The sequence below is a fragment of the Urocitellus parryii genome, chromosome 3 (genome assembly GCF_045843805.1).
Source record: "Urocitellus parryii isolate mUroPar1 chromosome 3, mUroPar1.hap1, whole genome shotgun sequence".
Classification (NCBI taxonomy): Eukaryota; Metazoa; Chordata; class Mammalia; order Rodentia; family Sciuridae; genus Urocitellus; species Urocitellus parryii.
Genome location: NC_135533.1, coordinates 364317 through 504497, shown reverse-complemented (window position 1 = coordinate 504497; position 140181 = coordinate 364317). Strand labels below are relative to the sequence as shown.

Here is a 140181-nt window from a genome sequence, read left to right as displayed (position 1 = left end):
CAGGCCTGGGCCAGCACCTCTGCCTGGCCCTGAAGCTACAAGGGTCCACCACCAGCGCCTGTGAGTTGAGGTCAGAGGACCAGCAGACTCACCAAAGGGCTGGCGGGCAGCTCTCAGGGCAGTGGTGGCAGAGTGGCTCCTCGCCACCTGCCTGTGAGCCCCAGGTCAGCTCGGTGGCCCTCGGTGGCCCTGCACCCCCTGGAGCACAGGCTGGTCTGGGGTGGATGCGTGTCACAGGGTGGTGGGTTGGGCTGGGCCAGGGAGCCATGGTGACTTGGTAACCCCCCTGTGGGGGTGCCCTTGCCGTGCCAGGGCGGGGACGTGGGAAACCCCGACTGCATCTGGTCACCACAGCATCAGAGACCCCGCCTCTGGCTCCCCAGGGTCCGGCATACAGCCAAGTGGAGGCCAGCTGCCAGGAGGCCCCATGTGGCTTCCTTCCTGTCCGTGTGCTTAGGGGCTCTGCTAAACCCCGATGCTGGAAGCCGGGTGCTCTCCGCGGGGCGCTGCAGCCGGCGGGTTCCAGACGCAGGCGGCCCTGCCCTCCCGGCGCTCTGAGGGTGTCCTCTGAGGGTGTCCTGTGAGCAGCTGTGCGTCCTTGGTTGTGGTTTCCCCAGGACGTGTCCACTGGCATCATCCGGGACTCTGAACACGGGGGAGGGCGGGGGCTGCCCCCTCGAGGCCCTGGGACCTCCTGTCCAGGAGCTGGTGCCCACTGGACGGTGGCTTCCGGGACACCCTCCCCGGCAGGTGGGCCTGGCGGTGGCTTTTCTTACATACTTAACGGGGGCCAGGGGTGGAGACTGAAGTGTGGAGACGGTCTGAAGTGGTGTCTCCTTGGCTGTGGAAGAGCTCTCTCCAGGTGTCCAGGTGGGGGCTGACTCTCCAGGGCCTTCTAGGAGGCTCTGTCCTCTCTCCTCCTCCACTCGGGGTCTTGCTCTGCCCTTGGGGCTCGGCTCTCCCCTGGCATTCAGCAGTTTGACTGGGACGTGGTCCCCTCTACTTTCAGTGACTTGTCCTTACTTGGGCTTTGCTGAGGTCCCTGGATCTGTGGAAGGGGCCAGTGGATCAGAATGGACATGTCTTGGACGGGTCTATCCTCTCCTGTGTCTCTGGCATTCGAGGTGCACATATTCGATCTCTCGGAACTGCGCCCGGGCCACTGGGAATCTGTTCATTTTTAGAAATGTTTTTGATGGGCTAACTTCCACTGACCTGTTTTTAAGCTCACAAATATTTTGTTTTGATGTATTTGATCTGATGCTGATCTTGTCCGTCAAAAGAGTGGATATGCTTTAAATAACACTGGTGTTTGCTTGGGAACGGCAGAGCATTGCGCCAGGAATGCCTGTGCCGGGTGAACTGTGGGTGTATTCAAGGAGGTGGGGAGGGGAAGGGGTTTCCTGATCTTTACTTTTGTTTGTTTTTGAAACTGGATGCGTCTTCCAAAAGCCACTCTGCCACATCCTCGGTCTTTTTATTTTATTTGGGGGCAGGTCTGGCTAGGTGCTGAGGCCGGCCTCAGACTTGAGATCTTTCTTCTCCGCCTTCTGAGCAGCTGGGATGACCGCTCTGTGAGTCTGCCGTTCACTGCTGTGGCCAAAATACCTGACAAGAGCAACTCAGAGGAGGAGACATTGACTTTGGGCTCACGGTTTCAGAGGTCTCAGTTCATTGTGGGTCCACTCCGTTGCTCTGGGCCCAAAGTGAGGCCAAAGTGCCCTGTGGAAGAAAGCTGTGCCCCTCATGGTGGGACCCCAAGGAAGAGCACCCTCCGGGCCACGCCCACAGTGACCCCCTCTCCAGCCCCCTCTCACCAGAGTCCCTCACAGCTCTCCTAACCTAATCACCTCGCTCTGACTATTCCTGCATCAACACAGGGGTTTTTGGGAGATGACTCATATTCAAACCATAACACCCTGACCTGGGCCCCCAAGCCCGAGCCGTTTCACAGCCAAATGCATTCAGTGCGTCTCCAGGAATCCCACAGTCTCAGCAGTTCCCGTTGCCCCCAAATCCGAGTCCAAAGTCTCATCTGAGGCTCAAGGCAAACTCCTGGCTCAGATCCCCAGTAAAGATCAAAAGCAAATTACATATCTCCAGCAAAAAAATGACGCAGAGTAGACATTCCCATTCCAAAGGGAGGAATGAGGGCCCAGGAAGAAGGGGTGTGGCCAGAGAGACCGAAACCAGCTGGGAAAACAGATCCTCAAGCTCCGCAGTTGGCGTCTGGGGCACATGTGGGTGAGATGTGGACTCCAGGGGCTGGGCAGCTTGCCCCTTGGCCTTGTTGATGGCAGTCCGTGTGGTCTCTTTATTCTGACTCCATCTGAGGCCAGCAGCTTTCCGTACAGACAGTTCAAGCTACCACGGACTCACCCTCACCTGCCACAGGAGAATCCAGAGGCTGTGGTGTGGCACCAGCAGTCAGCGCAGACCTGGGCGGGGCCTGAGCCCCCCCCAGGTCGGGCTTGTCACAGTGGGGGGCTGTGCTAGCCACTGCCCCACCTGGCCCTGCGGGTGTCAGAGCAGGTGCATGGTGAGAGGCAGGCCCCTGGCTGGGTCTGACCAGGCGCTGAGCCCCAGTGTGGGGGCAGAATCCGGCTCAGCAGGAGCCTCCCTCTCTGCACTTCTCCAGTCCCCACCCTCTCCTGATCTCCCTGGGGACCCAAGGTGGCCTGTCTGGAGCACATGGTAGATAACAGGGACCTCTCCTTCAGAGCCTCAGTGTGTGCCCCTGGCTATGCCGAGACCAGGACCCTTTGGGGCCAACAGCAGCGGTGGCTGTTTTGGGGTGGTGTGGTGGAGCCCCTCAGCCCCCGGTTGGACCTGTTTTTTGGTTCTGGGGATGGAACCCAGGGGTGCGCGACCACTGAGCCACATCCCCAGCCCTTTTTGTGGTACTTGATTTAGAGACAGGGTCTCACCGAGTTGCTTAGGGCCTGGCTAAGTTGCTGAGGCTGGGTTTGAACTTGAGATCCTCCTGCCTCAGCCTCCTCGCCACTGGGATTCCAGGCATTCGCCCGTGGACCTGGCCTCGGGTCGGATCCTGATGGACTCTTGCCCTGACCGGCCTCTGTCGCCTGCTGCATCAGGAGTCTAGTTCACAGGAGGGAAATGGGGGTCCAGCCAGGAGTTTATCCGACAGCTTCCCACAGACAGAGGGTGCTTCCAACTCTATGCCAGGACATTCAGAGCCGGCGTGAGTGGCTCTGGGCACTGGGCAGTTTTTGCCCAGCATGGGTGAGGCTGGGAAAGAAGAGACAATTTCAGGACCACGTCCCATGGGCTTCTTCAAACCCCTCATTTTAAAGGCGCCCTTGTGCCTTTACTGACAAAGGAAGCCAGACACAGACCTGCGGTGGCAGGGTTGAGGGGAGGGAGAGGCCAGCAGGTGCACCCGAGGGCAGGTCATGGGACTGCCCTGTGCCAACTGGGGGGACACGGGCCTTCCTGCAGGGTGGACAGGGCCATCCTAGAGAGTGGTCAAGGGCCATCCTGGGGGTGGACAGGGTCACCCTGGAGTGTGGATAGGGCCATCCTGGGGGTGGACTGGTCACCCTGGAGTGTGGATAGGACCATCCTGGGGGTGGACAGGGTCACCCTGGAGTGTGGATAGGGCCATCCTGGGGGTGGACAGGGTCACCCTGGAGTGTGGATAGGGCCATCCTGGGGGTGGACAGGGTCACCCTGGAGTGTAGATAGGGCCATCCTGGGGGTGGACAGGGTCATCCTGGAGTGTGGATAGGGCCATCCTGGGGGTGGACTGGTCATCCTGGAGTATATTCAGGGTCATTCTGGAGGGTAGACAGGGCCATCCTGGAGCGTGCACAAGGGCCATCCTGGACATGGACACAAGCTATCATTCTTTTCCCACGCCCACAGGAGGACCAACACCAAGAGTGACCCTCATGTAGGTGTGGACACTGGTGCTCATGAGGTGTCCACGTGGCTTCACCAGTTGTGACCGAGGCAGGCTCTGGTGGAGGACTTGGTAACAGGGGACTGCACATGTGGGCAGGGGGTGCACAGGAAATCTGCACCTTCCTCTTAATTCTGCCTTGAAATCAAGACTGATTTGAAAGGGGGAATCTTTAAGAAGAAGGCTGGGGTTGTAGCTCAGTGGTAAAGTGCTTGCTTTGCTTGCACGAGGCCCTGGGTGCGATTCTCAGCACCACAGAGAAATAAATACAAGTAAAGATAGTGTGTCCATCTACAACTAATACATACATTAAAAAAGAAGAAGAAGAAAAACTCGAAGAGTCAACCGAGGGAGTGAGACAAGCAGCCATGGGGGCCCGAGGCCGGGAGCGAGTTCGGACCCTTCTGCCCCTCCTGGGGGACCGTGGGCCAGTCCTCTCAGTGGGACCCTTGGCTCAGCAGGGGGAACCCAGCAGAACCCTCGGCCCTATCCCCACCAGGCTCCCAAGGTCATGGGCAGCCGGAGGCAGAAATGGAGATGGGAAGAGCCGAGGTGGGGCGGGTGCTTTGTTTTTCTGGGGCAGCACCCAGTTTCTGTTCTTGGGTCTCCAGGGCGCACGAGCCCCCTGCGGGATCCCCTGAGGTGAGCGACAGCTCCTCACTCTCATCTTCTCTGACCCAAGGACATCAGCTCATCTGGAGACCCCTGGTGGACCCCGAGGTGCCGTTCGCGTGGCATGTAATGGGTCCTCTCGGGGAGGGAGCATAGGGTTCTGTGGCGTTCGACCCTGCGCCTCTTCCCCACTGGCGTTCCACCCCAGTCCCCGGGCCTCGCACCCAGCACTCAGCACTGCCCATCAGAGATGACCACTCTCTAGGGTTCACAACTAGGTTCAGAGCCTTTGACCTGGCTCACGGCGCACAGTGGGTCTGCAGGAGCTCACTCGGAAGCCGAGTCGCATTCCCTAGAGTTGAGCACCTGAGGCGCGGGGTCGTTCCCCCCTTGGCCGTGGTCATCAGGGGAGGCACAGGAATCTGTTCTCACTCTGTGGCATCTACCAGAAGACGACTGCAGGGAAGATGGGACTTACTGTCCTCTTTATGAAATACCTGAGGGCAGGGCAGGGAGCAGGAGCTCAGGCAGCTGCCTCTGTGAGGTGCTCCGGCCACATCAGCACAGGAGCTCCCGGCTGGCCACTTTCCTTCTCCATCCTGGGCTGGGAGGTGGCGTCTCACTGTGGTTTGGGTGTGCATTTCCCTGATGATTTGGAAGTGGGGCCCCTCTCCGTGTGTCGACTGGCCTCTGGGGGCCAGATCCTGTGGAGAGGCGTCTCCTGCGTCTGGTTCCCTCTTTGAGCTGGCCGTGAGGTTTCCCTACTTCTGGGGCTTTGGCTTCTTGACTGCCTGGGGCAGTGCCGGCCAGACGCTTCGGTTCCTCTCGTCATGGCCCCTGAGATGAGACAGCTCTGTGGGAGGTTCATTCAGCATTCCCAGGTCCATTAACTTGAATTCATCTTTTAAAATGACAAGATTTATTTTGCTCTTTAGCACGAGGTTAGAAACACTGGAGTCTGACCTCTGGCTCTGGAGTTCTCGGGGCCAGTCAGAACTCAGCAAATCCCTGGACATGCCAAGTGGCCCTTGGAGGCCGGAGCGCCACCAAGGGCAAGGTTGTCTCAAGCTGCAGACCCCAGGCAATGTTTGCTAGAAGGAATCAAGGACAAGTGACCCAAAGGGGCATTGGCCAAGCTGTCTAGGTAACAGACCCGCTAAGGACCACCGTGCAGAAGAGAGCTGAGAGGTCACACGGCCCTGAGGTGGCAGGAAGATCAACCTGAGAGGCACGGGGTGGCCCAGATCTCCATGGACGGAGCTCTCTGCACCTGAGAGGCAGAGCCTGTCAGAGAGGCACCGAGGGGCCTCTGAAGGCTTCCTGCTGCTTCACAGCTGACCTGGACAGCTTTCCATCGGCTCTCCAGGAGACTGCCTGGCTCAAAGGCTGCTCAGCCTGCAGAGACACTTCCTTCCCTCTGCAGCTGGCCCTCCTGCCTTGGGGACAGGAGCCTCAGGCTCCCTCCGCGCACACTCGGGTGGAGAACCTTGTGTCTGAGCCTCATTTTTAACCCCTTTCATCTCCTGGCTCCTCTCCTGCTTGCAGCAGCCTCTGGTGGGTCCCGAAGGCCTCAAGCCTGTGGGGTGCTGGAGTTTGGGGAGCACAGCTTGCACACTGGAGGGCCCCTGCCCACTGTTCTCTGGCTGCCCCGAGGGACCCAGGGCTCACTCTGTTTCTCTGTTGCAAACCAGAAGCAGATGTGAGATGCAGCAGGAGGGCCCGGCCTGGAGCCGAGTCCCCGCCTGGTGAACGCCGGGATCCCAGATGGTGTGTCTGCCGGCCTGCACCTTCCTTACGAGCTCCGTGGTTCCCTTGGACCAAAACTCACATTATTTTTCTAGAATGGCTGCTGAATGCCAAACAACAGAAAGAACGTGTCGAGTCGGTCCCATGATCTTGGTGTTTCTATTTGAAAGTCTCCCTGGGATGCTTCCACAGAGGCTTCTGCAGACTCCAGTGGAAACCATAACCCAGTATTCCAACAAGGACTTTCTCCCAGAATCCTCATTCCAAGGGGGAGGAGGAACCTGAGAATGCAGATGTGGGGGTGGAAGCAGGGGCCACAGAGGAGGCCTGTCCTCAGGGGACAAGTGCCCTGTGGGCATGGAGAGGCCACTTAGCAGCCCACACCACTCCTGAGTGGGCTGGGGCTGGTGGTGCTGGCCTGAGTCTCCAAGCCACAGCAGCCTCCGCCCACCCCTGCTCAAAGCCTCCCTGAGCTCCTCAGCCACACGGGGCCATTAAACCTCTGGTCAGCGTCGAGAGCCTCAGGTGGTCTCCCGTGTGCCAGGAGGAGTGGGCGCCTTGTGTGGAGTGGCGGGAGGGCACCGCCAGCTTCCTCGGGGCTGCCCGGCCACAGAGCACTTTGGCGAGCGGGAGACCCGAGGCAGTGTGCTGCAGGTGGCACAGGCGTAGCCCAGGTAGCAGCCAGAATCTGGACCACAAGGACACCGGGACCCAGCCTTGCCCTTCTTGCCCTCTGTCCCTGGGTCCTTCACAAGAAACCTGTCCCTTGCATGGTGGCCATGAGATCTTCATGTTTATCTGTACTCATGTCCCCATACAAGGGACATTCAACCAAACACATTTTATCATGCTCCTCTCCCTGGGGCCACGCTCTTGGAGGGGACAGGCACAGACAGCACACAGCCAGGGTGGAGAGGGTGCTGAAGGCTTGGTGGGGCTTCAGGATGGCTTTCCTGATGGCTGCAGGGACCTTGTCTTCCCTGACCCTGCGGCCTGGGCCACAGTCTGAGCCCCAGGAAATGCTCTTGAGAGTTTTTGCCAGGAATCTCTGAGATCTTTGGCAGATCTGAAGCTGAATGTCGACCGTTCGCCAAGATGCTTCCCAAGACCATCTCTCCAGGGCTTGTGGAGGCTTTGAAAACACTCTGGATGGCCGACCACCGTGTTAGAGGTGAGTTCCGGGCTTCAGTGCAAACTTGGTTTTTCCAGTGAGGACATCAAGGCCAGGTTTGTGGCTCACTCGGGAGCATGTCCATCCTGTTAGGGCACGGCTGCTGGCCCTCTGGCTGCCCTGGGTGTGGACTGATTCCTGACCCAAAGTTCCCTGTGAGGGATCAGCGGCTGCCCAGGTCAAGCTGCTAGAATCTGGGGCCTTCCCAGCCTCACACCAAGGAGAGCCTGAGCCGGCGGCGGGTCTTCCAGGAAAGACCGCGTGGTTCACAGACGCATCCCACGTGCCTGGCCTGGACCCAGCCCCTGATGATGCTCATCAGCACCCCCTGCCCATGATATAGGGAGAGACCAAGTAGAGAGTCTCAAGACACCAAAGCCTGATAAATCCAGAAGGTAAGGGACACTGGCTGGGTCAGAGCCCGCCAGGCCCCACTAGGCCACAGGTCCTCATTTCCTGAGGGCCACCTGTTACCGTCTGGGTGTAAAGTGTGGTCACGAACAGTTTCTGTAGACAGAGTCTGAGGCACGGTTAGAGTCAACCAAACATATTTTATTATGCTCATCCCAATTCAGATGAGCATCCTGATTCTAAGTTCTAACTGAGTCTACACCCCAGGGTCCCAGACACTCAACTTTAACACATCTTAGGTCCAGGTCGCTGGGACTCAATCTGGGTCAGAGGAATCTGGTGCAGGGGGATCAAACAGCAATGGAGGTCTCCGTCTCTCTGTCCAGGTCCTCTGAGTCCCACGGGCCCCCAAAAGTCTGGCTTTTAAGTCCTAGCTTTATTATGTTTGCAGCTGATAATTGGGTGAGGCCTGGGGTGTCCGCCTGGGGTGTAGACTCTTGCATCACTAACTGAAGTCTGTCTAGGTTCTGCAGTCCCCATTACGGGCACATTGTGTGCAGTCGTTCACTGTTTAACCAACACACATCCACTCACCAACATACTCAACCGTCTATGGCATTTCTGAACGTCAGCGTCCCCAAAGCTCAGGTGTGAGACAGCGTGAGAGGGATCACAGGAAGATCACTGGGTTACGAGAGCCCTAACCTGGTCAGGGAATCCGTCCCTGACGGGGTGAGCTGAGTGGTGACGAGGCAGGGGTGTGGGGATCAGGGCGTGGCTTTGGGTCTATGTTTGTATCTGGTGAGTGGAGTCTCTCTCTGCGTTCTGATCTCCATGCGAACCACTTTCCTTTGCCTCACTCTTCCGCCATGATGTCCTGCCTCCCCTCGAGCCCCGAGGAACGGAGCCTGCTGTCTACGGACTGAAACCTCAGGAATCGTGCGTCCCCAGGCAAACCTTCCCTCCTCTGCAGTGGTTCTGGTTGGGTCCTTTAGTCACAGCAGTGAGGGAGCTGACCAAAGCAGCACCTCTCCCACTGGGGCATTGAGGGACTCCAGGTGGGTCTGCAACTCCAGGGGGAGCTGGCCTCAGCCACAGCCTGTCCCTGGGCCCCTGAGCTGCTCCAGGGCACCCGATCTACCCTAGCCCCCTCAGAGCACACTGGATGCTGACCCACCACAGGCAGAGGCCAGACCACCCCAGGGAAGGAGGAGGTAGCTGAAATGGAGCTCTATCAGCCCCCCCTGGGGTGTGGGAGCTGAAAGATCCCTTTGGCAGTGGCCAAGGATGGCACAGGCTCACTGGGCAGGATGACCATTAGGGGAGGGGCTCATCCAGGCAGGATGACCAGTAGAGGAAGGGGCTCACTGGGCAGGGTCGGCGGGGGGAGGGGCTCACCCGGGCAGGGTCGGCGGGGGGAGGGGCTCACCCGGGCAGGGTCGGCCGGGGGAGGGGCTCATCCGGGCAGGGTCGGCAGGCGGAGGGGCTCATTCCTGCTAGGGCTGGAGCATGAGAGGGCAGAGCACCCGGAACCACAACCTCTTTGGGGCATTCTCAGACGGAGACAAAGCCAGGAGTAGAGGCCAGCCTCCAAGGAAGGTGAAGGGTCGCTGCCCTCCATGTCCTGTCTGTTGGTGAGCACGGGATCTGAGGAACGCCTGGTGGCCAGTTCAGAGGTACTCAGCTTTTACTTGCTGGCAAAGTGAATGCAGTAGGAATCTAACAAAAGTGGGGGCGGCTCTTGGTGCTGGAACTAGCAACACAGTTGCCAAAACCCACCCTGTGGCTGGTCCCTGCTCCTCCACAGGGCTCTCCCAGCATAGGCCGTCCGCACCTGGCACCCTGGGAGCCCTGGCACTCTGGTGCAGCTGCCGAGCGCCAGCAGATTTCCGCCTGTGTGGCTGGTGAGGCACCCCTGATTACTTCCTGCATGGGCACGACTGGACCAAGCTGTTCAGGGCGCCACCCTGCCGAGACATGGCAGAGGTAGATGCGGGAGAGTAGCCCGTGTCGGTGCTCAACTGGGCAGAGCAGAAAGGAGAGGGAAGCCAGGGGGACCCCAGGCTTCTTGGAGCAGAGGCGAGGCTTCAAGGCACAGGGCTCCCCAATCCTGGAGGAGGCAGGGTCACGCCCTGGGAAGATAGGCTTTGTCCTCCCCTCCCCTGTCTGTGGACCTGCTCCCTCAGCCCTGGCCTGCAGGCAGACGGACCCTTGTGGTGGCTGACAGGCGTCGCCAGGAGCCAGCAGCCCTGGCCCACTGGAGACTCGTTTTGGCATGAGGCTTCCCCAGGGAGGACCTGTTGGCTCTGAAATTCAGCTGGAAAGTGTCCCAGTGTGGATCAGAGTGAAGATGTGCACAGTGGCCTTGGAGACAGGGTGTCCCTGGTGGAGATGACCATAACCCAAGAAGACTGGCTGTCAGAAGGGGCAGGGTGGAGGCTCCTGGCAGCTAAAGCCCAGAGAGGAAGGAGGCCCAGAGCCGGGCACTGCCCATGAGGAGAAGCTGCATCCACTCACCTGGGCCCTGCCTCCCGGATCCCCCAGGCTCCTTGTGAGGATCAACAGGCTGTGTGGCCTGTTGCACCAGGCATCAGAGGACCCTAGGCTCAGCGTCCCCAGTCCTGGTCCCCACCTGCCTCCCGGCTGCCGCCTGAGACTGGCCTGGCTCACACCTGACTTCCATCTGGAGACCTCAGGAGTCCGGGGAGAAGCTCCTGCCCATCCAGGTGGGCCCCGCCCGCACTCTCCTCAGGGGTGCTTGGACAGTTCCTTCCAGGCAGGGCGAGCCTCTGCCAGCAGCCGGCTGGGTGCCAGTTCTGACTCGCCCAGTGTGCGCTGCCCTGTCCTGGGCTCCTGTCAGTGGCACCCACAGTGCCTTGGAAATGTGCAAAACTCAGAGCCCTGTCTCAGAGTGCACCAGAGACCGCCTGCCATGCCCCTGGCTCTGAGCCCAGCGTTGTGCTTCCTGGACCAACTGAAGGTATGTTTCTCCACATTTCTCTTAAGTTCTCACAAAAAATTTAAGCCTTGAAGCTTGGTGTCATGGAACAAGTCCGCCAGGGGGTCAGGACTGTCAGGATTGCTCATCTGTTGCCCTGAAATGCGTTCAAAACACTCACAGGAGAAGAAAAGTCCTCTCTGACCTAGAATCTCAGCCCAGTTAAGCTAGCTGGCATTTCGGATGGCCAGTCAGGCGTGAGAAGCCTGCATCCCACAGGGTCCCTGCTGTCTGGTGATCTGCGGTGTCTGTGGGTCCCTGTCCACGTGTCTCCTGCAGCACCACATGCCGGGAGGGTCTTCAGCTCGCTGCCTGCCCCCAGGGGTCTGGCATCTACTTCACACATGACTGGAAGAAAAAGCAGGCTGACCACACAGCCAGGCGCGCAGGCCCTGGGACGACACCTGCCGTGAGCCGCTTGGCTCTCCAGGCGCCCACCGCAGCCTGGCCTGGGGCAGTGCCCCCACATGGCTGGCATGGAGTCTGTGCCCTGGCTTTCCCACACGAGGCTGGGGTACCAGGACCGCAAGCCCACCCGCCGCCCCCTCTCAGTCCGCAGACCTCTTGTGATTGGGTTCTCTCTCCAGGCGGCTGTGTGGGGCCGCTCGTCCGTCCTCCATGGTAGTCAGACCCTCCTCCCTGCCCGGCAACCTCGCAAGTCACTTTTCCAAACAGGCTCTTGGGCCATCAGCCCTGGGCCGTCAGCCCCGTTTCCTCAGAGTCTCCCTGCGAATCCTGCTTGCTCTGTGCTTTCAAAGGTGGTGCTCATCTTTCCTTCACGGGGTGCGCACCTTCCTGGACCAGCGTGTGGGGAGCTCGCTCTGGAAACTGCTGGGAATCAGGGGCAAGACAGCGTCCCAGACTTCCAGGGGTGAGGGACCAGGAGGAGGGTGCGTGGCCAAGATGCAGCCGAGCCCCTGGGTGCGAGGGGTGGCGGGGTCCGGCTTTCCCTGGGAGAGGATGAAGCGCAGTGCCCCCGGGTGCACCCTGGAGTTAGGGCCTGTGGCTGATGGGCGGGAGGCCATCCTGTCACTGGGCTCAGGAGTGAAGTTGCACTCACAAGGAGACAGGTACCTTCCCCAGACGCTACCGGGAAGCTGCCAGAACAGGTGTGTCTGCTCTGAGATGTGATTTGGAACCAGAGGTAGATGGCAGGGCCCTGCTGAGCCACGCCAGGGGTTCCCTGACCCTGCTCCCTGTCTTGGGGAAAGCACGGCTCGCTTCCCACTCCTAACAGCAGGAAAGTCCAGGACAGCTTCAAACTGGCCCAGGCCCTCTCCAGGACGGGCTGCCACCCTGCCCTGCAGTCTGGTTCCCCCCACTCCATGGCAGTCAGTTGGCAGCTGGGCTGGCTGCCTACTAGAGGCTCAGCTGGCCACTGGTGCACACGGGGTGAGGGGCACAGGTGATGGGAGGCTCTGAAGGCCGAGAGAGATGCCATCGCTCCCTGGCAGGCCTCACCCGCTCAAGGACCTGCTTCCTTCTTGCCTGTCCCTGAAAAGGATGTGCACCTTACTGTCCAAGCTCTGCTGTGCATCCACCTGTTCACCTGGGTTCCACCCTGTGCACACCTGCTCCACCCCGGGGAGCTCTGCCCTTCGCACACCTGGTCCACGCCGGGGAGCTCCGCCCTGCGCACACCTGGTCCTCGGGGTGTGACCACATGCTTTGGAACGTGTGTTTTTGGCCTGAGGAGAATATCGACTTGTGGCTGTTTGGATGGCCCTGCCTGGCAGGGGCACAGGGGCTGGGTTCCTGGCTGGGAGTTCTTTCAGACCCAACCCAGTCTGCGGGGAGGCTCCTTGGATGCCTGTCCTGGCTCCTCTCCTCCTGGTGTCACGGAGGCATTGCAAACAGGCTGCTAGCTGCAAAGTGAAATATGCTCAGAACTGCTGTCTCCAGGTAGTGCCCTGCGCACGGGCAGGACTGTTGATGCCCCTCACAAGGTGGTCTTGGCCTGCACCCTGCTGGGTGACCACCCCTTACCTCTGGGCTCTCTCCTTGCTGTGTAGGGCCGTCAGCCCTGGGCCATTTCCTCAGAGGTCTCCCTGCGATTCCTGCTTGTTCTTCGCTTTCGAAGGTGGTGCTCATCTTTCCTTCACGGGGTGCGCACCTTCCTGGGACCAGCGTGTGGGGAGCTCGCTCTGGAAACTGCTGGGAATCAGGGGTCAGCCCTGGGCTGTGCATCCTGACCTGCTCAGTCTCCCTGTATGTCCCCACCCCGAGGCCCCTCCCTGCAGCGGGACAGCCCCAGGGTCTCACTTTGGAAGGACAGAAAGCCACGTGGTCCTGGCCTGGTTGAGATGCCCACAGCTGTGAGCTGAATGTAGGATTGTGACTGTGGCCTCCAAAGCAGCCTGTGGGAACCGTCACCCAATGGTCTTGATAATCTAGTGCCTGGCAAAGGTAACCTTGGGTTATCAGGGAGTGGGTGTCTATTTTTTATATATGCAAATGGTCAGGTCACACCGGGGCCTGAGGGCGAGTTGAGACAGGCTCCCAGAAGCTTCCTGGTGCTCGATGACACAGTGCGCCTCTGGGAAGGCGTCCTCAGACCCAGCCTCACAGGCCAGAGAGGGCTCAGAGCAACAAGTGTCGCCCCGGCATCTCCTCCCTCAGCTGGCTGCCTGTCCCCCTCCCCTCCCCTCCCCATGGCCTTCTCGTGAGGCACACACCTGGAGGCACACTGCTTATGGGCCAGGGACTGAAAGCAGGCTGGGCTGGGCCTGCAGGCAGAGCAGCACCCGAGACAGCGGACACTCAGAGTGGTTGGGAGGAGCCACAGAAGGCAGGCCAAGATGTCCTGTGGTGACTGGCCTTTCTGCAAAGCCTGGTATTTGCACACCTGGGGCCCACGAGCCGAGCGGCCAGTGCTCCGCAGACCTCCCTGTCTCAGCCCCTGGTCTAACTGGTCAGGCGAGATTGCAATACATCACTGAGTCTATTTTAAAGGAGGAGACGGAAACTTCGTTCAGCAGTTGTTGGTCTGGATCCACCAGCTGGCAGGCCAAGGGGTAGGCTGCAAGTCTCCACCCTTCGACCCCCTCCTAAGTTTGAGTGCAAAACCATATTAAAGCCTAAGTGGCTGTTGCTATGATTCACAACCATGAACAAATGTCGTGAGATCTGGAACCATAAGCAGAAAGGAGAGTGGGCCAAAACCTCTCAGGGCAAAACGGAGCCTGTTGGTCACTGCCCCTCTGGCTTTGCCTGTTACACAACTGCGGTGGGAGTGGCACTGGGTCTGAGAGAGCAAGGAGGGGTGAGAGTGGATGGCCATTTTCCTGTGGCCCCTCAGGGGTGGGCAGGTGTACCCTGGTGCTGGCCGGGTCCTCTACAGACATCTACAGGCGCCAAGGAGCACTTGCTGAGAACTGCCCCCGAGCTCCTGCCGAGGACAAACTGTCCTCTGTCTGCCCCTTTGCCCGGTCAGGCAGCCGCCCAGGGGCCTCCTCTTTCCTAGAGTTCTGGTCCATCTTTGAAATTAGGGACTGCGTCTCAATGCCGGCAGGGACCCAGGGTCATGGGAGGGGTCCTGGGACACCAGCTCCTGGAGACGGGTATGGACACAGCCACACGGGGCTTGGCACTTACGTGTGTGTCCCCTAGGCCAGTCCCAGCCTGGGTGAGGAGGTGACCTTCCCAGGCTTCTCTCGTCCTGAGGTTTGAGCCGGCCAGCCCTCCGTGGTCTGCATGTCTGTCTGGGTCTGAGACGGGCTGAGGTGGGCTCGAGGTCGGCGTGGACCATCAGGAGAGGCCTGGGGAGGAGGCAGGCACGCTCAGACTTGCCTGGGGGGTTCCTGGTGCTTCTGTTGGTGCTGGCCAGGATGGGGGGGTCTGGGCCCGCGCCCGGCTGGCTTCCCGGCTGGCTTCCCCGGGCTGGGTTTTACTGGGTGGGGGAGTCCTGAGTCGGCTGTGGCTGCAGACATGGGCAGTCACTCTTCTTCGATGCCGTGGGTCTCTGCTGGGCCTCAGCAGTGGACGGCCTTCCCCAGCCTTCTCCCCAGCAGCAGCTCGCGGGGGTCCTGGCCCTCACCCCACCAGGGCAGGGTGCCCGCCCAGACCTCTTCTTGCCCAGGAATGAAACCAGGCCTTCCCAGTCCTGCTCTGGCCGGGCTTCCCTGTGAGCAAGGGGGCGACTTCTGCCCTGGGCTGGCCGTGGGGCCACGTCCCCTGAGAACTTTAGGGCAGAGCGGTGCAGTGGCCGCCCAGAGCCTTTGTCATCTGCGTTCTGATTGCTTTGCTGTGTTTCTAAAAAGCTCTTTGATTTAGAATCGATGACTGAAAAAGGACCAGAACTCTAGGAAAGGGGAGGCCCCTGGGAGGCTGCCTGACGGGGCGAAGGGGCAGACAGGAGGACGGGGCACCAGGGGGTGCAGCACAGGGCTGTGGGTGGCCCAGTGTGAACACAGCAGGGTGCTTGGGAAAGGCCCAGGCCACTGGGTGCCGGCAGACTCGGGGCTCAGCCCTTGCTGTGTGTGGCGGGGGCAGGGCGAGTGTGGAACACTGAACCAGGGGTGGATCCAACCCCTCCTGGCCCTGGCTCCTGTGGAACCAGAGCTGCAGCACCAGGAGGGACCTGGGCCAGCTGTCCTGAGCCTTCTCCAAGCCACAGCCTGGCCCTGGGGGCTCCAAGAAATGGCCACCTGCCGTGAGCCTGGGGGCTGCAGCCCTGACTGTCCCCTGAGGTGGCAGGGAGCCCCACAGGGAGCGAGACCCTGCCCTCGTGACCTGTCCTGGCCATGCCGACCAGCGGCTCCCACTCCCTGACCTCCAGCTTCTCTGCTGCCGTGCCGAGGCTGCTGCAGAGAGGTGGGCAGCTCCTGGTGTGCCGGGCTCCCTAGAGGGCTCCTGCCAGGTTTCTGTCACAAGGATGGACGATTGTCTCATGGCCGCCAAGAGGCCCTGGGCTACTGGGCCCACCAGGCCAAGATCCAGGTGACAGATGGCAGCGTCATGTTAGATCTGACATGTCTAACCCAGCCCTTGGGAGGCAGTGCCACAGCGTCCACACATGAGGTGCTGGGCTCAGGCCCAGCATGCAGGGTGAGCACCCCAGGCCTAGGGAGGCCGAATGGGGCTGGACACATGGAGATGGCTGGCCAAGGCCAAGCCCCAGGGAAGCCACAGGGCCAAAGTGACCCACCACTGTTCTGACAGACTCCTCATGGACACGCTGGCCACCTGGCTTCCTGGCCTCTGGCCTTCCCTGAGACCTGTGCCCAGCTGAAGTTCCCTGGGCCTCTGGCCAGGGGCCTGTGAGCACACACAGGAGCCCAGTCAGCCGGGCTCAGACCACGGCCTGCAGGTGAATGGCAGGTGCGTGGCGCCACCCGGACCCGTGCTCCCGTCTGAGGGACCCAGCTTCGTCCTCCCACTGGACAGCATCCTGCAGCCTCTCCTGGGCAGGGTGGCCTTCTGCCCTGACAGCCTGGCAGCCCCAGAACATGCTCGGCCACCCTGAGGGCCTGCTGCACTGCAGCTGACCGAGTGCTGGGCATAGACTGGAGAGAGAACGTGGGGAGGGCGAACCAGGTGTGGAGGCACAGGGGTCAGCAGGGCCAGGTTGGGCAGAGAGAGTCCTGTGTGAAGGGGACGAGGAGAGGTGGGCCAGGTGGAGCAGACCCTTCCCAGGAGAGATGTCCAGACCAGCACCTCACCCTAGGGTGGGTAGAGGCTGCTTGGATGGAGGAGGCCACCGTGGTCCTGCCCAGGCCGGGCACCCACAGCCCGTGACCTGGGAAGCTCCGCCTCCCGCCAGGCGGGCCAGGAACTAGACCAGCCACCTGCCTTGGGACCCAAACTCACACTGAAGGGCTGACAGCGAATCCGTCACCCCCGAAGGCAGAAGGAAAGGTGCCTCCTCCCCGTTCCCACCTACGGAGCCGGCCTGCACACTCCGGACTCGCTGGGCCTCCAAGACTGCCCAGGCAGAGCTTCCCGACTCCAGGCCCTCTCTGATCCCGACTGCTTCCTGCCCACACGCTCCTCCTCGGGTCCCTCGAGGCGCCCAGGCCTGTCCTGTGTACCCTTTGCCACAGGCTGACTGCTCCGTTCTGGCCTCTGCTCGGTCGAGGGCCTTCCCCAGGAGCTTCACCACTGTCCAGGGGGTGCACACCCTCTGAGGCACAAGGACGCACCCAGAGAGGACACAGCACAGAAAGCTCAGAAGAATTGTCTTGGTTCTCACGTCAGAAAAACGGGAAGGATGGAAAAAGAACGGAAAAATGGGTGTCTGTGTGGACTTCCTGACGAGGCCCGGCGAGCGTCCAGTGGAGGACACGTCTGGGCTGACTGGGCGCCTGTGCGTGGGACGGTGCCGGGGTCTGCGCCTTCCCAGGTGGGGGCCGCTGGAGGAGGCACGGGGAGCCAGTGGGGGCCAGGAGAGCCAGGGCTGGGCAGGGAGCAGCCGGCCAGCCAGGCGCAGCCTCTGGGGCCCTGGAGACGGGGTCTGTGTTCCCAGGCGGTGGAGGACTCGCTGGGCAGGCCGGCCCTGCTGCCCCAGGAGGTCGCCTGCGGGTCGGGTTGGCCTGGGTCTTCCTGCTGCGGTTCCTGGGTGCCTGTTTCTGGTTCTGTACAGGCTTTGGATCCCAAGATGGCCGGCCGCGGTGCACGGCGCAGCCTCCTGTCACCAGCTCCACGGGCTTTGCAGCTGCCCCGAGAGCCCAGAAAGGCCACCGGGACGAGGAACCCCCGTGACGTGTGAGCTGAGTTGGTGGAGAGGGCCCGTGCACTTGGCCTGTGAGCGAGCAGAGGCCCTGGGCAGAGCGGGGTCCCGCCTCCTCTGGGCGCACCAGAGCCGGTGAGTGGGCGGCGATGGTTAGGGTGGGTCAGCACTGGCCTCCACGCACCGGCCTCTGTGGTGGGCACGGTCCTCTCACCCTGTGCGCCTCCTACAGCAGGGGTGTAGGGCTGTCGGGGGTGTGGGGGTGTCGGGGTGTGGGGGTGTGGGGGTGTCGGGGTGTGGGGGTGTGGGGGTGTCGGGGTGTGGGGGTGTGGGGGTGTCGGGCTGTGGGAGGCGTGGGGGGTGTGGGGGTGTCGGGGTGTGGGGGGTGTGGGGTGTAGGGGTGTCGGGGTGTGGGGGTGTGGGGGGTGTGGGGGTGTAGGGGTGTTGGGCTGTGGGGGGGTGTGGGGGTGTGGGTGTGTCAGGGTGTCGGGCTGTGGGGGGTGTGGGGGGTTTGGGGTATGGGGGTGTCGGGGTGTGGGGGTGTCGGGGTGTGGGGGTGTGGGGGTGTAGGGGTGTGGGGGTGTGGGGGTGTCAGGGTGTGGGGGTGTGGGGGTGTCGGGGTGTGGGGGGTGTGGGGGTGTAGGGGTGTCGGGCTGTGGGGGGGTGTGGGGGTGTGGGGGTGTCAGGGTGTCGGGCTGTGGGGGGTGTGGGGGGTTTGGGGTGTGGGGGTGTCGGGGTGTGGGGGTGTCGGGGTGTGGGGGTGTCGGGGGCAGGTTCCCTGACCTGTCTGGGCCCTGGCTTCTGAGCAGAGGGCCTCCGTGTGCTGCCCTCCGAGGAGCCTGCCCTCCTTGCTGGCGGTACCGACGACGCTCCCTGCCTTGCTGGCGTCTCTACTGTCATCAGAGGCCTCCGTGCGCAAGGTGCTGGTGCCACCGAGGGTGTGCAGAGTGGGGCCTGTCTCTCAGGAGTGCTCAGCCGCCTGGTACGTGGGACTGTGCCTGTGATGGCTGAAAATCGCCATCAGCCACGCGGTCTGCATGCATCTGCTCTGACCACAGGGCCTGGGGTGCCCGGGCCTGGCCCTGGGAAGGACAGAGGAGGACTGAGGCCTGGCGCTGGTGCTGGTTTCACTTCACGCCAGGTCTGTCCTTGGCAGATGGAGGACCTGTGGCTGCAACGGAGCTCACACCAGCTCAGAGCCAGGGGGTCAGGTCTGTCTGGAGCTGGCAGAGGACACGGTGTCGGCAGGGCCCGGCCCTGCCTGCTCCTGGCCAGGAGTTTCAGGAGAGGAACCCTCCTCCTGGGGTTTACGTTTGCCTCCTGATATTGAAGGCTTGACTGCAGCGTGGGGCCCGTGCGCGGCACAGCCAGTGTCCACTCTGACCTCACAGCCGTCTGGCTCTGTGCCACACAAACCCCAGTCGGCACCCACCCAGAGGCGTGCACTCTGCTGCACAGAGGCGGGTGCCATGCTGCGGGGGGGGGCGGGGAGGCTGTGCCCTGGCCCTGCTCCTGGATCCTGTGTCACGGGGCTGTGCCATCGGGGAGCACATTGCCCTTGTGCTAAGTGGGGGGTGGCTGGGGACCAGGGTCGCCTTTGGCTTCTGGGTCACATGTCTGTTCCCACTGTGGCAGGAGAGGTTTCCCTTTGTCGTTTTTCCTGTGGCCACAAGTTCCGACATTCCACATTTGTGTGGAATGGTGTGTGTAGTCGTGGTGTGTGGTGTGACGTTTGGGCACGTGTGTGAGGATCAGACAGGTGACTGTCGTCTCTGTCGCTGTAGACAAGTGTGTTTCTAGGTGTCGTCGGCCCTGGTCGCCCTCCTGTGCCGTGGACTAGGAGTGCCCACTGGCCGTCCTCTCTCCTGTCCCAAGTGCCTTATAAGCAGCTCATCACAGACCCCAGTATCTCTTCTAGAGCAAAGGTGTCCCCTCTGTTAGGGACAACCTCGTGTCCTTAGGAGTCTAGTTCTTGGTTCTTGATACTTGGTCAGAATTTTGGGACAAAGATTTTCATAAATAATTTTTTAATATTTATTTTTAGTTGGACACAATACCTTTATTTTGTTTATTTATCTTTATGTGGTGCTGAGAATCAAACCCAGGGCCTCACAGGTGCTAGGCGAGCGCTCTACCGCTGAGCCCCAGCCCCAGCCCCCATAAGTGATTTTTTAAAGGGGAAATGTATTTTTGTTCGTTTGCTTGTTTGGGATTTATTTTCCATTTTGAGACAGGGTTTCTCTAAGTTGCCCGACCCGTCCCGCGTGGGTGAGAGTCTGGGTCCAGGCCGTGCCATGTTCTGCCAGGGCTGCCATGGCCCCAGGGGCACACTTGACCCCAGGGTCTCCCCCAGTTCTGTTCTGTGTGCTCACAATGAAGTGCCGGCCCCTATCCAGGTGGGAGCCGCTGGGTGGAAGCCTCTCCCTGGGACCCTGTCAGACTGAGGCCTCCCGTGGAGAAAAGGCCGACGTGGCCATGTGGTCACTGGGTCTAAGTGGACACGTGCTCTGTCTTCATCAGGCTTTTCCTGCTGCGTTCTGCCTCCAAAACGTGGAACACAGACTTGGGGAAGTCCAGCAGGGGTGGGCAGGGCAGAGCAAGGACGAGTGAGCACCAGGTCCCTGTCATGAGCTCAAAATTGAGCCCACCCCCGTGCAGGACGTGGACCTTGCAGCCTTATTTTCCCACCTAGAAGGCAAGTCCAGGCACGCACCCTGAGGGCCCTGGTTGCTCCAGAGCCATAGTTCCCAAGAACCGTGATGCGAGGCCAGCTGTGGTCCGCGTGCGACACGCTGGGATCCTGGATCTGCATGTGGAAGGGCCAGGCCGGTCGCAGCAGGCGGACTCCCAGCTGGGACCGCGAAGGTGTTCCTGCACGTGCTGGTGCCTCCTGCTGGCTAGTTTTAATAAGCAGGTCTTCTTGAGGCACATGGGGGCCTTATCCAGGTGGCACAAAGATCCCAAGAGCAAAGAGGAAGAAACGCCTCTGCGGTCTGCAGCCCAGGGGCCCCGACTGGGGCCTGGCGTAGGCACCAGCCTTGCCCGCTGAGTGCATGGGCAGCTCCTCAAACTAGGCCTGTGGTCCTTCCTGACCCTCACCCTAGGTGCGCCCGCCCACCTGTGGCTGCCTCTCTCCACCTCTGCTCCCTGCAGGAGTTGTAACTGTTACACACCAACTGTGAAGACGAAGGAAGTGGGTGTTCCACACAGAGCCCTGAGTGGGAAGTCACGTTACAGCTGACCTGAGTTCTGTGGGCAGCCTGGAAGGTGACCTAGGCCTCCTGGCTTTGCCTTTGCTGCCAGGAGCCAGCCCGGCCCTGCACCGCTGTGCTGCCTGGGGCCCTCTCCAGGCCTTCCAGAGCCAGCCTTGGACCCGAGTGTCCACAGACCTGCCTGTGTGTGGACTCCTGCTCTGCAGAAGCCAGCTGTCTCCTGGCCCTGATCAGTGTGCCTCTGGAGACCAGGGCTGGTGCCACAAAGCTCTGACATCTACTTTATGACATGGGTTGTTCCAGAAAATGTTCTGCAGTCTGCTGAGTTATTGCCCAGCCATGATGCAGGATTTGAATCCTGCTTTAGCAATTTATTCTATAAATAATCTGTTTGATCAAAAATGACATAATCCTCAGGACAGGACGTACTGATCCAAAAATCAACACCACAAAATTCTAGGAAAGCATTAAAATAATATTTGAACAGAACAGAAGCTATTGCCCAGAACTCGGCCCTCCCACCTGGCAGAGCTGGGTGTCCCGTGGGCTCATCCGTCCCCCACCCCACTGCAGGGGCGTCCTGGGCTCATGTCCTCCCTGTGCAGATGTGTTTGGGTGTCAAGAGGCTGGTGCTGTCTGTGGCGGGTGTCAAACACACATGGGTGGGAGGGACGCCTCCTGAGAGCCCCCGACTGGCTCTGTGAGGGAGGGAGGGTGTGAATAGGGTGAGGGATTCCCAGAAACTGGCCGGCCTGGACCCTGGCTGGGCCCCGCACTGTCCAGGTGGGAAGGTGGCTGGTTGGGCTCTGCTTGGCTCCGCCTTCAAGCCCTTGGGCTGGCCAGATTCTTCTGTGGTCCTGCTTCGCCCAGCAGAGGCCCATCCCTTCCCACACTCGGCTCTCGGAAGGTGGGTTTCCTGCTGGGATCCAGTGATGTCACCGTGGGTCAGCTGAGTCTCGGGCGAGGGGTGATCCACTGTGCTTGGGCTGCGAGCCCAGTCATGACAGTGAAGCTCTGAACCAGGGGCTCTCAGACGGCAGGATCTGAGCAGGGCCTCTCCATGGTCCTAGCAGCTGTCCCTTGAAGTTCTGCTTGGGGGCCATGTTCGTCTGGAGCCTCCCACCAAGCCTGCCATGGCCCCCAGGGCACAGGTGCCCTGCTGGGCGGGTCACTGTTCCTGAGGGCAGCAGGCCTGGGCCAGGACTCCGACAGCACTGGCTCCTGTTGTCCTGGTCCTCTGTGGTTCTGACGCTGGGCCCGGAGCTGAGGGCTCTCCCCGCTGTGGCTGTCTGTCTCGCTGTCTGTCTTGCTGTCTGTCACAGGGGATGCTGGTGCAGGGGTCTCTGGAGGCGGGGAGCCTCAGTGCCCTCTTCCTGGTGTGCTCTGCTGGTTTGGAGATGGACTCAAAGGCTGGGTCCTGGCTCCTTCTGTTGGGAAAGCAGGTGCCTGAGAAGCTGGAATTCATATTTCCCCGACAAAAAGCCATGACCCTGGGTGCTGGGGTGGAAGACGTCCTCCTGCCCACCTGGTTGGTGAGGAGTCGCTGTGGCCAGTGTGGCAGGGTCGGCCGCTGCTGCAGTGTCTGCTGCAGTCCGGTGCCCAGCCTGGGCCTAACTGCTGGCTTCCTGAAGCTCCTTGCTGGCCTCGGAGAACACAGGCACTGGGGCCTCGCTCGGGGGGAGGGCGGAGGTGCAGGGCTGGGCCGGTGCAGGCTGACCCACCTGCGGGCAGGTGCAAGAGGTGCGGAGGGCGCCTGCCTGGAACAGTCTCTCAGCTCCCCAGCTGCCCCACACAGTCCAAGGCCGTGGGCATCACCCCCTGGGGCCCGGCTCAGGGCTGGCCGTGTCGCAGGGTGAACGTGCGTGTGGCAAGGATAGCCCTGGGTGGACGGGCAGTGGTGGGCGCCAGGCAGGGCCTCCCGGGGCAGATGCCAGCTCCCACACAGGCACCCCCAGGCAGCAGCATCCTGGAGTGGCCTAGTCCCCAGGAGAGATGCAACTGCTGGAGCCACTGGGTGAGTGCAGAGACAGGATGCCAGTGTCTGACCCTCAGTGGGAAGCAGGAGGCCGCAGAGCAGGGACGGGCTCCAGGAGCTCCTGGGGCTGCCCCACGGCTGGCACAGACCCACGTGGATTCCATCTGGCTCTGCACAGCTCTCCGGCCCCGGACACCTGGGGCCAGGCTGCATCCGGGGGTGTGCACCAGGACTCCGCCAGGGGATGGAGAACGCAGCCGTCTCAGGTCCCTGAGACACAGAGACAACAATAAAAGGGACTTCCTGCCTCACTCCTCCCTTGGCTCACCCTAACTTCCCGCTGCGCTTGCACCCTCTCACTTAGCCCTGCACCCCTCCTGGGCCGGGCTGCCAGCTGACTGCAGAGGGTGGACATGCTGAGCCTGGCTCTGGACCCGGTCACTGCAGGAGCCAGAGCTGTGCTCCTGTCAGGCTGCCCCGGGGGACCCAGGACCTGGGAAGCTGCAGAGAGGAGTGGGCGCCACAGACACGCACCTGGCCAGGCAGCGCCCTTGGGGCTTCCCTGGTGCTGTGGTCCTCAGGTGCCCACGAGCTCCGTGTGGGAAACGTGCTCCTGGACTCACACAGCCCGTTGGGGGTGGGCCATGGAGGCAGGTGGGGCTGAGGAGGCCCTGGGGCTGGCCCATGGCTACGCTGCTGGTCCTTGAGTGGAGCAAGAGAGACCAGGAGCTCGCCGGCTCTGGCTGGCCATGCATGCGTGTGGCAGGGATAGCCCCAGGGTGGACGGGCAGTGGTGGGTGCCAGGCAGGGCCTCCCAGGGCAGGTGGCCAGCTGAGAAGCTGGAAGCCATGGTCCTGGGAGCTGAGGTGGAGGACAGAGCACCAGTTAGGTGGCTCCCACTGGGCAGGTCCTCCTGCCCACCCTGTTGGTGGGGAATCACCATGGCCAGCGTAGGTGACCACACAGCCCCAGCCTCAGAGGCCATGCAGATGCCCGTGCCAGGCTCTGGATTCCCCAGCCCCAGGGCCCAGAGCTTAGTGAGCCTGGTCCCTGCTCTGTCACCCGAGTGCAGTCCCCTGTCAGCCACAGAGAAGGAGCAAGAAGCAGGACTGTGAACTCCAGCTGTGGGGCGGGTCTGTCCCCTTTGGGCAGACTGCACCCTTCCCCGGGCTCCTGACCTCAGCGGGGTCTCCGCCAGACCCGAGTCCTGTCCCAGGGTACTCGGGCACCAAGCCGGGCAAAGCCAGAGGGCTGGGTGCAGGTGGGTGGAGCCCGCCTGGTGAGCTCAGGCCCTGGCTCCCTCCTTAGCACTGTGTCGGCCACACACGCACACGCACGCATGCACACACGCACGCACACGCACGCATGCACACACGCACGCATGCACACACGCACGCACACGCACGCATGCACACATGCACACACACGCATATGTGCACACACACAAGTACACACACAAGCACACACGCACACATGCATAGTGCACTCAACACGTGCGCGACCACACACGCACATGCACACACACGCACACACATAAGTGCACACACAACGCACACACAGGCACACAAGCACATACACACATACGTGCACACACACATGTGCACACACACACACCCACACACGCACACACACCCACACACATGACACGAAGACATGCATGCGCCACGCAGGAAAGACATGTCCAAGAGCAGTTCATGTGGATTTCTGCAAAGTGAGAGACAGAGTCAACCAGAGGCCTGTCGGCTGGGCACTCTGGGGACTTGCGGGTGACATGCTCAATAAAGAACTTCCTGAAAGTCCACCTCTCCACCTCTCCACCTGCCCACCTCCCCACCTCCTCACCTCCCCACATGTCCACCTCTTCACCTGTCCACCTCCTCACCTCCCCACATGTCCACCTCTTCACCTGTCCACCTCTCCACCTCCTCACCTCCCCACATGTCCACCTCTTCACCTGTCCACCTCCTCACCTCCCCACATGTCCACCTCTTCACCTGTCCACCTCCTCACCTCCCCACATGTCCACCTCTTCACCTGTCCACCTCCTCACCTCCCCACATGTCCACCTCTTCACCTGTCCACCTCCTCACCTTCCCACATGTCCACTTCTCCACCTCTTCACCTGTCCACCTCCTCACCTCCCCACATGTCCACCTCTTCACCTGTCCACCTCTTCACCTGTCCACCTCTTCACCTGCCCACCTCCCCACCTGTCCACCTCCCCACCTCCCCATCTGTCCATCTCTCCACGTCTCCACCTGTCCACCTCTCTACCTGTCCCCCTCCCCACCTGTCCATCTGTCCACCTCTCCACTTCTTCTGTCAGCTCCCCACCTGTTCTTTTCTCTGCCAGTCCACCTCTTCATCTCTCCACAAGTTCACTTCTGTCTTTGTCCACCTCTCCACCTCTCCTTGTCCACCTGTCCACATCTCCTGTCCACCTGTCTACCTCTCTCCTTGTCCATCTCTCCACCTGTCCACTTCTCTACCTATCCATTTCTCCTTCTGTGCACCTCTCTCCTTTTTTAAAAAAAATTTTTAAAAATTCGTTCTGATTAGTCACACATGACAGTAGATGCATTTTGACACATTGTGCACAAATGGAGCAGACCTCTCCTTCCTCTGGCTGCCCACCGTGCAGTCACGTCAGTAGTGTGATCAGAGACGTGTATGGGGTAATAACGTCTGTCTCATTCCACGATCCTTCCCACACCCTCAGACCCTGCCCTCCCCTCCCTCTCTTCTGCACAATCCAGAGTTCCTTCATTTCCCTCCCCCTCCCTGCCACTGTGGATCAGCTTCTGCTTATCAGCTAAAACATTTGGCCTTTGGTTTTTTGGGATTGGCTTATTTCATTTATAATGATATTCTCTAGTTCCATCTATTTACCTTCAAAAGCCACAATTTAATTCCTCTTCAAGGCTGAGTAATACTCCATTGTGTGTGTGTGTGTGATTTTTTTGATCTAGTCATCTATTGAAAGGCACCTAAGTTTGTCCCATAGTTTAGCTATGGTGAATTAAGCTGCTACAAACATTGATGTAGCTGTTTCACTGTAGTATGCTGATTTTAAATCCTTGGGGTTTAAGTTGAGGAGTGGGTCAAATAGTGGTTCCATTCCAAGTTTTCTGAGGAATCTCTATACCACTTTCCATAATGGTTGCTCAATTTGCAGTTCCACCAGCAATAGATGAGTGTACCTTTTCCCTACATCCTTCCAACACTTATTATTGCTTGTATTCTTGAAAATTGCCATTCTGACTGGAGTGAGTAGCTTTGAATTGCATTTCTCTAATTACTAGAGATGATGAACATCTTTTTTCATATGTCTGATCCATTGTATTTCTTAGCCCATATTGATTGGGTTATTTGTTGTGTGTGTGTGTGTGTGTGTGTGTGTGTGTGTGTTAAAGTTTTTGAGTTCTTTATATATCCTGGAGATCAGTGCTCTATATTGTTATGGGCCAGGCTCTATGGGCAATGACCAAACAGACTCCATTTTACCCTGAGACTCCACATCATGCAAGAAGTGCCTGTCCCGTGGGAAGCCCCGCCTCTGTACCATTAGGGATCACCTAGCAGAGCCTACGTGGCAGCACAGAATAGCAACTCTCTTTGATATTTATTTTTTAGTTGTCGTTGGACACGACACCTTGACTTCACTTATTGATTTTTATGTGGTGCTGAGGATCCAACCCAGGGTCTCGCCTGTGCCAGGCGCTGGCTCTACCGCTGAGCCACAGCCCCCTTGTCAGAGATTGATGTCTGGACGTTAGTCCCGTTCTCTAACTTGTACCCCACTAGGGCCACTCTGACCCCCTTCCCTCTGTTGCTTGCTGCTAGGCCACCTGGAAAGTCCCCCGGGAGTCCCTGTCGGGTTGTCTGCTAACTGCCCACTTCAGCTTCTGGACCTGCTCTTGCAGCTACTTCCACCTGGAGGTGGTTTTGCCTTTAAATATCCTGAAGTGCTCAGGCTCAGTTATGGGTCCTGGGGGGGCAGTCGCCCACTGGTCGGCTAAATAAAGACTCTTCAGTTTGCCCAAAACTGGGACGTGGTGTGTTTTCTGAGTGACCTGCCCCACAACAGACGGTGTGTGTGGGAAAGGCTCTCTCTTCATCTTATTGATTCTTTCCTTTGCTGAGAAGAAATTATCATTATCATTTTTTGCTACCGAGGATTGAACTCAGGGGCACGCGACCCCTGAGCAACATCTGCGGCCCTGTTTTGTATTTTATTGAGAGGCAGGATCTTAGAGTTGCTGAGCATCTCGCTTGGGCTGAGGCTGGCTTTGAACTTGCGATCCTCCTGCCTCAGCCTCCTGAGCCACTGGGATCACAGGCGCACACCACTGCTCACGACTGAGAAGAAGCTTTTTGGTTTGAATCCATCCCATTTATTGATTTATAATTTTACTCTTCACTTCAGGAGTCTTGCTCAGGAACTCAGGTCCTAAGCCCACCTGATGAAGATTTGGACCCACTTTTTCTTCTATTAGGCACAGGGTCTCTGCTCTAGTGCCGAAGTTTTTGATTCACTTTGAGTTGATTTTTGTGCAGTGTGAGAAATAGAGGGTAATTTTATTTTGCTACGTATGGATTTCCAGTTTTCCAGCACCATTTGTTTAGTAGGCTATCTGTTCTCCAACGTGTGTTTTTGGCACCTTGGTCTTATATAAGATGATGGTATTTCTGTGGGTTTGTCTCTGTGTCCTCTGTTCTGTACCATGGGTCGACGGGTCTATTCTGTAGTCAAGCTTAGGGTCTGGTATTGTGATGCCCCCTGCTTCACTCTTCTTGCTAAGGACTGCCTTGGCTATTCTGGGTCTCTGATTTTTCCAAATGAATTTCATGATTGCTTTTTCTAGTTCTATGAAGAATGTTGTTGGTGCCAGGCTGAGACAGGAGGATGGCAAGTTCAAAGTCAGCTTCAGCAAAAGTGAGGCACTAAGCATCTCAGTGTGACCCTCTCTAAAGAGAATACAAAATAGGGCTGGGGATGTGGCTCGGTGGTTGAGGACCCCAAATTCAATCCCCAGTAACCCTCCCCCAACAACAACAACAAAAGAGTGTCCTTGGGATTTTAATAGGAATGGCATTAAATCTGTGCAGTGACTGGTGTGTGGCCACTTTGACAATATTGACTCTGCCTGTCCAGGAGCCCGGAGGCCTTTCGCCTTCTGAGATCTTCTTCAGTTTCTCTTTAGTGCTCTGTGGTATTTGTGGAAGAGTTTGTCACCACTTTTGTTAGATTGATTCCCAAGTATTTTTTTTTTTTGAGGCTATTAGAAATGGAATAGTTTTCTTAATTTCTCTTGCAGTGAATTCATCACTCAGGTATAGAAACACATTTGATTTATGGGTATTGATTTTATATCCTGCTATTTTGCTAAATTCATTTATTAGTTCTAGAAGTTTTCTGGTGGAATTTTTTTTGATTTTCTAGATATGGGATCATGTCATTGGCAAATAGCGAGAGTTTGATTTCTTCTTTTCCTGTTTGCATCCCTTTAATTTCTTTCGTGTGTCTGATTACTAGGGTCAGAGTTTCAAGGACTGAGTTGAACAGAAGTGGTGAGAGAGGGCAGCCCTGTCTTGTCCCAGTTTTCAGAGGATTCAGTGTGAAGAGCTTCCTCGGGAATATGGGAAGAAGACGGCAAAGGGGACTGGGCCGGGGCTCAGCAGGTTGCGCCCCTCCTCTACCTAGGGCAGGTGTCAGCCTAGCCTGAGGGTCTCCAGCTGGTGGGCTTCCACCCAGATTCTCAGAGAGCAATGCCCCTCCTTGAGACGGCTCAGACAAACCCACGATTCATTCTCCAACCCAGAGCCTCTGAGAAGGAGTGGCCACCCCAGGCCAGGGCTCTGGGGCCCACACTGCCTCAGCTCCTGGGGTCTCTGCAGTGGCCCTCACCCCTGCCCGGCTTGCCTGGGCCTTTCTGCCCGGAGGCCGGCCCTGTCCTGCAGAGTGTGTGGGTGGGGTAGCTGAGGCCAGCGTGGCCAAGGCTGGACTAGCCCTCACTTCCTGCTCGGCCCTCCTTATGCCAGGATCCTGCCCCTGTTAGTGTTTCTCCTTTAAAAATATCCTCATTAGGAAGTGCAGCCTTGATCAGTATATAAAATCCTCTCTGCCAAATGAAACACTTTCAAATTCCAGTTTACTCCTTTATCAATCACGAAATCCTTGAAGTCAACAAGTGTGTTGTTTATTTTAGGTCTGACTGAAAAATAGCACAGAGTTGTATTTTGATTTTAGACTCAATCTGAAATTCTCCCTGTAACAGAATTAATGGTAATTAACCTATTGACCATTAAAAAAAAATTACCTGAGAGAAACTTTGAATGGGATGGATAAATCACCCCATGGAATGGAAAGGACCCGGACCCAGCACCCAGGGCCAGAGGGCTTCGGCAGGCTGCCTGTCGGAGCCTGGTGGCCTCGTTTTGACGCCAGGACCCGGGGAGGCTGAATTCTGAGATCCTGGCTGGAGAGCCACCACGCACACTACTCAACGGACGGCAACACGTGGGCTCAGGGGCCAAGCCAGGGAGCGTTTACAGATGTGGCCCACGGAGACCTGAAGGGCACAGATGCTGCTTGCTGAAGTGGGTGAGAGCCACCCCTCCCGCCACAGCCCCTGCCGTGTGCATGGCTCCCTGCAGGCCCAGAGCAGGCCCTGGTTCAAAGATGGTGGCGGGGAACGGGAAGACCCAGGAGTCAGAGTCACAGCCCCGGCTGCTCCTCAGAGTCATCTGTTGCTGCAGCAGAGCCACATCCAGAGCCAGCAGCACCCTGACTGCAGCCTCGCCTGGTGACCTGCATGTTCCAGGGCAGGAGATGACAGAGGAATTGAGGAATTGTGGTCCATCCAGCCCGACAGGTTTAAACTATGACTTTGCCTCCAGGGATTGCTTGGACCGCCGTCCACAGATTCCCGTGATCTGGGCTTTTCTTCTTCGGTTCAAGCTGCTCTGAATTTTGCCCTGTCCTGTCTTTGATGGATTTAGACACGTGTGACTTGATTTGCAAATACTTGGTGTTTAGTTTTCTCTTTGTTCTTAATTTCTGGTTTAATTCCTTATGGTTAGATTTTGTTCCCTTCAATTCGTAGGATTTGCTTTGTGGCCCTACAAGTGGCCCACTTTGGTGCCTGTGTGTGACTTGAAACACGCACACTCTGCAGCCAGCTGTGCCCTGTGTGTCCGTCACTGCTGTGCAGGTGCTCTGGATGACAGATGCCCTGGCTGTCCCCGGCCACCCTGCTCTGCCATCCAGAGTCTTGGGTACTCCTTTTAGTTCTCTCATTTTGCTGCCAGCATCTGGAGGTTCTGGATCCTGTTTTCCTCATGAGGTGACCATTTACCATTGAGAAAGGGACAGAGATGTCAGTTTTCAGAGGAGACGCCAAGCTGCAGTGGAAGGTGCCAGTCATTCCTGTTGTGATGTCCCCACTGTGTGGGGATGGCTGCTCATGGGAGCGGGTCATCTGGTCACAGGCGGCCTCCTAGACTCCTTGCTGACAGTCCTGGCTCGTGAGTAATTGGATCGTGTGATTTGTGCTGGTTATTAATGGTCCACTGGGCAGAGCTAATTGCCGCCAGGAATGCACAGTGTGGGGATTCCAGGTTGCGCCCTCCAAGGAGCGGCTCCCTGGGGACGGTTAGCGCTCTCACGGCCCTGACTGCAAGAGTGCAGCTCTCTGCCTGCCTGACAGTGCTTTGGGGATAGCGGTGGCTCAGGGGTCAGATACCTGGAAGTCACCTCTGTCCCAGTCTGAATGCTATAGTCTAAATTGCAACTTAAAAATCATTTATGTTATCTTTAGTTTTTTGATATTGATATTATAAACCACATCTCAATGACCATTTTTATACATAAAGCATATATATAACTATGAATATTGAATTAGGGGTTTCCTAAAAATGTAATTACTGTGTTAAATGGAAGGAAGTTTTACAGTTTATAATGTTTAAAGTTCAAGGGAGAAATAAACATGGTGAATGATATATGATATGACATAATGTTACATTGCATCATGATAACACTATGAAATAATATAGTCACCAAGTAAGGTTTATCATACCGCACTACGTGGCACAGCTCTGACCTCGGTTAAACCACCTCACGCTGATGGTACAGCCCTGACCCCGGCTCACACCACCTCACGCTGATGGTACAGCCCTGAGCCTGGTTCACACCACCTCATGCTGATGGTACAGCCCTGACTTTGGTTCACACCACGTCAGGCTGGGAGGTCTGTCCTGACCCTGGCTCACACCACCTCACGCTGATGGTACAGCCCTGACCCCGGCTCACACCACCTCATGCTGATGGTACAGCCCCTACCCCTGCTCACACCATCTCATGCTAATGGTACAGCCCTGACTTTGGTTCACACCACCTCATGCTGATGGTACAGCCCCTACCCCTGCTCACACCACCTCATGCTGATGGTACAGCCCTGACCCTGGCTCACACCACCTCATGCTGATGGTACAGCCCTGACCCTGGCTCACACCACCTCACGCTGATGGTACAGCCCCTATCCCTGCTCACACCACCTTACGCTGATGGTATAGTTCCTGACCCCAGCTCACACCACCTCACGCTGATGGTACAGTCCTGACCCCGGCTCACACCATGTCAGGCTGTGTGGGAGGTCTGTCCTGACCCCGGCTCACACCACCTCACACTGATGGTACAGCCCTGAACTTACTTGCACTGTCACTGGACGTGTGCCATTTTATAGGCAATTAAGCTGTCCGGCTTTAGTTTTTTAAAAAATTACCAGAAGGGTGTAGAATTTCTCTTATTTCTTGGCCTTTCATAATTTTTGGAGGAGTGGTTATCAAGTGCCAGCTGTGGTGCACACAGTGGCCCTGGGTGGGACGGCAGACCTCCTGGTGCCCAGCTCCAGGGCACTCTCTTGTCTGTGCCAGGGACAGTGATTTTCCCTGCTCTGTGAGGTGTGATCAGCAAGAGTCCTGACAAAGAGGACAGGGAGACTCAGTCCCCTGGGGCCAGGTGGGGCAGGTCCCCGGGGTCCTGTGAGGCTGTTTTCATTGCTGTCCCTGATGGTCTGTGTTGGCTCCAGGGCCACAGCCAGGCTGGGCAGCCGTGTGTGGACACAGCCCGGCACATCCCCGCCCCGGTGTGGTCACCTCTGCTGCAGCTCCTGTGTGCCAGGCCTGGGGAGGGCTCCAGGCCACCAAGGACCTCCTGACCACCTCCCCTGTCCTGTCGCTGCTCCCAAAGGTCCCGGGAGGGGCTTGCTCTGCTGCTCAGGCCGTGATGGCCGCGATGGCCCTCACATGTGGTCTCTTCCTTCTTTGGGCTTCCTCCCCTTTCTGCCGTTCCTGACCTTGGCCTGGCCATGCCCCTCAGCTCTTTCCTGGCCCTCAGGGTGATTGCTCCGATGGACAGAAAGCTCTCCCATGGCCCTGCCAGCCTCCTGGGGTTTGCTGTGCCTTGAGAGGTGGTCTGTCCACTTTGGATCTGGGATGTCAGTGCTCATGAATGGAAGGTCCCAGGGCAGCCTTGTTGAGTCCCTGGGGAGGTGACTGGCCACGAGGGCCCAGCCTCACTGTTGGATCAATTCACGATGGATCCAGAATCATGGCGCTGGGGGAAGTGGTGGAACCCTAGTGGCGGGCCGGAAAACTCAGTTGGCCCCGGCTCCTTCCTTTCTCGGCTTCCCAGCCCCTGTCAGCTGAGCCGCTGCCCACCTCGCCCTCGTTTGGGCCCAGGGGAGCTGTGACCAGGTGGAGCCCGAGGGAGCCTCCCTTCCTGCCAGCTCTCCCCTCGGGTGTTGTCAGGGTGGGGGCCGGCGCAGCTCCAGGCTTGGGCAGCCCTGTGCCCTTCTCCCTGCCCGGGGCAGCTGCTGTGCACATCCTGGGCTGCTCGGCTGCCCCTGCTGGCCGTGTCCTGGGGAAGCGCCTCTCCTCTCCTGCTGTCCTCTTTTCCCTGGATTCTTCCCGGAGCTATCTGCTGGACACTGCAGAGGGGAGCAGGGCCAGGAGGGCCGACCCCATGCCTCCCAAACACAAACCCCAGACCTGGTCACCTCCAGCTCCTGCCCCCGAGGTGGTCACTGCTGTGGTTGGAGTTGGGGGAAAGAACTGCTGTGCCCCGGGGACCTCGGTGGGGTCTTACTGCAGTGTGTGTTTGGATCTGAGACTGTGGGGTCTCCTTTATCATTTGGAAATCAGGACTTCTACGGGTTTTGTCACTGGAACCACGATAGCTGTGGGACCAAGGGCACTGGACTCCCTGCTGACGTCTTAGACCCTCAGGTGCCACCTTCGCGGGAGGCGGCTCGCCCCCTGGCCTTCCTGCTCCGCCGTCCTTCGCCTCTGGCACTTCAGTTCCAGGTGAACAGAAGCAGCTTCAGCAGAGGTCCAGCCGTGGCCCTGCGGGGTGAGTGTCCTGCCGAGGACGAGTGGCAGGGTCCATGTGACATCCTGGGTGGGTGGAGGGGGGACTGTTTTCCTGAGCGGGAGACCCCCTGCCGACCGCGGCCACCTGCCCCACTTTCCTGGCTAGTCCCTGGAGAGCACAAAGGAAGCCGGTCCCTTTTCTTCCCGTCTGCATAAAGGATGCCCTAAATCCTTTGTAGCCCACGTGCCCACGCTGCTTTGCTGCTCTCAGGCAACACTGGGACCACACAGCCCAGCACTCCTGCCCCCGCCCCGAGCGGCAGATTCCTGAGCTGTCCCCGTTTCCCAAGAATAAAGGAGTTAATCTGTAAATGGCGGGGGACTTGGCGCCCGAGCAGCAGGGGCTGCCGTTGGGCAGGTGTTAGTGGGTCAGGCCGAGGCTGGGCTGCAAACCACAGTTAGAAACCCTCCCAAAGACCAGCTGCTCACCGTTTTGTGAATAAAGACACACCTCTCAAAGGGGGCTGTGTCCTGGGCATCGCCCAGAGGAGAACCCTGCCTTGACTGGTGCGCGTGGTGCCTTCAGCGTGGTGCCTTCAGCGTGGCTGGAGAGCGACCGCGCCACCCTGCCTGGGGCAGACACCGGCCAGTGACACATCCTTCAGCCCACGTCCCCACCCTCAGCAGCTTGTCCTGGGCACAGCCACAACTCCAGCGTTCCACAGAAAGCCACCAGACACTCCTGGCCATGCCCACGCGCAGGATGTGGCAGCTCTGAGCTGGGCGTGGTGTGGCAGGCCTGTCCTCCCAGCCACAGGAGGCCGAGGCAGGAGGGTCTCGGTCTGGAGACCAGCCTGGGCAACTTAGCAAGACCCTCACAAAAAAGTTTAAAAAAGAAATAAAGTGACACAGTGCTGTGTGCTCAGGTGACCACTCCCACTCCCTCCTCCACTGGAGAGAGCAGGTGGTGGGGCCTCTCTGCCACATGACCCCATCCCACCAAAGCCACCGCGGGTCGGAGGGACAGATGGTCTGTGTGGACTCAGCGCGACAGGAGCCCACACCAGCTCTTCCTGGGGCGGGGAGGGACCCGTGGCGTCCCCCATGACGTGTGCTCGTACATCGGGAGTCCCCACCTCTCCTGGTCACTTCTGTAACCTGGAAACGTGGGAAACACAACCAGGGAGCTGCTTTCTCCTGCAGCCAGAGGCCTGTGACTGCACGACTGGACGGTGACGTCACGCCTGACACAGGCACCTCAACCCGCCACCCAGCGCAGGGGACCTGCCTCTGTTTCAGGAGATGCCAGATACCTTCCCTTCTTCCTCTCTAGCTTCCACAGGAGAGAACTCACTTGATTTCCTGATTTAAACAGGGCTGTTTCTGCTGAGAAAGAGCCCACCCAAGGAGCGGGCCAAGCTCAAGTCCCTCTGCCCCACCAAAGGGCGGGTACCTCTCCACCTCCCAGCGAGCACTCCCCTAAGCTAGAGGGATGGCTGCGTCCAGTCAGACCCACAGGGTGGCAAGCACAGGTCACTGGAGACCTGCTGCTGCTCTCTCCCCTCCTCCCTGGGGTCCTGGGCTGGTCCTCTCTCCCCTCCCCTCCTCCCTGGGGTCCTGGGCTGGTCCTCTCTCCCCTCCCCTCCTCCCTGGGGTCCTGGGGTGGTCCTGTCTCCCCTCCTGTCCTCCCTGGGGTCCTGGGCTGGTCCTGTCTCCCCTCCTCTCCTCTTGTCCCTGGAGTGTTGTGCTGGACCTCTGTCTTTCTCCTTCCCCTCCTCCCTCTGTCCTGGGCTGGTCCTCTCTCTGCGGTTCTCCTCTCCTCCTTGGGGTCCTCAGCTGGTCCTCTCTCCTCTGCTCATTGCTGACTTTGCTTTCTTGGGCTCTTTTCACCAGGGCTCTCAACCTTTCCCTGGACGAGTAGCAGTAGACTCCATCTTCCTGTAGCATGTTGTGGTAGAAGTGAACACCTTCAGACCTGCACACACGTGCACTTCCGTATGCACACCCACACCCCAGCACACACGTATGCTTGCACACCACTGTGCACACGCAGAACCCCCCCCCCCCCCCACACACACACAGTCTTCTCTGGGTGGCAGGTTCTCTGGTGTCCAGCTGTGGGACAGTGAGCCGGAGCTCGGGCAGAGGAGGGCGGGTGTGTCCACTTGCCAGGGCTTCTGGTACCTTCCCAGCTCTCAGACCCCCCTCCTGCGGTCAGGGTGTGCTGGCGGCTCAGGCGTTGTCTCCAGGGAGTGTGGCTGCTCCCGAGGTCCTCGCAGGTACCCCGTGGCCAGCAGGACTCTGCTGGAGTCACAGCAGGTCCTGACCCAGGGTGGACACAGGTTTACTGCAGTATCTCAGAACTAATTTCCACACAAGGTGGAGTCCATGGTGGCTCAAGCACTGCGGGCACCGCGGTCAGCCCCCGTTCCTCCTCGGTTCTGTCAGAACACTGTCCGCAGCCCCTCTCCCTCCAGAGAGGCCATTTCGCCCTTTTGGTTTGGGCAGGTGCTGGGCTGAGGGGACACACCCCTGTGTGCATCTCAGTGCCCTGGGCCTGGCCCATGATCACCAGTGACCCACACCTGCCTGCCCAGGCCCTCAGTGTCTGTTCGGGTGCAGTTTGATGTCCACATGGGCCATCGGCAGCACATCTGCAGTCCCAGTTGGTGTCCTCAGAGCTGCTGAAGTGGGGGTCCAGGCTGGCGGGACTGGTCCTATGGTCTGCAGCACGCACAGCTTACTCTCCTTGCCCTGCGGCCACCGTCCACGACCCGGGCAGGTCCCTGGCTTAGGCCAGGGCTCTCCACACTCCTGCCCCCTAGCTGTGGAGGCTGGAGGTCTCTGTCCTCTGAGCCTGCACCACCACTCCACACTGGGGGATGGCCTCTGGCGGGCTGGACGGGAGTCCAGGGACGGTCCTGGTAGACAGGGTGGGGCCAGCACTGGGTGTGCAGGATGGGGGCCTGGGATGGGGCCTGGGCCGGCTCTGGCTGCTCTGCTGCCCTTCATTCTCTCTTCTGCGGGATGGGGAGTGGGCGTCACCTCCCGCCTCCTTGTCCCACCTGGTCCAGCCTGGCAGGGCTGTCACGGTGTGGGCCTCCCGGCCTGCCTGGAGCTACAGGACCCCTGCAGCTACAGCAGATTGTGCTGCCTCTCTGAGGGGGAGCACGTGGCAGAGTGTGCCCTGGCACATGCACTGCCCTGGGCTGGCCATCTGTGGGTCTGTGGGTGTTGGGGATGAGCGATGGGCAGGGGACTGGCTGTGTCCTGCTCCCTCACCCCCAGGATGTAGGTACTCTGTGGCCACCTCAGGGACTCCCAGCCCTGCCTCTCCACCCTGCAAATAGTCAAAGGAACAGAAAGCAAGAACCATTTGCAAACATTGGCTAGGAGTGCCTGATACACTTTATCTTCCCTTAAAGGAGTCTCCATTTAAACAGAAGTAATTTTAAGATTATTTTCATTAAGCAGAGAACAGGGTTGCTGTTGCCCCCAGTAGATCCCTCAGCCCTGGGGCAGATGGCAGGGCTCTGGCCGCCTGTGGGAGGTGCTTGAGCTGCCCAGGAGGCCACTGAAATGCAAATGCCCCCCCAGAGGCCAGAGAGGACAGTCCTGGGGACCAGAAGAGTGCAGGGAGGGCTGGCTCATTTCCCCGTCTGCCCTGGTTTAAGGAGGAATTTCACAGGAGCTCTGACCTGGCTGCTGGTTCAGCATCCTGTGGGGCCAGGAGAGGGTGGAGGCTGTGGATGGGGCTGATGCTAGGGTGGCTGTGTCCAGGGCAGCTCCCCGCCTGGGACAGGCCTGGCCAGTGCAGGGGGCAGCAGGGAGGGAGAAGCCCCTCCTCTGCGCCTAGGCTTTGTGTCTGGGGCTCACCGTGTCTCCCTCTGAAATGGATCTGCCTGTGTAGCTGCAGGTTCTGAGCAGAGTGGTCCCTGTCCACCGCGTGGCCCGTCCCACCCAGGATCAGGTCAGCCTGGGATCGATGGGCGCCTCCCTGGTGGGGCGGGAGGAAGCAGCTCACCCACGGGGGGCCCGCAGCCCGCAGCTCTGCCTGCTCTGCAGTGAGGGGCCTGGCTAGAGAACCGAGGTCTCCGTCTGCAGGAAGGACTGGGTGCGGGAACCCCGGTGGGTCTGCAGGGCGCTCTCTGAGCCGTTCCGGGAGATGGACCAGCTGTGGAGCCGGTAGTCCCGGCCACTGGGTTGGGGCGGGTGCAGGCCTAGGCCTGGCCACCTCCTCTTCAGCTCGCACCGCACCTGGTGGGGGGCATTCATCGGGCCTGAGCCTGGAGGCAGGCGCTCCCCAGGCCCTCCTCAGGGCCCACCCGGCTGATGGGCACCAACCCCCTCCCTCCCACTTCTGGACAACAGAGCCTGGGGCCCTTTCCCCACATCCCAGTCAGAGAGGTACCAAGGTGGTCTTGAGGGAGAGAGGGTGGGAGGAGGGACAGGAGAGACCCAGCCACAGTGGACCCCGTCCACTCTGCAAGCCTGGGGTGGTGGAGAGAGGCCTCCAGGGCCTCAGGGCACACGAGGCACTTGTGGAAGACCCTCCTCAGCAGCATGGGGCAGGGGCCCGCTCCGCTCCTATCTGCTCCTGGGTGGGAGCTTTGCCCTCAGGAGGGTGCTGGGTGGTGAGGAGGGGCAGTGGAGGAAGGACAGAGCCGGTTCTGGGGAAGGTGTGCTACTGGGCATTAGACACCAGCCCAGGGGCCGCCAGAGACAGCTGAACAGGGCTGGGGTGTCCTCAGGTGCGGGCCAGGCTGGGGCCGGCCGTGTCCACTCTAGGCACAGCCTCCTGGGCCCTGCGTGGGCCTTCACCAACTTCCTCCCCCTCTGGGGACTGACAGAGGGGCTGCAGCATCTCTGGAGAGGTGGGCATCGAGGAGCTGCTGCTCCCCAAGAGGGCGTGAGAGCTGCCCGCGGTCTGCAAAGGGCTTCCTTCTCCAGGGGAGGAGCCAGGTGCCAGGCGCAGAGCCCGGAGGGGACCTGGGCACTGCCTGGAGTGAACAGGCCCATGGAGAGAGGCTGCAGGGCAGCGGGCGGCAGAACCAGGGGACAGGGGCACCAACTCCGGGGGCTTTATCTTGGGATTGACACGTCTCCTGGTCAGTCCCTGCCCTTCCCCACTAAGGCCCTGGGCTTTCTGGCCTCCTGGTCATGGGTCAGGGAGCAAGAGGCTGATAATAAAGAGGGACACTGGGTTCTGGTTTTGCCTCACTGGCAGGGAGGAGCCTGGCTTTGGCAGGAAGGGCCCCTGAGGCTGCTCCAGGGTGGTGGAGAAGCAGGTATGGCCTCTGCCCTCTGAGGCCCAGTGGGTAGCAGCAGCCGTCAGTGAGGCCCATGGCAGGAGGGGTCATGGGAGCTGCCCCTAACCCCACCCCGGGCTGGCGGGAGACTGGGGTCTCCTGGGTGCCGTGGGAGCTGCCCCCTAACCCCACCCTGGGCTGGCGGGAGACGGGGGCCTCCTGGGTGTCATGGGAGCTGCCCCCTAACCCCACACCGGGCTGGCGGGAGACGGGGGTCTCCTGGGTGTCATGGTGGCTGCCCCCTAACCCCACCCCGGGCTGGCGGGAGACGGGGGCCTCCTGGGTGTCATGGGAGCTGCCCCCTAACCCCACCCCAGGCTGGCGGGAGACGGGGGTCTCCTGGGTGTCATGGGAGCTGCCCCCTAACCCCACCCCGGGCTGGCGGGAGACTGGGGTCTCCTGGGAGCCGTGGGAGCCTCCCCTCCCCTGCTCCGTGATGCAGGCCTCACCTCACTGTTCAGGAAGCAGTAGAGAATGGCCACCACCAGGCCCTGCAAGAGAGAGGGCGTCAGGGCGGCCCAGGGAGCCCGCCCTCGCCTGCCGGCCGCACCCACCTGGAAGGACCCGCCGCACAGCTCCAGCAGGATCTGGTACTTGGCAGAGATGCCGATGGGGAAAGCGGCAAACACCACGTAGTGGATGCCAAACAGCGGGATGAGCAGCAGCGTGGACTTGGCCAGTCTCCTGGGCGAGGGAGAGGATGTCGTGAGTCCCCACCTGCCCACCTGAGGGGTCCTTTCCCAGGTTGCAGGGGCAGGGTGCTGGGCCTGCTCTGCCTCCTCACGGGGACCGGCGCCCGGGAGCCATGGCCCTCATCCCGCCTCTTGCAGGCTTGGTGACTGCTCACGAGGGCCAGAGCCCTCACAGGGAGGCCTGGGGGCTCACCAGCCTCTGTGTGGCCCTCCAGTGTGGCCTCAGGCTCACTGTCCTTTATCACTGCCTTCAACAGTGGAGCAACAGCCCTAGACGGGGGTCTGGTCTCAGACCAAGAGGCAGACCAGCAGAGGGAGGCCCCAGGGGCACACATGGGCCCTGGACATGCTGTCACTGGCTGCTAGGCTCCACACACCCCGTGGCACGGAGTGGCCTGGCTGGAGTGACCGCTCTGCTGGACAGAGACCCAGGAGTGGTCGCCCTGCCCGGGCAAAACACAGAGTTTCTTGTGCTTCAGATTGGAAATGGCACCATGCATCCAGCTCGGCCCTCCTCGCTGCCAGCAGCAGACACCGCTTGAGCTGACGGAGCTGGTGGGGAGCCCGCAGGTTCCGGGCCCACCCTCAGGTCTGGAGCCTCTGAGCTGGGGTCCGAGAAGGGCATTCACCAGTTCCCAGCGAGACCAGGCTTACGGCTACGGCTTTGCCGCCACTGTGGGGATCTCCACCCTCAAGTCCTACATCCCTGTCTGGGCACAGCAGCCCCGTGGGTGGCCAGGAGCCTGGCCTCACATCCCAGGTGACTCCGTGCCACCCAGCAGTGAGGGTCCCCCGGAAGGACCTGGTCCTGCCCGCCTCAGGGCTGCCAGTAGCCAAGCCCTCAGACGGCCCCATCTCACCTGAAAACCGAGACCGCTGCCCCCCACCCCTCCTCCCTCTGTGGCCTCACTTAGGGAAAACACCCGTCTCCAAACCTCACCTCTGGGGAAGGCAGGCGCCCCTCGGCCCACAACAGATGTCCTGCGGTCTACCACCAGCAGAATTTCCCCTAAGAGACAACTCTCTCAGAGCCAGAGAGGGTCCCTTCTGCAGTGGGCCTCAGTGTGGGGGGCAGGGGCAGGCACCAGCTGGCTGACTCTGACTCCTGCGTCCCACCAACGTGCACCTTGACTCGGAGCCCAGGGCCTGCCACACCCAATGCCTGGCCCAGGGTCCGCGGGTGGGAGCGGGCCTGGGGGCAGTGTGAGGTGGTAGGGGACCGGGGACCGTTCTCATTCCTGCTGCCCCCAGGCCCAAGCCTGCCGACTGACAGGGTCTCAGGAGGCAGTGGGGGTGTGGCTGACCTCGGGGCCCCTCTCTGCGGAGACTCACGGGGCACAGCTCAGCTCTGCCCTCCTGCCATCCTGGAAGAGCGCAGATTTCATTACCCCCATGTAATTGTGTCTCCAGAATAAAAACATCCATCTCCGGACAGATTTCACACCACTTCCAGGGAACCCGAAGGAAAGGTCAGCTCAGATGTGGAACAAGATTTGCAGAAAACCCCAATCCAATTACGGGTGACCAGGAGTGACCTCATCCCTGCTCCCTGAGCTTCTCCCAGCACAGCCGTGGGGCCTGGCTCTGGCCTGAGCACTCAGCCGGTGGAGTCTGGCTCCAGGTGGGCCGCACAGACACTTCTTCCTGAATCTCCGCACGGTGTGACTTAGACACAGGTGACCCCAGCCCCACGCGGTTCCCAGGCTCTGGCTCTACGGGTCCCCGGGTCTGGCTGCCATGTTTCACCTCACAGACCAGGACACTGAGGACACAGCAGGTCCTGTCCTCGGGCCCGGTTGGGATGAGCCCCAGCATCGTGACCCCAGCCTTCTCCTGATGCCCGCACTTGCCAGGGAGGGACAGGGAGGCCAGTCACCCGAGGATTCGGGGCTGGGCTGGGCCGTCAGGTGACTGAGGGGCCGGCGCTCCTCGCAGCTGGGCACAGGCCTGGGCTGGGTTTCATCCTGTGTGTGGATCATGGAGAGGAGTTTACAGCACCTTGCACTCCTCAGGTCACCTCTGTGTGGTGGTGACTCCCTGCTGAGGGTGTGGGGCAGCACCTGCCCATCAGTGGGCCCCTTCTGGGTGGTGCCCAGACACGGCCTGGCATCGGATGCTCTGTGGCCACACGGCCACGGAGCACAGTCTGATGGGGTGACAAGTGGCCAAGGGGAGGGGACTGCAACGGGCCCTGGCAGACCCAATGGTGTTCTCACTACAGGGGGCCCATGAGCTCCAGGGAAGCCCCCTCTCTCAGCGCCAGACACAGCCGACCTGGCCTCAGCTCCACTGTGTCTGCGGGAAGGGGGCACCTCAGGACCTTCCAGCCAGGGACAGGGCCCGGCGCCTCTGGGACCGACTCACTTGTACTGCGACTGGTCGTTCCCACCGACGTCGGGGGACATCAGCTTCTGCAGCAGAATCCTGATGATGCTGATGAAGAGGATGAAGTTGACCTGCAGGGAGGACAGGGCCCCCGAGTGTTGCCACCTGGACTTCTGTAGGAAGGCCGTGTGGAGCCAGGCCACCCCGCTGGTGAGGACCCTTGGGCCGTGGAGCAGAGCAGCATGTCGATGAGGAAGGACTCACCAGGATGGAGATCAGGATGGGCATCCGGATCACCCACCAGGGGACGCTGTGCTCGTTGGTGTCCCAGCAACTGTGAAGGGAAGGGAGATCCTGCCACCCTGGCCACAGCTGCAGGCCAGTGTGGACGTGTGTGGACACACTGCCCAGGAGGGCCTCGTGCTGGGCCGTGCACCTGGCTGGCTGTTCACCCAGCCCAGGCGCCCAGCTCTGCAGGCGAGAGCTGAGGCTTGTCCCCAGGGGGTGACCGTCTGGGGCTGTCCTCCCAGTGTGACCACCTGCTGATGCCAAGGTGAGCCAGAATGTCCAGGACTCTCCCCGGAGCTGTTTGGGGCTTGACTCAGTTTACACCACGAGAAGGGATTGTTTCCCCTGAAAGTCAGCTTCCTCTCACCCTCTGTGGTTTGTATCTTGAATGAAGGTTTAAAGGCCCCTCAGAACAGGGCAGGAGGGTCCACTAGGAAGTCCTCTGCAGTGACCTCACCTCTGATTTCCAGCTCCAGGGCTGTTTCCAGTGAGAGCTGGTGCTCACTGCCCTTCAGCATCTGCCACCAGCTCTGGCCTCCTCTGGAGGCAGGGGCCCTGTCCCTGTCCCAGGCCCCAGTTGGTTGGGCAACTCCATGTGAGGCACTGGGGCTGGGCCCTGAGCTCTAGGGATTGCTCCCAGGGCCTGGGGCCGGAGGGGACTCAGCCAGTTGCCCCACCGACCCAGAGGTGACCAGGTGAGCGAGCCGGTCGGGAAGACCTGCTGGGAGGCCCCAGGCTGGCCATCTGTGTGAAAAGCTGCTGAACACAGGACTCTTCCAGGTCGCCCACCTTCCGGATCTGTCACCCAGGGGAGAAGGATGCCAGGGCTGTGCAGGAGGCACACCCGCTGGGAGTGCCCTGCCCTCGTGTTGGGGCCATGGCCTGGCTTTCTGTGGACAGAGCAGACGCGCTGGCCCAACATGGCTGTCTGGAGCTTGAGAGTTCTCAAGAGGACAGCCAGCCCTCTGCCCTCGCCATCTCAGAGCTCAGCTGCAGCTGCTCAGTGTCCTTTGGTGGACGGCGCTGTGCTCGGGAGGCCGTCCACCTCCACCTGTTTGTCCTAGTCTCAGCTACCAGGCTGGTTCAACCCCCTTCTCACGCCCCCTTCACGGACACCCTGGAGACCCTTGCCCACACACGGCACCTCCAGTCCTTCCACCCAGGTGCAGGCCCTCCAGTCCAGACACTCGGCCAACACTGCTGGGCCTCACTCCATGGGCCAGGAGTGTGTGCACTCACCCTGTGTCTTCTAGAGAGAGCCGGGTCGCGGTCCACGCGCCTATGCAGATGGTGGGGATGCCTGCAGAGAGACGCCTCGTCAGGGGCTCAGGCAGGAGCAGCTGTGCACACAGACAGCTCCTGCGCTTGGGGCAGCTTGCCAGTCCGAGGACCATGGGCAGGTCTAGCTCCAAGTTGGCCTCAGTGTTCACACTCGGGCCTTGACAGGGAGCTGGGGAGGGGAAACATGTCTGAAAGCTGAGGATCAAGCCGAGAGTCTGCAGGTCTGCCTGTCACCACCTCGAGGCATCCCTGCCCTGGTCAGAGCCGGCTCTGCTGCTGGCTTGTGAGCCTGCCCACCTCTGGCCCTCTGCCTGGTGCCCACCATGTCCTGTGCACTGGGTGGGGGAGGAAAGATGAGTGCCATGTGGCTGCCTGTTTGCAGTTCAGGCTGGACCCGGGGTGGAAGGGGCCAGGAATTGGATTCACAGTTCAGACCCTGGTTACCAGAAACACCCAAGTGTGGCCTGCAGGAACCTCGGGTCGGCACAGCCTGACCCTGCAGTGCAGCCTCCGTGCTAGCTGGTCAGGTGGAGCCCTTACCCCATCCGATCAGGAGATAGGCCAGGAAGCACCTGCCGGGCGGGAGGACGGCCACCAGCAGCGTGTGCAGGTAGAGCCCCTCCACCAGGAGCCAGTAGAAGTTCGCCATGATGCAGTACTGGAAGAAGACCAGGCTGAGCTTGCAGCCGACCTGGAGCAACACAGACAGCAGGAGAATGTGCCCGGGACAAAAATAGCTTGCGGCAGGCAGCAGTGCTCTGTTTGTATCAGGACGGCCAGGGTGCTGCATGGGGGAGTGATCCACGCAGGGTGTGGTGCTGACCAGGAATGTGTGCGATGTTGGAGGGAGGCCCTGGGCACACCCCACGCCAGGGTCCATCTGCTCAGAGCCTGGAACTCCCCAAGAGAAATACTGGCAGAGGTGGAGGTGAACACCCTCCCGAGAGGTGGCACGGGTGGGGCAGGCCACCCTTAGGCTCAGCACGCGCCTCCACACCGGTCCACCTTCCCGCCTGGTCACAGGGCTCCTCTGGCTCTCCACTGTGGACTCGACTCCTGCCCCACTGGGACACGGGTTGAGGAGGGGGAGGGGGAGGGGGAGGGGGAGGAGGGGAGGGGAGGAGGAGGGGGAAGAAGAGGAAGCGTGAGAGGAGGAGGAGGGAAAGGAGGATGAGGAAGGGGCGGAGGAGGGTTCTTGCCAGTGAAGGGCTGGTGGGACGACAAGCTCAGGGAGGTGCCTGCCAGGAGGTATGGACACCAGGTGCTGCCTGTCCTTGTCGCTCGGGGCCTGGGCTCCACACTGAATCGAGCAGAGACAGGAACAGGGGCCAGGCCGAGGGCTTCCAGGGGTGGACGCTGGGAGGAGAAAACTGGGGCAAACTAGGTCGGGACTCTCAAAGTTTTGACGACCTTTTAAGTTCCCCATTTGTAAGAGTGTTTTAATCTTTGGAAACTTGGAGATGAAAAATAAAGAAAAAATGAGAAATCTGGCAAATAAACTCCTTTCCCTAGGAGTTCTGAAAGGGTTTTCACTGGGAAAAAGCATGACATAAACTGACTCTATTTTAATCTCCCAGATTCCCTTCACATAAACCTACCAGGCATTTCAACATGTATAAAACTGCTACTTTTAATCACTTAGTGTATGCAAAGTTGGCTGAAGAAGAGCAGCACTTCCAACATCCCTGACGGATGCCGATCTGCACCTGCAGTTATAGGCACCTACCTATGGAAATGCTCCTGGATGGGCCGATAGGCTATGCGCACAGACCTGTGCACATGTGGGTCTGAGCACACAGGATGATGAACGCACGCACACCTGTGCACATAGGTGGGTAGCCACACCTGTGTCTGCACACGGTGATGAATGTGCATACACCTGTACACTTGTGAGTGGACACACCTGTCTGCACACAGGGTGATGAATGCACACACACCTGTGCACACATCTGTGGACACACCTGTGTCTGCACAGAAGGCGATGCTTTTGGGCATCTTCATCTTGGCTGTTCTGAGGTGGTCTGCAGGGCTGCCCGGACCTGACCTGAACACTGAGCCCTAAGCGGCCCCTGCCTCTCACGACGCTGCCTCCCTTTCTCCTTGGCCAGGCTGGGTGCTGGAGGACCCTGCTTGGGGGGACACCCCGATTCCGGCTGCTCCTCACTGTCCCTCTCCAGGAGTGCAGATCCCAGCACCTTGTGACTGGGGTGTCAGGACAGAGTGGAAGGACGCTGTGATAACCAACCACCCAAACAGGAAATTTGTGACTGGTCACCACCCACTGGAAGAGTGGGCAAAACAAACCAAATTTTAAGACCTCTGGGAGGTTCCTGGGAGCGGGCAGCTGTCTGAACGTGGCCTGCTGCCTTTCCACTCTAGGTACGAGATCCCGTCATGACACATGAGCAGGATGAGTGACAGTGGGAGAATGCGTGCCTCCCACACGGGAGCCCTGGGCTCCATCCTGGCAGCACACAGCACAAGACCCCACGCCCACGTCTGCGTGCCCCAGGTCACGTGTCCATGCCTCTCTCAGGAGGTGCTGTGGAGCAGTCCTGGGCTGGAGGGCAGTTGTGAGGGCAGAGCTGGTGCAGGGACCAGTAGCCTCTGACCCAGGAGGCCTGTTATGATCTGGACCTGGGGTGTCCCCAGAACTCATGTGCGGGACAAGGCAGGAGAGTTCAGAGGTGAAGAGATGGGGTCCTGAGACCTGAGCCTACTGGTGCATCAGCCGTGTGAACAGAGGAGCTGGGTGGTGACGGCGTGCAGGTGGGGTGTGGCTGGAGGAGTGGGTCCCTGGGGTCTGCCTTGGGTCGATGTTTTGCCCTGGTGAGCAGAGCTGCTTCCTCGCTGTCACATCCTGAGTGCTTCACTCCACCACGCTCTTCCACCATGACGTGCTGCCTCATCTGGGCCGGAGCTCAGAGTCGGCCATCTGTGGACTGAACCTCTGAAACCACGAGCCACAAAGCCACTTCCTCCTCTGCTGATTGTTCCAGTCAGGTCTTCCGGTCACAGCCACGGAGAGCTGGCTAAGCAGAGCCCCCACGAGTCAACAGGTCTGCAAGGCCTGGGTCCCCCAGGGCTGTGGGAAGAGGGGCTCTGGGTCCCTGCAGCCCCGGTTGGCCAAGGCCCTCTGACCCGCCAGCCCACTGTGAGTCCCTGATGGGAGAAAGGGCACCAGGTCTCGGGAGGTGCCTGAAATGTCTGCAGGGCAAAACACAGGGGCAGAGGTGCCCCTGCTCCCAGGCTGCCGGGAGGGACGCACTGGGACTCAGGCTTCAGGTTGGTGCCTGTTGGATGAAGAGGAAAGTGTGTGGAGGGCAACACCATCTTCCTTCTCCAACAGTGACGGGAGCCTGGCCTCCGCTGCGGCCACCGGCTCACCCCTCACCAGCCACACCCTCCGTGAGCACAGGACGTCTGGGCAGCACCACACCCCCTCTTTGCTCTGTCTTTTACAGCTGTGACCGCAAGCCACAGTCCACAGAATCAAAGGGCAGGAGGGGCCGGTGGGTGACATGGGGCCCCCCAGTGCTGCCACGGTTCCAGCAGCCACGGTGGGACAGCAGCTGGAGGCTTGCCAAGGCCAGCTGCCCGTTGGCAGCAGCTTCTAAACTGTGCCAGGCTGGATCCTGTGTGAGCACACCTGTTTGTGCACACAGTGTGTCGGGTGCACATGTGTTTTTCATGTGCACGTTTTGTGCACACGCGTGCATGTGTGTGCATGTTGAAGTGTTCACTCCCTGTGCCCTGCTCTCCTCCCTGGGCTGTGGGCCAAGGACCCGGTGTGCTCCGGTGCTGTCTTCCTGGACCCAGCCCAGGCTCTAGACCCCACCTCTGGTCTGATCCTCTCCTCACAGTCTGGGGAACAGGAGGTGGTAGTCCAGCCCCAGCCCCTGACCCTGCAGGCAGGACACAGGTGTAGTGACCCTCGGTTTGGGCTTCTGAGGGTCCAGCAGGCCCCACATGGAACCTGCTCTGGTGGGCTTAGAGGGCTCTGCTGCCGGCGGCTGCCCAGGAGGAAGCCACACCGCCTCCAGCCCAGGCAGGGAAGCTCCACAAGTCTCCTGCTCAGGGCGGGTCGGACACGCTCCATGCTCCTCCCAGCACCCTCAGAAGGAGGCCTGCTGCTGCTCTGGGGCTGCTATCCTGGCGTCTACTCCGAGGCTAATGTGGGTCCGGGGGAACCGAGGTGGGAACAAAAACGTGCAGAAATGGAGCTGGAGAGAAACTGCTTCCCGCTGGGCAGAAGGAGTCTGGCTCCAGGGCAGTTGGCTGCTCAGAGCTTGGCTCTTCTCCAGACACACTGTGGCCCCTCCCTCCTGCGCGGTCTCTGCCCTCCTCTCCCTGCTCTGGCCTCCCTGGTTCAAAATGGCAGGGCCCAGGGCTTGGGGCACAGCTGCACCCTCTGTTCTCCAGAGTGCGCCGGGAACGGCCGGGCACCCGCAGCTGCTCTTCCAGGAAGGCATCATGGCGTTCCACACTGGACTTGCTGCTAGTCCTGGTCTGGATCCTGCCCAGTTGCCTCACTCATGGGCATGGTCCTCGTTATTTCAAGGTGACTGGGCATGGGCCAGCCGACAGCAGCCTTGGGAATGGCCTGGCCTGGGAGGCTGGAGATTCCCTGTGTAGGGGCTGGCCATGGGCTGCTCCAGCCATTCGCTGTGGAGGAGCCTGGTGCTACCTGGAGGCAGGGCTGGGCCTTGGGTCAAAGGGGCAAGAGGTGCTGAGAGCTGCTGCTCAGGGGACTCGGGGACTGGGGGGTCTGCCAAGGGTCTCTGTTTCCTTGGTGGAGAGCTAAGGAAGACCACTCAGGAGAGCAGGGCTGAGACCACCAGAGAGAGGGATCTGGACACTCCCTCATGTCCACTGCTGTTACACACAAGGGGACCCTGTGTCAGGATCAGAGCTGGGAGAACATCCACCTGGACTGGGTGTGGAGACAGGGCTGTGCCTCAGCTGGTGACTCCATGGTGTGTAGAACAGCAGTCCTCAGGCTGTGCCTGCCCTAGTGACTCCATGGTGTACAGAACAGCAGTCCTCAGGCTGTGCCTGCCCTAGTGACTCCATGGTGTACAGAACAGCAGTCCTCAGGATGTGCCTGCCCTAGTGACTCCATGGTGTGTAGAACAGCAGTCCTCAGGCTGTACCTGCCCTAGTCACTCCATGGTGTGTAGAACAGCAGTCCTCAGGCTGTGCCTGCCCTAGTGACTCCATGGTGTACAGAACAGCAGTCCTCAGGCTGCACCTGCCCTAGTGACTCCATGGTGTACAGAACAGCAGTCCTCAGGCTGTGCCTGCCCTAGTGACTCCATGGTGTGTAGAACAGCAGCTCTCAGGCTGTGCCTGCCCTAGTGACTCCATGGTGTGGGGAACAGCAGTCCTCAGGCTGCACCTGCCCTGTTGACTCCATGGTGTGTAGTACAGCAGTCCTCAGTCTGTGCCTGCCCTAGTGACTCCATGGTGTGTAGAACAGCAGTCCTCAGGCTGCACCTGCCCTAGTGACTCCATGGTGTGTAGAACAGCAGTCCTCAGGCTCCACCTGCCCTAGTGACTCCATGGTGTGTGGAATAGCAGTCCTCAGGCTGTGCCTGCCCTAGTGACTCCATGGTGTGTAGAACAGCAGTCCTCAGGCTGCACCTGTCCTAGTGACTCCATGGTGTGTGGAACAGCAGCTCTCAGGCTGCGCCTGCCCTAGTGACTCCATGGTGTGTGGAACAGCAGCTCTCAGGCTGTGCCTGCCCTAGTGACTCCATGGTGTGTAGAACAGCAGCTCTCAGGCTGTGCCTGCCCTAGTGACTCCATGGTGTGTAGAACAGCAGTCCTCAGGCTGTGCCTGCCCTAGTGACTCCATGGTGTGTAGAACAGCAGCTCTCAGGCTGCGCCTGCCCTAGTGACTCCATGGTGTGTAGAACAGCAGTCCTCAGGCTGCACCTGCCCTAGTGACTCCATGGTGTGTAGAACAGCAGTCCTCAGGCTGTGCCTGCCCTAGTGACTCCATGGTGTGTGGAACAGCAGTCCTCAGGCTGTGCCTGCCCTAGTGACTCCATGGTGTACTGAACAGCAGTCCTCAGGCTGTGCCTGCCCTAGTGACTCCATGGTGTGTAGAACAGCAGTCCTCAGGCTGCACTTGCCCTGGTGACTCCATGGTGTGTAGAACAGCAGTCCTCAGGCTGCACCTGCCCTAGTGACTCCATGGTGTGTAGAACAGCAGTCCTCAGGCTGTGCCTGCCCTAGTGACTCCATGGTGTGTAGAATGGCAGTCCTCAGGCTGTGCCTGCCCTAGTGACTCCATGGTGTGTAGAACAGCAGTCCTCAGGCTGCTCCAGCCCTGAGTGACTCCATGGTGTGTAGAACAGCAGTCCTCAGGCTGTGCCTGCCCTAGTGACTCCATGGTGTGTAGAACAGCAGTCCTCAGGCTGTGCCTGCCCTAGTGACTCCATGGTGTACAGAACAGCAATCCTCAGGCTGTGCCTGCCCTGAGTGACTCCATGATGTGTAGAACAGCAGCTCTCAGGCTGTGCATGCCCTAGTGACTCCATGGTGTACAGAACAGCAGTCCTCAGGCTGCACCTGCCCTAGTGACTCCATGGTGTACAGAACAGCAGTCCTCAGGCTGTACCTGCCCTAGTGACTCCATGGTGTGTAGAACAGCAGCTCTCAGGCTGTGCCTGCCCTAGTGACTCCATGGTGTGGGGAACAGCAGTCCTCAGGCTGCACCTGCCCTGTTGACTCCATGGTGTGTAGTACAGCAGTCCTCAGTCTGTGCCTGCCCTAGTGACTCCATGGTGTGTAGAACAGCAGTCCTCAGGCTGCACCTGCCCTAGTGACTCCATGGTGTGTAGAACAGCAGTCCTCAGGCTCCACCTGCCCTAGTGACTCCATGCTGTGTGGAATAGCAGTCCTCAGGCTGTGCCTGCCCTAGTGACTCCATGGTGTGTAGAACAGCAGTCCTCAGGCTGCACCTGTCCTAGTGACTCCATGGTGTGTGGAACAGCAGCTCTCAGGCTGCACCTGCCCTAGTGACTCCATGGTGTGTGGAACAGCAGCTCTCAGGCTGTGCCTGCCCTAGTGACTCCATGGTGTGTAGAACAGCAGCTCTCAGGCTGTGCCTGCCCTAGTGACTCCATGGTGTGTAGAACAGCAGTCTTCAGGCTGTGCCTGCCCTAGTGACTCCATGGTGTGTAGAACAGCAGCTCTCAGGCTGCGCCTGCCCTAGTGACTCCATGGTGTGTAGAACAGCAGTCCTCAGGCTGCACCTGCCCTAGTGACTCCATGGTGTGTAGAACAGCAGTCCTCAGGCTGTGCCTGCCCTAGTGACTCCATGGTGTGTGGAACAGCAGTCCTCAGGCTGTGCCTGCCCTAGTGACTCCATGGTGTACTGAACAGCAGTCCTCAGGCTGTGCCTGCCCTAGTGACTCCATGGTGTGTAGAACAGCAGTCCTCAGGCTGCACTTGCCCTGGTGACTCCATGGTGTGTAGAACAGCAGTCCTCAGGCTGCACCTGCCCTAGTGACTCCATGGTGTGTAGAACAGCAGTCCTCAGGCTGTGCCTGCCCTAGTGACTCCATGGTGTGTAGAATAGCAGTCCTCAGGCTGTGCCTGCCCTAGTGACTCCATGGTGTGTAGAACAGCAGTCCTCAGGCTGCTCCAGCCCTGAGTGACTCCATGGTGTGTAGAACAGCAGTCCTCAGGCTGTGCCTGCCCTAGTGACTCCATGGTGTACAGAACAGCAATCCTCAGGCTGTGCCTGCCCTGAGTGACTCCATGATGTGTAGAACAGCAGCTCTCAGGCTGTGCCTGCCCTAGTGACTCCATGGTGTGTAGAACAGCAGTCCTCAGGCTGCACATTCCCTAGTGACTCCATGGTGTGTAGAACAGCAGTCCTCAGGCTGCACCTGCCCTGTATGACTCCATGGTGTGTAGAACAGCAGTACTCAGGCTGTGCCTGCACTAGTGACTCCATGGTGTGGGGAACAGCAGCTCTCAGGCTGTGTCTGCCCTAGTGACTCCATGGTGTGTAGAACAGCAGTCCTCAGGCTGCACCTGCCCTAGTGACTCCATGGTGTGTAGAACAGCAGTCCTCAGGCTGTACCTGCCCTAGTGACTCCATGGTGTGTAGAACAGCAGTCCTCAGGCTGCACCTGCCCTAGTGACTCCATGGTGTGTAGAACAGCAGTCCTCAGGCTGTACCTGCCCTAGTGACTCCATGGTGTACAGAACAGCAGTCCTCAGGCTGTGCCTGCCCAGTATGACTCCATGGTGTGTAGAACAGCAGTACTCAGGCTGTGCCTGCACTAGTGACTCCATGGTGTGGGGAACAGCAGCTCTCAGGCTGTGTCTGCCCTAGTGACTCCATGGTGTGTAGAACAGCAGTCCTCAGGCTGCACCTGCCCTAGTGACTCCATGGTGTGTAGAACAGCAGTCCTCAGGCTGCACCTGCCCTGTATGACTCCATGGTGTGTAGGACAGCAGTCCTCAGGCAGCGCCTGCCCTGAGTGACTCCATGGTGTGTAGAACAGCAGTCCTCAGGCTGTACCTGCCCTAGTGACTCCATGGTGTGTAGAACAGCAGTCCTCAGGCTGCACCTGCCCTGTATGACTCCATGGTGTGTAGGACAGCAGTCCTCAGGCTGCGCCTGCCCTGAGTGACTCCATGGTGTGTAGAACAGCAGTCCTCAGGCTGCACCTGCCCTAGTGACTCCATGGTGTGTAGAACAGCAGTCCTCAGGCTGCACCTGCCCTAGTGATTCCATGGTGTACAGAACAGCAGTCCTCAGGCTGCACCTGTCCTAGTGAATCCATGGTGTACAGAACAGCAATCCTCAGGCTGCACCTGTCCTAGTGACTCCATGGTGTGTAGAACAGCAGCTCTCAGGCTGTGCCTGCCATGAGTGACTCCATGGTGTGTAGAACAGCAGCTCTCAGGCTGTGCCTGCCCTAGTGACTCCATGGTGTGTAGAACAGCAGTCCTCAGGCTGCACCTGCCCTAGTGACTCCATGGTGTACAGAACAGCAGTCCTCAGGCTGTGCCTGCCCTGTATGACTCCATGGTGTGTAGAACAGCAGTACTCAGGCTGTGCCTGCACTAGTGACTCCATGGTGTGGGGAACAGCAGTCCTCAGGCTGCACCTGCCTTAGTGACTCCATGGTGTACAGAACAGTAGTCCTCAGGCTGTACCTGCCCTAGTGACTCCATGGTGTGTAGAACAGCAGTCCTCAGGCTGTGCCTGCCCTAGTGACTCCATGGTGTGTAGAACAGCAGTCCTCAGGCTGCACCTGCCCTAGTGACTCCATGGTGTGTAGAACAGCAGTCCTCAGGCTGTACCTGCCCTAGTGACTCCATGGTGTGTAGAACAGCAGTCCTCAGGCTGCACCTGCCCTAGTGACTCCATGGTGTGTAGAACAGCAGTCCTCAGGCTGTACCTGCCCTAGTGACTCCATGGTGTACAGAACAGCAGTCCTCAGGCTGTGCCTGCCCTGTATGACTCCATGGTGTGTAGAATAGCAGTACTCAGGCTGTGCCTGCACTAGTGACTCCATGGTGTGGGGAACAGCAGCTCTCAGGCTGTGTCTGCCCTAGTGACTCCATGGTGTGTAGAACAGCAGTCCTCAGGCTGCACCTGCCCTAGTGACTCCATGGTGTGTAGAACAGCAGTCCTCAGGCTGCACCTGCCCTGTATGACTCCATGGTGTGTAGGACAGCAGTCCTCAGGCTGCGCCTGCCCTGAGTGACTCCATGGTGTGTAGAACAGCAGTCCTCAGGCTGTACCTGCCCTAGTGACTCCATGGTGTGTAGAACAGCAGTCCTCAGGCTGCACCTGCCCTGTATGACTCCATGTTGTGTAGGACAGCAGTCCTCAGGCTGCGCCTGCCCTGAGTGACTCCATGGTGTGTAGAACAGCAGTCCTCAGGCTGCACCTGCCCTAGTGACTCCATGGTGTGTAGAACAGCAGTCCTCAGGCTGCACCTGCCCTAGTGATTCCATGGTGTACAGAACAGCAGTCCTCAGGCTGCACCTGTCCTAGTGACTCCATGGTGTACAGAACAGCAGTTCTCAGGCTGCACCTGTCCTAGTGACTCCATGGTGTGTAGAACAGCAGCTCTCAGGCTGTGCCTGCCCTGAGTGACTCCATGGTGTGTAGAACAGCAGCTCTCAGGCTGTGCCTGCCCTAGTGACTCCATGGTGTGTAGAACAGCAGTCCTCAGGCTGCACCTGCCCTAGTGACTCCATGGTGTACAGAACAGCAGTCCTCTGGCTTTGCCTGCCCTAGTGACTCCATGGTGTGTAGAACAGCAGTCCTCAGGCTGTACCTGCCCTAGTGACTCCATGGTGTGTAGAACAGCAGTCCTCAGGCTGTACCTGCCCTAGTGACTCCATGGTGTGTAGAACAGCAGTCCTCAGGCTGCGCCTGCCCTGAGTGACTCCATGGTGTGTAGAACAGCAGTCCTCAGGCTGCACCTGCCCTAGTGACTCCATGGTGTGTAGAACAGCAGTCCTCAGGCTGCGCCTGCCCTGAGTGACTCCATGGTGTGTAGAACAGCAGTCCTCAGGCTGCACCTGCCCTAGTGACTCCATGGTGTGTAGAACAGCAGTCCTCAGGCTGTACCTGCCCTAGTGACTCCATGGTGTGTAGAACAGCAGTCCTCAGGCTGCGCCTGCCCTGAGTGACTCCATGGTGTGAGAACAGCAGTCCTCAGGCTGTACCTGCCCTAGTGACTCCATGGTGTGTAGAACAGCAGTCCTCAGGCTGCACCTGCCCTGTATGACTCCATGGTGTGTAGGACAGCAGTCCTCAGGGTGCGCCTGCCCTGAGTGACTCCATGGTGTGTAGAACAGCAGTCCTCAGGCTGCACCTGCCCTAGTGACTCCATGGTGTGTAGAACAGCAGTCCTCAGGCTGCACCTGCCCTAGTGACTCCATGGTGTGTAGAACAGCAGTCCTCTGGCTGCACCTGCCCTAGTGACTCCATGGTGTGTGGAACAGCAGTCCTCAGGCTGTGCCTGCCCTGTTGACTCCATGGTGTGTAGAACAGCAGTCCTCAGGCTGCACCTGCCCTAGTGACTCCATGGTGTGTAGAACAGCAGTCCTCAGGCTGTGCCTGCCCTAGTGACTCCATGGTGTACAGAACAGCAGTCCTCAGGCTGCACCTGCCCTAGTGACTCCATGGTGTACAGAACAGCAGTCCTCAGGCTGTGCCTGCCCTAGTGACTCCATGGTGTACAGAACAGCAGTCCTCAGGCTGCGCCTGCCCTGAGTGACTCCATGGTGTGTAGAACAGCAGTCGTCAGGCTGTGCCTGCCCTGTTGACTCCATGGTGTGTAGTACAGCAGCTCTCAGGCTGTGCCTGCCCTAGTGACTCCATGGTGTGTAGAACAGCAGTCCTCAGGCTGCACCTGCCCTAGTGACTCCATGGTGTGTGGAACAGCAGTCCTCAGTCTGCGCCTGCCCTAGTGACTCCATGGTGTGTAGGACAGCAGTCCACAGGCTGCACCTGCCCTAGTGACTCCATGGTGTGTAGAACAGTAGTCCTTAGGCTGTGCCTGCCCTAGTGACTCCATGGTGTGTAGAACAGCAGCTCTCAGGCTGTGCCTGCCCTGAGTGACTCCATGGTGTGCAGAACAGCAGTCCTTAGGCTGTGCCTGCCCTAGTGACTCCATGGTGTGTAGAACAGCAGTCCTCAGGCTGTACCTGCCCTAGTGACTCCATGGTGTGTAGAACAGCAGCTCTCAGGCTGTGCCTGCCCTGAGTGACTCCATGGTGTGCAGAACAGCAGTCCTCAGGCTGTGCCTGCCCTAGTGACTCCATGGTGTGTAGAACAGCAGTCCTCAGGCTGTACCTGCCCTAGTGACTCCATGGTGTGTAGAACAGCAGCTCTCAGGCTGTGCCTGCCCTGAGTGACTCCATGGTGTGCAGAACAGCAGTCCTCAGGCTGTGCCTGCCCTAGTGACTCCATGGTGTGTAGAACAGCAGTCCTCAGGCTGTGCCTGCCCTGAGTGACTCCATGGTGTGCAGAACAGCAGTCCTCAGGCTGTGCCTGCCCTAGTGACTCCATGGTGTGTAGAACAGCAGTCCTCAGGCTGTGCCTGCCCTAGTGACTCCATGGTTTGTAGAACAGCAGCTCTCAGGCTGTGCCTGCCCTGAGTGACTCCATGGTGTGCAGAACAGCAGTCCTCAGGCTGTGCCTGCCCTGAGTTACTCCATGGTGTGCAGAATAGCAGCTCCCAGCCTGTGCCTGTCCTGAGTTACCACATTCTTTTGAGCAGTAGTTTGCCACGTGCTTCTGCATTTTGAGTACAATCGCCAGGTGGTGACGCTCCACACCTTGTTGTGCAAGGAAACACCACTGTCTACCTGGCACCACCATATGGCACAGATTGATAAAGAGCTTACTTGAGCCAACTTAACAAACTACGTCAGGAGCACCTGGAAGCGCAGCATTCCAATCATTCCAAGAACAGCAGACATGGGAACTCATCACTCCTCCAGTGACAAACTTAGAGACCCATAAGAGGAACAGCCCCTGAGAAACACAGCGTCACTTGACTTCATCATGGTGCTACTCTTCTTTAGTCTCATTTGGGGAAATCACCATGGTGAGGAGCCACTGATCTCCTGTCCCTATTGAGCTTCAGCACAGTCTGTTTCTGCTGCCTGTGATGGCCACACCTCGAGCTGACATTCTGACACTGAAACGGCAGACGTCCATCTGGACCCGCTTGGACAGCTCACCTGTCCACCTACAGTGGTTCTGCTTTCTCCTGGCTCAGTATGCTGCAGCCCGCTGGTCACTTTAACCCTTTCCTTGTCTTCCAGGAACTGTTGGTACAGGGTTGTGTGGTGTGTGCTGTGTGACTCCAGAGCCAGTTGTTAGAAACCAAGAGGGTCTGCCCGTCTGTGGCCACCAGGTCACCTGTGTTCTGGGAGCCTCTGCTGACAGTGAATTGCTGCTGCTCCACAACTGGCCCTGTTAGGGATGGCTCGCTCATGACATGGGGACTGCCAGGTGGGAACCCTGCTTTTGACTTTGCTCTGACCACAGACTCCTCTGTTGATCCGGTCCTGCAGCACGAGTCAGGCCATGAAGAAACGGAGTTCCCTGCAGGGGACTGTGACGGCCCCATGCTCATGTGCTGTGGCGTTCCAACAGGCTTTCCCTCAAAGCTACACTAGTGAAAAACCGAGAGGTCCAAGCAACTGCGCCAGGAGACACATCTCCATGCCTGGAGTATGAGGCAGCCCAGTGCCCCAGCTCCCCAGGGCTGGTGCCTCAGCAGGAGGGAGGCACCAGAACCCCAGATGCAGAGGCCTGTGCACCAGCAGAGAGACCTAGGAAGACCTGCATGGAGCAGGCACCCAGTGAGCATTTGCTGTGTTAGCTTGACTGAGATTCTCAGTGGCCCCTGACAACCACCCTGAATACAGTCTTGGCAGAGGCACAGTGTGGGTCAGCTGCCCCGCCTCCACACACAGTCACTGACGTTGTCTATCCTGGCATCAGAGAGTTGCACACGCACATTGACAGACATGACCTGTCCCTAATCTGGTGCTGTGTGGGACCGTCGGCTGCGCAGGTTGACCTACTCTGGCAGTCTGGAGGGAAGCACCTGCTGCTCAGAGACTCAGGAGCAGGCACTCACTGTGGTGTATTTTCACCCTGGAGCTGCTGCTGGCCCGTCTCCATCTGGAGCTCAGTCTGTGGAGTCAGGCCTGGTCCCCACCCCACCCCCGCCACCCCCCGCTGCTGACCTGCACCCTAGGCTAAGATCCCAGTCTCTCAGCCCGGCCAGGACTAGGGAGTTTGCCCCTCCCTGGAAGCCCTGCCCTCGGGGACAGCCTTACCCAGGAGGATGGCTGGTCGGGGCAGTGCAGGGTGCCCGAGCTGGAGTAGAGGACATTATCCTTGACCAAAACTGAGATGGCTCTCAGGATGAAGGATAGGAACAGGTTCAGGTGGATGTAGTTCCTGGTGCAGTGTAGCTTCCTGTGGGAGGGGAGGGACAGTCAGACACTGGTTTTGTGGACTCTCAAGCAATCTCCCGTGTGGCTTTCTTCTTATGAAGCTAATTTATTTAACTATTTCCCCAGCATTGTATCTTTAGGTTGCTTCCGGTTTTGCATTATGATAAACATTTTTTGCACAAAGTCTTTCCCCTTATTTCAGACTGTTCAGATTCAAGATAAACGTCCAGAGCAAAGCCACAGGTGGGCTGGCCTCACAGAGTACAGGGGGGGCAGGCCAAGCCTGGACGGGGGCTGCTCCTCCCCTGGCCTCTTGGGCTCAGCCCCAGGATTCAGGCTGACGAGGTCGCCTCTCCTTGGAGTCTCATGCACACCCAGATTCTTCTGCTTTGAGAGGGGGCGGCAGCCCCAGGCTCCCCCTTTCCTCAGCCTGTTGATCCTCACTGGTCTCTAAAGCTCTGACCCCACGACGTCTGGGTTCCCGTGTCAGGTGGGAAGGTTGCCCTCTGCCAACACCGACTTCCTCCAGGAACACCAGTACTGAGGATGGTCTGCCCAGCACCACACCTCCATAGACCCCCAGGCATCTCCCTCCTGACCCCTCCTGAAGGGTGCCCCCCACTTCAACTGCACCTCTCTATCCTAGTCACTCTGGGGTGCAGGGTGTGTGTGGAGCTCTGCAGGGTGTGTGTGTGGAAGCTCTGCAGGGTGTGTGTGTGTGGGGAGTTCTGTAGGGTGTGTGTGTGTGTAGCTCTGCAGGGTGTATGTGTGTGTGTAGCTCTGCAGGGTGTATGTGTGTGTGGAGCTCTGCAGGGTGTGTGTGTGTGGAGCTCTGCAGGGTGTGTGTGTGGGAGCTCTGCAGGGTGTGTGTGTGTAGCTCTGCAGGGTGTGTGTGTGGGTAGCTTTGCAGGGTGTGTGTGTGTGGAGTACTGCAGGGTGTGTGTGTGTGGAGCTCTGCAGGGTGTGTGTGTAGCTCTGCAGGGTGTGTGTGTGGGTAGCTCTGCAGGGTGTGTGTGTGGGTAGCTCTGCAGGGTGTGTGTGTGGGTAGCTCTGCAGGGTGTGTGTGTGTGTGGAGCTCTGCAGGGTGTATGTGTGTGGGGAGCTCTGCAGGGTGTGTGTGTGGGTAGCTCTGCAGGGTGTGTGTGTGGGGGTAGCTCTGCAGGGTGTATGTGTGTGTGGGTAGCTCTGCAGGGTGTGTGTGTGTGTGGAGCTCTGCAGGGTGTGTGTGTGGGAGCTCTGCAGGGTGTGTGTGTGTGTAGCTCTGCAGGGTGTGTGTGTGGGTAGCTCTGCAGGGTGTGTGTGTGTGGAGTTCTGCAGGGTGTGTGTGTGTGTAGCTCTGCAGGGTGTGTGTGTGTGGAGCTCTGCAGGGTGTGTGTGGGGGGAGCTCTGCAGGGTGTGTGTGTGGGGAGCTCTGCAGGGTGTGTGTGTGGGGAGCTCTGCAGGGTGTGTGTGTGGGAGCTCTGCAGGGTGTGTGGGGAGCTCTGCAGAGTGTGTGTGTGTGGAGCTCTGCAGGGTGTGTGTGTGGAGCTCTGCAGGGTGTGTGTGTGGAGCTCTGCAGGGTGTGTGTGTGGGGAGCTCTGCAGGGTGTGTGTGTGTGGAGCTCTGCAGGGTGTGTGTGTGTGTGGAGCTCTGCAGGGTGTGTGGGGGGAGCTCTGCAGGGTGTGTGTGTGGGGGGAGCTCTGCAGGGTGTGTGTATGTGGAGCTCTGCAGGGTGTGTGTGTGGGGGGAGCTCTGCAGGGTGTGTGTGTGTGGAGCTCTGCAGGGTGTGTGTGTGTGTGGAGCTCTGCAGGGTGTGTGTGTGTGGAGCTCTGCAGGGTGTGTGTGCAGGGAGCTCTGCAGGGTGTGTGTGTGGAGCTCTGCAGGGTGTGTGTGTGTGTGGAGCTCTGCAGGGTGTGTGTGTGTGGAGCTCTGCAGGGTGTGTGTGTGTGTGGAGCTCTGCAGGGTGTGTGTGTGTGGAGCTCTGCAGGGTGTGTGTGTGTGGAGCTCTGCAGGGTGTGTGTGTGTGTGGAGCTCTGCAGGGTGTGTGTGTGTGGAGCTCTGCAGGGTGTGTGTGGGGAGCTCTGCAGGGTGTGTGTATGGGGAGCTCTGCAGGGTGTGTGTGTGGAGCTCTGCAGGGTGTGTGTGTGGAGCTCTGCAGGGTGTGTGTGTGTGTGTGTGTGTGGAGCTCTGCAGGGTGTGTGTGTGTGGAGCTCTGCAGGGTGTGTGTGTGTGTGGAGCTCTGCAGGGTGTGTGTGTGTGGAGCTCTGCAGGGTGTGTGTGTGTGTGGAGCTCTGCAGGGTGTGTGTGTGTGGAGCTCTGCAGGGTGTGTGTGTGGGGAGCTCTGCAGGGTGTGTGTGTGTGTGGAGCTCTGCAGGGTGTGTGTGTGGGGGGAGCTCTGCAGGGTGTGTGTGTGTGTGGAGCTCTGCAGGGTGTGTGTGTGTGGAGCTCTGCAGGGTGTGTGTGGGGAGCTCTGCAGGGTGTGTGTATGGGGAGCTCTGCAGGGTGTGTGTGTGGAGCTCTGCAGGGTGTGTGTGTGGAGCTCTGCAGGGTGTGTGTGTGTGTGTGTGTGTGGAGCTCTGCAGGGTGTGTGTGTGTGGAGCTCTGCAGGGTGTGTGTGTGTGTGGAGCTCTGCAGGGTGTGTGTGTGTGGAGCTCTGCAGGGTGTGTGTGTGTGTGGAGCTCTGCAGGGTGTGTGTGTGTGGAGCTCTGCAGGGTGTGTGTGTGGGGAGCTCTGCAGGGTGTGTGTGTGTGTGGAGCTCTGCAGGGTGTGTGTGTGGGGGGAGCTCTGCAGGGTGTGTGTGTGTGTGGAGCTCTGCAGGGTGTGTGTGTGTGGAGCTCTGCAGGGTGTATGTGTGTGTGGAGCTCTGCAGGGTGTGTGTATGTGGAGCTCTGCAGGGTGTGTGGGGAGCTCTGCAGGGTGTGTGTGGGGAACTCTGCAGGGTGTGTGTGTGGAGCTCTGCAGGGTGTGTGTGTGTGTAGCTCTGCAGGGTGTGTGTGTTGTGTGGAGCTCTGCAGGGTGTGTGTGTGGGGAGCTCTGCAGGGTGTGTGTGTGGAGCTCTGCAGGGTGTGTGTGGGGAGCTCTGCAGGGTGTGTGTGTGTGTGTGGAGCTCTGCAGGGTGTGTGTGTGGAGCTCTGCAGGGTGTGTGTGTGTGGGGAGCTCTGCAGGGTGTGTGTGTGGAGCTCTGCAGGGTGTGTGTGTGGAGCTCTGCAGGGTGTGTGTGTGGAGCTCTGCAGAGTGTGTGTGTGTGGAGCTCTGCAGGGTGTATGTGTGTGTGGAGCTCTGCAGGGTGTGTGTGTGTGGAGCTCTGCAGGGTGTGTGTGTGGAGCTCTGCAGGGTGTGTGTGTGTAGCTCTGCAGGGTGTGTGTGTGTGTAGCTCTGCAGGGTGTGTGTGTGGAGCTCTGCAGGGTGTGTGTGTGGAGCTCTGCAGGGTGTGTGTGGGGGAGCTCTGCAGGGTGTGTGTGGGGGAGCTCTGCAGGGTGTGTGTGCAGGGAGCTCTGCAGGGTGTGTGTGTGTGGAGCTCTGCAGGGTGTGTGTGTGTGGAGCTCTGCAGGGTGTGTGTGGGGGAGCTCTGCAGGGTGTGTGTGTGTGGAGCTCTGCAGGGTGTGTGTGGGGAGCTCTGCAGGGTGTGTGTGTGGAGCTCTGCAGGGTGTGTGGGGGGAGCTCTGCAGGGTGTGTGTGTGGAGCTCTGCAGGGTGTGTGTGTGTGTGTGGAGCTCTGCAGGGTGTGTGTGTGTGTAGCTCTGCAGGGTGTGTGTGTTGTGTGGAGCTCTGCAGGGTGTGTGTGTGTGTGGAGCTCTGCAGGGTGTGTGGGGAGCTCTGCAGGGTGTGTGTGGGGAACTCTGCAGGGTGTGTGTGTGTAGCTCTGCAGGGTGTGTGTGTGTGTAGCTCTGCAGGGTGTGTGTGTTGTGTGGAGCTCTGCAGGGTGTGTGTGGGGGGAGCTCTGCAGGGTGTGTGTGTGTGGAGCTCTGCAGGGTGTGTGTGGGGAGCTCTGCAGGGTGTGTGTGTGTGTGTGGAGCTCTGCAGGGTGTGTGTGTGGAGCTCTGCAGGGTGTGTGTGTGTGGGGAGCTCTGCAGGGTGTGTGTGTGGAGCTCTGCAGGGTGTGTGTGTGGAGCTCTGCAGGGTGTGTGTGTGGAGCTCTGCAGAGTGTGTGTGTGTGGAGCTCTGCAGGGTGTATGTGTGTGTGGAGCTCTGCAGGGTGTGTGTGTGTGGAGCTCTGCAGGGTGTGTGTGTGGGTAGCTCTGCAGGGTGTGTGTGTGTGTGTGTGGGAGCTCTGCAGGGTGTGTGTGTGTGGAGCTCTGCAGGGTGTGTGTGTGTGGAGTTCTGCAGGGTGTGTGTGTGGGTAGCTCTGCAGGGTGTGTGTGTGTGGGAGCTCTGCAGGGTGTGTGTGTGGGTAGCTCTGCAGGGTGTGTGTGTGTGGAGCTCTGCAGGGTGTGTGTGTGTGGAGCTCTGCAGGGTGTGTGTGTGTGTGGAGCTCTGCAGGGTGTGTGGGGGGAGCTCTGCAGGGTGTGTGTGTGGAGCTCTGCAGGGTGTGTGTGGGGGGAGCTCTGCAGGGTGTGTGTGTGTGGAGCTCTGCAGGGTGTGTGTGTGGGAGCTCTGCAGGGTGTGTGTGTGTGTGGAGCTCTGCAGGGTGTGTGTGTGTGTGGAGCTCTGCAGGGTGTGTATGTGGGGAGCTCTGCAGGGTGTGTGTGTGGAGCTCTGCAGGGTGTGTGTGTGTGGGGAGCTCTGCAGGGTGTGTGTGTGTGGGGAGCTCTGCAGGGTGTGTGTGTGTGGGGAGCTTTGCAGGGTGTGTGTGTGTGGAGCTCTGCAGGGTGTGTGTGGAGCTCTGCAGGGTGTGTGTGTGGAGCTCTGCAGGGTGTGTGGGGGGAGCTCTGCAGGGTGTGTGTGTGTGTGTGTGTAGCTCTGCAGGGTGTGTGTGTGGAGCTCTGCAGGGTGTGTGTGTGTGGGGAGCTCTGCAGGGTGTGTGTGTGTGTAGCTCTGCAGGGTGTGTTTGTGTGTAGCTCTGCAGGGTGTGTGTGGGGAGCTCTGCAGGGTGTGTGTGTGGGGAGCTCTGCAGGGTGTGTGTGTGTGTGGAGCTCTGCAGGGTGTGTGTGTGTGTAGCTCTGCAGGGTGTGTGTGTGGAGCTCTGCAGGGTGTGTGTGTGTGGGGAGCTCTGCAGGGTGTGTGTGTGTGGAGCTCTGCAGGGTGTGTGTGTGGGTAGCTCTGCAGGGTGTGTGTGTGTGGAGCTCTGCAGGGTGTGTGTGTGTGTGGAGCTCTGCAGGGTGTGTGTGTGTGGAGCTCTGCAGGGTGTGTGTGTGTGTGGAGCTCTGCAGGGTGTGTGTGTGTGTGGAGCTCTGCAGGGTGTGTGTGTGGGGAGCTCTGCAGGGTGTGTGTGTGGGGAGCTCTGCAGGGTGTGTGTGTGGAGCTCTGCAGGGTGTGTGGGGGGAGCTCTGCAGGGTGTGTGGGGGGAGCTCTGTGGTGTGTGTGTGTGGAGCTCTGCAGGGTGTGTGGGGGGAGCTCTGCAGGGTGTGTGGGGGGAGCTCTGCAGGGTGTGTGGGGGGAGCTCTGCAGGGTGTGTGTGTGTGTAGCTCTGCAGGGTGTGTGTGTGTGGGGGAGCTCTGCAGGGTGTGTGTGTGGAGCTCTGCAGGGTGTGTGTGGGGAGCTCTGCAGGGTGTGTGTGTGGGGAGCTCTGCAGGGTGTGTGTGTGTGGAGCTCTGCAGGGTGTGTGTGGGGGAGCTCTGCAGGGTGTGTGTGTGGGGAGCTCTGCAGGGTGTGTGTGGGGAGCTCTGCAGGGTGTGTGTATGGGGAGCTCTGCAGGGTGTGTGTGTGGAGCTCTGCAGGGTGTGTGTGTGGAGCTCTGCAGGGTGTGTGTGTGTGTGGAGCTCTGCAGGGTGTGTGTGGGGGAGCTCTGCAGGGTGTGTGTGTGTGGAGCTCTGCAGGGTGTGTGTGGGGAGCTCTGCAGGGTGTGTGTGTGTGTGTGGAGCTCTACAGGGTGTGTGTGTGTGTGTGGAGTTCTGCAGGGTGTGTGGGGAGCTCTGCAGGGTGTGTGTGTGGAGCTCTGCAGGGTGTGTGTGTGGAGCTCTGCAGGGTGTGTGTGTGTGGAGCTCTGCAGGGTGTGTGTGTGGAGCTCTGCAGGGTGTGTGTGTGGAGCTCTGCAGGGTGTGTGTGGGGGAGCTCTGCAGGGTGTGTGTGGGGGAGCTCTGCAGGGTGTGTGTGCAGGGAGGTCTGCAGGGTGTGTGTGTGTGGAGCTCTGCAGGGTGTGTGTGTGTGGAGCTCTGCAGGGTGTGTGTGGGGGAGCTCTGCAGGGTGTGTGTGGGGGAGCTCTGCAGGGTGTGTGTGCAGGGAGCTCTGCAGGGTGTGTGTGTGGAGCTCTGCAGGGTGTGTGGGGGGAGCTCTGCAGGGTGTGTGTGTGGAGCTCTGCAGGGTGTGTGTGTATGTGTGGAGCTCTGCAGGGTGTGTGTGTGGGGGGAGCTCTGCAGGGTGTGTGTGCAGGGAGCTCTGCAGCTGTTGTTGACTGACTGACTTGGTTGGCATGTTTTTTTTTTCTATGCATGAATGGAAGATTTTAATATATGAATTTTTTTTGGTGACAGCATGAGTTTTAGTAATATTTGTGTAAATCACGTTTGGGTATTAAATGGAAATATTTGTTAATCATTATTATTTTTGTAGTTTAAAAAATAAGTGTTTTATGATTTGAAATGATGGTGGCTACTGATTCAGAGTCACAGGGACACTGGTATCACCCAGAGCAGGGAAGTGTGTGGAGGCTGGAGAGGACCCTGCAGCTCCCTGCGGGTTGGAGATGGGACACACCGTGGTGAGGAGAGAGAGCTCTTCACACTGAGGTTCTGGGGTGGTAGGTGGGTAAGGTGAGGTGTTTTCAGTAAATGCATATTGAATTTGATAAGTTTCCTCTTAGTCGTCAAAGAGTGGACTCTGGAGGACACAATGGAAGGTGTGCTCCTGTCGAGCTCTTTCAGGGCACCCACAAAAGCTATGAGTCAGGGGGTTCGTGCCCAGCCCAGCACCAGGAGAGGCCTCGAGCGCCTGTCCTTGGCCAGTGCCTGTGGGCACTGTCCTTCCAGACTCCTGGGCTGTGGCCAGATTCCCTTCCTGGGGCCACAGGAGGCTCTCCAGGCCTGCAGACCAAAGCCGGACACAGTGTGCTGGCTGAATCAGGAGCCCTTTGTGACAAGCTGGGCACTGTGTGGACATGAGGCCTTCACAGCTGATGCCTGATATGCCATTCTGCATCAGTCACTAGGAGAGAGCTTTAATTAAAGCAGCAGCTCATACACCTGGAAAATACCATAGAAATGTGAGGAACACTCTTTTCATACAATAAATTTAGAGCTCAATACCAATTCACTCATCGCTCCATTAAACTCAACATTAATAAGATCAAGTTAACAGCAAGAGTCAGCAAGTTCACTTAATTTGGACAGAAAGCTTTTAAACAGTATATTTTTGCTCCAAAAAAAAATTGGTTCCAAAAAAGATGTGCTGATTTTGTCAATGTCAAGCGGAATACTGAAGGAAAATGACGTTTTGTACCAGATTCCCTTGCTAAAAGGCTTTAGTGTTCAGATGACGTTTGGCTGTGTGTTTACAGGGCCTACATGCAGACTGGGGGTTCCCAGGAGCAGGCAGCGGCCACACTGAGCTCTGCTGCACAAGCAAACTGGACCAAGACCCGCGGGCACGGGTGTGTCCCACTCTCCTGGAGTGCTCTTCCTTGGTGACAGGTTGAAACCACAGTATTTTGTATCTAATGACTTAAATAAAAGGTTTTATTAAAATTAATTTCACTGACTTCTTTTTATTTATAAATGGAGCTACTAGGACATTAAAATTACACGGGCAGCTTCGTGGTCTTCCATCGGATGCTGCCCGCCTGCCTGGCCACTGGAGGCCACAGCTCCTCTGCCCCAGCAGCCGCTGCCCGCTCTGTGTAGCCCCTCAGGACTCCCTGAGGCTCTGACAGCTTTCTCTGCTCCCCTGCAAGGTGTGCCAGGTCCACCTGTCCAGGGCATGATGATCCTCCTCTTGCACTCACAGCCTCCACTGCCCTGTCCCCTGCGGTCCCCCAGCTCGGGTGTCAGAAGCTCCTGGCCTGTTAGTGTTTTTCACCCACACCCACATCCTTTCCTGCACCTGCTCAGGTGGTGTGTGGGCTCCCGTGTCCACGCTGGCCTGCCTGGTGGGTGCTGCTATTATGCCCACCTCTGGGGTCTGCAAGACCCACCAAGTTGGTTTGAGCGCTGCATGGAGCTCGACCTTTGATGACTGCTTCCTTGGTCTCTCTGGGGTTCTGCCTGGGGAAGACCTAAGTGGGTGCTCCCTTTGACCGTGAGGGCACAGAGTGCCTGTAACACCCGCACTCACCCACTTATCACACCAGTTCACCTCAGGGACCTGGAAGGGCAGGTGCCCATCATGAGCCTGATGTCTTTTTCCTTCCCATGACTTAAAAAAGTTTCCAGGTTGTCCTTTTACATCTTGGTGGCAGTCCTCCTGACAGCCAGAGTTCTACAGGTATTTTGAGGTGTGCACTGACCCCACAGGAATGGAGTCCACATTCCCAGGACACAGCCACTTTTGTCAGGGACATTAGAACAAGCCGCCTCACCAACGCTCTTCCTGGGTCATCAAACAGGACCCATGACACGCAGAGGTGCACGTGGCCAGGACCTCCCCTCATGGCCGCTGACGGCCGCCCTGAGGCCAGCACTTCCCGGGCACAGGAGTGGGTGGCCCTGGAGCCAGCCCCTCTGTCTCCCTGGTCCAGGGTGTGTGGAGGCAGGACGAGTTGAGGAAGCCGGCAGAATTCCAGGCACGGCCCACGGAGGCCTCCTTTCCCCTCCACATTTCCAAGCTGTTCACCCTGAGGAGAGCGCGGAGAAGGCCAAGGGCCTGGGGGCTGCGGGTGCCTCAGGGTGGTGGGGTGAAAACTGGAATTCAAGCCCAGCGCTGGCTGCAAGTGTCCACCAGCCAGCAGAGGCCTGCAGAGGGTGCAGTGTGAGGGCACCAGCCAGCTCATTCTAGGCGTGTCCCCGAGGGTCCTGCTGCAGGCCTTCCGACCTACCAACATGACCCTCATGGCCATCGGGGTCCTCCATGGGCCTCATGGTGCAGTTGCTCAGAGGGCTTGAGTAACCTGCCCAGGGTCACACAGCATCTCTCGGCAGCCCAAAGGCGAGGGCGAGGCCACCGGAGCCTGGGGTTCAACAGGGCGTCACGCCTAAGGGTTCAGTGCCTGGTCGCTGAACTGCCCACCCAGGTCAGAAACCAGATATCTGGGTCACACCCGAGTGCTAGATCACACCAGTGAGCCCCTCCACAGGCACCTCATGGCTGGCAGGCAGAGGGCGCCAGGCTGCCTACCCCTCCCGCCCTCAGAGGTGCCACCCCACCTGGAGAGGTTGGCAGCCTCCCTTCTGGGCAGAACTGCCGATGTCCACTGCTTACCTGAAGAGGCAGAGGATCAAGCTTCCCGTGGCCAGAGACACCAGGGAGACGCTGTAGCCCAGGGTGTAGACGGCCTTCACCAGCACATAGAACGCGATCTGCGGGGGAGGAGAAGCACATCTGTGGCCCTGGGACGCGGGAACGTCCTCGATGCCAGGGCGTCCCCTGGACCCCGGGTCCCACTGTGACACTGTGACAGGTGCACATCTGTGGCCCTGCGACGGCGGGTCCCACTGTGACACTGTGACAGGTGCACATCTGTGGCCCTGCGACACGGGAACGTCCTAGGTGCCAGGGCGTCCCCTGGACCCCGGGTCCCACTGTGACACTGTGACAGGTGCACATCTGTGGCCCTGCGACACGGGAACGTCCTAGGTGCCAGGGCGTCCCCTGGACCCCGGGTCCCACTGTGACACTGTGACAGGTGCACATCTGTGGCCCTGCGACAGCAGGAACGTCCTAGGTGCCAGGGCGTCCCCTGGATCCCGGGTCCCACTGCTCCTGCTGGGAGGCAGGAGGGGCCCTGCCACAGTGCCATTCCCTGTGACACCAAAAGGAAACGTCACCCTTGGACACCTCACCACGTGTGACTGAGATGAGGGGAAACAGCAGGGGGACCCCAGAGGCTCTGGCTGAGCCAGGGGACCACCAGGGGCAGGAAAAGGGGTGGCCACAGACAGCTCAGGAGCCACCAGCCTGGGTGTTCGTGTGTGGGCCACGTCATGGCGGAGGACAGTGCTCCGGGTGTGGGAGGGCAGCAAGTCAGTGATGTCCCTGGTCCTGGGAGCCACGAGCCGAGCCCCCGGGAAGGGAGGCCCACCCCACGCCATCCTTCCGCAGGCCACAGGAGCAGAATCACAACAGAGCCTGGCCACAGCGAGCCTCACCCTGGGGCCTCCTCTGGCCTCCACCTCTGTCCACCCCAGCACAGAGGTGGGCGGAGGAGGGCTGGGCTGCTCCTGGGTGGCTGCAGGCCTCAGGCGGCTCCATGGGAGGAGCAGGGCTGAGGCCAAAGGCTGGCTGCTGTCCGCATCCCCAGGCCTGCGGCAGTCCCTGGGCACTTAGGGGCATTCTGAGGGAGGCGGCCTGGCGGTTCTGCTGGGTGTGGAGCCCTGAGGTGCACCCAGCAGACTCTGTCCCCATCTGCCAGCGAGGCAGGGGCAGCGGGCACACCTGAGCATGTGCCCCGAGGGCTTGGGGTGCAGGGAAGCCTGAGCGGGAGCTACAGGCCGGGAATGTCAGGATCCCCCAAGCCCTTCCTGGAGGACACCCTTGGGCACTCTGAGGTGGACTTCTGGAGAGGGAGGCCCTCAGTCTGACGCCCCTGTGTCTCAGGTGGCCCAGGGCCTCGGCCTCCCTTCAGAAGCTGCACGGCTACTCCTGGGTGCCCGCCGCATCTCTCTGCCCTGCGGGTCCCCTTCTCTCGGGTGCCGCTTGGTTCTGCGGGCCTCCCTACCTGCCCAGGGCTCTGGAGACCCCTCCCTGTGCCTCCTCAGCTCAGTGTGTAGGTGCGAACTCTGTGCTGTCACTCAATCCACACAAAACCTGGGATTAACAGGTGTTCCACACCCATAGAAGACACCCGGACAGCCAGAAAGAAGACAGGGGATGCTCTCCCAGGGACGTCCAGAGCCCACCTCACCTGCACCCCTGGCCCTGTTTGCCCAGGGTTGCTCTCAGGGCCACACTGCCTGGAGTGTAGGTCAGCAGGGTGCCACCAGCCCCTGCACATCCTATCGGACTCTTCGAGGAATGAGGTAGGAGAACACTTGGGGCAGAGCTGAGGCAGAAACCGCAGACCACAGGCCCTTGTGAAGCAGTCCACTGACCGAGCTGCTGAGGTGGAAACTGACTGTGTGTGGTCAGCCAGGCACTGTCCAGGGCTGACTTTCAAAGACCCAGGGAGAGCACTAGTAGCCGGGGAGCTCTTTCAGGGAGAGGCAGTGAGCAGCCTCTGGGGTCTCTGGGCTGTGGGGACGTGAACCTGGTCTCCGGGGACAAGAATCGGGCTGAGAAGTGGGCGCTGTGGGAATGGGTCAGGCAGACTTCCCTAGAGGGACATGCCCTGCGCACATGAGGCTGGCCCTGGGACTCCAGATCCCTGGGCACCACCTTGTCCACAGCCTGCTGCTCCAGGACTCCTCAGGACACCAGGGGCCTGCCTTGAGGGCGCCTGTCCCTTTCCTGGGCACCCTGCTCGCTGTCCCGACTCACAGGGGCCTGCCCTCCACCCGGCCCCACCTCCACCGAGGCCTGGCCCCTGGTCCACAGGGACCTCAGTAGTTAGGAAATCCTGTTGGCAAGAGAGCAGGGCTGCTGCCCGCCAGGGTCAACAGGGTGCAGGACAGCCTCAGAGGCAGCTTCCTGGGCTCAGCTCTGCCTCGCGCTGACCCAGCACCCGACCAGGGCGACTCACGGGAGGAAGGATCACATCGGCTCAAGGTGCGCTGATGCCCAGCTTGTGGCTGAAGGGCACCGGGAGGAAAGCAGCTCAGAGCAGAGTAGCCAGGAAGCAGAGGGTCAGAGAAGAGCCAGCCACAAGAGGCGGTCCCCAAGGGCAGCTCCAGTGACCCCCTCTCCCCGCCATGCCCACCTGTGGGCACCGCCTGGTCATCCATTCAGATGATCAGTCCATCACCTGGAGAGGTCACTGCTGTCATGATCCTGTCACTGCCTAAAAACTCCACCTCTGAACCTGCTCCAGGGACCAGGCCTCGACACAGGAGCCTCTTGGGGACATTTTGATCCAAACACAACACCCTGAGACCAGAGGTGGGGGCCACTAAGAATCTGTTGGGTGAGCGACTGATTGCCAGGAAACTGGCGTGAACACTACAGCAAGCGCAGGGAATGCCCAAGTCCCTGGTGCATTGAACACAATTCATGCAATTATAAAATGTGAAGGAAGAGGCAATTTGCGAAGTCAACTTATTTCCTAAATAAACTAAAAAATAAAAGCAAAGCTGAAAAGCAGCAAGTTTATTTGAAAACTGAAGAAAACAGTAAGCTCCCCACCTGCAGCCTGAAATGCCCTCCTTCCCTCTCCCAGGACAGCTGGAGGGAGCAGGAGGGAGCTGCAGGGCAGGCCCCCAGGCAGGGTGGGAAGGCTGAGGGCACGTGATGGGGAGAGCTTGGTGGTCTGCAGGACAGATCTACCGGCTAGGTCCCTAGACATCAGTGACTCTGTTTTGGTTCTGGGACTCTGCTACCGAGACAAGAAAAGTAGGAATAATGAGGAACGAGGAGATCCATACACATTCTCATGTTCCACCTAAAGAAGCTCAGCTCTGTGCTGACGAAACGAAGCCAAGAAGCGGGAGTGTCGTGGGCCGTGAGCGTCGCCCGGCCGACTGGCAACGGCAGAGAGGATGCCTTCGAAGCTGGTGAACAGCCGGTGAAAGGCCAGCCTGTGACCCGCGGCGTCCGGGCAGGCTGCGCTCTTCCTGCACAAGAGGTTCCAGCTAAGGCCAGGGTGAGCGGGGCTTGGGGACAGACCCTCAGGCTCCCTGGCTGTGGTGGATGGGCGGGACACCAGGGGCTGACCGGGTGGATGGGGCAGAGCTAGTTCAGGGTGGGGTCGCGGGGCCCATCCCCTGCAGCCCCAGGTCACCAGCCTCAGGGTGGGTTCCTGGGAGCGGGGAGGACAGAGCAGTCCCTAGGATTCAGGGAGAAAGATCCATTTCTTGGTGAGGAAATTCCTCCGTATTTGCCAGTTACTGCAAATGCATTCCCCAGAATCAGAGAGTCAAACACTGAGGTCAGGCGGGCACCTCCAGAGTGCTGGAGGCCATGTGCCAACGTGGAGGAGGTGCCACGGAAGGAGAGGCAGGAGGACGTCCACCAGGCTCTGAAAGACAGTGGGTGCCAACCAAGAATCTTAGATCCAGCAAAATTAAGCTTCAGATGTGAAGATGAAATAAAAACCTTCCGTGATAAACACAAGTTACCACAGAAAGCCTGCGCTACAGAGCATTCTTGGCAAAATATTCCATGAGAAGAAATTAAAAAAAAAAACAACAAAAATCAGCAAAGGGAGGAACCACACTAAAGAAAAAGCCAATCAAAGGAGAAACCAAGTCAAGTTGAAAACCAAAATAAACCAAAATGACTGGGAATACCCACCATATTTCAGTAATAACCCTGAATGTTAACGGCCTAACCTCATCAATTAAAATACAGAGACTGGCAGATTGGATAAAAAAAAAGACCCAACAACATGCTGCCTTCAAGGGACTCATCTCATAGGAAAAGACATCCACAGACGGAAGGTGAAAGGTTGGGAAAAAACATACCACTCCATGGACTGCAGAAGCCAACAGGGGTCTCCATCCTCAGGTCAGATAAAGTGGACGTCAAACCAAATATAGTCAGAAGGGATGAAGAAGGTCATTTCGTACTGCTTAAGGGACCCATACATCAACCAGACAAAACCATCATCAATACCTATGCCCCAAACAATGTATACCAATAAACCCTTCTCAGTTTCAAGAATCAAATAGGCCACATCACAATAGTACTGGGTGACTTCAACACCCTCTCTCACCCCTGGACAGATCTTCCAACCAAAAACTAAACAAAGAAACTACAGAACTCAATGATACAATGAATAATTTAGACTTAACAGACATCTACAGAATATTCCATCCGTCAACAAGTGAACACACTTTCTTCTCAGCAGCACATGGATCCTTCTCCAAAACAGACCATACATTATGCCACAAAGCAAGTCTAAGCAAATAAAAATATAGAGATACTACCCTGCATTCTATCAGACCATAATGGGTGACATTAGAAATCAATGACAAAATAAAAAAGAGAAGCTACTCCAACACCTGGAGACTAAACAATTCGCTACTGAATGACGCATGGATACAGAAGCCATCAGGGAGGAGATGAGAACAATTCTTAGAGGTAAATGAGAACTCTGATACCACTTATCGAAACCTCTGGGACATCAAGGCAGTGCTAAGAGGGAAGTTCATTGCATTGACCTCATTCATTAAAAGAATAAAAAGTCAACAAATAAACGACCTGACACTGCAGTCAAAGCCCTAGAAAAAGAAGAACAAACCAACACCAAAAGTAACAGAAGACAGGAAATAATTAATATCAGGGCTGAAATTCAATGACATTGAAACAAAAGAAACAATTGAAAAACTAACAAAACAAAAAGCTGGTTCTTTGAAAAAATAAATAAAATTGATAAACCCTTAGCCATCCTAACAAAAAGAAGGAGAGAGGGCTGGGGTTGTGGCTCAGCAGTAGATCGCATGCCCAGCATGCACGAGGCCCTGGGTTCAATCCTCAGCACCACATAAAAATAAAATAAAGATATTGTGCCCATCTATAACTAAAAAATAAGATATGTGAAAAAAAGGAGAGAAAACTCAAATTTCTAAGTTTTGTGATGAAAAAGGAAATATCATGGCAGACACTATTGAAATAGAGAAGATAATTAGAAACTATTTTGAAAATTTATATTCCAGTAAAACAGAAAATCCAGAAGACACTGATAAATTTCTAGAGGCATATGATCTGCCTAACTGAATCAGGACATACACAATTTAAACAGATCAATTTCAAGCAAGCAAATAGACCATACATCAAAGGTTTACCAACCAAGAAAAGCCTGGGACCAGACAGATTCTCAACCAGGTTCTACAAGACTTACAAAGAAGAATTAACACCATTAACACCAAACTCCTCAAATTATTCCATGAAATAGAAAAGGAGGGGACCCTAACAAACTCATTCCATGAAGCCAGTATCATCCTGATTCCAAAACCAGACAAAGACACATCAAAGAATGAAAACTTCAGATCAATATTCCTGATGAGCATAGACACAAAAATTCTCAATAAAAATCTGGCAAATTGCATACAAAAACATATTAAAAAGATACTGCAGCATGATCAAGTGGGATTCATCCCAGGGATGCAAGGTAGGTTCAACATACAGAAAACAATAAACATAAACATATTTCATCATATCAATAGACTTATAGACAAGAATCATATGATTATCTCAATAGATGCAGAGAAAGTATTTGACAAAATACAGCACCTCTTCATGTTCAAAACACTAGAAAAACTAGGGACAGTAGGAACATACCTCAACATTGTAAAAGCTATCTATGCTAAGCCCAAGTCCAACATCATTCTAAGTGGAGAAAAATTGAAAGCATTCTCTCTAAAAACTGGAACAAGACAGGGATGCCCTCTTTCACCACTTCTATTCAACATCGTCCTTGAAACTCTAGCCAGAGCAATTAGTAGAAAGGAATTAAAGGGATATGAATAGGAAAAGAACAACTCAAACTACCCCATTTGCTGATGACATGATGCTAAATTTAGAAGATCAAAAAAAATTCCTCTAGAAAACTTCTAGAACTCATAAATGAATTCAGCAAAGTAGCATGATATAAAAATCAATACCCATAAATCAAATACATTTCTATACATAAGCTATGAATCCACTACAAGAGAAATTAGAAAAACTACGCCATTCTCAATAGCCTCAAAAAAAAATACCTGAAAATCAATCTAACATAAGAGTGAAAGACTTCTACAATGAAAAATACAGAATACTAAAGAAAGAAATTGAAGAAGACCTCAGAAGATGAAAAGATCTCCCATGCTCCTAGATAGGCAGAATTAATATAGTCAAAAAGGCTATTCTACCAAAACTGTTATATAGATTTAATGCAATTCCTATAAAAATCCCAATGACGTTCTTCATAGAACTAGAAAAAGCAATCATGAAATTCATTTGGAAAAATCAGAGACCCAGAATAGCCAAGGCAGTCCTTAGCAAGAAGAGTGAAGCAGGAGGCATCACAATGCAAGCTGTGAACTATACCGTAGAGCAATAATAACTAAAATGGCATGGTATTGACACCAAACTAGACATGTAGACCAATGGTACAGAATAGAAGACTCAGAGACAAACCCACATAAATACAGTTCTCTCATACTAGACATACTAGGTGCCAAAAACACACATTGGAGAACAGACAGCCTATTCAACAAATGGTGCTGGGAAAACTGGAAATCCACATGTAGCAGGATGAAAGTGAACATCTCTCTCTCACCCTGCACAAAAATCAACTCAAAGTAGATCAAAGACTTAGGCAGTAGAGCAGAGACCCTATGCCTAATAGAAGAAAATATAGGCTCAAATCCTTACCACGTCAGCCTAGGATCTGACTTCCTTAACAAGACTCCTAAAGTGCAAGAGTAAAATCAAGAATCAATGAAAAGGATGGATTCAAACTAAAAAGCTTCTTCTCAGCAAAGGAAACAATCAATAGTGTGAAAAGAGCCTACAGAATGGGAGAAAATCTTCACCACACACACCTCAGATAGAGTATTAATCTCTAGAATATATAAATCTTTATAAAGAACTAAAAAATCTTAACACCAAAAAAACACCCAATCAATAAATGGACTAAGGAACTGAACACTTTTCAGAAGAAGAAATACAATCAATCAACAAACATAAGGAAAAATGTTCAACATCTCTAGTAATTAAGAAATGCAAATCAAAACGACTCAAAGATTTTATCTCACTCCAGTCAGAAGGGCAATTATCAAGAATACAAGTAATATTAAGTGTTGGTGAGGATGTGGGGAAAAGGTACTCTCGTAGATTGTGGTGGGACTGCAAACAGGTGCAACTACTACGGAAATCTGGATGGAGAGTCCTCGGAAAACTTGGAATGGATTCACCATTTCACCCAGCTATACCACTCCTTGGTTTATACCCAAAGGATTTAAAATCAGCATATTACAGTGACACAGCCACATCAATGTTTATAGCAGCTCACCATAGCTAGACTATGGAACCAACCTAGGTGCCCTTCGACAGAGGAATGGATAAAGAAATTGTGGTGCAGATACACGGTGGAATATTACTCAACCCTAAAAAAAGAATAAAATCATGGCATTTGCAGGTAAATGGATGAAACTAGAGAATGTCATGCTCAGGGAAATAAGCCAATCCCGCCAAACCAAAAGCTGAATGTTTTCTCTGGTAAGTGGATGCTGATCCATAGTGGGGTAGGGAGATGGGGAGAATGAAGGGATTTTGGATTGTGTGGAGGGGAGTGAGAGGAAGCTGGGGTTGTGGAGATGGAAGGACAGTGGACTGAGACAGAGGTCGTCACCCCACATACACGTCTGACTGCACTGGTGGGTGACTGCACCGTGTGCTCCACTTGGGCCCATGTGTCAATGCATCTACTGTCAAACAAGTACACTGATCAATTCTTAAAAAATGGGTGAGTGCTAAAAGGGGGTGATGCACAAGTGCCCTGGACACTGGAGACCTTCACTCTGACGAGTGGCCACTGGGAGAGGCCCTGGCAGAGCGTCCTGGCCTGGCTCGGGCTCCTGCAGACGACGCATGATGCTCCTGAGGCAACTCAGTCTCCTTTCTGCGCTGGACCCCGAGTGTCCATGACCTCGCGGTCAGCCACCCAAACTCCGTGAACACGACTCCCCCAGCCCAGGGAACTCTGCCCGTGACCCCGCTGGCCCTGGAGACAGGGCGCGTGGAGGCAGGGCCGCCCGTGACCTGAGAGTGTGGCCGCTCCCTCCTGCCCCTGGGGTGGAGGCTCCCTGGGCCCGCCCCCTCAGCCGGCTGCCCCCTTCCTGTTCTCCTGGGCCTCTGCTCTTCCCCTCCGGTGCTCCCTGCAGGACCTGCTGTCTTCCGGGTTTCCATGGCCACAGGACGCTGACACTCAGGCAGGAACTCCAGCCTCTCTGGCACCTCCAGACCCTGGCCCCGGCCTCTCCACGTCTACCTGTGGTTCTCAGGAGCTGGTGCCAGCGGCTGTCTCTGCAGCACACGACCCCTGAGCTCCAGCACCTGGCCCCTGACCTCCGGTCTCCAAGCTTCACAACGGCTGGGCCCAGGAGCCTGCAGGCTGCAGGGCATGGGTCTTGGTTGGGGCTGGGGCCCTGGTGGGTTGAAGGTTCCAGGTGAGCGGGTGGCTCCTCTGGGACCAGGAGGCATGACGGCACCTGTGGTTCTCACTGTGGGATCCAGACCAGCAGCACCAGCTGCTCCTGGGAACTTGCCAGAAACTGGCCCTCAGCCCCTAGTGCTGCTGTGCCAGAGACGGGGTGCGGTGGGGCAGCCACCTGCTGTCTACAGGCCCTCGTGTGCCAGGGCACAAGGCTCCAGGTGGTCTGCAGGGCAGAGGGGTGACCCTCAGTCCCCCAGGCTGGCCCGGAGTCGGGCTTGGTGATGAGCAGGCCCTCCTCTCTCCAGCCTCCTGCCACCTCCCCACAGGCCGTCCTCGCTGCCTGCTGTCGGGGCTCCGTCTCCCAGGAAGCAGGCCCTGGAGGGCCGTGTGCGTCCCCCACACAGGCTGTGGGAGTTGCAGCTCTGAGCTTTCCTGCTTGTGAGTCGGCCTGATTCTGGTGGAGAAGGTCTTTCTGGAACTCCACCTCAGGAGGACCTGCGAAGAGGGCCCAGGCCGGGCCCGGGCAGGCTCCCCCATCAGCCTGGCTTCCCATCGCTCTGCCTCCGGTCGTGGGGACCGTCGGAGGAGGCCCACCACCTAGCAGCTGAGGTTAAGATGCCGGGTTCTGCTGCCACACCACGGCTGGAGGCAGCAACCAGGAGCAGGCCGGTGAACACCAGCAGTTCTGGGAGGAGGTCTCCTGCTTCAGGGACCCGGGCGTCATTTCCCACCTGATATTTAAGTTAACCGTGGCCTCCCTGAGTGTGTAGCCTCTCAGGATGATCCTCCAGTGGCACTGCGGCCTCCAGGGAGGGAGCTGGAGGCCTGGACATGAGGTGACCCTTCACACCCATCTTCACCACCCGGCAACGGTGGCCCACTGAACCCTGCCAGAGCTGCCCTCCCTGTGGCTCAGTGCTGTCTACCCACTCCTGGATGGGGCAGAGGGACCCAGGGCCGTGTCCTCAGGCTCTAAGGGGCACTAACACCAGGACACCACCTGTGGACTCATGGCTGGACGGGCCGAGATACATGTCACAACCCACGGGAGACGTTCACTTACATGGAATGTGCATGTATTCGGCACCCCCCATCACGAAGTAGCCATGTCCAAGGACAGGCCCTGTCCACGCTCCCTGAGAGCTGGTGGGGTGTGGGGTGGGCAGGGGAACACAGCTGGCCAGTGCTGAACTGACTCCAGGCCCCCAGGAGAGGGCCCCCAACTATGAGCGGAGCAGCTCCTCTGGGGCTGCTCCCTGACCTCCGAAGCCAGCTGCAGACAAGGGCCGCCCAGGGTCCCCAGCCCTGTCTCTCCAGGACCTCCCAGTGCTGCAGCAGGGGTCACGTGCCAGGACACGTGCCACACCAGCCCTCTGCAAACCCAGAGTCTCACCCAGGGTGGTGGGCTGGTACAGGCCACGGTCCTGGGACTGCCAACAGCCCCTGGTCCCCTGTGAGCCAGCTATGTGGCGGGCCCTGTCCACAACCCAGCAGTGGCTTTGACGCCTCTTCAGTGGGTAACCACCAACATTTTAAAAAAGGAAGCCGGGCTCTGCCTTCTCGCTGGACACTTGAGCTGCTGGCCACTGGAGGGGTGGATGCTCCACCTGCCATCTGCCACCTGCCACCCTGTTTGGGAAGATGGTTTCTTCCAGAACCTTCTAGATCTGATCCACTTATCCACCTACCAACACACCTCACTGGGTGCTGTGGGTGCAAAAGAACAACCTCCTGATCCTCAGATGGTATCTGTCCACCCCGAGGTAGCCCCGAGGACTCCTGTGACGGGGACCGAATTCTGCAGCAGCAAAAGTGCAGAGCAGAGGAGACCAAGTGCCAAAGCCCAAGAGGCGAACTCAAGGCAGGAACCTCAGGGGCGGTGAGGACGTGACAGGCGGGGGGCACGGAAGCCTGGAGGGTGGCGCTGGGCAGGGAAAGCCAGGTCCTGGGTGCAGGAGAGCAGGGGCTCTGTCTGTCCAGCCACGGCCCCCGGCTCCCCGAGTAGCACAGTGCTTGGCTCAGGTCCTCAGCTCCCGCAGGGAAGGTGGAGGGCTGTGTGGGCTGGCCACGCCTGGTCCTGCTCCTGGGCCCTCTGTGATCGCCTCTCAGTGCAGAAAAGGCTGATCATGTTTGCCTTCCTGGGGCCTCGGGGCATCCTGGCCTGTCCAGTGGCCCTGCATGGTGCTGGCCCCAGGGCAGGGGCAGGAGGGATGGGAGCTGGAGATGAGCATCGGCCCTGGGCCCCTGACCACCTGTGTCCCAGGGGGCAGGGAGGTCCTCAAGGGCAGGGGCCGTAGCTTCCTTCAGACCCTCGGACATCTCAGACCTCAGGGACGGCCCCCTCATGGGAACATCCCTGGTTCCATTATCTCCTCAGGGTGCCTGGGGTCTGTCAGACTTTCCTGAGGCTCGGGTGCCTTACTGGGACTCGGGAGGACCTAATCACCAGCTGGTGACAGTGGAGGAAGCCATGGTTCTGGAGAGTTCTCAGCAAAGCGTCTGGTACGAGTGCCTGCTCCACCACACCTGCTCAGGAGATGGGCCGAATGGACGCAGGGTTCTGTGACTCTGGAACAGAGACCAGTTCCTCTGTTTTCCCGCACCTCGTGGAGGAGCAGGTGGGCATCACACCACACAGTTGAGGTGCGCAGCACTGCGAGGGTAGCCCTGGGCTCAAGGACGAGGGCCGCTGGGCTGCAGGCGGGTCTAGGAGGGGCCCAGGGTGCCACACGGCCCCAGGACGCTCCCTCATCCCTCCTGGGTGCCGAGATTCTCCTCGAGGGAGGAGCTGGTGACCTGGTCTAGATAATTCCACACACAGGTCCCCTGGAGAGGTGGCCGTGGGAGGTCAAGATGAGCTGCTGCCAGGGCTGGGGAGAGGGGGAGGTCCAGAGGGTTCCAACAGCGCGGGTCCCTTTGGTGCTGCCTGGGAACACCCTACTCATGCACATGTCCGAGCGTGACCACCAGGAGCAAGCCCCAGGCGGACCCAGGCTCCAGTGGGCAGTGTGTCATCAGGCCCAAAGATCTCCAGTGAGACACGTGCACACCCTCTGAAGGACAGGGAGCTGGGCCTGGGAGGGAGCCGCCGACCCGAGCTTGGGCTGAGGCCTGTGTAAAACCACTCCAAACCTCACCAACCCACGTGAGGACGCAGGAGCCAGGCAGGCTGGGGGAGAAGCTGGGCTCGGGCAGTGTGGGGTTGAGCTTGTGTTGGTGGGTGCCCTCAAGGAGCTTTTCCCGCACAAATTGGCAGACCTTGTGGGAGGAGATGTTTTACCCTGGGGGCCAGTGAGAAGCCAAGGTGCTCGGGTCAGCCAGTGGGAAGCAGGGGTGTGGACAGACCCAAGCTCACCCCGCACCGGTGTTCTGCCCACAGGGCTGTGGTCTCTGGTGCGGCTGAGTGTGCACAGTGAGAAGCTTGTTTCCTGGGAGGCTGTCCCTCCATGGGCCGGCTGTCCACTGATTCTCTGACGCAGGCGCCCAGGCCCCTCAGTCCTGTGCAGGCCCTGACCTGGCTGTGCTCTCCCAGCAGGACTCAGACCCTCCTTCCTCCTCCTTCAGATGCACGATGGGACCTGGCTGTGCAGGGCAGCAAGTCACAAAGGCAGAAGTCACCAGGGGTCTGGGACGGCCAGCAAGGTCAGGTAGGTGAGGCTCCAGGCGCTGTCCCCGGCTCTGGTCTGAGGTGGTCAGGAGGTCAGGCAGGCGTCTCAGGTGGAGGAAGATCGCTCTGTCAGTCCTGACTGCAGGACAGACTCCGAAACAAAGGAAGCCAAGGCCGCCCAGAGTGCCTCCTGCGACAGGCCCAGGCTGCGATCCCAGAGGTATCCTGGTGGGAGTGCAGAGGCGCAGGGCTGGGGGCAGACAAGGGTAGTGGCCTGGCTCCTGCAGGCAGACCGCATGAGCATGTGCTGTTCTTCTGGGACCACTGGCGGGGAGCCGTGGTGTCCCTCGCCCTGGGCATCCCTCACCTTGGGTGTGCCAGAGAGCTCCAGCTCACGCCCCCAGCCTCTCTCCTTCCCTGCAGCGATTCCTGTTGGTGACAGTGCCTCTGTGTGGGGAATGCTGGGTGCTCCTGTCCAGTCTCATGGGTCACTGCGTACAGCGTGGAGGCAGCAGTGTGTGCCCCAGGAGGGGAGGCACATGCACGCCAGGGCTCCTTGCAAGTCAGCGGAGGACACAGAGCCTCGGAGCCCTGCTGCAGTTTCCCCCAACACTCACCGAGAGTCGGAACATGAGAACTAGTCTTGATGATGATCGTCTGGCCATGTATCCTCCTCCTCGTGGTCGAGACCCGTCTGTCCCCTGGCCTGTCCCTGATGGTAGCTGCACTTGACCTCATGGGCTTGGGGTTAGATGAGGTCGTCGACACAGGCTGACCTTGGTGGCTGACTCCAGGCTGACAGGAAGGGCATTCTCTTGATGATGTGGAGGCTGAAGCCTGTCTAGCCTGACAAAGCCCCCCCTCCTGGGTGAAAACCGTCTCAGCTCCCTTTGCACAAGCCACTTCACCAGGAGCCCGGGGCCTGCACTCTGCACACGCCTTGGAGCCTGGTGGGGTCTCCCCCACCCGGCAGGGGTATGGACAGTGCAAGCAAGGGGCCTGCGGACAGAGAGCAGGCCCCGTACAGATCTGCCCCCATCTGCGCAGGCGATGCCAGGACATAGCCCAGCTGCCATCCAGCTGTCTGCCTGGCTCTGTCTTCAATGTGGAACCCTGCTGCCCAGCCCAAGGGTGCTGGCCCTCCACCTCTCCCTGTCTGCCTCCCAACCAGGCTGCTCTCCTCAGATCTCTCTCTCCCACTGTGGAAGTGGCCTGTGGCTGAATCCAGGGGAGTGTGGGCTCCCCTGGGGCCCTAAGCAGGCACAGGTCGGAGGAGGCCCAAGACACAGCCACAGGCAAAGCTCAGCTCCATGAGCCTGGAGCTACTGCCACGGAGGCGAGGGAGTGAGTCCGCCTGTTAGGGCCGGGCCTCTCCTGGAGAGGCAGATATCCTGCTGTGGACAAGGCTGACCTCCCGGGCAGTGCTGATCCTGCCCCGGGACGGAGCTCTGCAGCACCCTGCCTGTGGGGAGCTGCAGGTCTCAGAGCGGCACGGTGTGCCATCAGGGGCTGCCAGGCCTGTGAGCGCGTAATCACCACGTTCCCGTCGCTGCACCTGATTTTAAGTAGCTACGCTGAGTGTTCCTTTCTGGTGGTGGCTGAGGGCAGAGGGGATTTTATTTTTAAACCTACGCATGACATTTCTGAGGTAAAGAAACAGCCACAGAAATTCTGTAGAACTTTATCCCACGGAGACCTATATTTGTGTATAGAGTTTATGATTAAAAAAAAAAAGGAGAAATTAGCTGACTGGAATTGGGGACTTTTACATTACTACGAAGTATTCTGATCTTTGCTTTAAAAAAATGTACCTGGCAGATCACCTGGATCTAATTCCAGACAAACCAGATGGTCATTTAACACCATCACTGACTGACACTATGGAATGTCGGAATCATGAAGGGGTGACAGGGTGCTCCTGGCGGGGGCCTGAGGAGCCACCATGGTGCAGTGGCACATAGTGACTTGTTGTAGAGACACTTGGGAGAGAGCACAGAGCCCAGGGAGGTGGCAGATGAGACAGCTGCACTGAGGGTGCAGAGCACAGTCTTGTTCTCACTCACCCTGACTCCTGAGGGACCGGCCTCCCACCTGGAGTGGACCTGCAGGGCCACAGGAGGGTTCAGGGAGCAATGGCCAGGACTCGGCAAAGGCTGAGGACAGGGAGCCAGCCCACACCCTGTGCCCCTGCCGTGCTCTGCCGACTACATTCCAAACATGCTCTAAGAGGACCCTGAGAGGGCTGGACAGCACGTGTGAGCCCTGGGCTCCATCGTCAGCACCACATAAAATAAACAGATAGAATAGTGTGTCCATCTATAAATAAAAAATTATTAAAAAAGAAAAAAGAAGATCCGTGAGGCTCAAAGTGATAAGTTCCCCACCAACCTGTCTACGCCCAGAGCTGAAGGACCAACTTGACGTAGATGTACTATTTTTTGAGATCTTAAAATTTTGTTTTATTGAAATACAAAAGTAATATGTGCTCACTTTTTTAAATATAGAAAATACAGCAGAAGGGCTTTTAAAAGGGGGACACGGTGTTAAAGTGGCTGGTGTTTCTGCCTTCACCCGCAGTTTCCCCATGTCCTTGTCACTTGCTGGCATCCTGTCCACGCCCTCTGGTCCCAGATCCCAGGACGTGACACAGGGAGAGACCCCTCAGGGCCCTTCCTTCTTCTCTGTCCTGGGCCTCAGCAGACCACCCAGCCCCTAGAGGACAGGATGTGTCTCTGCCCTGTCCTCGTTCCTTCTGGGGACCCTGAAGCCTGTGCTGAGGCTGAGTGAGAGCCCCCGACGGCCCAGGAGCAGCCGCTGTCGCTCAGGCTGGCTCCCTGCCTGCTCCCGCCAAGCCTCCTCCCTCCATCATGGCGCCCACTGCACACTGAGGGTCCTGGGAGGTGGCTGCTGTTCCACACTGTCCCAGGGGCTGGCCACAGAGCCAGCTGCTGCTGTTCTATGAGAGGTCACTCACACACAAGGGGCCAGCACCCGGAGCACAGCCTCAGCCAAGCACAGCCGCACCCTGTCCGTGCAGAGCCAGGCAGGACCTCACCCACACTGCCCTCGAGGGTCACACCAGCCCAGAAGCTCCCAGGCCTGTCTCCTGCAGGCCAGTTTCCCTCCGCGCCCATGGCTGCCTGCACCTCCAGGCTGACTGTCACCCTACAGCTGTACCCTCGCCTGTCCCTGGCATGTGGTGTCTGCGGTTTACCTAGCTTCCCTGCCACCCTGTCCTCTGGCCTTGAGGTGCCTCACTCACTGCGTGCAACTGTTAAGCGCCAGAGGCACAGGGCCACTCAACAGCAGCACCACCTGGCCCCTAGTGTTTCTGGTCCTGGGACCTTTCTGCTTATGACACAGGCCAGTCTCAGGGCTCCTGTGGGCAGCTCTGGGTCCCACTCTGCCCACCCACCCAGGTCCCTGGCCCAGGTCTCCATGCCCCTGTTGTCCCTGGCTGGTGTAGCATCCGGGATCCCCTTGATCTCCTGCCACTGGCCACCTGGAACACGGCTTGCACCTCGAGGAGAAAGACAGATGCTGCTGCTGGGGCCCTGGAAGCTGGAATCGCTGTGGGAACCAGCAGCACATAGGGCTCTGGGTGAGTCCCCTGGGGCTTCTTGGCCACTTCAGGGCTCCTGGCCTGTGTGCATGAGCTGGGGAGCGGAGCCCTGGCAGGTGGCTCACAGGGCCTCTGCTGCGTGCCTCCTGACAAGCCGGGACCATGGTGTGCCCCCAGGGCTGCTCCAGGTGGGTGCCTGCACAGGGTGCCGGCAGCATCAGTGCTGAGCTGAGCCTCAGTGACCAAGAGCCTCGGGGGAGTGAAGTCGGCGCCGGAGGGAGAGCTCCCGGGCAGGAGCTGGGAGGAGAGGGCACACATATTTTTAGGAATATGGCATAATCTGGAAGAAATGCATCCACTTGATACATGGAGGCCTGAAGTGCCAAACAGTGCGTGGCTAAATTTAGCCGATGTGGTCTTTGTTTCAGAACTGCACAGGCAAGGCACGGCGGAGGCTGCGGGCAGACCCCTGGCAGGCCGGCGTGCTGCATCCGCGTGGCCTGGTCGTGAGGGGGGAAGCAGCGGGAGTGCCCAGTGGGGCCTCAGGATCAGCTGCCGCACCCCCTCTCGTGTGTGCCCGGAGGAACCTCCCAGACAAAGGAGGGCTGCTGACCCGGGGTCGGGAGCAGGGCTCAGCCCTACCGCACACCACCAGCAGGGCTCTCCCCGTGTGCAGACCTGGAGCCCCCCGAGCAGCGCCTCTCCAGAGCTCCTCAGACCCGACGGAGGCGGCTGAGGCCCAGGGAACAGGCTGCACACTCTGCTTGTGTCCCCTTGGCCAGATGAGGCCCAGGTGGGGAGGCTCCTGTTGGTTCTTGTGCCAGAGGCCCTGGGCCCACACCTGGCTCCTGTGGGGACGTCCGGTGGGACTCCACTTGGTTTTCTGGATCTTTGGCACACAGTGAAGCCTGTGGTTTCTACAGAGGTTGATCTTCTCTTGAGTTTAGTTATTTTGAAACCTGTGATGACCGCACACTGACGGCTGATCTTGACTGTGTGAGTGGGAATCCAAGGAAAATACCAATCTGGGAAGAGAGCGGAAGACTGAAGAGAGGAGCAGGAGCTGGGGGACCCAGGGGGTGGCCACCTGGGGACGCTGCCTTGTGCTCACCTGCGGGGGACCGGACTCAGGTGGCACACACTGTGTGGCCCCCTGGCCTTGCGCTCCGGGTCTGAGCCATTGTTATCCCCTAATACTCCAAGTATCCAAAGTATTCAAAGAGCACCAACTGCACCCAGGGAGGACGCCTCGCTGGTCTTGGGCCGTCATCTTTATTGCCTTCTCATATTGAAGTGTTTTGACTCTCTAATCCCTTACCAGGAAACGGGCATTTAGGGCACTTGCAGAGTCTCTGAAGTATTAGTGGAGAGCGAGCTCCTCAACTAGACAGACGCACGGGAGCAGACACCGGGCCACACGCAGGCGGCTTCAGCTTCGAGCCCTATGAGCAGGACCAAAGGACAGGGAGGGGTGTCCCCAGAAATGACCCCTGGTGCCACCCAGAGGGTCAGGAAACCAGGGCCTGTCTTGCCTTGAGCTGCGACTACCACGGCGGGTGCCCTCCCTGGTCATTCTTCATGACCTGGGGACGAGCTCGGGAGGCTCCCAGGGCACCTTCGTGCCCTATGGAGTGCATCCCTGAGGCTTGGGCCATGACCCCTGGGACCTGCGCCCAGTTCTGGATGGACATTGCTGGTAAGGCCTCAGGACAGTGCTTGGCCCCAGCAAGTGTCCTGCTGTACTCAGAGCTCAGCCGCGAGGGGTAGCTGCGTGGTGAGGCTCAGTTTTGGGGCTGTGCATGGCAGGTGATCCACCACCCCTCTGCCTTCAGAAACCCTGGGACTCCTGGTCACTCCTGGTCTGCAGCCCCGACATCTGGCTGAATCTCAGGGTTTGGACCCAGGTAGGAAGGTCACTGCCAAAGTCACCCCACTCCATAGCCATTGCCCCTGCTCTGGGTCAGAATTCAGGGCCTCAGCAAAGAGCCTTCTCTCCACAGAACAGCCCCTTGGCTGGGGTGGAAGCCTTGTTCTCAGAGCCTATGAGTGGACTCCTGGAGAGACCCTGAGTCCACTCTAACCCCCGTGGAGATGTTGTGAACTCACAGGCAGCACGTGCAGGGCCACTCTGGCTCTGAGCTGGGTTCTCTGTTGGGACCACTGCAGTGAGTCCATCAGCTGCTGAGGTGAGGGGCTGAGGCCCGAGGCCTGGCTCTGGTGTCTGCTCCTCCCAGGAGCACACACAGAGGCTCACGCTCGGCCTCCTGTGCGGGACCAGGGCAGCGAATATGGGGTCCAGAAGCACAAAAGGAACCAACACTGGTGCACCTAGGGGTGGCACTGCAGGTGCTGGCTGCACCCTAGCCCTGGGACCTGGCCCTGGGACCTGGCCGAGGCGGGGAGTCAGTGACATTAACTCCAGTGTGCCTGTCGTCACTGAGTTCAGAACATACGATGGCCCCGGACACTCGACAGCTCTCTACATCTGAGAGGCCAGTGCCACCAGAGGCCACAGGCTCTGGGGACAATGCAGAAAAGCTAATGGTGGTGATTAGCATCACGGAGCAGGGCCCTCACAGGACCAGAGGGGCAGGCAAAGGAACCCTTTCCCTCCCTCCCCTGGATCTCCTTCCTGTCTTCCCTGGAGCACAGGACACAGCCCAGGTCCAGCCATGACTGGCAGGGGCTGAGCTGGGGTAGCCCAGGCTCCTGGGCCCAAGAGATGCGAGTGGACACTCAGGTCATAAAGTGGGAAAAACAGAAGTAAAATTTCAGTTGCTCCAAGTGCTGCCTCCCTCTGAGTGAGGAACCCAGGACACACAGTGGGCTCTTCCTCCACCGACCCTGGACCCACGCAGTAGGACGACTAGCAGGAGCGTCCAGCCCCGGTGGGGATGTCAACCCACACAGCACAGAGGGCAGGGCCGGGGTGACCCAGTCCTACAGGAAAGCCAGTGCGGGCACTAGGGAGCCTGGCCTCCGGTCTCTGGCAGGGCCCCCTGAGGGTGTGCAGCACAGAGTTCTCTGTGCCTTCTCTGACCCCGGCTTTTCCTCTAAGACCCAGAGAGGCCACAGTGGTCCTTGAGCTCACCCACCCCCCCTCCACCCCTCAGGCAGGTGGGTCTCCCAACCCTGAGGACAGTGCTGACCCAGAGAGACTTCCTTTCTTCAGTGGGAAGAGAACTGGCTTTGAACTGAAGCCCTAGAGAAGAAGAAGGGAGAGCCCCAGGAGCCGGGAGGTGGGGAAGGAGCCCTGCCGGGCCTTGGAGAGGCCCCCACGAGGGAGGGCCAGCAGCCTGCCCCCTGCAGTTCTCAGGCCAGCACCTCTCTGTGCAGGCTGGTGGTCTGAATAGGGGCCTGCAGGTTTACCAGGTGCTCACCCACCGGGGCAGCCAGGAAGGGACAGAGGCTGAGGGCAGGGACAGCGAGTGGCCTGGGGGTGAAGTGAGCCACAGCGGTGGGCCTGGGCACAATTGGGCTGGGCAGATGTTGGGGTGGGGTGGACTCACTCCACACAAGAATGTCGTCAGCTACTCTGGAACACAGTGCCCCAGGCCCCCTTGGAAACGCAGCCACGAACGCGCACCACCAACCGGAGGGTCACTGCCACCCGGCCCAGGCCCAGCGAGACCAAGATGAACCAGCCAAGGTCGGAGGCAGCCTGGGGCTGGGGAAGGGCTGGTCTGGTCACACCTGGCAGGCTTGGGGCTAAGCTGCGGGCGGCAGACCAGACCCAGGATGGTGAGGGGACACAGGAGGAGCTGTGCTGGTCCAGGTGGAGGAGAGCTGAGCCCACCCGCCAGGCCCACCCTCCTGCCCGCCAGGTGCCATGGCCAGGACTGGACAGGGGCCGCTCTGTGCGGCTGGGGGAGGCCCTACCTGGCCCTCGTCCTCGGGGTCACTGTAGCCGCAGGCCTCGATGAAGTCAGGAAATGCCTCCGACCACCCGTCACTCGTGCAGTTTTTGCTTATGTTTCCTGGAAAGTGAAGTTCAGACGTTTTACCACAGGTCCACAAAGACGTCCCTGTGTGCTTCTCTAGTCAGCAGACTCCACGGAGGCCGCCTTTCACAACCTGCCTAGAGTAGGCGGGGCCCAAGAGATGCGAGGGGACACTCAGGTCATAAAGTGGGAAAAACAGAAGTAACATTGCAATTGCTCCAAGTGCTGCCACCTTGGAGCAGAATGAAAATCTTGGCAGATTCCATGTCCTGCCACCTTAAGAGGCAGTTATAGCCAGGCCCGGTCACTCTGGAGCCTACCGCCAGGTCTTGCCTGTCCTGCCTGGCTCCTGGTCCCCCCTGCTCCTCGCCTGCCCCCAATCTGCACTGCCAAGAATTGAGTGCTGGGGCTCCACATGGCCGCGGCTGGATGGAGGTGGGTAAACTGCAAGGACAAAGGCAGCTGTGATGGTAAAATCCCACCTCTCCACCCGGACAGTCCACCACTGGTTCTCGGCCCAGAATTGCAGTGTTCCCTGATGACAAGCTGGTGACCTTGGAGAAGCCCACACAGAAGAGTGGGTGGCCCCTGCCAGGGTGGGGTGGGAAAACTGAGCACCCCCAGTCCTTGGGCAGAGCCGGTGCTCATCCATGTGCACCCCCACTCTGTAGGGCTGCTGCCCTCCTGGGCTGACGGAGCCCAGGGCCCAGGGCCTTCGGGTCTTGCCTCATTCGTTTCCAGGGAACCTGGGGGCAGGTGGGAAGGCCAGGTCCCAGAGGTCAGACGACACTGAGGGGAGACAGGCTCAGTGCTTCAGGAGCCCTGACTGCTGCATCCACCTGCTCAGTGGCCGAGAGGAGTCGGACACAGCCACAGGCAAGTCCCTCCTTCTTGGTGCCACCTGCCGAGCAGCTCCTGCCAGGCGGGTGGCAGAGCGGCCCAGCCTGCCTGGCCCGACTGTAGGTTTGAGAGAGTGTGGCCTCTGGGACCTGCTGGGCCTCCCGAGGTCTCTCTCAGGGCCTCCCTGGGCCCAGGGGCTGGCTGGGCCTCGACTGCTTGCTGGCTCTGTGCATGGACTTGGATTTCCAGGACAACATTCAGTAGAGAAGTAACTGGATGGATGGAAAGTTTAAAAGGCCAGATTATCTAGACTGTTCAGGTCCTGAATTGGAGGGGCCATGCCGGGCGAGCTCAGCCCGAGGGCTGCCTGTGAGGCAGCAGGCTCCTTCCTGCTCGCTCTCCTCCTCCAACCACGCCCAACACTCTCTTCTCCAGGTTTAGCCCCAGCACCTGCCAGATCAGAGCAATCCCCCACCTCCCTGTCTGCAGGTGCGTCTTCCACGCTGGCTTTCCAGGTGGGTTTCTCCAGGTTACGAAGATCTGATCACTTATGAAAACAAGGCAAGCGCTCCTCTAAGCACCCACTGGGCAGCATCTCCAGGTGCACAGCAAGCCCCAGGACAGGGCCCAGGGCAGCTTCCAAGGCTCTGCAGAGAACTCAGACCTCAGGGATGTCAGACTGGTCAGCACAGTGGGGCCCGGGGCTGAGCCTTCAGATGTCCCCTCCTGCCAGAATCACAGCTCCACAGGGCTGTCTCCGCCCCTCTGGACCAAGATGCTCTCTGGGGACTGTGGGAACCCAGCCCGCAGGCTCACAGGGACCCACTGAGCCTCTTTCCTCTCCACCCCTGGCTCCCACCCCTGCACAGTCCCCAGGCTGTGGCTCTCCTGTGTCTGCCAGGCCTGGCCCCTCCCTGCCACCTGCCCTGCTGCCCACGTAGGTGGGGTGGATGACCTCTGTGTCTTGTTGTTCCCTGGCAGCAGGAGGAGCCAGAAGTCACCAAAGGAAGTGGAGACACCAGTTCTCAGACACAAACACTGTGGGGAGCACGGGAAGGAGCACACACAGCCCACCTGGTTTGCTGTAGAAATGGCTGAACACCTGGGGACAGGGCACGGTGACCGTCTCCCCCACCTCTGCAGGGCGCCAGCAGGTGATGTTGTCCCAGACACCAGGGCAGGCTGCAAGGAGAGGCAGAGAGTCAGGGGGCCAGCCCCAGGAGGTGGCAGGGAGGCCACGAGTTAGACACTGCTGTGTCCACTCCGATTAGCTTTGGAGAAACCATCAGGAATGCAGTAGAAAGCATTTGGATAACGTTGTACTGTGTAATTTTCAAGTTTTATTTCATTTTTAATTGGCAAGTAGTGAGTATGTTTATGGGATGAAAGTGTTGTCGAACCCTGCACATTGAGGGTTCAAACCAGGCTAATCGGCACATACATTGCCTCAGAGACTTCCTTCTGTATGGTGACAACATCTTAAATTCATTCTTCTGGCATTTTAAAAATGCAATTCGTTACTATGAGGCATGTTCGCTTGCTGCATGATAGGGCACCAAGACACACTCCTGTCCAACAGCATGGCCAGTGCCCCCAGCCTCTGACAGCAGACTGCACTCTGTGGCTTCCAGGAGTGAGGCCTGCTGTGCCTGGCACTGCCCAGGTCGGCGGGGGTCATCCTCAGTGCACTCAGCAGTGGAGGCCAGAGTACGAGAAGCCTTTATTCCACCAGGCTCCCATGTGGCTCTGGGCGCCCTCACCCGAGTGGGCTGGCCCTTGAGGGATGACCACTGTCCCACCCACTGTCACCCCTAGGACCGTCCCCCAGCACTCCCTGGCCCCCAGGACCAGCTCCCAGCATGCCCTGGCCTCCAGGACCGGCCACCCCATGTGGACTCTGACACTCCAGCTACAGGGGTGGTGGTGTGCATCCTCTGCTGTCCGTCACTCCTGCCCCATCTGAACCACCAGGTCCCTCTGCAGAGGCCTTGATGAGGGCCCGGAGGAATTCTAGCTGCAGGGCCGCTCCCTCACTACAGCCCAGCCCTGCTGCAGGGCCCTTCATGTCACCCGCTGGGCAGCGTCTGTGGCAGCTGAGGTGGGTCCCCTCCACAGGGGTTGTGTGGAGGTCTCTGTGCCCTCTCTGCTCGGGCTGCCCCATGGCTGCCGGGATCTGACTCTCCCCTTTCCCAGGGAGTATCCCTGGTGCTGACCCCTGCACAGTGGAGAGGACAGTCCCACACATTCCATCCTGGAACCTGCAGAGATGACCCTCAGACCCACCGCAGGACCTGCTCAGAGCACTGGTCCTGGGAAAGGGGCCTGCCCTGTGTCCCGAGGAGCCCAGACAGGAGCCACCTGTCCCTCCACAGCTCGACACAGGGCACACTGCATGTGTTGACGTCCTCCTGTCCCCCCTTTCACGTCTCCCACCACCCCCTCTGGTTCACACGGAGCCTTTTTCCCCACAGCCATGCCATACTCCACAGACTGACCACAGCAGGAAGTCCCAACTGCAAGTCCCCAACAGCCACAGGTCCATGGAGAAGCAGGATGAGAGATTATCTGACAGGAAGTCTAGATATGAAGTACTGACTGGACCAGAAATGCTGGAATCCATCTCGTCTCTTGGAAGGAATCCTAGTTCCTCCCCCATTGATGAGAAAACTCAAAAAGTGTGAAGAATGATTAAAAGTGGGAATTCAACATATTTAAGCTCCAAACACCACTGATTCAGTACAAATCATCAGCACGTAATAAGACCTGCAAGGCACTGACTGAGTTCCTGCTAGTATGATGAAAACCCGGGAGTCACAGGCAGGCGCAGGATCGGCAGGAGCTTAACTGTGGCCCCACAGCCATCAACTGTGGAGTTTGCTCACCTGCCCAGGGCTCGCCTGTGTAGGTTCACCTGTGAGGGCTCACCTGTGCAGGGCTCACCTGTGAGGGCTCACTTGTGCAGGGATGCACCTGTGTAGGTTCACCTGTGCAGGGCTCGCCTGTGTAGGTTCACCTGTGAGGGCTCACCTGTGCAGGGCTCACCTGTGAGGGCTCACCTGCCCAGGGCTCGCCTGTGTAGGTTCACCTGTGCAGGGACGCACCTGTGTAGGTTCACTCGCAGGGATGCACCTGTGTAGGTTCACCTGTGCAGGGATGCACCTGTGTAGGTTCACCTGTGCAGGGCTCGCCTGTGAGGGCTCACCTGTGCAGGAAGGCACCTGCTCAACCCTGTGTCTCTTCTCTGTAAGGTGACTACTGAGCAAGGAGATTCTTATTCCTCTTGGCTCTACAATTCTAAAGTAACACCTGTTAGAGAAGCTGGTACCTTCTCTCTGTAGAGCTGCTGCCCTCAAAGCCATCGACCCTGGGTGCTTGCTGTTAACTTAAAGCCTGGATGGTGTTGGGAGCTGACTTGGGAGGAAATTATTTTTTCAAGTGCTTTGTTCTCTTCTGATCTGCAACCCTCAGTTGTGACCTGAATTGTCCCAGGCAAGCAAAGTGCTGGCCTCAAAAATCACTGTGTCCCTCATGCTCACAGGATGCTGTCTTCTCCGCACTGAGTTCACAGCAAGGGACACCAGAGAAAATAGGAGCTGGCCTGCAGGGACCAAGTGAGGAGGATGCAGATGACCAGGCTCTTCCTTGAGTTAGACTGCCCTGGACTTGAGACTGCAAGCTGGCCCACAGCAGGCTGGTCCTCTTGCTCAGAGAGCCTCAAGTCCAGCCCTTCTTGCACAGCCCTCCCACCCAGTGCCTGTTCGCCAGAAGATCCTCCCTCATATCCTGGGGCAGAAACCTGGCTCTGAGTTACTTCCACTCTCATCCCTTGTTCCCTGGAACCTTGCCGGAGCTGAGCTGGGCCTGCAGCAACTCAGCAGTTTTCCACCTCTGCCTTGCTTTGACTTTCTGCTCACTGATCCCTCAAAATAACAGTATTTGGGGCTGGGGTTGTGGCTCAGCGGTAGAGCACTCGCCCAGCAAGTGTGAGGTGCTGGGTTCTATCCTCAGCACCACATAAAAATAAATAAATAAAATAAGTATTTAAAAAAACAGTATTCTTGGAGACCTGCTGTCACCTGGGCACTCAGGGGCTACCTAGTTGACTGCACAGAGCAAGAAGGACCCCTGGAGTCTGTTTCCTGAGCTTGGGGGCATGTGCAGACACGGACACTGTGCTCTGAGCAGCTGCCCATCAGGACAGCCCTGTCCTAGCAGCCTGGTTTCAGGACTTTCTTGTCTTGGAGTTTACTGCAAAAGAGGCTCCAGAGAGTGGCTGGCTGACAGAATATGCAGGAATCAGGTCCAGCTTTCGCAGCCCCACAGAAGGTGGATGTGACGTGGACAGACAGATCTGCTGGCACCTGGAGTTTCAGAAATGCTGGCCACCCTGCCAGGCTGCCTCAGACTGAGTTCCAGGACACCCTGAATGCTGTCCATGGGGATGGCCAAGTGTCAGGCACCTGTTACTGGACCTCACAGAACCTCAGTCCCTCCAGGGCAAACAGAACAGACAAATTCTGCTGAATGAGGGTGCCTTGGTATCACTCGGAGGATGCAAATTCATGTCATCTGTTCTTAAAATAGTTGTCAGTGAGATAAGGAGAGCTACACCTATGCATTTGCTGGGCAGGGCTTGGTGCCAAATGCCATCCAGAAGTTGCCATTAAGAATGGTGACAGTGATTGCTATTGGAGAAGTGGTGGGGGTGGGGGAACCCAAGGGAAGCATCCACAGCAACCACCATCGGTGAGACAGAAATGTGCTCGGAGGATAGAGCACAACAGCACAGTGTAAGAATACCATGAGCTGGGAGGCCATAGGATGATCTGAGGGACATTAGTGGGCAGGCCTGGGGTGACAGTGCCCCAACTGTCCACAGAGACAGAGACCAAATAGTCAATTGTTCTTTCCTACTGATTTAGCATGATGTTGGGATGAGCTCCTGCCAAGCTTCTGATAATCACAAATACCCACATCTCCAGCAGATGTTCAGTGAGCAACTATAATGATCCCCCGTGCTACACTGTGGATGGAGAGTCTGGTCACCTGCTGAAGCACTTCGTGCCAGAGAGAATGGCAGATACATGCCTGGCCACCATGGCCCCAATCCACTTTGGGTTTGCTTGGGAGCCCCCTTGTGATCCCTAAGAGAAATTGAAGAAGCAGATCAGGACAGGAGGGGATCTGCCAACAGGGCTGCAACTCCACAGGTGCCTGGAGATCTCCCCGCAGGGCCGGGACTCCGTGGGTGCCTGGAGATCTCCCCGCAGGGCCGGCACTCCGTGGGTGCCTGGAGATCTCCCCGCAGGGCCGGGACTCCGTGGGTGCTTGGAATGATGTCATGGGCATCACCCAGGGAAGAGACTAATTGGAGCAAGAATCCCACCCTCGACTGGTGGGAAAGCTACAGACCCAGGGTCCAGAAAGGCCACTTCCTGGGACATGGTCATTCCCTGGGCGATGGCCATGCCTGACGAGAATCTCAGAAGTGGCAGCTTTATTCTGGGATTCTGGTGGACCCTGAAGACAGAAGTCACTTTCTGGGACTTCAGCTAACATCACACCCAGACCCAGAAACAGAAATCACCAAAGCTGGTAAGTGCACAAGAGGACTTTCAAGCCACTTGCAGAGATACAGGCAGAACATATGTATTTAGAAACCCTGAATCCAACGGAACCCAAACATCACCCTGCTCCAAACTGAGCCGAGTCGGCTCCTCCCTGGGCCCTGCTCATCACTGCCTGCCAGCACAGGCTGACACCTAGCTCTGGACAGGAGCCTGCAGGGCCCCCTGGGCCTCACAGGTGCTGCAGGGCCAGCGGGCATCAAGGGGACTGAGTACAGGGGGAAGTGCACAAACAAGAGCCTCACCCAGGAGCTGCCTGCTGTGCCTCCACCTGCAGCTGCTCGGGCCGTGTGGTGGGTGCAGAGGGAGGCAGGGCTAGGGAGGGCTGTGCAGGGCATGGTGAGGGAGGCAGGGCTGGGGGGGGCTGTGCAGGGCATGGTGAGGGAGGCAGGGCTGGGGAGGGCTGTGCAGGGTGTGGTGAGGGAGGCAGGGCTGGGGGGGGGCTGTGCAGGGTGTGGTGAGGGAGACAGGGCTGGGGAGGGCTGTGCAGGGCGTGGTGAGAGAGGCAGGGCTGGGGAGGGCTGTGCAGGGCATGAGAAGCCCTTCGTGGTCCCTTCTGGACAGGACTTGGGAGTGCCAGGCTGGTCCTGGGAGAGTCTCCCCCAGGTTTATGACTAAGGCTTGGGTGACACTTCCCAGGACTGTGCCAGGTGAGGGGACCCTGGCTCCCCCAGCTCCGGGCTCCTGAGGAAGCAGTGTGGAGCTGCCACGTAGGCCCAGCAGGGGCAGAGCTAGGCCACCATGGGGGGGCAGAGGACTGCGCAGCACCGTGGCCCCAGATCATCAGTCACACCTGACCTCACAGAAATGCCCGATCCCCAGGAACTTTTGGGAGCTGCCATGGTCCCCTCATGCCCAGTTCCTCATCACAGAGCACTGGCCTGGGTCCCTGATGATGGATGCCTTTCCCACGAGCTCTGCTCTCTCCCTATTTTCTCTGAGAAAGGCCACCTGTCTCCTGCCCCAGGTGGAGGCCTTGCCCTCCCTCCACCCAGCAGCCCCTGGGTGGGACCCTGCACAAGCCCCTCCAGAGCGGCTGGCCTGATGCCACCCAGCACCGGGCCTTCTTCTTCCACATCTCCCTCTGGTTTGGCGCCTGGCCCTGGTCTGTGGAAATGGCTCCTGGGCTTTGCTTGTCCACAGGAGCATCGTCTCCAGGGGCCTCTCCCTGGGCACATTTCTCTAACCCAGGGCACCTGATTCCTCCCAGAGAGACTGCTTCATGAGCTCCCGGGAACAGCTCATGGAGACCTCCCACTGAGACCCACACTCTCACACAGAGACTCCCCTCTCAGAGAGAGCCCTGCCTCTCCCGAGACCCCTCCTTGAACACCAAGACCTCTGGAGTCCAGCCTGCAGCCTCTGCATGCCCACGTGGTCCTCCTCCTTCCCTGTGGCTGCGCTCTGGCCTGGTCACCTGGAGATGATCCTAAGCCCACCCTCCTTGACGCTCCAGCAAAGAGCCAGAATCAGAGCCCCAGGTGGAGATTCCCTGGGCTCCCAGATGAGGGCTGGTGCTGGGGACGGTGCTGGGTGCAGGGCCTGAGCTCAGGGCCTCTGCTGTGTGGAGGGTGCTGTAGGGTGCTGGGTGCAGGGCCTGAGCTCAGGGCCTCTGCTGTGTGGAGGGTGCTGTAGGGTGCTGGGTGCAGGACAGCGTGCTCCCTCCTCTCCAGGGCTCCTGGGCTCATGTTCACGGTCCTTTCCAAGTGGCCTTGGCCTTCCACTCTGCACGGGAGGTGCGGAGCTCAGGTGAGGCGGGTGGGCAGCACAGCGATTTCACACCTGCAGTGGCCACAGACCTCCGGGGTGCTCTGGGTCGAGGCACCTGATGTCCCCTCCAGACAGTCTCCCATCCAGCAGAGCCTCAGCTGCTCCCAGGGGTCCCTGTTCTTCCCCAGGAAGGAGGTGACGGAGTCTCTGCCAGGTGTGATGAGGGAGGCCCCGGGAGAAATGAAGGACCTCAGATCCAGGCAGGCTGGTGGGAGAAGCCATTTCACCAGGAGGGTGGAAACTAGCAGAGGCCGTGTCTAGAGGTGGCTACACCCAACACGAGGCGGATATGGACAGGACCTGCCAGCTCAGACGTGGGGCATGCAGGGCCTGCTGCCACCTTTGAGGCAGGTGAGCCCTTCAGGAGCACGCTGCTCTGTCCCCCCACCACAGTGATGGCCACAGAGGCGGCACGTGGTGAGGGTCCTTGGACCTGGCAGCTGCCCGCCTTCTGGGCCTGGCTTCCTCACCTGGAGGTATGACGGGCAGGGTGGCTGGGGATCCCCCACTCTGCCCCAGCCCAGGGCCTGGAGCACCTCCGCCACGGTCAGTGCCCCTATTCTCACCAGGCCATGCTGTCCCCTGCGCTGCCTGCCCGTGGCCCTCCTTGAGCAGGTGCTGGGCAAGGTGTGTGCAGCGCACTCCTCATCTTGGTCTAACCCCCACCAGAGCAGAGCCCCTCCAAGGGAGCCTCAGAGCCCAGAGGTCAGGAATGCCAAACAGGACCTTGACCGCAAGGGAGCTGGGACCCACCAGAGGAGACGCTGTCTGCGGGCTTGGAATGCCAAGGCAGGTGCTCACCATCTGGACAAAAGCAGCTCAAGCCCCAGTGGGGGCCGGGGAGGAAAGCAGGGGGCAGTTGGTTCCCTGTCCACTCCAGCACAGGGTGGGCTGGATGGAGCAGTCGGAAGACATGCAAAACTAAAACCAAGACCCGGGCACTAGGCACTCAGCATGCACAAAAGGTTGAGAGCGAATGACCAGGGCCCACGGCAGTCTAGAGGGTTCACAGCCAGTGACGCAGAAGCCAGCTGTGATGAAAACATTTCCTGGTCTTATCGGCAGCTTTCCCACCCTCTTTCTGCCTGGTCTCGGAGGGAGGATGGAGTGGCCCTGGCCACTCCTGATAGGCTGATGCCACTGTGGTTCGCTCTCAGGTCTCCCCCAGAAATCCCATGCTCCTTGGTCCAGGCCCCGTTTCCTGACAATGGAGGGACATTTGCCTTTAGCACTATGGACCCCAACGTATTGCCCAAGCATCCACTTGGGGTTCCCTGGGTGACGCATCCTGCTCACTTCCCATCACCCCTCCCACCTGGCATATGCGCAATGAAAACCTCAAAGAGCAAGAGTGTCAGCTGAGCTCTGGCAACCACGACAGTGGGGCTCACTTTTGCTGGGTCCAGGGCATAAGGTGGCCGGTGGACCACAGCCCCTGGGTTCGAGAGCTTTGAGGCAGCCTCTGAAGCTTGACGGGCAAATTCTGCAAAGCCTTGCAAACAGAGAGACTCAGATGCATGTCCTCTGGGAGAAGTGGCATTTGGCCCTACAGTCAGAACTGTGCAAAGCCAGAGGCCACAGAAAACCTGTGAGAGCCCCACGGAGGCACGAGCTGCTGTCCACCAAGGCAGTGACCATGGCCCCACAGCCTCTGCTGCCAGGAGGCAGCTGGCGTCACCTGGCCATGGAGAGCAGAGCTGTGCACTGCCGTGCCTGGTGTGGAGCATGCTACTCCAGAGGCTATGCAGGCCCGCGAGCCCCAGAGCCCCCTCCACTTGCTCCCTGGGAAGAGGAGGGGCCCCAGACCAGGGCCACACAGTTGTGGCTGGGAAGCCAGGATGTGAGGTGGCACACACAAAGCAGCCTTGAAGTTGGCTGGCTGGAATCTCACTGGTCCCCTAGCCAAGGCACTGGGCACCCCGCCTGCAACAGGGAAAGGATCAGCTTCTGAGGACGGAGGCCAGGCTGCTGCGAGAAGAGCCAGGAAAGCCCAGACCCCAGGACCGGAGGAGGCTGGAGAAGCCAGGAGCAAGGACGCTGAGGCATGGAGGGCGGGCATCGGCTGGGGACTGTCAGCAGGGAGCTCTCTCCTGGGAGAGAGGGCCACAGAGGAGGCTGCCCGGACCAGTCAGCCCCAGGGTCACCTAGGCCCTCTCCTGGAGCTCCTGAGATCCACAGCTTTGTCAGCTCCCAGGCCCCACCTCCGACTAGCTCCCCACAGACTCCTGGGGTGAGCCCATATAGAACCTGATTCAGGGTAGAATTGATTTCAGGCAATTTTCTTTTTCCTATGAGAAGTACATTTAAAGGCATGTTCAGAAATCCAAATCATTAAAGAGTCATTGATTATTTAAACATACAAGTCTAGGCACGGATCTGCAAAAGTACAGAAAAGAACACAGAGAACGCAGACCAGCTGTGTACCTCTGCAGACCCGCCCAGGAGCCTGTGCCAGATGAAACACGGAGGAAAGAGACCGACGGTGGCAGGCCATGCCGCCATGTCTCCAGGAGGCAGCAGCTCGGTCCTCATTCCACCGGCTCCACCCCTCATAGGCACAGGCGTGATCCCCACCCACTACTGGTTCACACCACTCAGACCCTGATGTCTCCAAGGACCAGGAAGGGCCAGACCACACCACAGCCAAGATCCAGAGCCACCCCTGCAGCGACCCGATCACGCAGCTGGGCAGGGCGCAGGAAGCACGCCAGGGAGGCACATTTGTCAGGACTTTAGAAAGAGAAGCCATTCGTGGATACTGATGAGCATTCACTGCGACGGTGAGATATCAGGAAGGGCCAGAAGAAAAGCGGGTGTCATTGAGTGTATAACCTGGGTACCACCATCACAGACGTGAATGTGGGGCTTCAGGTGAGGACACAGGGCCACAAGCAGCAGTGGCAACTTCCACCATGGCTTGGAATCACCCCCCCCACCCCCGAGGGCTGGGATATTGTTTTCCAATGAAAAACCAATCCTGAGACATTGTTTGTAGGAGCAAAATAGCGTCAGCTGCCTAAGAGCTCGGGAGCCTGGTGGAGGCCAATGAATGCCATAGAATATTACCCAGCTCTCAAGCAGAGCTCAGGGGCGAAGGCTGGTCAGTCCGCAAATGCACCGTTCAGATGAAAAACTAAAACAGAAGAGGAGAGCAGGAGGCTGACTAAAGGAAATGCACTTCCACAGGACTGAATGGCCCCGGGACAGGTCTGCAGGCGTGAGCTCCGGCACTGTGTGTATACTTTAGCGGTCTTCTTCTATGTGCCTGTGTCACTTAATTGCTTTATTTTCTCCTCTTCCTTCTCCTCCTCCTTTCTCACGTTTCCCTGCTCTTTCTTACTTCGTGATGCTGGGGATCAAATCTAGAACCTCATGCACATGAGGCAATTGCTTTACCACTGAGCTACACCCCCGCTGCACACTTGATTTCTAATGTGACAATTTTCACTGATTCCTCAGCAAAAGCTTTTGAATTGTCTTTAAAGGCTGTATCAGATTTTGAAGCTACAACAGGAAACAAGACACCATCTCTTCCTCAAAGACCAGGTAGTGGAAGGGCCGGAAACCACAGTGAGCCATGGTCACTGAGGTAACCACCCGGCATCCCTGGAGAGTCAAAGGAGGACCTTCAAAGCCAACAGGGAAGTGGCAGCTCTGGCTTGTGGACAGTCCTTCATGGTGTCCTGAGGAGAGGCACTACCCTGTGTTCCAAGCCGTCCTCTGAGGATGACCTGTAGCCAGCACCCTTGGAAGACAGTCTCCCTCTGGTCTCCCCAGTGGCCAAGGCACTCTGTCTCTGGCCACAGCTGGCCAGCAGCCTCCTGTGGACATGGACTTTCCTGGGCTTGGGCTCCTTGGCTGTGACACAGATGCATAGAGCCCTGGGGGCCATCTCTCCTCTGGCCTTGTGTCTCATCTTATGTCCCTGCCTGTCTATGGAAGTGTGGCTGCAACCTGGTCAGTCTGCAGTAGGGAGCAATCTTGAACCCCGCACGGTTCCTGACGGACAGGTCCATGTTGGTTTTGTGCCTTTTGTTTTGAACCACCTTCCTCATGGGTCTAAGTGAATACTGACCACCATGGCTCAGCTGTGGTCTCCACTCATGGCACAGGAGGGATGGCCACAGGGAGGGATGGCCCCAAAAGTGCAGGCACCTGCTCTGCCTACACCAGCTGGCCCAGATGCAAGGAGCGGGCAGGAGGGCCCTCAGCGGCCTTGCAGGTAGGACACCTGCCCGCCTGCTGGCTCAGGGCTCGCCTCTGTGGCCTGGATGTGCCTGGTCCTCTAGTGGCAAGATCAAGTTGGACTCAGTGAGGAATCAGGATGAGGTCACACAGCTCTTGTGCTCAGAGTACTTTTAAAGAGCTCAGAACTGAAACTGGGCTTTGCCTCTCTATGGTACACGCTTTTTCATGTCACAAAGAGGAAGATTTCCACATCAGAACTACAGAATTCTCTCACCAGCATTAGAAATGCTCTTCCCCTCACTCTGGTGTTCTTGCACCAATTCCTCAATCCTCAGGCTCTAACAGTTGCTCCCACAGTCCCCTGGAACCTCAAGGTCACCTTTGACCCTGAGTGTGCTCTTGTCCTGTGGCCGGGCCCCTTGAGAACGCCTCCCCAGCTCTGGCTGCCCGCGGCTCTGGTTCCCATCACCTGCGGTATCTTCATCTTGGTAACTTACTACTATTTATATCCCTGGCATTTGAGCCATGCATATTTCTAAGAGTAAAGTGAAGCTCTGTGACACAGGCCGTCTCTGCAGAGCTGCAGGGCGGCCGGGCCTGTGGTCAGCTCTGCTTTGCTCCCAAGGGCGGCTGGCAGAGTACTTGTGAGTCACAAAGGTGGAATGAGACTCTGAGGCTCCGGTACATGCAGATGCTCAAGCAGACACCTGTCACTTCAGGAGCGCCGACAGCAGCTTCCCCACCAGGCCTTGGTGGAACCTGCCCTGTCCCTCTGCCCAGATGCTGCCAAGGCGAGCCCAGGACACACATGGCTCTCTGAGGAGGAGCCCTGTGAGTATTCTCCAGGGTGCTGACTTAGCTTTCAGAGGGGATGCCGGCAGGGGCTGCAGCCACCAAGCCGGGAGCTGCCACTGGCTCCTGGACTGACTACAGAGGTCTGCTCTGCTCCCACAACTTTTATTTAATGTCCTGTTTCCAGACTTTTAAAAAATGAAATATTTTACATAAAGTTTACATTTCTGGAAACCCTTTGGAAACAGAAAGCTGGACAAATTGGAGACACATTTCTTTGGGGAAAGCCAGACCCCGATAACACACGATGCCAAGGGCCTCCTCAGAATCTCTTCTGGAACCCTCCAAGCCCTGCAGCTCTCACTGAGCAGGCAGCCTCACAGCAGCGGCTTGCCGTGGTGTCCAGCCTGCTGCCCGGGCAGCTGGTGTCTCCTCACAAAGCTGGACCTCAGCAGAGCTGTGGGGCGGAGGTGCTCGCGGTTCTCTGGACAGAGTCCAACCACACACCCAGAGGATGTGGCCAGCAGAGGTGCAGGACACCTGGGAATCACAGGTCATTGACGCTAGAGAGTCGGGAGCCGAGGCCCTCTCCAGTGTGGATGCAGAGGCCGGGCAGGAGGGCAAAGGTGCCCGTTTTAACAATCAGAACGGCACTGACCAGTGTGGGGGCTGCCAGCCGCCTGGGGTTCCGACCTGGAAACGGGACCCAATGGTGACATGCTGCTGAACACACTAAGCACCCTGGGTGTCTAAGACTCGGGGCAGAGAAGAATGTGAACATGATAGTTCTGTGTGGATGATGAGTCGAAATCACAAGTGGATATTTCAGGCAAATAAAATGTCTATTCAAATTAATCTCATGTGCTTCTTTTGACTTATTGTAATGTGGTTACGGAAAAATTCAAATTACCCATGTGGCTGCACCCCACTCTACTGGGCAGTGCTGGTCTAGAAGAGAGCTCAGCTCTGACCCTCTGTGGGACACAAGGCTGCTTTAACAGAATCTTACTCTGACTTTCTTTCTTGAGGAAGGTAAAGTCGTGGCATAGAGTGGAGAACAAGAAAGAGCCAGGACAAAGGGCTTGCTACTGTGGCAATAGGTATCGTCACAGAGTCTTGCTGCGGGCCCGTGTGGGGCACCCAGGCTGAGTCCTGGGAATCCAGCAGCCTTCTGCCCATCAGGGGGACGAGCAGGCCCACGGCATTTGCAATAGGTCTGTTGGCAGGGAAACAAAGCCCCCTTTTCCTGTTTGCTTTCTGGTAAGTTTCCACCATGGTGATTAACTAAGATCTGAAAAATCAAGGAGTCAGATAAATGCTCACTCCATGGAAAGATGGAGCTGTTGGCAGAGGGTGACAAAGCCCACCAGAGGTCAGAAACCATTGCTGTCATCTCAGACCCTGAAAGTTTGTGCCGTTAAGAAGAAAGGTGTGTGGGGAGACCTCACCGCTTGGTCCCCGAGTCTGCCAGAGGCTCACAAGAAAGCGCACAGTGGACCTGCCTTCCAGATGCAGGCAGACTTCAGCACCCCAGGAAGCCAGAGGGGGCTGGAGCAGACTCCTCCTGGGCCTGCACATACCTGTGTGCTTGTCTGTCGGAGTCCTGAGAAGCTCTGCACATTTTGTTTCTTCCTCCTGTATTTCCAGATGAAATCGGCATTCTGGGTGAATGCTGTTCACCTGTTCAAGGTGAAAAGAGATAGAAGTAACTTAAACTGCCCAAGAGGAAAGCTGGGCAAAGCGCTGCAAGAATGACCCAAAATCTTACAGTTCCAAACTACTTCCAAAGAAAAATTCATCTAAAAGTAGTGACCTTCGTTTTCCTGGCATGGTTGTTAGAAAAAAAATCTTTACTCTTTACTTTGTAATGGTTTATAAAACAAGCATAAATCCTAGCAAAATATTTTTTTCTGAGCAGGAAAATAAATTAGCATACTACATGGTATGTTCAGACCAGCCTCTCAACATCAGGGTCTTCCACCTCGTAGCCCTGCAGCTGGTTCAAGCCAGTGTGTGTGTGTTTATAAGACCACTCGGGGGCCATGCACCTGCTACCCCAGCACTGTGCGCTGTCTCTGTGACCATTGTGAAGACCCCTGATATGGTCACATCTGAAACAATCCTATGAATACAGATAAAACTGTAATAATTTTGACTTTATAATTCAGTGTGAAGAGGCTTTCAGAAAGATTGGAAGAGGAGAGGCAGGGGTGAACATCACACTACTGTGGCTGTGTGGCTCCACAGAGACATGAGCAGGTTTATCTAGGACCCATGACAGGGTCCACAGATGCTATATAAGTGGTCACTCCTGCTGTCCACCCAGAGGCCAAGGACAGAACAATACAGGGCTCCCAGTTCAGAACATGTTTGGTGGCTAATTTACAAAGAGTCAACCTTCTTTTTCTCTCCTCTGTCGGACTTCAGCAGGTGCCCATATTGCCGGCTGAGCTGAGCTGCCGGCTGCCACAGAGGTCTTTCTGCCTCTCTCTCAATCTCCTTTTCTCTCTTTCTTATCAAACACTCTTATCCAGCTATATGGTTAGTTATCCTACTGATGCAGGCCAACTAGAATTCCAGCCAGGAACAGGATTTCCTAACAGAATTAAAAGGAGAAACTTGTGCTGCACACGGCTGCCAAGTCCACCTGGTTTAGAGAACATCTGAGCATCTGAGGTTCACCAGATTAGTACCAGGGGCCAAACGCAGCAAGCCCTGGCTTCAAACATGCTGGATTTTCATATGTAAACAAGTCAATGGTCTAAATTTCAGAATCGAGGACATTATATCCACTTAAAAGAAGAAATTTTAAGGCACTGACAGCACTACAACATCTAACACCCCTGGAGCAGGCGGAGCAAAGACTGTTTGGAGAAGTCTGGGGGTGAGAGCAGCATTCACCAGATAATCCCTGGTGCTTTTGGCCCAAGCCTGGCCCTGGGGTTGCTGGGGTTGGGGTTTGTTCTGGTCCCTCGGCTGTGCCTTCTCTGGGGACCATGGATTGTGGGGCTCCTGGCCCAGGGAACTAAAGACGGTTCAGCTCTCCCCAGGCAAGCCAGCCCCCGCGGTCACAAGCTTGGAGGGAGTGGCTCTGCAGACAGGGTCTGCCGGAGGTAAAGCTCCACTGTGCCACGCACTTCTCCGCCTAGGAGAGGAAAGCAGGAAAAGGGGTCAAACCTCAAGTGGGGGGGGGAGTTTTTCAAATAAAGGAAAGAATTATCGGGAACCACATAACGTAGTGCTTCACTCATCTGGCAGACTTCTCCGCAGTTTATCTTTTCGCACAGCGGTCTTTAAAAAAAAGCATAATATTTCCAAAAGGAAACTTTCTTAGCCACGCCACATCTCTTCTGACACACACTAAAATAAATACGCGCCGATAGCAAGGTCCAGGGAGCTGGACGGGAGGATTAAGCAACAAGGCAACTCCCTCTGGACGCGAGGCCGGCGCAGGTGACCGCAGTAGCTCCTCGCACCGGGACCCCAGCGCCCCGTGGCACCGCCAGGCCACAGACCGCTCGTCTGCTGGGGCCACAGAGGAACCTGGACCCCGCTTCCGGCAGACCTGGGACGTGGTGGGGAGGGGAAGGGGCCAGCGCATCTCCCCCAGCCGGGGCCGGACCGCCACACGCTGACAGGGAATGTTGGGGCTCCCCAGGGAACCGGACCCCGGACTGGCCTGCGGCGGCTTGCGCTCCAGACCCTGAAGTGCGCGCAGCCGGCCGCAGGACCCGCCTCGGCCAGAGGGACCCGGTCGGGATGGAGGGCGCACTCACAGGGACCAGCAGCCAGCAGCAGCAGGTCAGCAGCGCGGGCGCCCTCATCCTGGGCTCAGTGCGCCGCCTCTGTCCCGAGCGCCCGCAGCTGCGCTGGCCCCAACATGGGCTCCGAGACTGCTCCGAGCGCGGCGCCGAACCTCCGTCCCCGCGGGCAGCGCCGCCCGCCCGGGTTGGCTCGTGCCCCGCCCCACGCCCCGTCCCCGCCCCTGGGCCCGCCCCGGCCCCTGCGCCCCCGCCCTCCCGGGAGCGCACCGCCCCTCTCCACGGTCTCCGCCGCGCGCCCCCTCCCGCCTTTCCCCTCTCCCCGCCTGGCCCCTGCGCCCCTCCGAGCCTCCCCGACCGCCGCCTTCGGGAGTGGGGAGCGGGCAATGGGATGCTCACCCGGGGCGAAGGACGCCCGCGCCTGTCCGACTCCAAAAGCGAGAACCTGGAACAGGAGGAAGCGGCGCCTGGTGCACCTTCCGCGAAAACCGCGAGCGCTGTGCGGCCACCTGTGCCCTCCTTCCTAGCACCCCGAGGACGCCCCAGAAACCGGCCCGGAAGCCCGTTTAGGGGGTGAGCTGCTGTAGGAGCCATGGAGTCGCGTTGGGTTAACCGAAGAAGAAAACTCTAGTGCGTTTCGGTGGGGAGCAGACAGCCTGGAAAGAGGGAAGTGCAGAGCCCAGCGTGGTGAACCTGGGCCTGTCCCAGTGCAACTGGTGAAACCCACCAGGAAGCCGTCTTTCCAAACCGCAGCCGCAGGTGGGTATGAGGAGCAGGTGAGTGTGAGGCTCCAGGCGCCGCCTGCAGAAGACCTGTTGGCCATTCGGGACCGTCAGTCCAGGGAAAGCGCTAGCTGTTGGGACCCTGAGCGTGGAAATGCAATGAGAAATAAAACAGGTAACGTTCTTGTTGTTGTTGTTGTTGTTTGAATTTTATTCAGAAACAATTTCAAACACAAAAGTTAGAACAATAAGAACAGTACAAAACACACTCTAGTACCTTTTACCTGGGTTCGCTCTTAACTTTTCACCTCATTCCTTGACTCCTCCCATCCCCTCAATAAATCCACCGACACCTCTCCCTTATCTATCTGCCATCTTTCCATCTATCGGTGACTTTCTGGTGGGGACCCATATGAGAAAACAAGACCTGGACCTCAGGCTTGTAGCTTGGGATCTGAAAGCTTGGACCCTGGTCCCACGGTCAACTTTTCTGGGCAGACCAATGGAGTTGGAGCATTTCTAAATGGCAGCCCTTGTTCTTCCACCTAGAGGGTCACTGCAGTGTCAGAATGGTTAGTGCTGGTGGCCTGCCCTGGGCCGGTGGGCGGGTGGGATGATGGGTTCCTCCTGGCTGTGGGCATATCTCGAGAAGTAATTGTCACAATGAGGAGATTCAGGCAGACAGGAGTGAGGAAGGGTTCATCTTTCCTGGGGGATCTTAGATGAATGTCTCTGAGACTAGTGAAGGGGCAAGGTCAAGAACCAGAGAAAGGGTATCCAACAGATGGAACCCTTGGGCAGGGGGAGCCCTGGGCCCCCGAGCTCAGGGTAGGAATGTGGCTGCCCGGGGGAGGCTGAAGCAGAGGAACTCTGATGGAGGGGAGCAGGGTCAGCAGTGCTCGCCAGCAGGCTTGGCACACCTCAGCAAGGATGCCCAGCAGAGGCTCCGTCCACCCCTCCCTTCTTCACTCTCAGGCCTCTCCACGGGCCCCTCCAGAGCCACAGTGCTCTGGGGTGCAGCAGAGGGGTGGCCACCTGTGCTTGCTGGTGGAACCCCAGGCCCTGGCCCTGCCCGGCCTGGTTCCAGCAGAGACCTGCTCCCTGCCCCCAGGTTGGCTCTGACCACTTCCCCTCAGTGCCTCCGCTGCAGGGGTCTCTGGAGGCTCAGGGCTTCCCTCCTGACTGAGGTCCCCTGCAGGACCACGGGCTTCTGGCACCTCGGCCCGCGGCTGTGGAGGCTTCTGAGACTGAGCACTGAGCCAGCAGAATCAAGTCTGCTGAGGCTCCTGGAAGAGGAAACCATACACCTGGTGGGTCACCTGGGTACGCCAGAGTGGAAGATGTGTCCTTCACTCACTGGAAGTGGATGCTGTGAGGGCGCCTTGCACCTCCAAGGCAGGAAGCACCTTCATGGACTCTGAGGTCACACTCTGCATGGGCTCCTGGGCAGGACACAGGGTCCTCATGGTGCCCAGGCCTCCAAGGCCATCGTCAACTTGCAACTTTAAAGAGATTTACCCTCTGCCTTTCTTTTTGTCTTTTAAAAGCCTGGATATTAGCCTTTATTTATTTATTTTTTTTTAAAGTTACATCTTCTCCTAAACACCCATGAGAAACCTAGGCTGTTGAGAACCTTGTCGGTCCTTTCCCATCCCAGCAGAGGAGTTCTGTGGAAACCAGCAAGAGGCCAGGAGTGGTTGGTGGTGGGCAGCCATGGTGGGCTGGGGCCTGGGTTGAGCTTCTGGGTTGGTGCTGGTCAACATGGGCTTGGTCCTCTGATTCTCATCTCAGCTCCTGGTGCCTCAGGCTTCCTTATGTTGGGGACCCTGTGGAGTCCTGTGCCCCCAGCGTGTCTGGGCTCGAGCTGTGGAGCACAGTTCCTGCGATGTGCTTGGCCTACTGCTCACCATGATTCAAAGCCTAAGTCGAAGGTCAGCCAGGGAGGCCTCCACAGTGCCTCGTACCCTTCAGGTGACCGGATGACACAGACACAGGCCGGGCTCCCACCTCAGGGTCACAGGCTGCTCCCACACTCACCCCAGCTGAGGGAGTCACTCATCGGGCTGTTGAGAGCCACGGACAAGTCAAGATGGCACCTGGCACTTTGCCAGAAGGAGGGGTTTGAGAAGTCGTGCCAGCGAGCCATTAAGACAATGGAGATTCCTTAATGACTGACTGCTGTGTCTAGATGATGTCAATTAAGTCAAGCTGTGTGTCATCATCAAGATGATGAGGATTCCTTATTGGTTGACTGCTGTATCTAGTTTATGTTAATTAAGTTAAGCTGTGTGTCATTAGTTGGGTCTATATACTTCTCTGTCCCGTAATAAAGCGGCTCCCGCTGTGTCAACCTTCACAAGTTGCTTGTCACCCCCGCCCCTTCCCTGTGACTTTGCCCAGCCAGACTGCGGCAGGGGCCAGCCACTGGCTCAGCCTCCTGGGCACAACCTGAGACCTGCAGTCCTGCGCCGGTGGGTGGAATGGTGGGTTCCGGAAGCTCGGCGTCCTGAGTGGGGAGGCCTCCCTGGGTTTCACAGATCTCTTCTCCAGACCTGCCCTCCTCAGGCCCTGCACCGGGCTGGGACCGGGCCATGGGGTGGGGGGGTTCCTCTTCTGCCTGCTTCGCCTCTGCCCCACTGGGGTCCTCTGCAGTCAGAGAAAGGGGAAGGTCTGGGGAGCCCCAGGTAGGGCACAGCCTGGTGGCCGTGGCGTGAGGATGCAGAGGGGAGCTTCGCGGGTCCTCGGGCCTCTCCTGCCCCTACACGCTGCCGGCTCCTCAGGGATGTCCCTCCCCCTGCGGACACCACCTTTCCACGTCACCGTCCAGACGCCTGCTGGTGCGTCTCCTGCCAGCTCTGCCATCGGGGCCAGGGGCAGCCTGTCCCCTGTGGTCTTCTGGTCAGGGAGAGGACCAAGGCCTGGCCCCCCGAGTGCTGTGTGAGGGAGGGAGAGCAGTGCTGCTGTCAGCCAAGCTGGGCTCCTGTGGCCTTGGAGGCTGGGGAGGTCACAGCCCTGGGGGAGCATGGGGCTGGCCCACTGAACCCTTGGGGCCGTCTGGGCTCCGCAGTCCAGGGTCCAGCTGTGTTGGCCTGTGGGGCTGAAACTCCAACACGCCTCTCTGCGTCACCTACAGTGCCCCAGCTTGAAATGCGCAGGGAGCCTGGGCTGGAGGCCTTTGGATACACCTGGAACAGGGGCAAGGTGGCCGTGGGTGAGAACCAGCTGGGAGTCTGCTTCTCAATAGACTCCATGTCTTAATGCAGCTGCTTCTAGAGAAAACGAGAAGAGTACAGAGAGCTCCCGGTGCCCCTGGCCTCTCGGCAGTCTGCCACAGCTGCCAGGGCCTGGTGGCAGGCTCCCACCCACCCTGGTTATTGACACCTGCTCATGGTTTACCTGGGGCCCCATTGCTGGTGTCGACCCTTCTGTGGGTCTGCACCGATGTGCAGGGACATGTACCCACCATCTAGCCGCTGGCAGCATGCTTTCACCAGCTCTTCCTGTTCCTCCTTCCTAACCCTGGAAACGGGACCCCTCGCAGCCTTTCCCACATGGTGCCCAGGGATCCTGCAGTGTGCGCCCTTCAGACTGGCTTCTCTCCCGACATTCGGGATCCCTCCGTGGCTGCAGCTCAGCCCTTTTTAGCTGTCACCCGTCTGATCTGCCGCAGCTCATCCACTTGCCTGCTGAAGGATGTCTTGGTTGCTTCCAGGTTGTAGCAACTATGAGTACAGCTGTGTTAACAGCCATGTGGGTTTATGTGTGGACACAAATTTTAAGATCCTGTGAGTAAATACCAAGAGCACGATTGTTGGCACCTACGGCAACTTTAGTTTTGTCAGACAGTTCCAAATCGTCTTCCTGAGCAGCGCCTCATCAGCAGCCCCCTGTCAGGTAATGTCAGTGTCTCAGCAGGTGAGAGTTCCTGATGCAGCATACCCTCCATGCAGTGGGGGTGGCGTGTTCTGGAGCCTGGCCTTTCCATGGGGAGCGGGGTGTTCTGTGCTGTTCTGACTTGCATCTCTGAGGACATGTGATCCAGAGCTTTTTCTCATATGCTTATTTAACATTTTAAATCTTCTTTCTAGGTATCTGTTCAGTTCTTTTATGATTTTTTTTTTTTTTACCGTTGAGTTTTAAGACTTCTTTGTATATTTGGATACTAATCCTTTATCAGACACATGGTTTGTGAAGATTTTCTCAGTTGTGGCTGGTCTTCTTATACTCCCTACAGTGTCTTTTGCAGAGCAAAAGCTTAATTTTAATGAAGTACAATTTAACAGGTTTTTTTCTTTCTTTGATCGTGCTTTTGGTGCAGCTAAAAAGTCACTGACGAATCCAAGGTCACCTGTATTTCTCCTACGGTGGTTCTAGAGTTTGGCGGTCTGCACTGAGGTCTCAGACCCATTTTGAGTTGATTTGAGAAGGGTGAGCTTTCTGGGTGTGGGTTGCAGCCTGTGCCAACGTCACTTGCCGGAGGCTGTCACTGCTCTGTTGAATCACCTTGCTCCTTGTCCGGGGTGCGCTGCCGGTATCGGTCTTGGTGTCTGTGCTGCCTGCTCCATCCTCTTCTCTGCGTCTCTGTTTCTTTGCCAGAGTCGCACGTTTCCACTCCTGCAATTTTAAAGTAAGCCTTGAAGTCAGGTAATGTCAGTGTTTCAGCTTCGGTCTTCTTCCTCAATATTATGTTGGCTACTCTGAATCTTGTTTTTCTACTTAAATTTTAGAATAAGTTCGTTAATGACCACAAAATAACTTGCTGAGATTTTGATTTGGATTGTGTTGAGTCTGTAGATCCCTTGGAGAAGAATTGACATCTTGACAAATTTTGTTTTCTTGACCATGAACATGGAATATCTACCAATTGTGTGGATCTTCTTTGATTTCTTTCATCATGTTTTCCTATGCACTTATTTTTTTGGTACTATGGCCTATGGTATTAAAATTCTAATTTTTCTGAGGTTTAAGAAAGCCGTTGACTTTTGTCTTTTGTGTATTACTCTCACATCATGTAATTTTGCTATACTCACCTATTGGGTTGAGAAGTTATTTTTATTCTTTGAGATTTTCTACAATCATGTCTTCTATAAACAAAGACAAAATTTATTTCTCCATTGTAATTCTGTATATCTTTATTTCCAGATTTTTTTTGTCTTATTGCATTATCAAGAGCTTCTAGTACAAAACTGAATAGGCACAAGCACAAGGGATGTCCCCACTTTGTCCCAGTTTTAGTGGAAAGCATCTAGTTTCTCACATCAGTTATGAGATTGATTGTAGATCTTTTTTTGCAGATGTTTTTTAGCAAGTTGAGGAAAGTCCCTTTTACCTCCCAGTTTGCTCAGAGTTTTTTTTTTTTAAACTTTGAGTATGTGTTGAATTTTGTCAGACTTTTTATGTCTCTATTGGTATGACAATATGATTTGTTTTCTTTAGCCTGTTGATATGATGGAAAATGTTGATTTTCAAATATCAGTGCGTGTACCTAGTATAACACCCACATGGTGGTGGTGAATTTTTCTTTAACATATTGTTGGATTCGATTTGCCATTTTGTTGAGGATTTTTGCATCTATGTTCACAAGACATATTATTGTATGGTTTTATTTTATGTGATGTTTTTGCTCGAGTTTTCGTGAGGGTAATCCTGACTTCAAAGAATGAATTAAGAAGTACTCCGTCTGCTTCTGTTTTCTGGAAGAGATTATATGGAACCAGCGTTGTTTCTCCCTTAAAGGTTTGGAGGAGTTCACCAGCGAACCCGTCTGTGCCCGGGGCTTTCCGGAAGGGGAGGTCACTAATTATTGACTCAGTTTACCTGACAGACATGGCCTGTGTGGATCGCCTCTTTCTCTGGAGTGGTCTGGTGGGTGGTGTTTTTCAAAGAATCGGTTCATGTTTTGTGGGTTGTCAGATGAGGGTTTCCTGAAGTTCCTTTGTTTCCCTCTCAACATCCCTAAGACCCTAGTGAAGGTCCCCTGCATCTTGGATATCAGTGATTTGGGTCTTCCCTTATTCTTAGTCTGGTCAGAGGTTTATCAGTTTTATGGATCTTTGTGAAACATTCATGTTTAGTTTCATCAATTTTCTGTTTTTGATATTTTCATTTTTTGCTGTTTTTATGTTTCCTTTATCTTGCTACTTTGGATTTAATTTGTTCTTCTTTTTCTGTTTACTAAGGCAAAGGATTCGAGGGCTGATTACTGTCTGATGTATGTGTCCAGTGCTACTGATTTCCCTCTAGCACTGCTTTCCCTGCATTCTGCAAATTTTGATATTTGTGTTCTTTTTGTTAAAAATATTTTTTAAGTTTATCTTAAGACTTTTTCTTTAGTCCATTTTTATTTAGAATTGTGTTGTTTATTCTATATTTTTAAAATATTTTTATTAGTTGTTGATGAATTTTTTTTTTATTTATTTGTATGTGGTGCTGAGAATGGAACCCAGTATGTCACACATGCTAGGCAAGGACTCTACCACTGAGCCACAACCCAGCCCCTAATCTAGTATTTTATTTTTATTTTTTAATTATTTATTTATTTTTATTAGTTGCTCAAGACAACACAATGATCTTGACATATCATACATTTGATTCAAATAGGGTATGAGTTCTCATTTTTCCACGTGTACAGATTGCAGGATCACACTGGTTATACATCCATGTGTATACGTACAGCAATCCTAGTGTCAGTTGTATTCTGCTGCCTTCCCCATCCCCCTCCCCTCCCCTCCCATCACTATTCTCTACCCATTCTACTGTGACACTTCTCTCTCTCTCTCTTTTTTTCCCTTCCCCCACTTACACCATCGTAAATGTATTTTGTGAACCCATGAGGGTCTCCTTCCATCTTCCATGCAATTCCCCTTCTCCCTGCCTTTCCCTTCCACCTCTTTTCCTTGTTTTGTGGTAATCTTCTTCTCATGCTCTTCCTTCCTACTCTGTTTTGAGTCACCTCCCTTTTATCAGAGAAGACATTCAGCATTTGTTTTTTAGGGATTGGCTAGCTTCACTTAGCATAATCTGCTCTAGTGCCATCCATTTCCCTGCAAATGCCATGATTTTGTTATTTTTTAGTGCTGAGTAATATTCCATTGTGTATAAATGCCACATTTTTTAAATCCATTCGTCTGTTGAAGGGCATCTGGGTTGGTTCCACAGTCTAGCTATTGTGAATTGTGCTGCTATGAACATTTATGTAGCTGTGTTTCTGTAGTATGCTCTTTTTAGGTCTTTTGGGTATAGTCCAAGAAGGGGAATAGCTAGATCAAATGGTGGTTCCATTCCCAGCTTTCCAAGGAATCTCCATACTGCTTTCCAAATTGGCTGCACTAATTTGCAGTCCCACCAGCAATGTACAAGTGTACCCTTTTCCCCACATCCTCGCCAGCACTTGTTGTTGTTTGCCTTCATAATGGCTGCCTTTCTTACTGGAGTGAGATGGTATCTTAGGGTGGTTTTGATTTGCATTTCTCTGATTGCTAGAGATGGTGAGCATTTTTTTTGTGTACTTGTTGATTGATTGTATGTCCTCCTCTGTGAAGTGTCTGTTTAGATCTTGGGCCCATTTGTTGATTGGGTTATTTGTTTTGTTGTTGTTTAATTTTTTGAGTTCTTTGTATACTCTGGAGATTGGGGCTCTATCTGAAGTGTGAGGGGTAAAGATTTGTTCCCAGGATGTAGGCTCCCTATTTACCTCTCTTATTGTTTCTCTTGCTGAGAAAAAAACTTTTTAGTTTGAATATGTCCCATGTGTTGATTCTTGATTTTAACTCTTGTGCTATAGGTGTCCTATTAAGGAATTTGGAGCCTGATCCCACGAGATGGAGATTAGGGCCAACTTTTTCTTCTATCAGGCGCAGTCTCTCTAGTATTTTAAAGGGCTCCAATTATCTTTCTGTTATATACTCTAGTTAATTCTGAGAGTATATATTGTAGGACTTCTTTTCTTTTAAATTGGTGGATGTGTGTTTTATAGCCCTAATGTGGTCTATCTGTCCCACGTGAGATTAAGAGGAATGTGTATTCTGCTGCTATTGAATTGAATATTCTGCAGGTGTTAATTAGATGTATCTGATTGCTGGTGCTGCTCTTCTGTCTCAGGATCTGTTCATTTCCAATACAGGGCGCAGGCATCCTGCTACACGTGGATCCCTCTATGTCCGCTGCAGTCCTGTCGGCTTCTGTCTGCCGCGTTTGGTGTTCTGTTGTCAGGCACACGCACATAGGGACTGTCGTGTCTGCTGTGAATCATTGCACAAGGCCCCTCTCTGCTCCGATGGCTTGCCCTGCTTGGAAGTCCGTCTGGTCTGAAGTTGGTGTAACTACTCTGTCCTTGTTGGCTTACTGTTAGCGTGGTGTACCTTTCTCAACTTCACCTTCTGTACCGATGAGTTTTCATGTTTAAGAGTGGTTTCTGAAGACAGCACCTCGCCCGAGTCTTTCCTTACCACTTGGACAGCTTGTAGACCTCGCTGGTGGTTGGCACAGGTGGACTGATATCTTCCTCACGTGTGCTCTGGGTTCCACCCATTGCCCTCTTCTTCTCTTTATCCCGCACCTGTCCTCTCGTCTGCCCTCTCTGGTGTAGTGGGACACTGTGTATGATTCTCTTTTTCTTCTCAGCACATCGCTAGCCCTTTTGTCTTTTCACTCTTCAGGGGAACCATTGCACTGAGTCTGCAGCATGTCGTAACGACAGATCCAGGTCCACTGATGAGGACCACTGCCCTGCTCACGGACAGCGTCAGCAGGACACAGCATGCCAGCCCTCCTCCACCCCTGGCTTCTACTTGATGCTTGTCAGCTGCAATCATCAAATTCGGCTGCCATTGTTATTTGCTATTTATTCCTGATTCATCATAGGATACTCGGGTTGATTTCTGTCTTAATTCTTCCTTTCTTTTCGAGGTCTGATTTTCTGACCTATGTCATCTCCCTTCTCTCAGAGTGACTTTTTCAAACACTCTTGCCAGGCCAGGCTACTGGCAATGGATTCTATCTGAGAAAGCCCTTATTTCCTTGTCATTTTTGAAGATTGATTTTGCTGGATACAGAATTCTGTTAGTGGGTTTTCTCTCAACACTTTGAATATTTCATTCCACTCTTTTCTTGCTCGTCTGGCTTTGGAGATGGGATCTGATGTGATTCTTGACTTGGGTCCTCACTGTGAAGACTCGTTCTCTTTCCTCTCTGTCTCCAGTTTTCTGCGGCGGGAACATGATGTGGCAGACGCAGGGGTTTGCTCTTGTCTCACGGACGCCATCTGCCAGGGTGCTTCAGTGTTCTTCCTCTTTCTTCTTCTGGTCTTCCCACTGTGTGGGCCTTGCCCCTTCTGGAGCTGACCCACATCTCTTGGAGTCTCTGTTGTGATTCCTCATTCTGTTCTCACTTGGGGGCCAGTGGTGGAGTCCCACTTCCCATCTTTTCAAGATCACTGCCTTTTTGCTGGTCACGCCAAGTCTGCCCATGAGCCTGCTGAGGGCCTGGCTGGCCTCTGTCCACCGGGCCCATCTCCCCTGTGTCTCCCTGGTAGCCGCTGCCTGTCCCGGGCTCCTGGTCTGATGATTCTAGCATCCCTCTGCCTCCGGCTCTTCAAACATCTGCGGTCTGGGACGCGCAGCTCCTGCCGCTGTGTCCCGGTTTATGCAGAAGCCCTGTGGGCACTGGTGTGGTGAGGCAGGTGGGGTGAGGGCTCCGCCTCTCCATTCCGTGGCCTTCACACGTGTGCTCAGTGCCCACCACCCTCAGGGGGGTCAGGAAGGCTGGAGGGTCTGGAATCGGGGTGTCCTCCCCGGGTCTCTCAGGCACTGATGAGTCCCAGCAGGCGAGATGCTGTTTGACCATTCTGATTCATTTCAAAAGGCTGCCTTTCCCTCCTGCTCTGGAAATGCAGGGATTTCTCTGTGAGATTCCCTGTGAGAACCCGTTGTTGCCCTGGGTATAAAACTCACAAAAGCCTGCCTCCAGGTCTGGTCCCTGGAGTGAGCTCTGTTGGTCTCTCCTGTAGTGAGCCGTTTCTGTGTACTGTGGCCGCCATTAGAAGATGGCGCTGATAAGCGCCGTGGCCTGTGATAAACAACTCCTTATTTTGGGAGAGTTGGCACGTAGCTGTAAAACACCCTATGAGAAAGATCCACGTGGCAGTTGTGCATTGGGGCTTTATCTGCTTTATTAAGGCTGGGGCACGTAACAGGAGTAGTAGTGGTAGGAGTAGCAGTAGTAGTAGTAGTAGTAGTAGGAGTAGTAGTAGAAGTAGTAGTAGGAGTAGCAGTGGAAGTAGCAGTAGGAGTAGTAGTAGAAGCTAGAAGACATGTCAAAATAAAGGCCTGAATAAACTGCTGAAGGAAGAATCCTGTGTCGTGTTTCCTTTGCCGGCGAGGGGACGCGGCAGTTGGTGGCCCGTACGGGGAAACCTCCTGGAACCCAGGATCCAGGACCTTCAGCAGTCAAGGGTGGTGCACCAGTAAATTCCCAGGTAAGTGGGAATCCGCAATTAAAGCGGGGCAGCTCCTCTGTAGATAAAGAGAGAGCGGGGCTTTGTACTTTCACTTTCTTGATAGTTTTGAAAACATTATGGGTGTTAACTCCTCAAGCCCAATTTTGCTGGCCTTGGATGGGCTGCTGCGTTCTAAGGAACTTAAAGTGAAACAGAGCACATTGCAGATGTTTTTGAGAGAGGCTGATATCGCAGCTCTTTGGTTTGTTTTTTCAGGGAGTCTGACGATTCCCAGATGGGACAAATTAGGGAAGGACCTGGATTTCGCTCGTGAGCAGGGTATCTTGAAGGATGGTGTTATACTACTTTGGAAGTTAATTAGAGGATGTATAATGGATGGTAAATGTCAGAAAGCTGTGAGCGAGGGTCAAGCCGTTCTTGAGCAATTGCATGAAGAAAAATCGGAGGGGTCACATAGCGAGGTAGCAGAAAGTATTAGGAGTAAGAGGGGTGAACAGGCAAGGGAGTCTGAAGTTAAACAGAGGAGAAGGCTCTATCCGGACTTGACTGAGTTAAAAACTCCCAAGGACACAAGTAGCTCGGACAGTTCTGAGGAATTGGACAAGTTATTACAACAATCACGTAAGACTAAGATAAGAAAGAAAAAATGGGAAACAACAGATGTAAAAGCCTGCTGTGAGAAGGGTAATAAATCCAGTTCTCGGGAGGAAGTTGAGAACCTAGAGGAGGGCTCTATACCTGATGTTCCACCCACAGATCCACCCATTGCTCTGCCCCCGTACGTGGGAGGAGTCCAAGGCTCCAGGAGGACTTTTCATTCTCATTGATTCTTCTGCAGTCACTCAGACAGGACTTCTAGTCCCGCTTTCCAGCCACTAACCTGTACTGCTGTGTTTCAGATCTACCGGAGCTGCTCAGAGCCTGTATTTAAAAAAAAAAAAAAAAAAAAAAAAAGAAAAGAAAAAAAAATGCCTACCTGTAAATGCTAACAAAAGATATCTTTTTCAGACAAAATTTAATTCCACAGGTTTCTATGTTACAGTCCTAAATTTAAGCTAGTTCTAAGTTAAATAACCTGACTTTTTCTCTATAGTTGTGTTACTAAATAATGTTCTATTGATGAGAGATATCAAATATGCTTCTTTATATTTTACTTTTAATTTTGAAGGTTATGAGGATGCATTTGCTCGCCACAGGAACAAGCCGGCAAAGTTCCTGTGATGACCAAAAAATCCTTATTTTCATTGCTAACTATAAAAATAAAAATGTATACTCAAGGATCTTATTTCAGTCACATCAAGTGACGTCACATAGAAGAGTGCACTCCTAGTTAAAAATAAATTACAATGGATCCAAATATTTTAAGACCACGTGGTTACATAAAAGTTAATACAATTATAAGTTATGTTCTTATTCTTAATATATATATATATATTTTAGATATTTAGATAACCTATATTTGTTAATCTATAAATTAATTAGCACATGCCTAATTAATTAGTTAAGTTAATATATATTTGCCTAATTGTTTTTCTTCAACAGGAAACCCATAATTTATGTTTTATATTTACATTTATCAGATACTCTGCCTTTTCAGTTACAGATATTTGAGATAAACGTGTTTACTATAAATTTGCTTTTAAGTAAAAATACAATCAAGTAATTTCTAATTCTCAAGGTCATTGTTCAAACTCATAAAATGATAAATTATTATAATTCTCCAAAATATCTAAAGGTTTTAACTTTATTTTCATTGATATTTCTTATCAAAATATAATAATTTGTTTATAGATTCTAAGGTTTTCAAAAATTGTTCCAAAGTATAAAAGGAAAAAAAGAAAAAAAGGGGAGGCACACGCCTCCTCCTGGATGAAGAACCTTGGTGTCCTGTGATTTAGAATTAATCAACACATTCTATCTGGGATTTTGGCTGCTAATCAAAGGATAGATTTGCCTCAAGCTCAAGTTGAGGAATTGTCTGACCTAGTACATTTGGGTTGTATTGATCAACGTGCGCATTTATGTATAACCTCTGTCAGATTTTATGATTCCAGAAATGCCTCACGCATCATCGGAGAGTATCTATCCGGAACCTGGTCCATGGAAGCAGAAAACTTGATCCAGTCTCCACTAACTCAGATTGCTGTTTTGAATAGCACCCGTGTCGATCCAGTGACCTTGAGTCAATTCACCACTTGGATATCTTGGATATCTTCTGCCTTTTCCTTTTTTAAGGAGTGGGTGGGAATAGGCATTTTTGGTGCAATGTGTTGCTTTGGTATGTTTCTCTGTTTGTGGTTTCTCTGTCGCCTCAAGGCCCGCAGTGCTCACGATAAGGCTGTGATCATACAAGCTCTTGCTGCTTTAGAAAATGGCAACTCACCTCAAGTCTGGCTTGCGCATCTTAAACAGTAAACCTTTGACATGGTCGTTGCACCCCAAGTTATTATAACATTGCACTGGGATCGACATGTCCTTCTTTTGTCACTCTTCTAATGCTGGAACTTCTACCATATCTTTCCTTTGTGCATACCTCTCCTCCCTGCCTTTCTGCACTAGGATCTTTACTAACTAATCTTACGATTCAACTACACCTGCCATTTGATGGTGATGGTCATGGGTCCTGTTTATGGAGGCGGTTACCATAACAATGTCCTGTTGGCCACAACACGCTGAGCTGATCTGGTAGTACCCAGTGACGGGCAACTTCCACGCTTGCACTGCAACCTAAGACAGGGGAATGGGGCCTCCCCAGAGACGGGTAAGCAGTGCAGGGGCGGTGGACGACCTAAGACAGGGGCTACTTGATTCCCTTTGACATGCAATAAACAAAAGAGGGGAACTTGCTGGTAGCAGGCCTTCCCTGGCCCCCGGGGGCCCAGCCCCCAATTCTTTGTTCTGCATGTCGAAGTGGCCAGCTCACAAGGCCATGACGCAGACTTGCGGTTCTCCTGTTTATCCGCCTGAGATTCCACAGGAACGTCTTGGCCTTTATCTAACAATGGCAGATGTCACGACCGAATTTCTCCCCCTTTCTGCTGTCCGTGCCTTTCTTTCAGGGTGCTGCCAACTTGTTTGTCGTTGTATTTCTAAACAGCCACAGTTCAGCCTCAGCTGTCCCCCTTCGTCTACCATCATCACGATACAGGATGCGAGGCAAGGCACTGCACTTGAGTGATCCACTTGAGTGGACCTCAAGGGGAGCATGTCCTATTGCATGCGGGTTGGACGTCCACGCCCCGCCCCACGAAAAAAGGCGTCGGCTGATATGGAGCCAGATCTGGGGAAGGGCCCTCCTTAAGGCTGGGCCATACTATGCAGCCACTTCTGCACAGTGGGATAGGACCTCTACTCTCGCCTGTATTGTCTTAGTAAAACAAGAAAGGGGGAACTGTGGTGAGCCGTTTCTGTGTACTGTGGCCGCCATTAGAAGATGGCGCTGGCTCCGCTGTGGTATGTGACAAACAACTCCTTATCAGAATGAGTTGGCACGCTGTGACTTGGCACCCTATGAGAAAAGTCCACGTGGCAGTTGTGCATTGGGGCTTTATCTGCTTTATTAAGGCTGGGGCACGTAACAGGAGTAGTAGTGGTAGGAGTAGCAGTAGTAGTAGTAGTAGTAGTAGGAGTAGGAGTAGCAGTGGAAGTAGCAGTAGGAGTAGTAGTAGAAGCTAGAAGACATGTCAAAATAAAGGCCTGAATAAACTGCTGAAGGAAGAATCCTGTGTCGTGTTTCCTTTGCCGGCGAGGGGACGCGGCACTCTCCCAGCCTCCAACATCCTTCAGCCTGGTTTTCCTGGGCTGGGATCTGCTGCAGCAAAGCGTGGTTCTGTCCTCTCTCCAGCCGGGGCCGTAGCTCCCCTCTTGCCTCAGCTCTCTAGTGGATCAAGGAGCAGGTGCTGGTTTTCGGGTCGGTCTCCTTGTTTCTTGTGAAGATGGCCGACAGCGTCCAGGCTCCCTCTATGACGGCCTGAGCTGCAGGAGCACTGAAAACCTTTTTCCTTTCTTCTTCTTCTTCTTCTTCTTCTTCTTCTTCTTCTTCTTCTTCTTCTTCTTCTTATTATTATTATTATTATTATTATTAAGGAAAAATGCAAGCTAGAAGGGGGTGGAATGTTGAATGATGGTTTGCAAATCTGCTGGATGACTGCTCAAAGTGTTTTCCAGAGTATAGATCAGTATCCTCAGCATTTACTTGATACTGGTTAAATTTAGGGAAAGTAGATCAACTGATTAGTTGATCAGGAGATTAACCCATAGACCAGTGGTAAGATTTCCTGTGCTTTTTAAGACCCTGGAGCCTTGGCAGTTACAGCTTTATTCTCCCACAGGGCAGCTGACTCCACAGAGCTGACAAATGAACCCCAGGGGTTCTGCCTCTGCTCCACCAGAACCCTGCAGAGCCCTGCAGACTGACCTTCCCGCACAAAGGAGGGCGGGTAGGCCCCTCACAGGCCGGGCCTCTGTCACCAACTCTGAGTCCTGGCTCCTCCTCTCACCCTGCTGTGGTGGTCACAAAAGCAGTGTCCTTGCAGGTGAAACATCTGGGACAGGTGCCCCCCACTCCTCGCCCAGAGTGACCAGCCCCACTCCTCGCCCAGAGTGACCAGCCCCACTCCTCACCTAGAGTGACCAGCCCCACTCCTCACCCAGAGTGACCAGCCCCACTCCTCACCCAGAGTGACCAGCCCCCTCCCTGGGGTTCCAGGTCAGGGCCTGACTGAGCTGTGTTGAGGGCCACAGCCGAGCTGCAGGGTCCAAACAGGCCTGAGAGCTCGCACCCCTTCAGACAGGCGTCCCCCACCCCCAGGGCTGTGTGGCATGCTGAGAAGGGGCCCAGCGGCCAGTGCTGGATGTGATGTGCTGTGGGCACGGGTTTGTGAGGCCACCCCTCCTGCCAAAAGTGACACAAGACCACGCGACAGACAAGGGTGAAATTGAACTCCTGGGAGACCTGCTCCAGGCCTCTGCGTGGTGACCAAGGATGCGCCCCAGGTGTGGGGGCTTGGGCTCACTCACGCTGGCACTGAGCCTGGGGAATGGGGTAGTTTGGGGCTCACGGGAAGACAAGGGGTCCTGGCGTATGATATGAAGCACTGAGGTCTACACCTGCCTCACCTCCCACGTGACACCCTCCGTCTGCACAATCTCCGGCCTGCTTTGGAAACGTGGAATCAGGCAGTTAGAGGGTTCTTGGCCTCCCGAATCCAAAGCATGAGGTCCACAGACAGGTGCAGAGAGAGTGATAAGAGATAGACCTCATTATCCAAAGTACAGTATGAAGACATGAACTGGTGTGAACACACTTTATATACAGAGACATGAAAAATTGTGCTCTATATGTGTAATAAGAATTGTGATGCATTCCACTGTCATGTATTTAAAAAATAAAATCAATTAAATATAAAAAAATAAAGTAGGGAAAGGCTTGTGGTGGGTGGCTGTTCTTTGCTGGGGTTGTATAGGCTTATCTGCCGGCTCAGCAGGGGTCTAGCGGGGGTCTGTGCTATTCAGGGTTGCTGACGGGGACCAGTCAAGCTCTCCAGGCTTCAGATGTAAGAAGCCAACCAGGAGTGCACAATTCCAATCCCGCATTTACAGAATTAGCAGACAGGTCTCCCCTGGTGGTTTCTGATGCCTCTGTTAGAAGAGAAAGCGTTTTGGGTGGGGGTCTGCTTGTGGTCAGCTGTTGCTAGGGGAAAGGGTAGGATAGCTGAGGAAGGGTGGCCGTGGCTGCATCTGGGAGGAGCAGAGCAGAGGTTCTGGCTCCGAGGAGGCCGGCTTTTGACCTGGCAGGGAGTGGCGAGTCCCCGGATGACCTCCCCTCCTGTCTTCCAAGGCCCTGATCCTGGCTGCCTGTCGGGTGGGGGTCTGTCTTCCCACCTCACTGTCCCTCTGCCTGGGCCCTTCCAGAACCCTCCCGGTCTTCCTGCCTGGGGAGAGCCTGGCGCGTGCTGGCAGAGGGAGGCAGGGTGCCCTTTCTTACTGGAGGAGGGTGAAGACTCGGGTCTGGGTGAGCAGAGTGTGGTACCAAGCAGGAGACCCTCGGGAGGCTCCAGGACTGGCTCGAGGCTGAGCAGGGGCCCCTCCCCCACCCAGGGCAGGTGGGACTAGAAAATCCCTCTGGCCTCTTCTCTGGGCCCAACTATGGCCTGGCTTCTCGCACCCACTGTCAGGTAGGTTGCACCCCCTTTTGGAGAAGAGCCACCCTCAGCTGAGCCTGGCAGGTGTCCCAGAGCAGGCACGAGCCAGCTCAGACCCACCCTGTCCCCAGGTCCGGGGTCTGACCTGCTGACCCCTCTGGCCTCCACTCTCACGTCGTGGCTCTTCACCTGGCCTTCCGCTCGGCTCCTCAGTGTCCCTCGGGTCACACATGCCCCCGTGCCATCCCTCTTCCCACCCAGGAGGTGGCCTGCGTCCGCGTGCGCCCCACCCACCAGCCCCTCCTTCTTGCCATGGGTGCCCTGTCCTTGTTTCTAATGGGCAGCTGAGGGCTGCAGCTCCTGCGATCCGGGAAGCATCTTCTGTGTTCGCCTCAGTCCTCTCAACTCTTGGGAAGCGGGGGTGGATTTCTTCCTCCTTTTTTTCTGAAGCGTGAGTGGGGTTCTGAGTTTGCCAGGTCTCAGGTCAGTGACAACAGAGGCCCCATTCAGATTCCGCTGCCTCTCGCACCCCGTGCTCTCTGCTCACGTTTCTAGTTTGCAATCTCGGAGTCTGATGAGCAGTGTGGAACACTGTGAGGCACAGACTCGCGGAAGGAGGAAAGGGTCGGGAAGTGACACCCACCACACTCCTGGGGGCGGCTCCCTGCATCTACAGCGGTGGTTTATCTTCAGCGGGAGGAAGAGAATGACGAGGATTGTTCCTGCTCTCTGTGTCTGTGTTTTGAAAATTGAGATTTCTCCCTCAGGGCTCCTGACACCACCCTGTAATGGGGGCGGCAATTTGGGGAAGTGGATGAGCTGGGTTGTTTGCTGTGCTGAGCAGACGGTGATGAGGGGAGGCTCCATTAGGGACCCTCAACACCACCCCCAGCACACCTCAAGCTACAGGAGAGGGGAGCAGTGCTCACCCCACCTGAGCCGTGGCCAGTGCAGGCAGGAAACGAAAGTGTGGACACAGGAAGGAACGGGCATTTTCACAGTCAAGCTGAGGGTGTGAGTCTGGCCACACGTGTCAACCTGGCCTGAGTGCCAGGAGTAGACACTCGCAGGGGGTCCCCAGAAGTCCGTGGTGAGAGCGAGGCCTCTGCTCCTGGGCGGCTGGCCACAGACAAGGGCCAGTGCTGGAGCTCACCCCATTTCTCCTTGGCGGAGACCAGACATCTCTGTCTTAGGCTACCCACCTCGATTTTTCTTCAAACAGGTGATGTGTCCAGTGGCTACCATCTCAGCATGGATGGACTGGGAAAGCAGGACTTTACGTTTTGCAAGGAGAAGTCTGGGTGGAAAGAGCCCCGTGTGGCTGGTGTGGAGAATGGACAGTGTCCAGGGTCAGCAGAGCCTTGTGCCCGCTGGTGGTCACCCTGCAGGGTTGGTCATGTATGTTTCCAGTGACCACTGTATGCACAGCTTGGTGGGGAACCTGAGGGTGCAGGAGACCCATGGGGCCCGGGAAAGGGTGAGGAGGAGACAGCCCTCACTGGGCAGCAGCTCTGAAAGATGGGTCCAGGGCTGCCTGGGCCACGAGGCTTGGGACACAGGCCCCAGCTGGGTGGCATGGTAACAGGTGTGCTGCCGTTCACCTGGCTGACGTCTTAGGGAGGAGCACCATAGGGAAGACCTTTAGTGCATTTTAGCACAAATGAGAATTCGGTTGAGGAGAGAATTGGTAAATTGGACTAAGCCTAAGAGTCTGCTCCAAGATGAACAGGAGGAGGCCATGGATTACTGCAGTCCCTTTGTGATCCACAGTGCTCTCCGGGGCTATGGTGAGGATTTCCAAGCCACTCTGCCCGAGAGCAGCCGCTCACTAAGGAACCCTGCTTCTGAAGCTCAGGCTTGAACACGCCCTCCCTGTTCCTGTACCCTCTTCCTGCTCTCTGGTCCCTCTCTCATTCTAGGGGTACTTTCTAAGCAGAAGGGGAGAGGTGGATGAGGGGGAGGGTCTCAAGAATCCGTCTGGACACAGGGTTTCCCAAGGGTTGCTTCCTGTCAGCACCTGGCCAGTGCTTTCAAGAGCACCATCATAGAGGTGGTGACATCTACCTCTGGCCTGCTGTGTGCCCAGTGACCAGCTCACAGGCCCCTCTGGTTCTGACCCTGTGGTAGCCAAGTCAAAACCCAGGGAATCCTGACTTGTCTGGCTCTGCCACTTGACCCTGGCCTTCACCTCTAGTACACAGTGCTCAGTTGCAAAGTGGACGAGACAGCAGGTGAACCATCCTGACCTCTGGAAGATCAGGCCAAGCTGGTGCATTTTCACAGCAAGTTGGAGCCTTTAAAAGAACAAAGTGAACTGAACATCACAGGAATCTTTGCCTGAAATGCGGTCAGAGCTGGGAAAATGTCCTTAAGTTTATTGTATTATGCCAGCGTAGACACTCAGGCCTGGTCTACACCTGGAGTCAGAGGATTTGGCCTGTGTGTGGCTGTGTTACCACACCCCAGAGCATCCTCTTTGTCTGAGGAGAGGAAGGTGGGCAGTGACTCTGTGCCCCCAAGACCACCGCTCCAGGAGCATCACCTGGAGAAGACGCCAGGGCTGGGGACAGAAGCGAAGGCCTCTGAGCAGCAGGGCCTGGCGCATCTCCCTGAGCGCCACAGTGGCAGATGTGCTGGTGCTGGGCAGGGGTACTGGTCACCTGGAGGCCCTTACCAGTAGTCCAGAGCTCTGGGTCAGATTTATGGACCACCTCAAAAACTGAATGGGTGGATATGAAGTTAAAAACAGACACCAGAACCAAAGATAGTGTCCTTGGATGTCCCTGACTTTGTCTTCAACGTCTCTGAAGGATGGAGATGATGGCACGTGTCAGGTACATGAAGAATGCTGAGACCTCAGGAGCTATCTGAAAAGTGGCGTGGCCTGGTGGTGCAGGCTTGAGTGAGGACCCTTGTCCCTCCAGGCAGGGACACCATCCCTGCTCAGGACAGCTAGGAGCCAACGGCTCTCTGGACTCTGAGGCCCGGAGGAGGGCGGGAAGGCTTGATGGCCCGGAGTGGACCAGGCTCAGCCCATCCCTGAGAAAGCCCTGTGTCTTTGCTGGAGGTCTGCCTGAGCTCGGGGTTATACTGCTGTCCTGAAGAGGAGCTCAGACTGGACTGGGCACAGGGAGCATTCACCTGCTTGCTGTCATCATTGAAACGTCATTTGCTGTCACTGTGGCAGGAGGAAAAGGCCTTCCAGGGCCCTGTCGTGGGGACGGTCACCCGGGCCGTGTGTTGGTTGAGCACAGACACCAGGCCAGACACGGAGCCGAGGGCTGGGCCCTCCAGTCAGGGGCCTGCACTCAGGGCTGAGCAGAGTCCTCGGGGGGAGATGGCCTCACGGATTAGGCAGGTCCACAGAGAAACAGGAGAGCGGCCTCGTGAGGGGAACCGGCTCGCTCCACGATGGGGCCGAAAAGACCCAGCAGCTGAGACCGAGAAAGCGGAGTGTGGCTCGGGCCACGTCTGAAGGTCTCAGAACCAAGGAAGCCCTGGTACGATTCCTGGTCCCAGGGAGCCCAGGGCTGCTGGCCAGAGTCCCAGAGTCCAGAGAGCTCTGAGATCCAAGGGCAGGGAAGAGGGCCCTGGCTCCAGAGCCAAGGGCAAGAATCTACCCTTCCTCTGCCTTGTGTTGGGCCTGGGGCCCAGCCTGCGGGGTGCCCCCATCCCCAGGACTGGTCTTCCCCACCCAGAAACCACAGTCTCAGGTCTCCTCCAGAGTCTCCCTCCCCGCGTGCACAGAGGCAGACTTCCTGCTGTCCAGGTGCCCTCCGCCCAGCCACACTGACGCCTAACACTGACCACCCCGTGGCCGCGCCGTCCCCGTTCACAGCTCGTGCTCCCCGAGTTTCTGTAGGTATTAGTCAGACTTGAGGGCGTCCGGCTTCCCAGCTCTTCTGCCTCAGGGGGACGGACAGGGCCTCCATGCTCTCGTAGGGGAGGGTCAGAGGGGTGCAGGAAGATGGCAGGCAGGCTCGTTTCAGGTGTTTATTTGCCCATCAGGGACAGCTTCGAATCAGAAATACCAGGTGGGAGTTTCGGTCTCGAAGAGCGGGGCAGGAGAAGCAGGTCACAAGCTTCGTGCCCACGAGGCTGGCGGAGGCTCACTTCCTGTTCGCCCTGGTCCTGCCCTCTGGTTGTGAGCTCCTGGTGCCAGACCCAGACGAGGGCTGGGGTCAGAGAGGTGCCCAGAGTACACTGACTGGCGTAACTGGCACACTCAAAAAACAGTTTCCTCCCTGATTCTTGAAGTTGGGGTAGAAGTTGCCCAGGGAAGAGTGGAAGTTCTCCAGGGAACGCATTCGGTGAAGGTGCAGGTGAAGGCCACGGGGACTCCTGCTCATCCCGACGCCGTGTCACAGCCCACTCCCTCCGCTGAGCCTGGCACCTCAGAACACCACAGCGGAGCCTGGGGCATTGGGAGACCAGGTCTGAATGGCAGCCTGCCGGGGCACTGGGCTGGTCCGTCTGATGTTCCACACACACTGATGGCACAGCTGTTTGACTTTCATGTCTCAGCCAGGCTGCAAACTTGTCGGTCGCCCGTGACATCTTGCTGTCCCTGTGTTGCTGAGGACCTGTGCTCTTCACTGACAGCATTCTGTCCACTCCTCAGCCTCTCCACAGGTGATGGGGCCAGACAGAAAGCTCCAACGCCCAACCCGTGAGCAGGAATCATTCAGTGCTTCGTGTGCAAGGTGCCTGGCTGGGTTTTGAGAAGAATGAGCAGGGAGACCAGAGGCAGGCTCATCACCAGCAGGTGCCATGGCCAGGGAAGACCTGTCCACAGCATGTTGCAGAAGCTACAACCTCTTCATGCTTCACTCTGCCAGACTCAGAGGGCCAGAGCAGGGATCAAGTGGACAGACAGCCAGTGCCGCCATCCTGTGTGCTCATCCAAGGCTCTTCTGAGTGGTGGGCAGGGAATATACCCTCTTGGACGCTGTCCTGCAGGGGAGGAAGTCTGTTAGCCCCAGGAGTCTGCATGCGCTCCCAGTCTTCTTCACTGTGGTGGACAGCCCTCAGTTGGAGGCTTTAAAGCCCGTCTTCCCTGGATGGTCACCTCCTGCCTGAATTTTCTTCCTGCAGTGTACCCACCTCTGGAATTTAGATGTTTCCATCCGCAGGTTAAAAGCAGGATGGGAACTGGAGGGGGACTGAAGAGTGGAAGGCAGAGGTGGCCATCTGAGGCCCTGTCCTCTTTTCCCCTACCATCTGCAGGGGGCAGGAGGTTTGGGGAGGAACCTGGATGTTGTGGGCACAGCATCAGAGCCTCATGAGACTGGCCAACTTCTAACGTCACCTGTCCAGCTGCGGTGGCTTCATGAGCACCCTGCCATGCTCCTAGCCTCATGGAGTTTAGAGCCCACAGGACACTGGGGACCACTGACACCCCAGGGCCTCATCACATGGGACAGAGCACTTGCTGAAGGACACGGAGCTGGGGCAGAAGGTCATGCTTCACCCTCAGGATTCTTCCAAAGCCCCAGCAGCCAGCCCAGTTGGCAAGTGGGAGTGGTACACTGCAGCTGGGAGGACAGGCCCAGGACAGGCCTGTGGCCAGCTCCTGCAGGGAGCAGGAAGGTGGAAGGCAGCGTGTGCCTGGGGCCCTCATCCTGCAGTTGAGGCTGGCCTCCTGTGCGGGCAGAGGCACGGCTCTCCAGGTAGCAGCTCCACACCCTCCCACCACTGTGGCTGGGGATCCTGCAGCGGGTACTTGCTAGATGCCTTCTGCATCCAGATTTAAGTGTGGTCTAGAGGCTGCTCCAGGGAGGTCTCTGGGGGAGGGTCCCAGGGGCTCTCGAGGCTGCTCCACAGTGGCTCTCTCCGTCAGGCCGGGTTGGACATGTTCTCAGGACCCTTGCTGCCGTCACGAGAAGCATGGGGGGGGGGCTGGGCATGGAGTCCTGGTGGTCTAGCCTCTGCCTCCCGCCCCCTCCTCATTCAGAGGCGGCCTTGTCTGTGGGTACAGAGAGGCAGGCCTGCCCCTGTCTTGTGTGTCGGGGAGTCTGCCTCTGACTGTTCAGAGGGAGCTCTGAGTCCCAGGACGAGCTGAGTGTGGCACTCAGCCTCAGGCAGACACAGGTGCAGTGTGGGAGCTGCTGCTGTGCCCGCCTGTGCCCACCCCGATCCGCCTGCTAGGCCTTCGCATTCTTGTCCATCATGGAAGAGAGAGGGAAAGAGGGATTGAGAGAGGACCCTAGGATCCCAAGTCAAGTCCTCATTGATTCATTAAAGAGGAAAACATCATCCGCAGGAGACGCTCATTATGCTGTGACAAAATGTGATTTGTTCCGTGAGAGATAAGGTCCAGCCGGCACTGGTCCAGTTCATTAGGACAGATTAAAGAGACCGGGGAAGACCGCTGAAAAGAGGCCAACATGACCCAATTCTTCTTGCCATGCTGCTGTTTCACATTCTCTCTTTGAATAAGACAATATTTCCTTTAAAATTTTCTTTTCCTCATAGTTCTTCTTGTGAAATGCTCTTTTGGAAACACTGTCTTCATGCAGTCTTCTAGGGATCTAATTCCTCAGGAAACGGAAGACTGAAGGGCTCTGAGTCACCAGCCAGAGGGCACGTGGGCCTCAGGGCATCAGCCAGAGGGCACACGGGGCCCTGGGGCATCTGTGTGGTGGAGGAGGCCCCTTGGGAGTAGGATCGGGCTCCCTTCCCAGCCTCCGGGCCATCTTACTTGGTGGCCTGGCACCTCTGCTCATGCTGGTGGACCAGCTGCTCCCAGGGCACGCTCCAGGGCCCTGCCCACCTCCGCTCTTCCCAGGTCCTGGCCACTCAGCAGCCCTGTGCCATGAGAGCCCTGCCTCTCCCAAGCTGGTGTGAAGTCACCACCCAGCAGAGTCACCACCTAACTGGGATGTCAGGGAGCAAGAAATATCACAGAAATCTAACAAGGACACTGAAATTGATACTTCATGTGAAGTGAAATTTGACAAGCTAATTTGGATTTTTATATTTATTTTATTAGTTTTATTTTTGAAGTATCTGCTAATTTTTCCTCAAAAATCAACTCTGGGAATTTTTCATGGGTTGGACACAAGGCCACCCTGGGCTCTGCCTGGTTTTCTGGGCGTGCTCCCAGAGCAGGGCAGAGAGGAGCTGGCTTTCCTGCGGCCACCACGCTTAGGCCCTGTGGCCCCGGTTGCCAGCCACTGAGGGGCCAGGCACAGAGTCCAGCTGGGGTGATGAGCCTTCACAGGCAGTCAGCCTGCTTCTGGTGGCAACCCTGGAAAGCTCCAGGGTGGCTGGTTTCTGGTGTTGCTGGGCTGGGTCAGGGGGTGCCCACACAGCTGATGGTCACTTCTGATGTCTCCCAGGGGGCTTCTGGAAGAGATGGGCATTTGAACCAGTGGACCCAGTGAAATGGATCTTCCCTCAAGGTGGATGGCGCCGTCCCCTGGGTGGAGCTGGAGGTGACAGACAGACCGAGGAGCTGGGAGGCCCGTCTTCTCTGCCGTGGGCTCAGCACCTGCCCTATTTCCCTGGCTCCAGCCCGCAGACGGCCCGTCAGCTGTCCGGGGATCTTGGCCCTGCATCACCCAGGGCAGTCCCATGCTTGGGTTCTGCGTCTGCATATCCAACCACCAGAAATAGGAGGGACAAAGACTCAGGTCTGCACTGGGCACATCCTGCCCCTTTCCTAGTCACTGAACCTAAACAATGCGACGTGACCACGGTGCACTGGGGATTGGGCATTGCAGGTAAACCGGAGGTGAGCCCCAGCACCCTGTGGTTCAGAGGGTCCTGGGAGCAACCCCCGTGAATGCTGAGGGATGGCCCTGCAGCCCACTGGCTCCACCAGACCCCAAGTGGGCGCTGCCAGCGGAGCCCTCGCCAAGCTCCTGGCCCACAGGACCCTGGGAATGAGCAAAATGAAGCGGTGCTCCTCAGATGCTTGCTGGGTACTGCCAGTGTTTGGGGGCTGTGCTGGGCAGCAGTGGGAGGGAGGACAGCAGGGAGGACAGCAGGGAGGAGTGTTGGCAGGACAGTAGGATGGACAGTAGGGAGGACAGCAGGGAGGACAGCAGGGAGGACAGTAGGGAGGACAGCAGGGAGGACAGTAGGGAGGACAGCAGGGAGGACAGCAGGGAGGACAGTAGGAGGGCAGTAGGGAGGACAGCAGGGAGGACAGCAGGGAGGACAGCAGGGAGGACAGTAGGGAGGACAGTAGGAGGGCAGTAGGGAGGACAGCAGGGAGGACAGCAGGGAGGACAGTAGGGAGGACAGCAGGGAGGACAGTAGGGAGGACAGCAGGGAGGACAGCAGGGAGGACAGCAGGGAGGACATTGGGAGGGCAGCAGGGAGGGCAGCAGGGAGGACAGCAGGGAGGACATTGGGAGGACAGTAGGGAGGACAGTAGGGAAGACAGCAGGGAGGACAGCAGGGAGGACAGCAGTGATGACAGCAGGGATGACAGCAGGGAGGACAGCAGGGAGGACATTATGGAGGACAGCAGGGAGGACAGCAGGGAGGACATTATGGAGGACAGCAGGGAGGACAGTAGGGAGGACAGTAGGGAGGACAGTAGGGAGGACATTATGGAGGACATTATGGAGGACAGCAGGGAGGACAGCAGGGAGGACAGTAGGGAGGACAGTAGGGAGGACATTATGGAGGACATTATGGAGGACATTATGGAGGACAGCAGGGAGGACATTGGGAGGACATTGGGAGGACAGTAGGGAGGACATTGGGAGGACATTGGGAGGACAGCAGGGAGGACAGTAGGAAGGGCAGTAGGAGGACAGCAGGGAGGACAGTAGGAGGGCAGTAGGGGGGACAGCAGGGAGGACAGCAGGGAGGACATTGGGAGGACATTGGGAGGACATTGGGAGGACATTGGGAGGACAGTAGGGAGGACAGCAGGGAGGACAGCAGGGAGGACAGTAGGGAGGACAGCAGGGAGGACAGCAGGGAGGATGGTTGAGAGGACAGTAGGGAGGACAGTTGGGAGGACAGTAGGGAGGACAGTAGGAGGACAGTTGGGAGGACATTGGGAGGACAGCAGGGAGGACATTGGGAGGACAGCAGGGGGACCACAGGGAGGACAGGGCCCTCAGCACTGGCGCATCTTGCGCTGTGAATACCTGAGTAAATCTCAACAGAGGCCTCAGTGAATAATAAAACCCCTTCCTCAGCTGACTCTCAACCAGACCTGGACAAAGCCAGGCCATGGCCCCAGGTGTGGGGTTAGCCAGGGGACACGAGCTGAGACCCTGCACCCTCTGGGTCCTGGTCAGCCTGTGCGGGGAGCGGCCCTGTGGGCCTGCAGGAAGTCACCGGCACCTGGGATGGAGCTGGTCTGTTGGAGACGGGGCCTGCCGGGTCTCGGTCCTCCTGTGACGGAGAGAAGAGGTGCCCTCGGGGTGGCGTGGCCTGCAGGCCCAGAGCCAGGCCTCCTGACCTGGGGGCCAGGGTGAGCCTTCTCACTGGGCGGCCTTCCAGCGGAGGGAGTAGGCGGCGCCCTCCCTCCTGGTCCCCGGTGTGCAGCGGGCACATGACTGTGTCCACTTCTCTGGCTCCTGGCACCTCCCTGCGTCCAACCCCGGCTTCCCGCCTCACTGCCAGCCTGCCTCGTCCAGCAGCCTCCTCCCACAAGAGACAGTCAGCTGGGCAGGTCAGACACCAGGTTTCTGGCTGGACACAGTGTCCTCCTCCTCCCTTGGCTTCGCAGGACAGGACTGGACAGGAGCATGAACGGGGCTGCACCGGCGGTGGGTTGAGCTCTGCAGCCCGGGCCCCGCTGGGCAGGCTGCCTTCCCTCTCTGGGCCTCGTCAGTCGAGTCAGAGGCTCGGGCCACTGCTCTTCCCTCCCCCTGAGCAACGGGGGTCCCAGAAAAACAGTATTTTCCTGGAATCCTCTGCTCAGCTGGAGGTCCCATGTACCCAGCCAGAGAACACAATTCCAGGTTTCCTGTGGGTGGACTGATCTGCAGGACCAATATTTATGACTATTCTCCAGACAGAAGAGATTCCAGTTTCTAGTGTTGGCAGAGTTTTAGTCCAGGAATGAGGTGTGTGTCGGGGGGAACCTTGACTTATTCCAGGACCAGCCATGGGACAGTGCTGAAGTGGCTCATGGTGACTCCCAGCTCTTTCTCTTTTCTGCAGCCCCAGGGCCCTTGCTGCAGGAGTGTTGTCCCCAGCAGGAGCCACCACCCATCCTTCACAGGCTCCTCATCTGGGTGTTCTGTTGAAACTTACCTTCCTGAGTCTGACTTTCTGGTAGTTGAGCCTCGTCTAGGAAGTTTGCTGAAGCAGTTATTTCTGAAATCCAAAGACCCCAGAAGGATTTAGATGGTGGAATCTGGGTGCTCGTCAGGTGGGCTGGATCACGTCCAGGGCGAGGCCCATGCTGGCTGGCCTCACAGGAAGGGGAAGAGGCTGACGCTCCCCCGGACCAGGTGAGCTGCAGAGAGGCAGCAGATACCGCCTGGCCGGAAAACCGTCTCTCCAGGACTCGTCCGCTGGCCCGCCGACTGTGGGAGATGATGCGTGGTGCTCTAGCCACTGGAGCCACGCTCCTGTCACCACCGTGAAGTGCCCAGGGCAGCTAAGCTCACAAGGAGAGAAGCTCTGTTTTGGCACTGGGTTCTGGAGGCTCAAGTGACTGGGTGGCCTCACTGTTGGGACCTGTGGAGAGGTGGCAGACCACAGAGGTGCGTGTGGAGTGAGAGCTCATGCTTCCAGCCAGGGAGAGAGGCCCGAGTCCCATGGTCCCCGCAAGGGCAGCCCTGTGCCCTGAGGTCCCCACCAGACCCATGCCTCAGGGCTCCCCAGAGCCACGCTGGGACCACACTGTGACCCGGGGCCTTTGGAGGCACTCATCCAAGCCACAGCATGGCCCAAACCAACCGAGACAGCTGCAGAGATGTAAGACTGCACCTCCTGCCCTGCGCTGCTGGGAACAGCGTGGGGACGGGATGCTCCTGTGACAGCGGCGTGCAGAGGACTGCGGGGCCAAGCAAGGTCAGCCCAGCCGAGGGCGTGTGCTCTCTGACAGGCTTCACCTGGGCCCCTCCAAGGCCCCAGAGTGTCCACTTGTCCTAGAGCGAGCCGCTGCGCTCTCTGTGGCAGCCCCTGCACGGCCAGGTTTCAGACGTGTGAGGCTGCTCTCGACTCAGGCCTAGTGCTGCCCACCGCAGTGGCACCTGGTGGCAGGACCTGCTGCTTCCTGTCTATACTGGTGCTCTGCGTCTCCACCACAGGCAGCTCTCATTATGTGACTAATGGGGAGTGCTTTGTCGGAGGAACTGCCCAGTTGAGGGTCATCTTAAAACCCCACATATCCACAGTCTGTGTTTCCTGACAAGTACAGGGAGGGTTCAGAAGTCAGGCCTCCCCAACTCCTCTTTGTGCTCCTTTGGGTCTTCCCAGCAGCCTGCACAGACATCCTTGACCTAGTCATTCCTGCCTGCCACTCAGCACGCCACCCCGGGCCACCCTCCTACTTCAGGAAAAGTGGGCGGAGCTGAGGGTGCTTGTCACTCGGGCCTCCCTGGACATTACCTCGAACTTCTCCCACACTCAGCGCCCCCTAAAACGTGAGTGAACAGGTGGGCTTTGCTGGCGGTGGTGGAGAGTCCTGCTGGGCAGCGGCCCTTTCCTCCCCTCCCCTGGGGCTGCACGCAGCTGCCCACCCCACGCCTGCTTCACCTGCAACCAGCCCAAGGTTTCTCCAGTTTTAAGGCAGAATCTTGAGCTCTGCTCTTTCCTCTGCGGCCCCCTCAGGACTCCCCCTGGTCAGAATTCAATGGGTGGGTTCTTGTGAGGGGCTGTCACTTGTCTGGAGTGATCTCAGTTGTTAGGCTGCACGTAATTCTCCAAAAGTCGATTTTAATAAGTAATATGGAGATGTCTCTCCCAGCCCTCAGACGCCTCCTGTGGTCGAGACGAAGGACGATTGTGTAGTCAGCTTTTTCACTGCTGTGACTGAGATACCCGACCGGAGAAGAGTTTATTTGGGGGCGGATGGTTTCAGAGGCCTCAGTACTTAGTCATCCCCATTCCTGGGGGTTGGTGGAAGAGTGTGGAGGAGGGAAGCAGCTCATAGGATGATCAGGAAGCACAGAGACTCCACTGGCCAAATACAAATGTGCCCCCAGGCCGCGCCCCAACGCCCCACTTCCTTCAGCCACACTCCACCCCCTCCAGCCACCACCCAGTTAATCAGGGATCGACTCACAGACTGGGTAAGGCTTCTCAACCCATCACTTCTCCCTGAACCCTCTTGCACTGTCTCACCTGTGAGCTTTTGGGGGACATTTCACATCCAAACCATGAACCACCTTTTTTGCAGGTCTGTGAGTCAGGAGCAGCCCATGTGCTGGGCCCAGGGAGCAGGTCCTGGGCCGAGTGTGGCCACCCCTCCAGGCAGTGACAGCAGGTGCCTGGCCACAGGTGGAGCTTGTGGAGTACCAGGCTGAGCAGGCGCGGGGCCACGAAGCAGGTGAAGGACCTCAGGCAGCTCCTCTCCTGCCACACAGAATCCTCTTCCTGTGGCACTCCTTCCTGCAAGCAGGTGTGCAAATGGGTGTGCGTGTGGAGATCATGCGGGACTAGAAACTGCCACATTGAAATATCCTACATTTCATGATCGGTGGAATTCGTGGCTAGACTCCACAATGAAAAAGAACAAAGTGTCTTTCTTCAGTGTACCTGAAAAATTTTAAAGGCTGAGAAGGAGGAAGTTCTCTGAGTTGAAAACAATAACACTTTCGCTGAAGGGAAAACTCTGGCTGAGTCACAAAACACAGGCACTGCCGTCATCCATTCCACGTCCTGAGATTGTGTTCCATCGACACAATCGTGGACACCGTGTGCTGCAGTCGTTTAAAAGGAATCCCACTCACCACCGCAGGGCTCACACTTCCGCACCTTGGGGGTGGGGGGGACTCAGGAGGAGGAGCGGTCACCAGTTCCAGCAGGGAACTCCTCCTTCAGACCTGGGCCTCCAAGCCCCAGCGGATCTTCCCTGGAACAGAAGTAGAGTTTTGGTGACCAGGAGAGGAGAAGACAGGCAGGAGTCTGTCTGTATCAAACCCTGAGGGCTGAAGTGCAATGGGAGCTCAGCTCCCCACAGATTCGAGTTGGAAAACTGAACGGAAGACAGCAGTTTTCCTGCTGATTGAAGTTGGCCCGAGGTGAGCCAGCTCAGCCCTGCAGGCCGCCTCCTCTGTGGGCGCTAACTGGCCTGTCCACCCCTCCTGCCCAGCCAGCACCTGTGCTTACCCCACATCCCAGTGCCTTCAGTCTCTCCAAGCATCTCCAGGTGCTAATGCAGAGCAGGCCCCATCCCTGGGGTCTCCAGGGACAGAGTGTTCTGACCTGGGTTCTCATGAAGGTCGACTCGCTTTGAGGTTTCAAGATGAGCCATTCACAGGTGGATTCTGTCCACCCGCTGTACAGACACCTAGCTCCCGAGCATCGGGGACCCGAGAGAGGCCACGGGTCCACCTTGGGAGCGTCTGTTTTCATGGTCCTTCTGCTTTTCGAAGCATTGGGTTCTTGTAAGGGTCATAAGCTCACAGGGCTGTGGGTGCTTCCTGGAGCCTCAGCCCAGGGAGGACATCACTAAATCTTGCTGGGCCTCTCAGGAGGCTCCTGGTTGGCTCTGGGCCTCTGGCTGCTCGTTCTCCAGGGGAAAGACTCAGGGGCTCTGCCCTTGCTGCCAGCCCAGCCTGGCAGAGCCCAGGATTGAACTCAGTGCCCTCCTCCCCCTCTGCTTCCCACCCACTCCCCTGTTGACCTTTTAACATGGCCTCCCAGCCCACCCCTGAGGACAAGGCTCCTTGGGGTGCTTGAGGCGCCTGGAGCCTCCCTGGCCATTCCCTCCTAGGGCCTGGGTCTGAGGCCACGGCTCCTTTCCGTGATGCCCCAGGGCCCGTGCGCTGGCTCTCCTCCACTGCTCCCTTCTCATTCTGGATGGTGTGCTCTGGCCCGTCCACCTGTGTGTCTTCGCACTGTGCGCTCAGGGCCTCATGGCGCTGTCTTCTCACAGCGTTGGTCTTCCTAAACCTGTGCATCCACACTTCTGCCCTCGGGCCAGCCCCAAACCCCTTGCACCCTTGGCCCACCTCACACTCCTCGAGTCCTGCTGCCCCCTGTCCTCCGCCCCTGTGCACCACGTGCCCTTGGGCCTACCCATGCCCTCATGTCCTCAGGCCCACCCTGCACCCCTGTGGACTCCGGCTGCCCTCGGGCCAGGTGCACAGTGGGAAAGGGATAGGAAGCTGGCTGAAGCGGATTGCCCTGTTGGAAGCGATGGTTTCCTGCAGGCCCTCATGAACGGCCGGCCTTCCTGCACATCCCTGACCACAGCAAGGTTCCACTTCCTCCCAGGGGAGAGACCACACTGAGTATCACATGGCTGCGTGGGTGCCCTTCACCACTTCTCCCCTGGAGCCTCTTCCTGCCACCCCTCCATGGTGCTCCCCAGGGTTGGGGGTCAGGGTTCAGAGCAGATTATAAGTGGAGCTTTCCTCCCACCTTCCCTCCCGCCAAGCTGCCCACAGGAACTCCCTTCTTTAGGAAGAGAACGCCAGAGAGGAATGGACACAAAGCTGAGGTCATCGCGACCCTCCCCTTGGGGACATGGCACTCCCGCTAAGGCAGGAGGCCCCTCTGGGGAGTGATCCTCAACACCGGGGTAGAAGCCACTCCCCTGAGCCATTGTCCACTACCTGGATCCGGTCCTGGTCCTTAAGCCCCAAGAGGCTACTGGTTCAAATGGCTATTGCAGGGAACTGAGGCTGTCACTCTCGGTCCTGGGTGACCTCGGTTCAGAGCCACGGGGTCTGTGGATGTGTCCACACCTTCTCAGCCAGAAGAGCCCAGACGTCTGGCTTGCTTCCAGGCGCCTCCATGGTCACACCCGCCACTCCTCAGGGAGCCAGTCTTCCGGGGCCCTGAACACGTGATTGTTGACCCTTCTCCTTGCTTGGTCCACTCACTTCTGCAGGTGTGGATCCTGCCCCTCCTTCAAGGTGAAAATCAAAGGCTTCCTCTGGTTAAGCCTCCAGATCACTCGGGGACTCCACCTGTTTCCTGCGGGTTTTGTTGTTGTTGTTTGTTTTCTGCTAAACAACTTTATTTTCTTTTGGTTTAAGGCTTAGGAGGGGCTCCATGGTGGTTAAAAAGCTGCCGAGGGGTTAGAGGGAGAGGCTCAGGCCCAACCCCAAGGCCAGGAGATGCAGAGGAGCCCCATCAAAGGCCACCACACTCCAGGGGCCAGCCTGGGGGCCCACCAGATGCAAAGGTTAGTCACGTGGTCGTCCCTCCTCGTCAAGGATGTGGTTCTCCAGAAATTCACAGAGATGTGGGTCTGTGGGTAGAACCCAAGGCATGAAGATCCAAAGGGGCTGGGTTCTGGATCTTCTCCAGGGCCAAGGCAGCGTCCATGGCGTCCAGGGTGTTGTCTCCTCCTCTGAGAAGGTTCCAGCATGTTCTGGAAGAGGGTGTGGCCGCCGCTCTGGTTTTGCATCATCAGGAGACACTCAGAGGCCTGGCGCTTTTCCTCGGCCCAGGCCCTCCAGAGCCACATGGTCCCAGTGGAAACGGTACCCCAGAGAGAGGCAGGTGCAGGAGGAGCGCAGATGCCAACTGACCAGGCCGATGATGGCAACCTCCACCTTGGTGGAGTGATTTTTATGGATCCGGGAGTTCATGGTTGGTCATCCAAAACTAGCTACCCCCTAAACCGGTGTTGGCTGGTCCTGGAGGCAGGGGATAGGCAAGATGGCCCCAGAGACTGCACGTGAACATCAGAGTGGAAGCTGGAAGGAAAGGGGGTCCCCTAGCCTGTCCACCCAAACACGGTTGAAGAAGACAGATCTAGGCGCCGTGGTTCCTGTTGGCTTGGTGGACTACAGTTCATATGTCTATCAGCACTTGCCCAGTGCCACCTTACATCAGGTACCCTTTAATTAATGCCCTTTCACTAGATAAACTCTCTAGGGGCGTTTTAGCCACAAGTAAAGGAAAAAAATAGAGGCTTTATTTCCCATAAATTCCATTGGTTTTTCAATGGAGCCAGCCCCTCCTGCTTTGTCACAGTGCCACATGGGCCACCCACCAACAAGGTCCTCATTGTCCAAGGTGGGTCCAGCCATTACATCTCAATTCCAGGCTGCAACATGGAAACAAAGAAATACTCTTCCCTTTAAGGACACTCCCTGGAACTTACACCTACATTCCCTTAACCAGACCTCACGTAGTCACTCATAGTTACAGAAGGGGTCTGAAAAATCAGGCTGATTCTAGCTGGCCATAGCTGTGGGTCTGGGTAGAACCCAAGGCATGAAGATCCAGAAGGGCTGGGTTCTGGGTCTTCTCCAGGGCCAGTCCTGTTCCTGAGAATGAAGCGGTGAATGAATCTTGGTCACCTCTGTTACCAGGGGCAAGGTCCGTTGTTTCACGTTACTGTTTCAAGGTCCATTATTCAGGTTTATTGTTTCACCATTTCAAAGTGAGCCCACGGTGGGGGGACCCAGGGGCCCTTTCCTATGGAGCGGCTGGCTGAGTCCTGAGAGCAAAGACTGAAGTATGGAAGGCAACCGAGGGTCTACAGGGAACAGGAGGGTCTGACCAGCCAGGATTCACCTGGTACACACCCATCACGACTCTGAGGTGGAGCCGCCCGGCCCCCAGGCCCCCAGCCCAGGAGGAGCTCAGCTTGCTGTCTACCAAGACAGTATAGGTTCTCCGTGGAGGAACAAGGAACCTCAATGTCTATATCTATGTCTATGTCTATGTCTATGTCTATGTCTATGTCTATATCTATATCTATATCTGTATATCTATATGTATATCTATATCTATATCTATGTCTATGTCTATGTCTATGTCTATGTCTATGTCTATGTCTATGTCTATATCTATATCTATGTCTATGTCTATGTCTATGTCTATGTCTATGTCTATCTATATCTATATCTATATCTATATCTATATCTGTATATCTATATGTATATCTATATCTATATCTATGTCTATGTCTATGTCTATGTCTATGTCTATGTCTATGTCTATATCTATGTCTATGTCTATGTCTATGTCTATGTCTATGTCTATGTCTATCTATATCTATATCTATATCTATATCTATATCTATATCTATATCTATATCTATATCTGTATATCTATATGTATATCTATATCTATATCTATGTCTATGTCTATGTCTATGTCTATGTCTATGTCTATGTCTATGTCTATATCTATATCTATGTCTATGTCTATGTCTATGTCTATGTCTATATCTATCTATATCTATATCTATATCTGTATATCTATATGTATATCTATAACTATATCTATATCTATATCTATGTCTATGTCTATATCTATATCTATGTCTATGTCTATGTCTATGTCTATATCTATCTATATCTATATCTATATCTGTATATCTATATGTATATCTATAACTATATCTATATCTATATCTATGTCTATGTCTATGTCTATGTCTATATCTATCTATATCTATATCTATATCTATGTCTATGTCTATGTCTATGTCTATGTCTATGTCTATGTCTATGTCTATATCTATCTATATCTATATCTATATCTGTACATCTATATGTATATCTATAACTATATCTATATCTATGTCTATGTCTATGTCTATGTCTATGTCTATGTCTATGTCTATGTCTATATCTATATCTATATGTATATCTATATGTATATCTATATCTATGTCTATGTCTATGTCTATGTCTATGTCTATGTCTATGTCTATCTATATCTATATCTATATCTATATCTGTATATCTATATGTATATCTATAACTATATCTATATCTATGTCTATATCTATGTCTATGTCTATGTCTATGTCTATGTCTATGTCTATCTATATCTATATCTATATCTATATCTGTATATCTATATGTATATCTATATCTATATCTATGTCTATGTCTATGTCTATGTCTATGTCTATGTCTATCTATATCTATATCTATATCTGTATCTGTATATCTATATGTATATCTATATCTATATCTATGTCTATGTCTATGTCTATGTCTATATCTATCTATATCTATATCTATATCTATATCTGTATATCTATATGTATATCTATATCTATATCTATATCTATGTCTATGTCTATATCTATATCTATCTATCTATCTATCTATCTATCAAGACCTTGCCTCGAGGAGACAAGAAATGTGATTGAAAAAATACAGAATTAATGGAAACAGTTCCACAACATCAATTAAGGGTCAGAAAATACTTCTTATTAACCATTCTTAATAAACTTAAGGTAAAATGACCACAAATTTTGGAGAAGCAATGGAAATAAGAAGACCTGAGAACCAAGTGGAAGTTCTAGAATATAAAGTCCCATAAAGGAAACAATGAATGTCATGCACTTACTGTGTCTTAGACAGAGCTAGGGGACAGTGGAACTGGAGGGCAGTTCTTGCTGTGGTTTGACCATGGTCTTTTCTCTCTGAAAACTCATCCTGAAAATCATCCCATTGTGAGATACTGGGGGCGGGCATTGGAAGGAATGGGGATTAAATAGGATCACTAGGGAGTTCATCAGTGAGCATTGGCGGCTTTAAAGGAGAGTCAGAGAGAGAGAGACCAGCAGGGACACATGTACACGCTTCCTGTCTCTCACGGCGTCATGCACTGTGCCCCCTTGGGAGCCTGCCAGCAAGAAGGTCACCACTCCTGTCATCCCAGTGGCTCTGGAGGCTGAGACAGGAGGATCTGGAGGCTGGGACAGGAGGATCATGAGTTCAAAGCCAGGCTCAGCAACTTAGTGAGGCCGTAAGCAACTCAGCAAGAACCTGTATCAAAATAAAAAATAAGAAGGGGCTGGGATATGGTTTAGTGGTTAAGTGCCTCTGGGTTCAATTCCTGGTACCAAAACTAAAAAAAAAAGCCACCACCAGCTGCAGTCTCTTGAGCTACACCTGCAGAACTGTCAGCCAAAATAATGGGCTTCTTTTTCAATCTCTGGTGGTGTTATTTCTGACAGAAAATGGACTAAAAGTACAGAATAAATTCATAGACCAAAAAAGACAGAATATATTAAAAATAAAGAGAGAATATAGTAAAATTAATAGAATAGCCAAAGAGATAGAAAAAAGAATATAATAAAAAGAGATTAAAAAGCGGAGCAGAAAGAGAAAGTAGGTCAATGTACAGTTGCCATGGCAGGGGGAGAGTGCAGAGAGAATGAGGCAGAAACAGACCCTGAAGAAATTGCTGAAAACCATGAACATGTCAAAGCCCTGCGTTCCAGACTCCAGAGTCACTGTGGGTCCCAAACAGAAGTAGTTCAAACAAGCCACATTCAGACATGCACAGTACCACACACCAGTGGTGATCATGTGACAGACTCCTCAGCAGGCCAGGGACAAAGCCGTTGTGACCACAAGCAATAATTAGGGACAGTTGGTTTTCACGAAGGAGCAGAGAACCTATAGAACAAGGGAATGC

The 140181-nt window shown here is 56.7% G+C and overlaps 1 protein-coding gene across 1 annotated transcript; it reads right to left on the bottom strand.

Annotated features, from left to right (window-relative positions):
- Positions 1–37102: 37102 nt before the first annotated feature.
- Positions 37103–103523, bottom strand: Vipr2 (vasoactive intestinal peptide receptor 2). Its single transcript, XM_026380008.2, has 13 exons — positions 103382–103523; positions 101186–101285; positions 88303–88410; positions 86327–86424; positions 66311–66408; positions 56766–56907; positions 43461–43611; positions 42879–42939; positions 41616–41685; positions 41391–41482; positions 38889–39018; positions 38784–38825; positions 37103–37282 (listed from the first exon to the last, which is right to left on the bottom strand). The coding sequence occupies exons 1-13, from the start codon at positions 103427–103429 to the stop codon at positions 37103–37105; spliced, it is 1320 nt and encodes a 439-aa protein (XP_026235793.1). The 5' UTR covers positions 103430–103523.
- Positions 103524–140181: the final 36658 nt, after the last annotated feature.

Bases quoted from the DNA above. Each gene is read 5' to 3' on its own strand.
- Vipr2 (XM_026380008.2), bottom strand. From the start codon at position 103,429: ATGAGGGCGCCCGCGCTGCTGACCTGCTGCTGCTGGCTGCTGGTCCCT. The intron at 86,425-88,302 runs GTGGGCTGTGTG...TTCACTTTCCAG, and splicing joins CCATTTCTACAGCAAACCAG to GAAACATAAGCAAAAACTGC. The intron at 42,940-43,460 runs GTAAGGGCTCCA...GTCTCTCTGCAG, and splicing joins CTATCTCCTGATCGGATGGG to GCATCCCCACCATCTGCATA.